The 144,179-nt window shown below is 39.8% G+C and overlaps 1 protein-coding gene across 2 annotated transcripts; it reads left to right on the forward strand.

Annotated features, from left to right (window-relative positions):
• The first annotated feature begins 39,163 nt into the window (after positions 1-39,163).
• On the forward strand, positions 39,164-100,783 carry LOC134538766 (xylosyl- and glucuronyltransferase LARGE1-like). 2 transcript variants are annotated; one of them, XM_063380251.1, is made up of 14 exons: positions 39,164-39,339; positions 40,111-40,270; positions 47,240-47,448; positions 50,308-50,503; positions 51,897-52,111; positions 57,146-57,231; positions 58,990-59,239; positions 69,287-69,454; positions 75,247-75,427; positions 78,868-78,992; positions 86,753-86,908; positions 92,594-92,773; positions 94,998-95,221; positions 100,610-100,783. In XM_063380251.1, exons 3-14 carry the CDS (start codon positions 47,254-47,256, stop codon positions 100,689-100,691), a joined length of 2,058 nt encoding a protein of 685 aa, XP_063236321.1. In that variant the 5' UTR covers positions 39,164-39,339; positions 40,111-40,270; positions 47,240-47,253; the 3' UTR covers positions 100,692-100,783. The 2 variants fall into 2 exon arrangements, with proteins under 2 accessions (XP_063236321.1, XP_063236322.1); XM_063380252.1 differs by having other exon boundaries at positions 47,243-47,448.
• The last annotated feature ends 43,396 nt before the right edge of the window (positions 100,784-144,179 follow it).

The following is a 144,179-nucleotide window of genomic DNA, read 5'->3' on the forward strand; positions in this document are numbered from 1 at the left end:
TGGCCGTGCGACCAGGTTGTGCACAGTTTTACAATGAACGCGGAGCAAGTAGCAGCTGTGTGGTACCTAATGGTAATGAGGAAGCGTAAAAATCGTAGGAAAAAGAAAGTATAGGTACATCCTTTGCTACAAACGCGCGATGTGAAGGGCATGTTCGCAATATATTATAATGAACTCAGACAACATAAAGAAAAAATTTTCAACTACACAAGGATGTCCGTAGAATCTTATGATGAACTTCTGTTACTACTTCCAGGGAAATTGTCCTTCAAGTTTGTACTGTCATATTTGACATTCTACAAAAAGACTGCCTACCACAGCCCAAACAAGAGAAATGGCTGGAAATTTCAAATGGATTCAAAGTCCGTGCAGATTTCCCTAACTGTGTGGGAGCAATTGATGGTAAACATATTAGAGTAATTAAACAACACCGTTCTGGTTCAGTCAACTACAATTACAAGCACTACTTTTCTATAATTTTGTTGGCTGTGTGTGATGCATATTATAGTTTTGTAGCTATAAACATTGTTGCAGATGGTAAGGAAAGCGACTCCACTTTCTTCAAAGACTCTAAGTTTCACAAAGCTATGATGAATAACGATTTGAAACTCCCAGCCAACTGTACCATTTCTGAAACGAGAGACGAGCCCATGCCATATGTGTTCGTAGGTGATGAAGCTTTTCATTTATCAGAGCACCTTATGCGCCCTTATGGTTGCTAGTTCTTGAGTTCTAGAAAAAGAATATTTAATTACAGACTCACCAGAGCCAGACGTTTCATTAAGTGCACTTTCGGCATCATGGCTAACAAGTGGCGTATTTTACATCGGCCGCTGAATGTGAAAAGACAATTTGCTCTACAAATCATCAAGACGTGCTGTGTTCTTCCCAATTACGTACGTGATAGAGATGGTTATAGATTTGAAGATACATTGTAAGGTCCTCAAGAAGGTGTGTATGCTGTGTCAGCTGACGCTGCGGGGCGTGGAAATCGGTCGTCATCTTAGTACAGGGACATTTTTTTCCGAGTACTTTGAAAACGAAGGACGACTTCACTGGCAGGACAAATAGGTATATTTAAAGTTCTATTGTAATGCATTTATTCCTGCATGGCAGGGTCCTATATAACATGTGTCGTATTGACTTGTAGGCTATGTATGTGTAATAGTAATACACATGTGTACACTCAATAATAGTTAATACTGAGCAATATAAATCAGTGTATGCTACAGTATAGCCTTTTCCAAAAGATACTAATCGTTTCCAATTTCCTACAAACAAAACTAACATAAATATAACAATGCAATATCATATGGCCATAATCCAACTACACGCCTTATCCTGGCAACCCTTGCAATAATACAATAAGCTTAACTAGTACTTCTTTTTCAGCATTTGACATTTATACACCGCCGAACAAGTCCACTATGCCTTGCCAACATTTTATTTTTGAGTTTTTGTTGCTGTATTCCTCGCACGATACTTTCCAAATGACTGGGCGTTTTTCAATTTCCATTATAAGCACTTCAGTGTCAATTTTTTCACATTGTTCCATTATGAAATCCACTCAACACTACCTACTACTACACCGCGCAGCACACGCAGTCACAAAAATACTGATACAAGACTACGCTGCCCTGGTCGCGCCGTTTCTGTTGCACGTGCGCAGTCTGCCATTGAATCATGGACAAACATCCGGTCGCGGCGACCACTTGGTCGCCTGCGCGCCGCGCTGGTTCCCGACGGTCGCCGCGACCAGCCGGTCGCCGCGACCAGGTGCGCGTTCTCACATATAACATAAGGTTTCTCGGCGGTCGCGGCGACTTGGCAGCGCGGCCAGGTCGCCTAGTGGGCGGGCGGCCTTAGTTCAGCTCTCACCAGACATCCTGTACGGGATGACGAACCTATTACTTTCGATCCAAGGTACATTAAGGGCCCTGACACACGAGCGACCGAGTCGCGCGACTGAGACGCGCGACTCGGTCGCCGGGAAATCGCTTGCCATAAGATAGCATGGGCGTGGGTGAGAACCTGGCACACGGGCGACTGAGCGCGTCTCCATCGCGCGTCTGTCGCCAGCAGACGCGAATCCCCGCGACAGATCGCGGCGACCAGTCGTGCGGGAGCCTTGCACACGGGCGACTTTTAGCCGCGCGTCCGAGCGACTGTCGGTCAGTATCTGGTTGTATGTGCTGGCGAGGAAGATGGCGTTCGATTGTGACCGTTTTATGAACCTGGCACACGTGCGTCTCGGTCGCGCGGCTGAGTCGCTCTACTCGGTCGCTTGGACGCTCGACTGCAGTCGCGCGTCTCAGTCGCGCGACCGAGACGCTCGTGTGCCAGGGCCCTAAAGGATTTTATGAAGTTAAGAGGAATTGTGATTTAGGCCTTTCGCAAAGTATGAAGCCAGCAAGCGAGTGTTTTTGTGTCACGAGCTACGATTCTTTCCCCCCCCCCCCCCCCCCTGAAAGTGAGACGTGACAGAAATGGTGTTGGCACCGGGTAGGTGCGCCGTGACAATATTGAAAAAAATCTCTCAGGAATTTGCTTTGATGTCAAAATTTAATTTCATCAAAATACCAAATTTTTGGAATATAAACAGCGCGTTTCTGGTCTGGTCAGTCATTTCTATTAGCTTCTTCGTGAATATTTTATTGTTTTATGTCATTTTAAATTAAAAGAATTTAATGAACATATTTGTGGTGTTATTTTTTATTACAACTGCTTCTCTCTTTTCTGTTTTACAACAAAATTTCCTAGCCCTTTGTGAAAAGAAAGAATTTTAATGAGAAATAATTCAACTTATCAAAAATATAAGTAATTAACATAATTGACTTCCTTTATTCTAAATAAAGTGTTTCAAGATACCGGGTGCTTTGCTATGTCATTTCATTCCAAGTTCATTGAAAGTGAGTTCGGTAATTGTTGGCGTAAGGTATGTTTAACGTTTACATTTTACTATTAAATGGAGCGAATAAATTCTAATTCCCTGCGAAACATTTAAATATTATATAATTAATATTTTTTTCTTTAAATATATAAATGTTTTTTTTTTTTTTTTTTTTGAGTTCCGCGTATCACATAACTGACACAGTTTTAAGTTAGCCATCTATACAAAGTATGTTAACTTAAAGAGCTCAAGCAAATAAGGTTATTTGTCACTTTAAAAATGCGACTTAACATCTACAATATTATTTGTAAATATCAAGGAAAATTAGAGCTTATATTTAAAATTTATTACGAAGTACTAACTATGTAAACTTTTTGTAGTAGACCAATATTTATTGCAGATTAAGTCATTTCAAGCCTAAGTAAAATGCGTGAATGTGCTGTTATGGGCCCACGACCACTCACTTATTTGTTACACCAATAGAATAATTATTATGTAGGCTTTTCTTTTCAAATAATAGTGCTTATAATTATTTACATACAAGATAGAGAAATACTTAAATTGTATAAATGGGAAAAAGTGATAAATATCAAATAGATGGCGAATTAATGTCAAATAAGAAATAATATTGTGTGGTCAATCAAGTTATAAACATAAGTTATAGCTATACCTACTATATTTACGTTTGCGTATTCCCAACCAAAATGACCACGGATGCCAGCTTAATTGTGCAAATTCTGAGTCGTAGTTAATATGGACGTCAAACCAAATCCTTCAGCATTCTCATCGACTGTAAGTCCGAATTAGTCTTCAAAGCCATTACAAAGAAAAAATGGATTCCTGAAAACTGTATTTGTTTCTGTAGATTTTTCTATGTTGTGTAATACTCGTTTCTATCTCCTTTTTTCCTTCTCGATCAAATTTCCAAAAAAAATATCGATGCTGTATATACATATAGCTATACAGAACCTTACCTTAAAATTCGTCCTTTTTCGTTTGATTCTTAAAGATTTAACTTTAAAACCAGATAAATAAACTTTCACTACACAATACTGTTTATGTGCATGGCATAAAAAAAAGATACTTCGCAACAGTTCGAATCATGACAAATCATTCAAAATCTATTTTCCTTCTTCAATATTCAAAATTTAATAGTCTTCAATCAACACTTCAATTTCCATTGGAACCCAGCTCTTGACGCTAATGGAGCTTAGTGAACGTAGGTTAGATGTCATTTAAAGGATACGTTTAATGCAATAGACTTTCTTCCTCTTTTCGTGCTAAATAGTTTTTTAACAACACAAATAATTTTAAAAAAATTTAACTTTTTAAAAGTGAAAATTAGCAACAGTGACTAGATGTTTCCACAGCAGTTTCAGGAAGCAAAATATTTTGTAGCTTTTAATATTATTTTCGATGGGTTTTTTTAGTGAAGGGAAAAAAAATAGATGAATGTCCACGTCGCTCAGACATAATTGATGATGAGGCGCCATTACCTGCCTGCTGCTCAGAGCGCTAAACGATATTGATCGGGGCCTGTCGCCGCGTAAAAAGCGATTTCGCGTGTCATTAATCAAGCGCGCCATCGCGCGATGCAATAACGATCGCGGGGACCAAGCAATAGGGATATTTTTTTTTTTCGTGGCTGGAGCAAGAAAATGGCGACAGTGAAAACGTATTAATTTATTGCTTGGCATTCCAGACACAAGCGTCTCTACTCAGACCGCTTAGCTACAGGTTGTTGCAACATTCGCGGTAGACACGGTAGGGAGTGACCGAGCACAACTAAACAAGAACATTGAAGCTGATTAGTTTCACACATCTTCGAAGAAAATTAGGGCCGAAAAGAGATATTGGGAATAAATCAAAAACATACAAAATCGACACAAATATTTAATAATTTCTAAATTTTAAAAAAAAAATAAAGAATAAAAGAGGATAAATATGATTTTAAAATAAAATTCATGTCTCCAAATATATTCAAGAAAATTTTAAAATTTTGGTTATGGATAACGAATGTCATGACTAAATTACTTCCACGTAATTATTGTGCTGTCTGATATTTAAGTTTGAATGTATTTGTCTGTGCTGTCGTTATTGTGTTGTCCATGATACCATTTGAGGTTCATCGTTGGGTTTATCTGCTTGATATCAGGAGTAAGGCTTATATTCTGTGGGTTTACGTTTTCATTTTTATTTCTTAGTTTGCATTTATAATTTTCTCCCATGACAAACATTGCAAAACTGTAATTGATTATGCCGAAGAAATTGTATTAAATCATTCTATTGTGCCGGAAATTTGGTATTTCGACACGTTTTTTTTCTACTAATTTTATATAATTTTAAATGATTTTTGGAAATTTGATTTTTCTTTATAATTTGGTTACTAAAGGGCGATTTACTCTTTGTTAGGCTGGTGTACTCTCCTTAGTTAAACTTTGTGCCACTAGTCTGAAGCACCTTTCCCAGAGACCTATATGATCTTCTGCAGATCTAAGACTTTGTTGGCAGCCCGTTTGAAATTTCCCTCGCTTACAGGCACGTCCCAGGCCTGTAACGTTACTTCACTTCATGACTAAAACTGCATACAGCAGCTCTGGACGAGCTGTTACCATTTCTCAGAGGCGAGCTGACTGTAACCTTTACCATCACGCAAACGTCTTAGGTTCACTCCCCTGGAGTCACGTCATGGACGCTAGTTCCCAGCGTCGTTGCGCTTTTGTCCACCCCCATTCCCTCTCGGTTCTAAGAATTCACCTAAGACCAATGACCGGTCATAAACCCCAGCAGACAGCGACTGTCTCCAAGGACGCCTTGCATAAAATATGTGTGTGCAAAGATGGACCACCCCACGACATCTAGCAGCAGAAACGGTAACTTATTATCTTGGCCGCCAGAGTGTAGCACCTGACTGCCCCTTTATTCCTTTGTTACAGCAGACACCTTGGGCGAGTAGATTCTTTTTTATTTCAGACACCCCTCAACAGGTAGCGCTAAGGTCGGCCAGTGCTACCAACATCGAGACATCAGTCAGAGTTTTTTTTATGATGCCCACTCGCCGAACTTCGGAACCTTTCGGTCCGGACGTCCCAGTCACTCCCCTCCACTTTCGATAGAACAGTTACTTTTAATTACGAGACATGGTTCTTCGCGAGCCACTTCACGTCGCGACTGCAGACGGACCATTTGCGATTATCGGCGAGTCGACGAGACACTGCAAGACTTCCATCCGGCCGCAACCGACTATGTAGTCGCCGGAGCCGGACGCCGAATTGGCATTTGCATCTCCCTTCCTCAACAGCACACAGGCACCCTGGCATTATGTTTCCACGTGATCTCCGGGAAACGAAGCCCCGATCTCCGGTGCTATTGTATTTTTTAAGCCTTTTTTTTTACTTTCCTAAATTATGCCGTCAGACGATATTTATCATATAAACATAATTTCTGGACTTAGGTACATACCTCAACTCGGATAGTTTAAATATATTTGTATTTTTTATTGATTTATGTATTTTTTTTTAAATGAGAATTTTTATAATTGATTTTAGGGTCGACCCATATTTTTTTTGAATATACCTGAGATATGTTTAAGTACTTAATTGATATTGTATGTTTATATTTTTTTAATATCTGTTATAAATTTTCTCTTAATATATTTGACGTAATTATATTCAGACGGAATCACACCTTGTTTCTGTCCATTTCTAATAACATTGTGAAACCTAAAAGATCCCCAGTACAAAAATGGTAGCAGAGCGTGGTTTGCTGCCACAAAAATGGTAGCATACCTGGGGTTTCTAGTTCATTAGTGTGTGATTTCGTCTTTTACCAATCCCAGTAAAAAAAAATGTAAAGTAAATTTAATTTTTAGATCTTTGATTTTTTTATATAAATATTTGAGCGAGAATTTTTTATATTTTTTCAGCGCGAATATAAGTAACTTTAATTTTAATTTCTTACAAGCAATATTAATCTTACTTTCACGCAAGACGTCGCCCAGAAGTTCCAGCTGTCCCGACCGCACCATGACGGTATCAGACGTGACACACACAAGGTCACAGACACCCCTCCCCCCTTTCACCCCGCCCGACGGCCGAGGGCCGCGGCATCTGTTGACAGCTGTAATCTTATCAAACGTGCGTGTCTGCACGAGGCTACCCAAACCCCCCTTCACCCCGCCTCATCACCTGTGTGGAAATTTCTCCTCTAACCTAACCTAACCTAACCTAACCTAACCTAACCTAACCTAACCTAACCTAACCTAACCCAACCAAATAGTTTAAGTGTTAATTTAAGTTTAAGTTAAGAGTGTTTTGTGCATTGCATGTCAACTTAGAGTAAGAGTTATAGGTTCTTAATAGTTTTTAAACTTAATTAATCATGATCACTCCGGAGTATCTCCTTAAGGACGAGATAATTTATGAGCTCACACTCCGGGGACAACCTACCTCAGGAGATGTCCAAGAGCTCAGGAAACGACTCAGAGCCGTTTTCCAGAAAGAAGTACAGCCAATTGCTTGGAATGTACATTTGGACCCACTAGAGGAGTTCAATATTGTCTGTAGTAAATTCCAAGACATAAGCGCTTATGCTAATGACATTCACAACGAAACAAACAAAACAAACATATTATGAATCATCACGCGACTTGGCCACGTCGCCACTAGATTCCATAACCTGTCCATTTTATCAGGAGGTAAATTGAATGGTGTCTACACCAAAGAAATTGACAAATGCCGACTACAGATACCTGACCTCACACATAAGTTTAGTGCAAAACTCATTACCTTACAGGAACCACTCTTCGAGAGTATCACTGACATAATTCCCAGCCCTCAGGAACAGATGCCTGGTACAAGTACACCGCCTGAAATGGTGCCTATATAAATACCGGGACTACAGACCAAGGTCACTCTGGTATCTCCATTACCAGTATCGCCCCCGCCTCCGCCTTCATCGCCGCCACCAGTTTCCTTTACATCAATCCCGTTTCCAGAAATCACTACGAATGGCCACCCATCCACCCACATGTGATTTCCCTCCGCCTCTATCGCGAAGCCGGTACCACAGCCAGTCACCAAGGACACCTACACTCGACCTATTCCCGAAATCATTGCGCACCCCTCTCACCTCAGCCAACCTATGTACCTCCCACCAAGCATGGTGGGAATGTTTAACCCATACCTCCAGTTCCAATCAGCATTTTCATCCTTCCAAACCACCCCAGAACTCAACACTCCCTCTGCGGCCGTTGGAACGCAAATCTCACCCCTACCTCAGGTAAGTGCATCTAGCACCGCGACTTCACTTGCACAGTCCACCGCCATGACAGCCATTCCCCAACCTGACCTACAAATTCCCCAAGTCAGTCCTTCAACCTCGTACCTCCCTCTGGCACCTGCGGCACCCCTCCCTCCACACAACCCTAATCCTGCACCAAATCACCCCCTACCACCACCTGGCCAAGGTCAAACAACCCATTTCTACAGTAAAATCGCCCACCCAGCAGAAAGGCTACTCACCAATCTCTCGGAAACCAATGGATTGGATCCTAAAAAACTGATTGAGTTTTTGCGACAGTTACTGAAACTACACCAAAACTGCAACCTACCAGACAAAGAATTGTTTGAGATAGTTTTTCCCCTTACCCACCCACCTCTCAGCGAACGAACCTCATTGGCAATAGAAAATAACCTAACCTTTGTTCAGTACCATACTGACATATTAGATTTTTTTATTCCAGTGTGCATGCTCACAAACCTGCGACTTGATTGGTACAACAGACTTCAACAGAAAGACGAGCCATTAAGTAAATACATTGCCGACATTAAGGAAGCCGCTCGAGTCCTTCGATTAGGCACCTCAGAGTGCGAAATCGTTTCTAATATCCTAGATGGAATTAGTCCTGCAGAGCGATCGCGAGCAGTTTTTCAGAGCAGACCACATACATTTGCGGAGCTGGACCGTTTGTGTATACATGCCACTAATGTAGAATTCGCCGACTACCAAAGGAATCGTTACCCGAGTTCCCTTGATCGACACCCCATTCTGTCAGTGGCACAACCTCAACCGAGAAAAGAGAACATGAACACAATTCACAAAACAAAACAAAATGATTACAGTCACCATCAGAGTGTATATAATCATAACCAGCAACATATGCCATTTTGTAAATTCTGTAAAAGAACCGGGCATGTGATTGAACAATGCCGCACAAAATACAGACAAAAATTATTACTACTACAACAATCACAACAACAACAACAACCCAAAAAAACGAGTAACGAGGTGGCCAGAAAGCAATCCTTCTGTGCCACCTTAGCAAAAATCATTTTCAGATAATTTCTGCAATACAGTCACTACTCCACATGCACCGAGTAGTTACAATAACAGATTTAATTACCCCCCAAAGAGTAATCACGACATACAACAACAAAAATACACAAAAAATTCAAATAGGTCACAAAAGTCAAACAAGTCTCGTAGAAGTAAAAAACGCAAAGGGTTCACAAATTCAAATAAGGTAAAAAATTCTACCGACCCTAGGACACATTGTGAAAATTGCATAAATCCTAAAAATTCAGGCAAGAGGACATGTCATAATATCTTCGCAGGTATACCAACCGTATTACCTTATGCGAGCACTTTAATTGGCAAACACGAAATTCCAGGCCTGATTGATACAGGCTCAGTCCGAAGTTTTATTTCAGCAAATCTTTTTCATGTTTTACAAAAGGAGAAATTGGTTCAGGAAATTAAACCAGTAAAAATACAATGTTTCACCGCATCAGAGCAACCACTAAAGGTCAACCAAGCAGTCGTCATTAAAGTTAAAATTGATTTATTTACCTGGATGTTTCCATTTTTAGTTGCACAGGACTTAGCTACTGATCTAATTTTTGGAACAGGCTTAGTTATTGATTTGCGAGCAAGAATATTCAAGTTCAAATTTAATAAATCTGTTGTTATCCCATTTGTTTCACCTCAAATCCAGCATCAGAGTAATGTAAATGCAACCCATACCGAAGATGAGGATGAATGTGAGTTATCCCTGACACACCTCGACACATCGCAAAGAAAAGCAGTGGAAAATCTATGTCATAACTTCCCAGATGTCTTGACAAAAAAACTAGGTCGCACTCACTTAGTGCAATATGATATAAAACTTTTGGATAAATCTCCAGTCAGGTGTCACCCGTATCAATTATTGGGTCCCAAAATGGAAATCATGCGCGAACACATACAAGACCTATTGGACAAGGATGTAATTGAACCATCGACTTCCAGTTTTTCCTCTCCAGCATTTTTGGTCCCCAAAGTTCAAGGTCACCGCTTAGTTGTGGATTTTCGAAAAATTAACAAACAGATAGACATGGAAATGGTACCATTATCTGATTTGAATTCAGCTTGCCATTGGTTTAGCAAAGCCAAATATTTTTACGTTTTTGATCTTAATTCGGCCTATCATCAAATACCATTAACACCAAAATCAAAACACATCACCGGCTTTTGCGTGCCCTGGAATTTGTATCAATATAAAGTAGTTCCATTTGGACTAGCCACAGGCGCACAGGTACTGACTAGACTCCTAGACCAAGTTTTTGGCGATTTAAAATTTAAATTTGTATTTAATTACCTAGATGACGTTATTGTGTATTCCGAATCTTTTGAAGACCACCTAACTCATTTGTCTGAAGTTCTCACCCGGCTGCGTAAAGCAGGACTGACAGTAAACACAAAGAAGGTTAAATTCGCACTTTCTGAAATTTCTTTCCTAGGACACATAATTTCCAGTAAAGGAGTAACAATTGACCCAAGCCGCACTCAAGCCATCGCAGATTTCCAACCCCCAAAAGATCCTAAAGGAATTTATAGATTTATTGGAATGGCTAATTTCTATGACCAATTCATCCCAAATTTTGCAGAACATGCAGCCCCTTTAAATGCTCTTCGGAAGAAAAACACATCATTCAATATTAGGGTCCTGAACAAGACAAAGCTTTTAGTTATTTGAAAAAAGCTATAGCCAGCCCACATGTTCTTCGAATGGTGGATTTCACTAAACCATTCATACTACAGACAGATGCATCGAGTGTCGCCATTGGTGCAGTTTTATCACAAGAGTTCGATGGCCACAGGCAACCAAAAGCTTTCGCCTCTCGCACCCTAACTCATCAAGAGAAGAAATCGTCCTAAGTTTATAAACTCGAGTGCCTAGCAGTTGTATTCGGAATCAACAAGTTTCGGCAATACCTTGAACACAGGGAATTTTTATTAGAGACTGACAATCAGGCCCTTGCTTGGCTTTTGGCTCACCCCAAGAGTAGTATGTAAAAGGGGCTCCTGGCGCAGGCGCTCGCAGGAGGAGCCAGAGGAGCTGACCGCCATCTTGGATTGTGATGTCACGGCGGCCATCTTAGATGGATGTGACCTTGACCTTTGACCTTGACCTTAAATTTGACCCTCAAAACATGTCAAAATTAGGCATAAAAGGGCAAAATTTGCCCAAAATTCCTCAAAATCCGCCACAATTTCAATTTTTTTGGAAAAAAAATTCCGCCAAAAATTCACAAAAAATTCCACAATTCAAAAATTTCTCTTTTCGAGGGAAAAATTCCCATTTCGAGGGAAAATTTCACGTTTTTAGACCTTAAAAATCCCAGCGGCTAGAAATGTCCATATAGAGGCTTAAGCATCCATGCCTACAGCCTCCGATAAGCCTCTGACGTCATCATGGAATATGTCATCTTGGGTTATGACGTCACCATTGAAATTTCCGTTATGCCTGCCATCTTTAACTTTTTTATTTATTATCCGATTTTAATGAAAAAAATTTTAAAAATTATAAAAAATCAATTAATAAAATTTAATTAAAAATATTTAAAAAACAATCATTTACGGCAAGGAGCTCGGAGTCCTCGGTTCGAACCCAACGAGGGCAAAAAAAAATGGCGACCGATCCTTCCTTCACAGTGGGTGCTGGCAGACTGGCCCCCACCACTTATGTCAAAGTATATATCGTCACCTAGTATGACGTCATGTCCGCCATCTTGTTTTCGTTTGCTGGAAGCCACCATCATGTTATCGTCTGCTAGTGTGTGCTGATGCCACGTAGTTTAATTTTTACCCGCTAGAGTGCAGTAATCATTTATTACTGTGAAATCCGCCATCTTGAAATTTGGACGCCATCTTGGAAATCCGTAATTTTAATGCTAAAAATGCGGGAAAAATTCCAAAATTCACCAAAGAATTGACAATAAATAAACTGATTGATTCGATCGATTCCTGTCCTTGGTTCGATCCCTATACGAATCTAAATATTTAATTTTATATACAAATTAATAATTTTAATAAATAATTATAAAAGTCCTAAAAGAAGCATAGTTTCCAAATCAACCATCATCCTATAAGCCAGTACGTCCGTCATCTAGGATATTTGTATTTATTATCCGTATTAATGAATAAAAATTAAAATTTAATAAATAATTCACTCATTAATTAACAAATTGGTTCGATCCCTGGCCGATACAAAACAACTTTAATTTTACAAAAGTACCACTAAAGAGGCAGGTTTGAGAAATAAAACACCGCAAGTTCTTTTACAAACATAATATTTATTACATAATTTCTATTTTACTACACGAACACTTGCGAAAGCCAGCAATCTTATAATCATTTAGTTCCGCATCGGTGTGAATTGACTAATTCGTAGCTCCAATCGGTTTATACTAGACAGAGACCAACCAGAACCTTTACTGACATAATCCTCCTCTTCTTGAGAGTTTCTGGATACCAGGTTTAACAGTTTGCATCAAATCGTCAGAATTGTAAATTACTGCAGCCGATGTCTTGAATGCACACTTTTTCACTTCGTCTTCGAATGGATACGGCTTTCCATACATACAGTCCAACCACATGTTATATTTTAATGGACCGTTTGTTGCTACGTCATCAGTAAGCTGATTGATTATGTCCTCTCTGATATCATCAAGAGAATTACAAATGTCTTTCGACTCACCTAACGTATTGAGATAATAGTAGTCTTTCAATGTTCCACGAAATGCAGACTGCGCCAAGTAGAAGCCATTATCATTCACCTGTAGAGCACCGATCACAGTCTTAGGCTTAGTTCCATGTTCAGACGACATACCAATCGGTTGCTGCGCATCTGTTTTCTTGCTTGTACGCTAACGAGTCTCCAATCTAAAGCGAGGAGTCGAAATTTCTGCATGTAGTTCAGCAGTAGGCGCACGGACTTTACCGTTGCATTTGTTCGCATGTCGTCGCAAATTATCAATTCGAGTAAACCATTCATGACACTCATCGCAGCGAAACTTCATGCGAGAAGGATTCTTTGTACATTAACTCTCTCATGTCTCCGTGCAACATGAGCAAATGCAAACGTCATATCGCAGTAGCTACAAGGATACCGCGGTAATGAAGACGAGCCTTTCAGACTTGATCCAGATACTGACATTGCCGCCGTCGTACCATTTCCAGGCATACTCTTATGCACATCAATCATTCGCTGTTGTATAGACACCTTTACTTTCTGCCGCGCAACAGGTCCTTTGCATGTCTCCAAGTGTTGCTGCAAATTAGCATTTCTTGTAAATTTCTTACGACATTTCTCACAGCCAAACATTTTTCGATAAAGGTTCTTAACACGGTATCACGTCTGTTGAAGTCTCCTCCAGTGTTGACGTCGTCGTTGCCAACGGGATCTGCTCCTTCTCCGTCGTAACTGACGTCAAGGTTCCCGTAGACGATGGTACAACCTCCATCGAGTTCGTCGTTAAAGTCCGTAAAGATGCCAGTGAGTTCGCAAAAACAGGTAATTACGTGACTAATGCACCAGAAGAAACAAACTAGGTGATCCGTACACCGTCGACGACAGTAACAACTGACCGACCTACTGTCTAGGACTCGCTTATATACATGCACCGGATGGAATAATACGCTAGTCAAATCAAGAACAATTTATTATAATACTAGTCAAAACTACATTAAAAATAGAAGCACCATCAATAAAAAGGAAGTACATTCTGGAAGCACAATAAAAAGGCAGCACAGTAGTATAGGAATGGGCATCCGGAAACTGGCTTCTGGCTGAGGATTGAAGATTGTTTACATTGTGACGTCACGGCGGCCATCTTGGAGGAGTGTAACGGGACATAGCGTAACGGGACAAGTTTGACCTTGACCTTTGACCCTCAAAATTCGCCAAAATTGGGCAAAAATTGCCCAAAATTCCTCAAAATTTCCATTTTTGTGGAAAAACATTCCACCAAAAAATCTGAAAAAATAAAAAAAATAAAAAAATTCCCTTTTCGAGGGAAAATTTCCCGTTTTTAGTCCTTAAAAATCCCAGTGGCTAGAAATGTCCATATAGCGGCTTAAGCATCCATGTCTACAGCCGCAGATAAGCCTCTGACGTCATATTGGATGATGACGTCACCGTTGCAATTTCCGTTACGCCCGCCATCTTTAACTTTTTTATTTATTATCCGATTTTAACGAAAAATTTTTTAAAAATTATAAAAAAAATCCATTTAATAAAATTTTTAATAAAAAATATTTAAAAAATATACTTTTACGACACGGAGTTCGGAGTCCTCGGTTCGAACCCGACGAGTGCAAAAAAAAATAAAAATTGCGACCGATCCTTCCCCCGTGGTGGCTGCTGGCATACTGACTCCCAACCACTTTTTTTCAAAAGCATATATATCGTTACCTAGTATGACGTCATGTCCGCCATCTTGTCTTCGATGCTGGAAGCCATCATCATTATTGTATCGTCGGCTAGAGTGCGCCGACGTCATGTTAGTTTAGTTCGTATCCGCTAGAGTGCAGTAATCATTTATTGCTGTGACACCCGCCATCTTGTCAATTGGCCGCCATCTTGGAATCGTGTAATTATTTAGCTAGAAATTCGGGAAAAGTTCCAAAATTCATTAAATAAATCACTCATTAACTTACATATAGATTCGATCCGCTCCAGTCCTTGGTTCGATCCTCGATCGATGCAAAACATTTAATTTTATGAAAAAAATAATAATTCCAATAAACCATGTTCAACATTCTTAAAGAGACTCTAAATCCTCTACGACCACCATCCTATCAGACATCAAGACCACCATATCGGAAATGCGTAATTTTAATGCTAGAGATCCGGGAAAAAGTTCAGAAATCATTTAATAAATTTCCGATCAATAAACTGATTAATTAGATCGACTAAGGTCCTTGACACGATCCTGGACGAAGCTAAAATAAATTTAATTAAAATACCAGAAAAGTGTAAGGTTCGAGGAATAAAACACCTAAAAGTCTTTTACAAACATAATATTTATTACACAATTTCTATCCTACTACAGAATCACTTGCGAAAGACAGCAATCTTATAAAAATTTAGCCCTGCATAGACGTACAACGACTACTTCTTAGCTCCAAATGGCTCCAAATGCTCCAAACGGCCTCCAAATGCTTGACAGCTCCAAATGTTTCCAGCAGCTCCAAATGCTCCAAATGCTTGACAGCTCCAAATGCTTCAAAAGGCTCCAAATGCTCCAAATGCTCCAAATGGCCTCCAAATGGCTCCAACAGCTCCAACAGCCTCCAAATGCTTGACAGCTCCAAATGTTTCCAGCAGCTCCAAATGCTCCAAATGGCTCCAACAGCCTCCAAATGCTTAACACAGCTCTAAATGGCTCCAAATGCTCCAAACGGCCTCCAAATGCTTGACAGCTCCAAATGTCTCCAGCAGCTCCAAATGCTCCAACAGCTCCAAAAAAAGGCTCCAAATGCTCCAACAGCCTCCAAATGCTTAACACAGCTCCAAATCGCTCCAAATGCTCCAAACGGCCTCCAAATGCTTGACAGCTCCAAATGTCTCCAGCAGCTCCAAATGCTCCAACAGCTCCAAAAAAAAAAAGGCTCCAAATGCTCCAACAGCCTCCAAATGCTTAACACAGCTCCAAATGGCTCCAAATGCTTGGCAGCTCCAAATGCTTCAAAAGGCTCCAAATGCTCCAAATGGCTCCAACAGCTCCAAAAGACTCCAAATGCTTCAAAAGGCTCCAATTGCTCCAAGAGCTCCATCTTCAATTGGTTCCAACTGATTCCTATTACTTTTATCGAACTTGGCATGATTACTAACATGTCTTTATCAGTATACATTTTGACTGGCAGTGGTAACGTTTTTTACACCTTTAAGTTATAAGTTTTATTTAGAAATCAGATTTCGATAAATGATAGCTTCCATCTGGAAAGAAAATATATTAATTTATCTTCAAGTTTATACACATACATTTAATTTAATCCATTATTGTATGTAGCCAGCTTCCCTCAGTTCTTTGAGTATGAAGGATATTTCTTTAATGTTCGAATAGTTTCCTGCACAAAGCGATCCATGTAGTAGTCGTAGCCTGTTAACCAATATGTTAGGATCTTCCCATGAGGTATAATCAATCTCTTCTGCTGCCTTCATCATCCTTGCATGTTTATAATAAATATTATCTCTGGTGTCTATCGTTTTAACACCAACCACAAGGTCACTTTCGTCATCTTGCCAGTGATTATCACAAGCTTGATCAGGATAATTTATTTTATTACGTCGTTTCCATCGTTTTGGTCTCAGACTGCAATCACAGTCTTCGATCTTGACTGCTTTAGGTGTTTCAGTACAGTACTCAATCATGTCAGCCTCAGATGTGTCACCACAATCTTCAATCATGCCAGCCTCAGATGATTCATCAAAGTCTTCGACCTTGTAAGCTTCAGGTGGTTCTCCATCATTCACATTTTCATGGAGACGACTAGATATTGGAGTAAATATATTTTTATTTCTAATGTGGTTACAACTTCCTTCGTTTGTTTTAAATTTTAAATTATTATCTTGATCTAGATCAGTAATTTTAGCATTAGCTTTTTCGCCTTCGTTCCTCTTCCGCGATGTTGTAGCCCAGTCTTCGTTATCTTTATTCATCTTAATTGTACAGGTCTTGTAATGTCTATCCAAGTAATATCTTCTACCAAAGGATTTCTGACACTGACTGCAATGAAATGATTTTTGACAAGGACCCAAATTACACTCGCTTCTTTCATGTCGTTTAGCATTCTTTCTCAAGGTAAACACCTTGCTACAGTATCTACAGTGATGACGTTTTGATACAGCAACAAATCCCGTTTCAGGATTCATATTAGTTATTGAGACTAATGCCAGATGCAAACTAAGAGTTTTAAATTAGATATATTACTTAAATAGAATTTTTTAATTATTTCATCAGCGAGAATTAATTTATCTCATTCAAAGGTACTTGTTGCAAGTAGTTCTGCTTTTCAACAACAAATGTCGCCACATGTTACTTGCAGGTAAATAATATTTAGTTCTTTTATGCGGGATGCGGGATGCTCACTAACGATCGCAAAAGAAGGATGGCTTCGCTAGACTCCAAGGAGAAGGAAGTTCGTCCATCCTGTTAGTGCTTCTTAGATTTCTCAGAGATTATTTGACTGAGTAATGATATTTTTTTTTTAAATTTCCACCTGATAAAAATATTACAAGTGCTGATTTATTGACAGAATTTCAATAATTAAATGCAACCTTGAATAAAAAATGACATGACTCATTAAGTAAAAAATTCTTCATGCAGAGATCAATTCCTCATCAGTAACCAGAAGCACTCGGAGAAAACCATCAGATGTCTAGTCAGGAATAATCAGAAGCACCCAGAGAAAACCATCAAAATATTGTCAAGAATAATCAGGAGCACACGGAGAAAACTACCATAATATTGTCAAGAATAAACGGGAGCACACGGAGAAATCCACCATAATATTGACAAGAAAAATCAGGAGCACACGGAGAAAACCACCGCAAGTTTTCTTTGATATCATAAAATTTCAGGAAAAAAATAATAAAAAGTAAAAATAAATTAATAAAAAATTAAAAAAAATAAAATAAAAAAATACATAAAATTCTGGCTTGTACTAGAACTCTATCTTTGTTCAACAATGAGAAGTTCACAAGCTAGCAGGACCAAGGACCAAGGACTGGAGCGGATCGAATCTATATGTAAGTTAATGAGTGATTTATTTAATGAATTTTGGAACTTTTCCCGAATTTCTAGCTAAATAATTACACGATTCCAAGATGGCGGCCAATTGACAAGATGGCGGGTGTCACAGCAATAAATGATTACTGCACTCTAGCGGATACGAACTAAACTAACATGACGTCGGCGCACTCTAGCCGACGATACAATGATGATGATGGCTTCCAGCATCGAAGACAAGATGGCGGACATGACGTCATACTAGGTAACGATATATATGCTTTTGAAAAAAAGTGGTTGGGAGTCAGTATGCCAGCAGCCACCACGGGGGAAGGATCGGTCGCCATTTTTATTTTTTTTTGCACTCGTCGGGTTCGAACCGAGGACTCCGAACTCCGTGTCGTAAAAGTATATTTTTTAAATATTTTTTATTAAAAATTTTATTAAATGGATTTTTTATATTTTTTAAAAAAAATTTCGTTAAAATCGGATAATAAATAAAAAAGTTAAAGATGGCGGGCGTAACGGAAATTGCAACGGTGACGTCATCATCCAATATGACGTCAGAGGCTTATCTGCGGCTGTAGACATGGATGCTTAAGCCGCTATATGGACATTTCTAGCCACTGGGATTTTTAAGGACTAAAAACGGGAAATTTTCCCTCGAAATGGGAATTTTTCCCTCGAAAAGGGAATTTTTTTATTTTTTTATTTTTTCAGATTTTTTGGTGGAATGTTTTTCCACAAAAATGGAAATTTTGAGGAATTTTGGGCAATTTTTGCCTAATTTTGGCGAATTTTGAGGGTCAAAGGTCAAGGTCAAACTTGTCCCGCTACGCTATGTCCCGTTACACTCCTCCAAGATGGCCGCCGTGACGTCACAATGTAAACAATCTTCAATCCTCAGCCAGAAGCCAGTTTCCGGATGCCCATTCCTATACTACTCAGCACATTTGGAAGAACCGTCAACGAAAAGGAAGCACATTTTGGAAGCACCGACAACGAAAAGGCAGCACATTTGGAAGCACCGACAACGAAAAGGCAGCACATTTGGAAGCACCATCATCGGAAAGTCATCACATTTGGAAGCACCGACAACGAAAAGGCAGCAAATTTGGAAGCACCGCCAACGAAAAGTTATCACATTTGGAAGAACCGACAACGAAAAGGCAGCACATTTGGAAGCACCGACAACGAAAAGGCAGCACCATCATCGAAAAGGCCGCACATTTGTCATTGGCTCCAATATTCATTGGCTCCTACAGTCATTGGCTCCAACTGTCTTTTGTCTCATCAACTCCAAATATATTTGGCAAGAATTCTAAGAGTCTAAGAGACTATGAGGCCAAAAGGCTACGAGTCTTAAAGGATCTAGCTGGTTACGAGTTATACATGGCTACGAGACTGCATGGCTAAAATACCGCGTGGCTACGAAACTACATGTCTTCGAAGCTACAAGAATACAAGTGTACTCGGCTCCAACTACTCCAGCAGCATTATGTTATTATATTGCATGACTACTTGTTTACGTAGCTACAAGTCTACTTGGCTACTTGACTACATAGCTACAATCCTACGAGGTCCCAAGACATCATGACTACGCGACTACGAGCCATGAGGTTACGAGACTACACGACTACGAATCTTCAAGTTTACGAGACTGCGAGGCTACAGAGCTACGAAGCTTCTAGAACACAAGTTCACGTGACTTCGAGGATACAGGACTTCAAGTCTGCATGTGTTCTTGACTACGAAGCTACTCGTCTACAAGGCTACAATTACCGTATCTTTATTCGACGGAATTTTCTCTTTTGCTCCAACTGCTCCATCAGCTTTATGTTATAAGATTACAAGGCTACTTGCTTACGTAGCTTCAAGTCTACGAGGCTCCAATGCATCATGACTGCGAGACTACGAGACTATGCGATTGCAAATCTTCAAGGTTACGTGATCTCGAGGCTATAGGACTATGAAGCTTACAGAACGCATGGTTACGAGACTGCCTGACTAATAGGCCGCGTGGCTACGAAACTGCATGTCTCTGACTAAAATAGCACCATTCAGTGGTGAGAGTTAATTTATCTCATGCAAAGGTACTTGTTGCAAGTAGTTCCGCTTTTCAACAACAGATATCGTCACGTGTTGCTTGCAGGTAAATAATATTTATTTCTTTTATGAAGGATGCAGGACGCTCACTAACGATCGCAATATAGGGACGGCTTTGCTAGACTCCAAGAAGAAGGAAGTTTGTTCTTCCAGTTAGTGCTTCTCAGATTTCTCAGAGCATACTACTAGACTGAGTAATGATATTTTTTTTATTTCCACCTCATAAAAATATTGCAAGTGCCGATTTAGTAGCCGAAAATCACTAATTAAATGTAACTTTGAATAAAATGACATGTCTCATTAAGAGTTAACTCCTTCATGGAGAGATCGGTTTTTCAGAAATAACCAGAAGCACTTGGAGAAACCACAGGAATGATCGTAAGCACACGGAAAAAACCATCATAATACTGACAAGAATAATCAGGAGCACACGGAGAATACCATCATAATATTGACAAGTATAATCAGGAGCACACGAAGAAAACCGACATAATATTGACTAGAATTATCGGGAGCACACGGAGAAAACCACCACACATTTTCTTTGATAAATTAAAATTTAAAAAAAAAACAATTTTAAATTAAAAAATTACATAAAAATACAAAAACTGATTCTGGCTTGATATAGAACTCTATCTTTGCTCATCAATGAGAAGTTCACAAGCTATCAGAATCAGTTTTTGTATTTTTTTTGTAATTATTTTATTTTTAATTTTTAATTTTTTTTGTGCTGCCTTTTCGTTGTCGGTTCTTCCAAATGTGCTACCTTTTCGTTGGCGGTGCTTCCAAATTTGCTGCCTTTTCGCTGTCGGTGCTTCCAAATGTGATGCATTTTCGATGATGGTGCTGCCTTTTCGTTGACGGTGCTTCCAAATGTGCTGCCTTTTCGTTGAAGGTGCTTCCAAATGTGCTGCCTTTTCGTTGTCAGTGCTTCCTTTTTGTTGACGGTGCTTCCAAATGTGCTGCCTTTTCGTTGTCGGTGCTGCCTTTTCGTTGTCGGTGCTGCCTTTTCGTTGTCGGTGCTGCCTTTTCGTTGTCGGTGCTGCCTTTTCGTTGTCGGTGCTTCCAAAATGTGCATCCTTTTCGTTGACGGATCTTCCAAATGTGCTGCCTTTTAATTGTGCTTCCAGAATGTGCTTCCTTTTTATTATATGGTGCTTCTATTTTTAATGTAGTTTTGACTCTAGTATTATAATAAATTTTTCTTGATTTGACTAGCGTATTATTCCATCCGGTGCATGTATATAAGCGAGTCCTAGACAGCAGGTCGCTCAGTTGTTACTGTCGTCGACGGTGTACGGATCACCTAGTTTGTTTCTTCTGATGCATTAGTCACGTAATTACCTGTTTTTGCGAACTCACTGGCATCTTTACGGACTTTAACGACGAACTCGATTGAGGTTGTACCATCGTCTACGGGAACCTTGACGTCAGCTACGACGGAGAAAGAGCAGATCCCGTTGGCAAAGACGACGTCAACACTGGAGGAGACTTCAACAGACGTGATACCACCAGCAGAAGAGACTTTAATGTCGGTAGTGCTGGCTGTACAGGAAATTCGACGAACGCTGTTTCGCCCTCGATGGTGACTTCAATGGATAGTGATTCGACAACAAACAACGAACATCGGTGCCGTTACTGCGACAAGATTTTCTCAAACAACAGTAATGCTTGACGACACGAGAAGAGAGAATATGTTAAGAACCTTTATCGAAAAATGGTTGGCTGTGAGAAATGTCGTAAGAAATTTACAAGAAATGCTAATTTGCAGTAACACTTGGAGACATGCAAAGGACATGTTGCGCGGCAGAAAGTAAAGGTGTCTATACAACAGCGAATGATTGATGTGCATAAGAGTATGCCTGGAAATGGTAGGACGGCGGCAACGTCAGTATCTGGATCGAGTATGAAAGGCTCGTCTTCATCACCGCGGTATCCTTGTAGCTACTGCGATATGACGTTTGCATTTGCTCATGATGCACGGAGACATGAGAGAGTTAATGTACAAAGAATCCTTCTCGCATGAAGTTTCGCTGCGATGAGTGTCATGAATGGTTTACTCGAATTGATAATTTGCGACGACATGCGAACAAATGCAACGGAAAAGTCCGTGCGCCTACTGCTGAACTACCTGCAGAAATTTCGACTCCTCGCTTTAGATTGGAGACTCGTAAGCGTACAAGCAAGAAAACAGATGCGCAGCAACCGATTGGTATGTCGTCTGAACATGGAACTAAGCCTAAGACTGTGATCGGTGCTCTACAGGTGAATGATAATGGCTTCTACTTGGCGCAGTCTGCATTTCGTGGAACATTGAAAGACTACTATTATCTCAATACGTTAGGTGAGTCGAAAGACATTTGCAATTCTCTTGATGATATCAGAGAGGACATAATCAATCAGCTTACTGATGAGGTAGCAACAAACAGTCCATCAAAATATAACTTGTGGTTGGACTGTATGTATGGAAAGCCGTATCCATTCGAAGACGAAGTGAAGAAGTGTGCATTCAAGACATCGGCTGCAGTAATTTACAATTCTAGCGATTTGAAGCAAACTGTTAAACACGGTATCCAGAAACTCTGTCAAGAAGAGAAGGATTATGTCAGTAAAGGTTCTGGTTGGTCTCTGTCTTGTATAAACCGATTGGAGCTACGAATTAGTCATTTCACACCGATGCGGAACTAAATGATTATAAGATTGCTGGCTTTCGCAAGTGTTCGTGTAGTAAAATAGAAATTATGTAATAAATATTATGTTTGTAAAAGAACTTGCGGTGTTTTATTTCTCAAACCTGCCACTTTAGTGGTACTTTTGTAAAATTAAAGTTGTTTTGTATCGGCCAGGGATCGAACCAATATGTTAATTAATGAGTGAATTATTTAATAAATTTTAATTTTTTTCATTAAATTCGGATAATAAATACAAATATCCTAGATGACGGACATACTGGCTTATAGGATGATGGTTGATTTGGAAACTATGCTTCTTAAAGGGCTTGATCATTATTTATTAAAATTATTAATTTTTACATAAAATTAAATGTTTTGCATCGTATAGGGATCGAACCAAGGACAGGAATCGATCGAATCAATCAGTATATTTATTGTCAATTCTTTGGTGAAGTTTGGAATTTTTGCCGCATTTTTAGCATTAAAATTACGGATTTACAAGATGGCGTCCAAATTTCAAGATGGCGGATGTCACAGTAATAAATGATTACTGCACTCTAGCGGGTAAGAATTAAACTAACGTGGCATCAGCGCACTCTATCAGACGATAACATGATGGTGGCTTCCAGCAAACGAAAACAAGATGGCGGACATGACGTCATACTAGGTGACGATATATACTTTGACATAAGTGGTGGGGGCCAGTCTGCCAGCACCCACTGTGAGGGAAGGATCGGTCGCCATTTGTTTTTCTCTCATTGGGTTCGAACCGAGGACTCCGAGCTTCGTGCCGTAAATGATTGTTTTTTAAATTTTTTTTATTAAAATTTTATTAATTGATTTTTTTATAATTTTTAAAATTTTTTCATTAAAATCGGATAATAAATAAAAAAGTTAAAGATGGCAGGCGTAACGGAAATTTTAACGGTGACGTCATAACCCAAGATGACATATTCCATATGATGTCAGAGGCTTATCTGAGGCTGTAGGCATGGATGCTTAAGCCTCTATATGGACATTTCTAGCCGCTGGGATTTTTAAGTACTAAAAACGGGAAATTTTCCCTCGATAAGAGAAATTTTTGAATTGTGGATTTTTTTTGAGAACTTTTGGCGGAATTTTTTTCCAAAAAAAATTGAAATTTTGGCGGATTTTGAGGAATGTTGTGCAAATTTTGCCCTTTTATGCCTAATTTTGACAAGTTTTTAGGGTCAAATTCAAGGTCAAGGTTAAAGGTCAAGGTCACATCCATCGAAGATGGCCGTCGTGACGTCAAAATCCAAGATGGCGGTCAGCTCCTCTGGCTCCTCCTGCGAGCGCCTGTGCCAGGAGCCCCTTTTACATACTACTCCCAATCAACTAGGAAAACTAGGCAGGGGATAGCAAAAATTTCCTCACTTAAATTCACTATTCAACATATCAGAGGTACGCAGAATATTGTAGCAGATGCTCTTTCTCGAATGTTCGAGAATCCCTCCCAACCTTCAGGAGGAACCCTCATTTTTATGTATTGCTCTACTCACTGATTTTCCTTCAGATTTTTCAGACTTACAGTGTCGCCAAATTTCAGATCTTTACATTTCAGATATTATTCAGCAAATAAAATCAGGTACACCGCCAAAATACTGCAAAATTTCAAAAGGTCTCCTGTATCGAAGAACAGCACAATGCAAAACTTACAGAATATTCCTTCCTCAGAATTTAAGAGACATGGATTTTAAATATTATCACAGCTCACCCTTTGGAGCACACCTGGGCACATACAAAACAATTGACGACATACGCCACCATTTTATTTGGGATGGAATGCACAAAGACATCGCTGAGAAGGTAAAATTATGTAAATTATGCGCCCTGATTTAACCAGCACAGAAAATAAAATTTGGATTTTTAACATCAGATGTGGCCGAAAGGCCTATGCAAAAATTATTTATAGATTTTGTTGGCCCCTTCCCCCGTTCTAAAACTGGACACACCATGCTTCTCGTAGCTATTGATGCATTTTCTAAATTTGTATGGCTCATTCCCCTCCGGCGAGCCACCACAGAAACCACAAAAGTAGCATTGCGAAATAATATTTTTAAAATATCAGGCTTACCTTCAATAATTGTGTCAGATAACGCATCACTATTTACATCCAGACTTTTCAAGAATATGTGCTTTTCCCATGGCATTCAACACGTAACCACTTCTCCCTATTATCCACAGCCTTCACATGCGGAGCGTTTTAATAGGAACCCCCGATCCGCTTTAAAAGCGTATCATGCGAACTCGCAGGATAAATGGGACACTAATTTGGTCTGGTTACAAATGGCTTTCAACTATGCCTGCCATGAGGGACACAAAATCACACCATTTGAAATCATGTTCACGTATAAACCCAATAATCCACTTTCTAATCTCTGGTCACTACAAGAGCTTCTCCCAGATAACCCTCGCAACATAAAAGAGGTCTGGAGAAGAGCTCAGCATAACCTGAACTTAGCCCATGCGGCAAGCAGGCAGAGATATAACAAGAAACATTCGCCTAATCCATATAGGGTAGGTGATATGGTGTTGTGCAGATCCCACCCACTAAGTAAGGCGTACCACAAGCGATCAGCCAAACTTGCTTATCGCTGGAATGGCCCATGGCAAATTCAGCGCTTTTTAACCCCAGTAACGGTCGCCCTAGCCGACCCAATTTCTGGTGCGTACATAACGCGCGCGCACATTTCGCAACTTAAATTAGGTGCATCCCTTTACTCCTATTCGAGGAGTTTTTAAACAAAGCTTCGGCATGCCATCTGCAACACGCAGTGTTGAGATACAAAAATCCTAGGTCCTATTTATAAGTATTAAAAATCCATGGTACTATTTTGTAAGAATGTTTACATTTCAGATGTTTAGTATTAAGAATGTTTTAGGATAAATTATTATTTTTAAGTGGCGCCACTTAGCATGTAAAAGCCACTTAATACATAAGAGCACTTAGTCCGTAAGATCCACTTAGTATGTAAAATACACTTAAACCATAAGATAAATATGTAACTTAGTTCGTAAGAGAATGATGATACCTAGTTCATAAAGTTATGTGTAAACAATGAATAATCATGTGACTTAGTTTTTAAAGTTGTTTTGTATGAACATGTTACCTAGTAAGTTCATCAGGTATTGTAAGTAGTTTAACTAAGTCAATTCTGGCACAGGGTAAGTATGCCAGATTTCAATCATATATGTTGGTTGCTTACCCTGGCTCCGCCTTTCAGTGGGGGAGTATGTGCCGGAAATTTCGTATTTCGACACGTTTTTTTTTTTCTTCTAATTTTATAATATTTTAAATTATTTTTGGAAATTTGATTTTTCTTTATAATATGGTTACTAAAGGGCGATTTACTCTTTGTTAGGCTGGTGTACTCTCCTTAGTTAAACTTTGTGCCAGTAGTCTGAAGCACCTTTCCCAGAGACCTATAGGATCTTTTGCAGATCTAAGACTTTATTGGCAGCCCGTTTGAAATTTCCCTCACTTACAGGCACGTCCCAGGCCTGTAACGTTACTTCACTTCATGACTAAAACTGCATACAGCAGCTCTGGACGAGCTGTTACCAATTCTCAGAGGCGAGCTGACCGTAACCTTTACCATCACGCATACGTCTTAGGTTCACTCCCCTGGAGTCACGTCATGGACGCTAGTTCCCAGCGTCGTTGCGCTTTTGTTCAGCCCCCTTCCCTCTCGGTTCTAAGAATTCACCTAAGACCAATGACCGGTCATAAACCCCAGCAGACAGCGACTGTCTCCAAGGACGCCTTGCATAAAATATGTGTGTGCAAAGATGGACCACCCCACGACATCTAGCGGCAGAAACAGTAACTTATTATCTTGGCCGCCAGAGTGTAGCACCTGACTGCCCCTTTATTCCTTTGTTACAGCAGACACCTTGGGCGAGTAGATTCTTTTTATTTCAGACACCCCTCAACAGGTAGCGCTAAGGTCGGCAAGTGCTACCAACTTCGAGACATCAGTCAGAGTTTTTTTTTATGATGCCCACTCGGGGAACTTCGGAACCTTTCGGTTCGGACGTCCCAGTCACTCCCCTCCACTTTCGATAGAACAGTTACTTTTAATTACGAGACGCGGTTCTTCGCGAGCCACTTCACGTCGCGACTGCAGACGTACCATTTGCGATTATCGGCGAGTCGACGAGACACTGCAAGACTTCCATCCGGCCGCAACTGACTATGTAGTCGCCTAAATAAGGGATGCTATCCCTGTAATTTTTTGAAGTATTTTAGTCCGTCTGCTTAGTACAAAGAGTAATAGTTAGTTTTCTTTTAAATCTTTTTTTGAAATGATGAAAACATCCGCGTCCAGCCGCGCATTCGCGGGATCCAGTTCCTGGCTGGCGAAGCATCGGTAAATGGAAGCCAACTCCCCTGTCTGGTGAGTGACGATCCGCGACTTTCCTCAACCTCCCCTTAACTTTTCCGGGCATTTTCTGCCCCGTATACTGTATGTGTACAAGTTCTGATCAGTTTTGATTCGGACTGTTCCAGACAGGGTCCGAGAGCCGGACGCCGAATTGGCATTTTCATCTCCCTTCCACAACAGGACACAAGCGCCCTGGCATCATGTTCCCGCGTGATCTCCGGGAAACGAAGCCCCGATCTCCGGCGCTACTGTATTTTTCAACTCTTTTTTTGAACTTTCCTAAATTACGCCGTCAGACGATATTCATAATATAAACATAATTTCTGGACTTTAAGTGCATACCTCAACTGGGATAGTTTAAATATATTTGTATTTTTTATTGATTTATGTATTTTTTTAAAATGAGACTTTTTATAATTGAATTTAGGGTCGACTAATATTTGTTTTGAATATACCTGAGATCTGTTTAAGTACTTAATTGATATTGTATGTTTATATTTTTTTAATATCTGTTATAAATTTTCTTTTAATATATTTGACGTAATTATATTCAGACGGAATCACACCATGTTTCTGTTCATTTCTAATAACATTGTGAAACCTAAAAGATCCCCAGCACACTATGTAAAATCCAATCTGACTGGTGCAATTGTTTTTCAATAAAGTGTATGCATCCATGTGAAAATCAGTTATATTATGGCACAGACAGACACAAATTTATCTATTCGCCTATTTCATAAAACAATTTCACAAACATCTTTACGATTATCAATTATAATAATTACAGTTTTTCTTCCAGAAATATTATAAACAAAAAAAATTCAAATAAAAAACATGTTAATATTTTGCTGGATTATTAAACAGATGAAGAGATTTCTTTAATATTTAAGTTCGGTTTTATAATCTGTTGTAGCTTATGTAATATATCTACTTCTTTCTTTCAATCTTAATTTTCACTTTTTAATATTTATATGCATAAAGATTCTGAAACAACGTTATACTTTACCTTATATTTAAAACAGTTATTCTATTATTTTTCAACATTATAATTACTAACATAAGTTTCCCTTAGTTATTTCGTAATTAATTATTCATCAATTTTTTAGATCTTTAAAGTATACATTATTTAAAAAAAACTCACGTAGATTAAAGTGACTAGATGCACTTAAGTACAACCTTGCCTTTGTGAGTACTAAATTTCCCGATTAATTTAGTGAAATATTGTCAAAGTTGTTAAAAAAAAAAAAAAGGGGGTTGTCGTCTGTAAAGTCGGATTACGGACGATAATTTTACGTGATATCGTCATTAGAAAAAACATTGATGAAAAATTGCATACAATTTAATTTTCAAATATTATTTAAGGTTTTTGCAAATTTAACTTAAGTAATTTGTTTAAATATAATTACGAACAATTAGTTTTAAAAAAACCGCCTTAACCTGTTTGATATTATAAAAGATTTTCTCGCACGGTGGTTGGCCGGTTCTTGCACGCTTGGCTCATGCGGAACGTGACAATTTTATCGTGCGTGCGGCCGGCGTTCATCGATTTATAAGACGTTATCACGTCAAAAGAGGGGGGGAAAAAAAGCCTTTCCCAGGTTACCTCTTAGTAAGCACCAAGGAGATCTTCAAATTCCTCAGCCAATAACTATCGCTGCAATAGAGTCAGGTATTTTGAACGCTGCCAACTACTTAGTCTCGCCCATGTGACGCTTACATATATTTTACGTCCCTCGTGGTAGTGTGAATTGTGTGCGCGGTCTATTTGCTGCGAGAAACGACCCATGTGAGTTAAGTGTCCGTGTAGGGTGTTAAAAAAACTTGGATTCATCTCGTGTCATGCTACAATTCAAATAATTTTACTTGTGTTCTGCTCGATCTATTTGGTTGGCTGTTTATCCGGAGGACTGCGGGGAAAATAAGAAACGTTCTATCAAAGAAGTATCGAACCACATGTTACCCAGTTGAGACGCCTCTCGGGTCAGCAGCTAATGAACAGGTGGCTGGCTCAGATCAGTTTCTGATGCGGACAGCACAGTCAGCGACCTGTGCGTTGCGGAACTGACACTGTCATCAATGCCGGTAGCAAGCCGCCCGGTCCGCACGCCTTTCTGTGCCTGTCTGTGCCTGTTCGTGCCTGCCTGTGCCTGTTCGTGCCTGCCTGTGCCTATCTGCGCCTGCGTGTGCCTGTCCGTGCCTGCCTGTGCCTATCTGTGTCTGTCTGTGCCTGTCTGTGGCTGTATGTGCCTGCCTGTGGCTGTATGTGCTTGTGTCTGTTCGTGCCTGTTCGTGCCTGTATGTGGCTGTCTGTGTCTGTCTGTGCCTGTCTGTGCCTGTTTGTGTGTCTGTGACTGCCTGCGCCTGTCTGTGCCTATCTGTGCCTGTCCGTGCCTGCCTGTGCCTATATGTGCCTGTCTGTGCCTGTCTGTGCCTATCTGTGTCTATCTGTGCCTGTATGTGCCTGTCTGTGCCTGTATGTGCCTGTCTGTGGCTGTATGTGCTTGCCTGTGCCTATCTGTGTCTGTCTGTGCCTGTCTGTGGCTGTATGTGCCTGCCTGTGGCTGTATGTGCTTGAGTCTGTTCGTGCCTGTTCGTGCCTGTATGTGGCTGTCTGTGTCTGTCTGTGCCTGTCTGTGTGTCTGAGCCTGTCTGTGCCTGTCTGTGCCTATCTGTGCCTGCCTGTGCCTATCTGTGCCTATCTGTGCCTGTCTGTGCCTGCCTGTGCCTATCTGTGTCTGTCTGTGCCTGTATGTGACTGGCCGTGCCTGTATGTGCCTATCTGTGCCTGTATGTGCCTGTATGTGACTGGCTGTGCCTGCCTGTGCCTCTTTGTGCCTGTCTGTGCCTGTCCGTGCCTGTCCGTGCCTATCTGTGCCTGTCTGTGCCTGTCTGAGCCTGTCTGTGGCTGTATGTGCTTCTGTCTGTTCGTGCCTGTTCGTGTCTGTATGTGGATGTATGTGGCTATCTGTGGTTGTATGTGGCTGTCTGTGCCTGTCTGTGGCTGTATGTGCCTGCCTGTGGCTGTATGTGCTTGTGTCTGTTCGTGCCTGTTCGTGCCTGTATGTGGCTATTTGTGGCTGTCTGTGGCTGTCTGTGCCTGGCTGTGCCTGTTTGTGCCTGTCTGTGCCTGTCCGTGCCTGTCCGTGCCTGTCTGTGGATGTCTGTGCCTGTCTGTGGCTCTCTGTGCCTGTCTCTGCCTGTCTATGGCGTCGATCCAGGGGCTCGCAGAGAGTGCCACCCATTACCTGTTGTTTTACGTCTGTGTGTACGGTTTATATGTGTTAAGGTGTAAATGATTGTGGAGTCTGTGGTAGGGGGTGGCTGTGGTGGTATGCTGGTGGATGAATGTGGTGGAGTCACGAGATCCGCCAGGGCCCTAGCTGAGCGCTAGCGCTCCCGAAAAGGTGGGAGGGGGTGCATTTGATGTCCTGCTCGCTGGCCCTTGCGAGCAGCCAATGAACAGGCGGCGTTTGCCCGGGTGTGCAGGGGATTGTGGAGTCCGTACGGGAGTGCACTGAATCCGTGAAAGTCCTCAATCCCTAGGCGCTTGTATTTGGCAGCCGGCGCAGTATGCGCCTTGCTGTGTACATGCCGAGGGCTCTCAGATAGCGCGGTAGCACCGTCTTGTCCACCAGGACAGCCGCTCTAACCGCCCACGCGAGGAACGAGCAGGTGTCCAGTAGGTCACGTGACGCCAGGGCCATTTTATTTACGTGATAATCTATACTACTATTATAAAGCTGAAGAGTTTGTTTGTTTTTTTGAACGCGCTAATGTCAGGAACCACTGGTCCGATTTGAAAAATTCTTTCAGTGTTGGATAGTACATTTATCGAGGAAGGCTATAGGCTATATTATATTATCAATAACATTAGGGCTCCTTACTAAAAGTCCAATTAAGAATCAAATGCGTTGGAGAGGATTAGATACAACATGCAGTACACGTACGAAGTGTGTGTTGACAATGCCGCAGGCGCTAGAAGTTTATTTCCTATTGCCTATTAACATTGTTGCCACGCACTAGATGCCTTATCATTCTTAATTTTCCCATAAAAGTAAAAAAAACACCCGTGTGATATTAACAACGAAGCAATCAGTACCATCATAAGAGTTCAATTAGTATTTAAATACTTTTTATCACTTTAAAACGCAAACCTAAACTATTGTTTTTTTTTCCTCTCTCTGTGTTTAATTTGTTTTTTATTGCCTTTTTTTAAGTATATATATTTTACAGACTTGAAACTTCACAGTAATGTTCCTTATGTTACGCAGGATGACATTTTCCGAAAATTAGATCCCATGGGTGGTTAAAACCAGGCAACAGTGGGTACTTTGCCTGCATGAGAACAGGATTTTGCATTGTTCATGCCTTCTGCGTCACCATGGCAATGGGCATCGCGCGGCAGTGGCGTACCCACAAGGAGGGGCATGTATAATGAGCGGCGCAAGAGTGATCTGCCTGTAGACTGCCGTAGCGAAGTACGGGTACATCAGTTGTACGTTGCGTGCACGAGTCGGGAAACCATCGGTGCTATTCATTTTTTCTTCGGTACATTATACAGCATTGTAATAAATTATCACAGAATTTTTTTTAATTTACCATTACTGTAAATGGGAGATGTTTCTTTTTTTTTCCACTAGTATAGCCGTGCGAAGCCGGGTCGGGCAACTAGTTATTGTCTTATAAATCGATGAACGCCAGTTGCACGTACGAAAAAATTGTCACGTTCCGCCTGAGCCGAGCGTGTAAGAACCGGCCAACCACCGTGCGAGAAAATCTTCTATAATATCAAAAAGGTTAAGGTGGGCTTTTTAACTAATTGTTCGTGATTATATTTAAACAAATTATTTAAATTAAATTTGCAAAAACTGTAAATAATATTTGAAAATTAAAATATACAATTTTTCATCAATGTTTTCTTATGACGTTATCACGTAAAATTATCGTCCGTAAACTGACTTTACAGACAACCCCCTTTTTTTTATAAAGTTATGTCATATACTGGAAATTAAGCTTGACTTAAAAAAATGCCAAGGCACTTAAAGCTGCGTAGCAGCTGCAGATAACTTACATCTTACTGAAAATCTGTCAAAAATAGTCCACTTGCCAAGGGCTTCATCCAGCTCTATCTTTCGAAATCCGACAAAAATAGAAGGCCATTATATAATAAACAATAAAAATATGGAAAAAACAACATTTATTTAAATAATTTGAACTATAATTTATGAGAATTTTCTTTAACTGTAGGGTATTGCTCCTTGATTCATTTAATTATTAAGTTATAATTCTTTAGTTTGCGTTGAGGGTGAAATTTCGTATGCAACGGAAATGCGAAGCTCTGAGCGTGCGCTAAGGACGGAAGTTTAACATAATGGAGTCCATGATGTGCATGCGCCCACGAGTCGAAGCGGTTCACATAGCCGACCTCGTGTGGGGATATTAACCTGTACATATACGCGTCCGTGAACTTCGGGGGAAGTAACAAGCGTATCAGTCAGCCAAATTAATCTCTAAGATGGAAAACTATCCTATGGTACATTTTTTAAACTTTAATAGTTGCAAAAATAAAAAATCACTACTTAAAAAATTGGTTGTCTGTAAAGTCGGTTTACGGACGATAGTTTAACGTGACAACGTCATAACAAAGCATTGATGAAATGATTGCACACTTTTATTAATAAAATTTAATCATTATCACTATTTTGTTTGGATACAAAGAAGGAGTGAAATGAAATCTACAATTTAATTTATAAATTCACTTTTATTTGCACTCATTAATTCAAATATGTTTATTACTTTAACAAAGAGATTATTTTAACTATAACTTTTATATATGTTTGCTCTTAACTTCTTCCAATCTGTGTTATTCTGTTAAGGATAGGACGATGATAGGAAAAGTAGGAAAGTTTAATTTGCCTCGAAAAAGTCAAATCAATGGTTGTTCCAATCGAGTGGAAGAGATATAGATGCGGCGAAAGCATACAATGAGCGTAACGGGACACAGCGTAATGGGACAATGTGCGTAACGGGACTTTTTTTCGTGCGTGCAGCCGGCGTTCATCGTTTTATTAGACGTTGTCACGTCAAAAATCGGTTGTAATCCTGGGATTACCCATTTATAGTTTAATATTCTTGGATAACTCTTGTAATGACTATGAAGCTCAGTGGCTAAGTGCATTGTTTGAATTCCTGAGTATTCATTTACAAACCCCAAAATGGACCAAACATGTTTTAACCTTTTTTATACAACACATTGTTTTATATTTTTACACTATAATTTAAGCAAATTATATTATTATTTGATGTTTCAATTACTAATTTTATATGAACTTTAAATACTTAGTTAAGTGTTTTTCTTACACTAGTAGACATATAACCATTTATTTTAAATATAATCAATTTAAATATTACAAACACAATCGAAGATATCTGTATATAAGAAGAGTTTCAATTTGTAGGTGTATACGTTTGTTTGTTTTTTATACAAATCTACATTTTTAACACTAAGCTTGATGAAATTTGGTGCAATCGAAACAAGAGGAAGGTCACTGTCTACATGAGATTTCGAAATACTATTCGCACTCAAATTTTCCAGCACATTAAAACAGAAATTTGAAAATAGGTACTTAATGAATTGTTTTCTCAATTCGCGATCAAAATAAGGTTAAAATTACTGTCAACAAATAATATCTAAAAAAAAAGGTGGCAGGGCCCCGGTATATAAAAAGTTTAGAAAAAAACACCGCATACCCTTCCCCTCATTCCTAAAGAAAAATTTCGTTTTTCTTAGGGAAATTGTGCACATTTTACGTTCAAACTAAGGGAAAAATTACAGTTTTTAAATGATTGAGAAAAAGAAGAAAGTCACTGTCCACATAAGATTTCGAAAAACCACCCCAAATCATTTTTCATCTCTTAAAGCAGAATTTTGCTACTTGGAGAGCAAATTTTGCACTTGAAGTTGAAAGTAAAAGGAAATTTACTGGCCGCATGTGATTTTTAAAACTTCCCTATTTCTTCTTTGCCACTCGTTAAGGCAGACTTATGATATTTCCAAATAAAATTTTTGCAATTTTTATTTTACAAATAAGGGGAAATTATAGTTTTAATCTTATTTCGAAAAAATATCCCCATACCTATTTGTTACCCCTTGAATCATAGTTTTTCTAATTCAATTTTTTAAAAACTCTCCATCCCCGTGTCCAAACGATATTTAGAAAAACCACCCCTATCCCCCTTTCCCACATCTTAAACATAATTTCGTACACCTAACATTCAAAATAACAAAATAACTTTTTTCATCTGATTTAGAAAAAACTACCCCTTGCCCCCTGTTTCAAAGAGATTTCCAAAACCACGCCCCAACCCCTTTCCCAACTTTTTAAGCATAATTGTGTACCACTTATTAATATGGTGCATACTTTATGTTCAAGTAAGGGGAGAAACTGTTTTTAGTAGATTTTTTAAATAAAGTAATTTTCCTATTTCTCTATCCTACCACTTGAAATTATAGTTTTACTACTTCTTAATGAAATTTACACACTTGACGTTCAAAATTTTTTTAATATGTTAAATAGAAAAGTTATAGTTACAACGCGCGTACAAGCACTTTTTTTTATTATTAGAAAACATTTCTGGAGTGACTTACTGCACCTGCGAACAAGGGAATTCGAGGACCATACAAAGCAGTCCGGTGATGCGGATAGCCTTGCTCTGTGAGGGGTAGACGTTATTTCCCTTTATAATAAGAATTTCGTTTTGAAGTTGTACTTTATTTTTGGCGTTTTCAGCTTTCGAAACGAACGAAAATGCAATGAGTTGTTCACTCACGCAAGGCAACGGCAACGTTTGCGCAAAAACGTTATACTTCTTATGGCGCAGAGTAAATAAAGAGCCTTATCGTGCGTTTTAAATAAGGAAATTGGATTTATTTTTTGCCAGGTTGTAAAATATTTTTCTGCTTTAACCACATGCCGAGGTCGTCAAGATAACCGACCACGTTTTTTCTGTACGTTTATTACGCTTATGTGAATTTCGTGAGACATACAATGCGTAACGGTGTGCCAAATAAATCCTTGTGATAGTTAAACTATCATGAAATGCTTTTCATAAACTTCAATAATCAAGAAAAAGAAAAATCGTGACTTAAATTTGTTTTCGTTAAAACCAAAATTTAATAAAACAAGTTTTTCCAGGAGTTATTTCATTGTCAGGTAGCTCAGTGGTAAAAGGTGTGTTACTACATGCAAAGGTTTCCTTTATTGAAGCCCATAAATGGAAAAAAAAATTTGTAACTGTTTTTATAACTTATTATTTTAGGTTCATCAATCAAATTAAAACATTATACTGCTACTTACTTCTTAAACTAATTTTCATAGTAACTTTTGTTGTGAGTCCATTGGTATCGTTATTTTATACTTTTGTTATGAACGCAGACAGGACTGCGACACGCACCAGGTTCGGAGCTGGCTGGCGGCCCTGCACGGCCACTGGCGTCATGCGCTGTGTCAAGTGCCGTCCACTGATTCAAGGCATGCCACGCGTGTGTCTGGCCGGATTACAAGGGTCGTCGCTACCACAATCACGCCCCCCCTTCCGCTCCTCAAGCATCGTCTTTCCTCGGCGCTGTTATCTATCGCTGAGCGGCCTTGGGAATTCCGTGGGCCGCCGCGAGCAGTGGCTTGAATGAGCTCCGCCTTTCTCGATTTTTCGGGCGTCGGGTTGGCCCAGGATGACGCGACTCGTCACAGTTGCTCTCGTTGGTTCGAGAAGGGCACCTCAGGTACTTGAGCAGTGACGCCGGCCTCCGCGGGAGTTCCTAGCGAGTTCCGCGAGTGAATGTGCGAAATCGAAGAATTAAATTGTATTTGAAATACTCTCTTTGAAAAAACTTATTGGCACTGCATAAAGCCTGGGCAACCCGTAGTACTTTAGCCTTTAGGGATCGTCCATTAATCACGTGAGGCTCGAAAGGGGGGGGGGGTGGTGTCGGGAAAAATCACGAAATATCACAAGGGGGGAGGGGGGGGGTTGTAGAGAGATATCACGTGTATTTATTTTTTCGCGCGATTTCTACTAAACCGAAAAGGGAAGCGTGACCTTGACTCGCCGTAGCCAGGCAACAATATCCCCGCCCGCCGCAACATGAACCACCCGGCTCGGCTTGCCAGTCTCCAGTAAGACTGTGATTTAGGCGCCGAATACATGCGTATATCACATATAAGCCTTTCCTTTATTATTTTTATGCCAGTGAAAATAAACCTGCAACCTTAATGTGTGTCTGGACATTTTTATCACTGTGCTTAATTTTCCAGAATTAAATTAGATTATACCTATATTTAAAGATAATATTCTGAAATTTTTAAAAATATTTTGTACCAAAAAAATACACGTGATTTATTGGGGGGGGGGGGGGGTAGTCTGAAACCTCACCACAAATCACTAGGGGGGAGGGGGGTTAAAAATTTGCTAAAAAAACATCACGTGATTAATGGACGACCCCTTATTTATACATACATGCAAATAACTGTACGTTGTTACGCCCCTCGTACCTCAAAATTATATCATTTTAATTTAATAATAAAAAACCGTGGAAACTCCTGGGTTCAAAAATATTGAGGAAATTAAAGTTATTTACCAGAGGGGGCACGAGGTGGTGAACAAGACAAATTTAGACTCCCTGCACACAAGCAACTTGGGAGCTAGTGGGTCGTTATATATAATAAGGTATATAATAAATAAATAAACACCACATAAGTAGCTTGGTGTATAGGTTCCCTGTTTTATTTAAAAATGTAAATAATTAATTCAGTTTTCCATTTGTTTTGGCATTTGTAAGTTTCCCATTGAATGGTATTAACAATATATTTAAGTTATTAGAGAATGGGCCGGCCCGATATTATTAAAACAACACATATTCAACTTTAACAAACGATGATTACATAAACAAAACTTTGAAGTATCATACCAAAATTTGATTCGTCCAATGATTACATAGATAATTATTTTCCTTGATTGTACATGTTCTTGAGGATTAAGTTCTTAAGTCACTGCTCGCTGGTAGGCTATTTATTCGTTTAATGTAGTTCGTAGACAGAAATAGGGGAGATGTTTATTTTACATTATCACCCGGGTCTTCTAGTTAAGACGTCGGGCCGGGAAAGATCTCTTCTAATGGGACTCGGAGCTCGAGGTCCAGGACAACAAGCTGGGGGCAATTTGTCTCCCCAGCACTTGGACCCTGTCTGAAACTCAAGTCAAATTCAAAACGAATTAGACCTGCTTCCAGACAGTCATACACAATCGGCGCGAAAGGTCAGCAAACTGCAATTCGGGGAGAAAAAAAATCGAAGTCACTCACCAAACAGGGTATAGCTCCAGGGCTCAGGAGGTGTCTCGCGCCGACATCAGGATGGCGCGGACCGAGGAAATCGCGGACGACGCATAAGAAACCAAATTTTCAGTAAAATAAAAAAAATAATAAAAATTAACTAAAACATGACTTTTTCTAATGACTACTCCTGACTGGCTACTGAACAACTGGTATCACATCTCTCAATACCGCTGACTACATTCTTAATAGAAAGGCGTTTCCGTCGTAGCCACGACAAGAGTCAGAGAGAAGTTTTGCCCGAACTGCTGCGCGGTTAGTAGCCAATGTCAGAGTCCTCTCATGGAGGACCACGCTCCTAATTAAAACGGGCGCTAAGGCCCTAGGTCAAAGGAGGGGGAAGGTTTGGTTCCAGGCCGAACATTTCCGAAGGAGTCGGAGGCGGGCGTGACAACAACACGACATGCGCGCTCTCTACCGGCGGTAACAGGAAGCTACATACAAACGACTATTACAGGCCGCGGGGAGGAAGCATAGGGCCTTAAGGCGTAGCTGGTGGTGCGCTCTGGCGGCCTAAAGGGGAACTAAAGGAGGCGGTGAACTGAACCGCCGCCAGGTGTCACTGGCATAGTCTCTGCTCGCTGGCCACCAGGGCCGAAGTTGCTTTTTCTGCCGCTAGTTGTCGTGGAGGTCTCTGTAGGACAAGGGAGAATATCCTTGGAGTAGGCCATCGTCTTGGTGAGGTTCACGTCAGGTCACTGCTCCTAGCATAATTTCTCAGAACTAAGGGGTGGTGGAGAGAGAGGGGAGGATGGACAGAAAACGCCACTAGGCTGGGAACGGAGGTCCACTGGAGACTCGTTCGTGCCGAGACTCGCTACTCTCAGCAGGCCTCTAAGAAGTAGCAGTTTGCAGGCCAGAAGCTGCTCTCTGCGATTTTCGTCATGCAGCGAATTAATATTACAAACCCGGGACGTAACTGCAGGCGAGAGAAATTTCAACCGGGCTGCCCATGTCCACATTAGACTAGCAAAATATCATATAGGTCCCTGAGAAAGGTGCTTCGGTCCACTGGCACAATGTTTAACTACGTGGCGTACACCAGCCTAACAAAGAGTAAATCACCCCTTTAGTAACCAGATAAATTGAAAAAAATAAAATTTCCAAAAATAATTAAAAATATAATAACAAATTTAAAAGAAACGTGTCGAAATGCCTAATTTCCGGCACAACGTCCATGATGCAGTAAAAAAAAATTAATTTAAAAAAAGTTATTTTCCAGATTTTTATTTAATTATTTTTTAAAAGTTAATTTATAAATATTTTAATTGTATGAAATAAAATTTAAGAATAACTTCTAACGCACGTACATAAGTACAAGCACGTTGTTTTTTTCCGTCTTAGAAACTGCATTTATGCCACATTTTCACCTCCCAGCCTACAAAAAATTAATTAATACATTGAAACCACTTGCATTAGTTAGTTCCTGCAATTATATTCCGGAAATTAAATTTCAATGAATAAAAATTGATTTCCTCTTGTTTGTAGAAAAAATAATCATTTTCTTATAAAACTTATTAATCATAATGAAAATAAAATAATATTTTCTTTTCTATCTTTATGTGTCTTTATAATATTAAAATGTAAATTTGATTTGTATCGTTGGCAAACCTGTAATGTTTATTGGGCTGGGTGTCGTCGTCATTGAATTTGTTTTGTGTATTTATGCAATGTTTGGGTGGAAGTAGTTATGAGATTTTATTTTAATTTTTGACTAGTATAGTTATGATTTGTGACTTTAATAAAACACTTACTCTCAAAACTACTTTTATTTGGTTATCCGCACACAGTTTTTATTATTGTTTTAATAAGTGTTAAGGTGCGTTTTCATACCTAACCTACAAGTATGTGACTGAAATGTTTAAATGTATATGTAAACATGTCGCAGCAAAGAAAATAAAACATATATTTCTAGATGTAGCATTGATATTAAAATTGTTAATACAATTTAAAATACCTTAATACAGTTTGCAAGGAAAAAAATTGATAATAATTGTGCACTAATGGACTGTCAGATGGCATTCTATATCTTCCAGATAGGCTCGTTTGACAGTGACTTGAAAAAGGAAAAACGAAATTTAAACGCAAGATTACTATGTTCCGCTATCGTGTGCTGGTTATACAGTGCACGGACATTACATACGTCAACTAATGAGAGACAGACATAACAAACACTACTTGTTTTGATTTTTATATATATATATATATATATATATATATATATATATATTTATATAAAATATTACACTGGATAATCTAATGACAATGAACGTATACAATAATTTTTTACTTAAACAGTTTTGAACGTATTTAAAATGTAAACAAACATGGTTACTATAGCTACCAAATACTCATTTTCTAATGGACGCAGGGAGTAACATTAGTAAAAAAGATGGGTTTTGCCAAGATAATCTGTATGAGTCCATGTTATATGTATGCCATTGTAGAACGTTGTATATTCTTTGTTCCATGAGATAGATATACATTTACATTATCAACCTTGGCTTCTGTGTTGTTGCAGAACAGGCCATAAATTAAAGCCAAACAAATTATTGTTGTCAAAAATGTGTTTTTTTTTTTTTTTTTTCAGATAGAGGTAACGGTGTCTTGGAAAGTTATCAGGATAGCTCATCGACGAAGCCGTAATGTGTTCCTGTGTTTCCTGGCGAGACATTGGTTGACTGGATTCATCCTGGGAGCGTTGTTGGCTTCTGCGTTATTGTATTATTCCCTACTGGAAAATCGGCATGGTAAATAGTAATTTATTCTGTGCACTTAATTTGCAAAGCATTATCTAGTCTGCTTTGTAGGAATTTTGTTGGTCTAACCACAGATGCTGCCACAGATTGCTCTGTTGCTCTACACTGCTTACCATGCTGCAGTGAAATCAGATGCTTTGCTGATGAGTATAGTATCGTTTGCTTACAATAGAAGCAGAGTAAGGGTCACTTAATTCTGTAACTTGGTGCATTGGTAATTAAAACTTTGGTTTACATACTCATTGGGTCAAATCTCAATATCCTCGAATCCTTATCTTGAATTTGAACCCCAGAGAGTACCACAAATATTCCTCTCGATTCCAAATCTTAAGTGTCAAGGGTCAAAAATAAAATAATGAACAATAAATGAAAAATATTAGCTATGGTGTTGAAACATTCTACTATTTAAATGGTGGTTTTACAAACCAAGTTTCCAGAATCAATACATATTGTAATTTTATTTAGGTAGGTATATTATTACACATTACAAGTACATTATCTTGGTGAATGGTAACAGAATAAAAATGATAAAAAAAAAATTGACCTAATAAACTTGAGAGGTTATTAGAGTTGAATTTTTTTTAATTACTTTATTTCCTTTAATAATTTTTTTGCAATCTTTTTCCTCGAATATTTATTGCTTTGAATATATAATCCTATGATATATTTGATGGTATTTGAGGTTTTGATCGGCCCGTCCGTAATTAAAATTAATTCAGTGTACGAGACTTCCCATTGGTGCAGCGGCTGTACATATTATTCTCACATTTCTTTGGTTCACGTCATTCATAATGGCCAATCACGTGCACAGTACTGATTGGCAGTTAGAGTCAGCAAGCCTTGCAAATTAAATTGAATGATTTACGTCGCCAGGGCCGTGACTAATTTGCAGTAAACTACACAGTTCATTCATTATTTTGACTGTGATGGTCTCTATAGTGCAGTCTAGGTAATCTGAAGACTTTTGAGTTGTTGCATATGGTTTTCTTTTTGTCAAGAAGTCGTTATAGAGTCCTCTATCAGGGTGACCATGTTCTGGAAAGTCAGGGAAGTTAGAATTGGTCAGGGAAAGTCAGGGAATTGGGAAAGTCATGGAAATTCCCCAGTGGTAGTAATTTAAGGGGAAAACTTCATGCTACAGTGTGTCATGACCCAGGCAGTGAAAGATTATTTTTAGATGTTGTTTTAGTGCATAGTCATGGTATGAGAATGTTGGAAGCTGTATTTTAGTTATTTCTTTCAGAAAATTACAAAATAGGTATATTATTTTTTTTTTTAAAGTCAGGTAAATTATATTTTTGGTCATGGCAAAGTCAGGAAAATTTTATTGCAGTTTCGTATGTACACCTGTAAGTGGACTGTAATTTTTAACAGGTCATTCTCACCAAGGGCGCCCATATGATAATTTGTAGGAGGGGGGGGGGGGGGCCAGACTTAGGGGTATGAAGTATTTTTAATATTTTGGAAGACTAACTGTGGCTTGTTACTAGCCATAAAATAGTTACAGTTCTGACCCTGTTAAATATTTTTGTCCTGTTACTAAAATACTAGACCACAGTACTCATTCGCCATAAAAAAAACTTTATTGGCTACTTTATTAATTAAATATTAACTATTTTATTGAAACAAGTGAATTTGTAGCAACACACATGCAGGAATACAGTCCTTATATTTTTGCAGCGTCTCGGGTACACGAATATCAAGAATACAGTCCTTCAACTCATTGCTCTCTTTACCCCTAAATAAATGTTGCGTACAAATTAAATTAAAATAATTATAAAGTTTAAAACATGTTGGTCAAAAGATTTAACTTTGGTAGAGAAACAATTTAAATATGTTATCACAGTAAGAAAATAGTTGTTTTTAAATGTAACACCTGAACTATGCTTATAATTATAGTCAAAAATTGCTTCAAACAATTTTTTTTTCAACTGTTGTTTACCTTTACCATGGCGATATTGTATCACACAAAATATTCCCTCGTTCACAGTTAAATGAATATTAGTATGTTTCGATATGAATCATAATTGCTTATCATTTAGAATTAGCACAGTTGGATTCAGTAGTCGAGGACTATAAGTTTATTTAGTGATAGTAAAGCTTAAAATTTCAAATGTGAAATCTGTTTACAATATTCAAATAAGATATAAGTTACTATCAAAAGGAATTGTTTCAAATCATGTAACTTCAAACTAAATTTAATATTATCAGCTCAAATCATGTTATCAATGAGTGCCTTTAAACAGTGCTTACGGCTATTTTTGCTCAATGGTGTCAGCAAATTGGACCACTGGATATGAACTACACTTAAGGGACAAGGTAAATTCTCAAAAGTAAATTGCAAAGTTAAGTTATTAATCAAACAGCAACTTCTAATTCCATCTGATCAGACACAAAATCAACATTATAGTTAGAACAAATTAAAATTTAGTTCATGCCAAAAATTATTCACAATAAAATAAAATTAAAAATTAAAAATGAACTTCTGGAAAATTAGTGTGATCTCAGATTATATGAAAAGAAAATTATTTAGGTACTTGATAATCGATAGTTCAAGGGACTCTCGAAAATTGTTCAAATGCTATTCAATACGACGACAGCTAACCTCCGTCAGTACACGCGAAAGCATGACGACACAGATGACCTCTGGCTCTGCAACACAGCTGTGCGTGGTCCGGGAACTATGGCTGCTCACTGCCGCTGCATCCTTCCTCGCAGTGGGAAAGGTCTTGTTCGGTACGCACCAATGGTCGACTTCGAAGTTCTGTGTGAAACACGGCGCCCTCAACTGCTTCTATATCACCACTGCCGGTCAATCGTTGGCCTTCCTTCCTTCCGGCTGGAGCGGTTTTGATATGAACTTGCAGAAATTCTTCTCCTCAGCTCGATTCTCTTCAGTTAAAAATGTTGATCGCTGGCATTACAGCACGTTGAACAGCGTCAGTAATCAGTCTTGCAGGCTGTAAACTTTGTTGACTGGTTTCATTCGTTTCCGTCGTGAAAATTTGATAGTTCGTTTCAAAGCAAGCAATAGATCGTGATAAACCCTATCGTGGTTGCAGTTTATCGCCTACGATGATTCAAATTTGATGTCACAATAATCTAATTCATTAATGCTACTTCTGCCACATTACTTTATTAGTAAAAACTTGAATGTCAGTCGAAACTATAATAAAATCTTGCAAAATTGATATCTCATGGATAATCAGAAGTAACAACGATGTCTCTACAAAACCGTGGTAGAACGAATACTCCGTTCTAAAGAATGTACTTTTCCTTTGCTATTTAAATGACTTTAAGATGTCAAAACACAAAACATAAGCTGAATGTCCTAGCTATCGCTATTCCCTGGATATGCTAGCCAATCATTAACTTTCTTACAAGTTCATCTTCTTATAATAATTAAATTTATTGTTTAACACATGAATTTCAATGGGTTATTGATAAAATATGAACATTTTATGAAACAAGCAAAGATAAAAAAAAGAGGAATTTCATATCAGTGTCTAAACACAATCATAAAGGATTAACCTAATTTAAGTTAACAGAATTGTTAAGTAGGAATAAAGTATAATAATTTAGTTTTCAGAATCTTATGCTTCTCTACCTTCATAATTTAATACAGAAAACAAATTAAAAATGCACACATCACACGATTTTTCACTGGTATTGACATAAAAAGCAAATTTTAAGATAAATTATTATGCATAAGTTTGATTACGGATTTTACTCTAATATTTATCTGAAAAAAGCAAAATGTAAATTTAGTTTCTTCTTGCCGAACAAGTCAAGCACTTTTTCCTCGAAACCAGGGTTTTTCACTCTTTTCCTGTGGACACTTAGAAGGCACAAGCTGGACAGACGGTCCTCGCCAGTAGTACTTCTCAGCCACGTCTTCACTTTACGCAGTGTGCTGAAAGAACACTCTACTGTGCAAGTTGTGGGGGGTATGGTTTGGTAGAATATAAGCAGTCTCCTTACTGCTGGGTAAAACATTGTTTCTGAAAGTATATCAGGGAGCTTTGTTTTTTCCAAACATTCCTTATTCGTCCAGACGTCATACCATAATCTGGCTTCTGCTTCCAAGTTGTCGATTTGATAAAACTTTTGCAAACTTTTTATATGTCTCATGAAATCTTCTTTCGTCTCCTTTTTCATCAAATGTGGGTGAAGAATTCCACCTTTAAAAGGTATGCCTTTATCTCTTTCTAATCTTGTAGTAAGTGAGATGATTATAGAATCCATGTACGGATTGTAAATTGCAACTTTGAAATAGTCTTCAGGTGATGAGCACTGGACATTCACATTACATCTGTGGGTCTGCCTTCCAGCCAATATTGGGATTTTTATATCTATGTCAAGCTCATTACAATCTTCTTTTACTGCCTCGAAAATGGTTTTGAATTCGTCATTGCTTTCTCTCTGCTTTTGAAAATTTTCTAGCAGGTCATTATTGATGTATCTGTCACCACACAAAAGTTAACATGATGCAATGCGTGGTGCAACTGTGGTTAGTCGCTGTGAGGTCACTTTATATCACTCGTGCAATGAGGCAAGTTATGGAAGTAAAAAAAAAAAATAAGGGGAACGCAGGGGAGGGCAGTGGGCAGACGGAAGTCATTGTTTTTATTATTTAATATTATATATATTCCGTTCAATAAATTATAACATGTATCTTCAGGGGGTGGGGTGTTTAAAATTTTATGAAGATGACGATTTTACGAATGCAATCCAAGCGACCGTGAGCGTACGTAAAATCGGGATTCCAGTGTAAATTGCTTCAGAGTCTACTGAAGGTAGCGGAATCCTCATCCTTTTAAACACTTTTGAAGGGAAAAAAAGGTTTTCCTCTAAAGTCAAAATTCCAACATAAATTTTACGTTGTAGACTTTTCTGAACAAAAATTCTTATTTGAGTAACTTTAATGCTGTAAGCTTACCTTAAAAATTGTGAATATTCTGAGCGGATGTGACGAATGAGGAAAACTAAGAAATGCTACATAATAAAAATGGTTTTGATCTTTACACTTTTCACTGATTTATTTACACTTAAGTTATTTATACTGACTGACTACACTAAACTAAATCTAGACCAGATGCATAAAACTGTAGACCTAAAGACTATTAAAAAGTCTCTGTTTTGAGATGTTATTTGTGAACATACACATTATTATGACGAAAAAGTAGCAAAACATTTCACCGTCTGCAAGCACATGTCAACTGTCGCATCGTCTAACTCAGACTTGTTTAAATCTGTTGTGTTGTGTTATCGCGTGAGCTTGGGTAGCATTACGAAGGGGAATGACTTGCCACGGGCGTTGCGCTTGCCCCCATTTTCTCCCTGTACACAACACCTTATATCGCAGCAGCAGAAACTAATGCTTGAACTAACATAAAAAATGAAGTAGACATATAAAAAACTATATACAATAATATCTTCGTGTTGAACCACTTCTACATAATACCGAATTTAAATAATTTTCTTTAAACACCTGACTACACTATATTTTTTTCCTTCCCTGCCCCCGGGTATGGGCGCCCTTGATTCTCACCTACCTCATCATGGTTTAGAGCCACTTCAGTAAATGTTTCTAATTTGGCATTCAATGGTTTGGGATGTGTTCTGTAATATTGCACCTATCTAGCTGCTGGACTTTAAATTTTTCGGGTGGATTTTGCAGTTGATCCTATCCACCAGGTGGCATTACTGCCATGATAGCATTATTAATTTGCTTAAAGATAATCTTTAATGCCAGTTGTCTTTTCAGTTCGGTATTTCCTTTTCTTTTTTTCTAGTGGGCTAAATTTCATTGATTAATTTTTTTAGGAACAGAACTAAATTGTGGAAGCAAATTGTATTTTAACGTGCTTTAAATACCATTATACTCTATATTGAGTTTTCTTGGTATTTTAGTTAAAACTATAATGACAAAAAATAATCGTGCAAAATCGCTCTTGGCAGTATCTTCGTCTTGAAGCGTGTGTGCATAACCGTGCGATGGTGAACTCCTACAAAAAAAAAAAAGCCATATTATAAAACCATATACTTGTCAGTTGGAGAAGATGTACATCAAGCTGAGTTTGTGTGGTTGTCCGTGGTGACTACATTCTGGAAAAGTCAGAAAAAATCAGGGAAACCACAGAAATGTGGGAATTGGTCTGGGAAAGTCGAGAATTTACTTTGAATCCTGGAAAAGTCATGGAAATTCCCTGGTGACAGTCATTTGTGGGGAAAAGGTCATGCTCCAGCCTGACATCACCCAGCCTGTAATTTATATATATATATATATATGTGTGTGTGTGTGTGTGTGTGTGTGTGTATGTATGTAGAACACAGAAAATGACCTCTATATATATCAAATTACTTTATAGGTATAAAGTAGTTTTATATATATAAAGTCATTTTCTGTGTTCTTTGTCATACACACTTCGAAATGGTGTATGCAAGGTTGTTATAATTTTTATTTTTGTATTATCTAGAGTCCCAGAAATTTCGTGGATTCCTCTGGACTCAGGATAGAATTCAATGTTATAGGTGTGCTCGACCCATGTTTAATTTCCCATTGGTTGATTTCTTAGCGAGAACATTTTTATCCTTGTTATTTGGCACTACCTGATTCGCTTGCTTCTCTCCTAGCTGGACATCGTTGGCTCACGGTCGTAGAGGGGCGTGTCCAGATAACTGCGGTCCAATCATGAACACAGTGCGACAGTGTGGAGGTTTGCATTCTAGCTTGCGACTAAATGAATGCGCGAAAATTCCGTGGCTCTAAATATAATCCTTGGCCAACTATAGAAATTTTTTGATATTTCTTTGAGGAAGTCATAAAGTAGGTAAATAATTTTAAGAAATATGGTCAGAGGAATTAGAAATTAGTATCGTGGAATCAGGATAAAGGTCAGGGAAATGTCATTGCAGATTGTGTGAATGAGTATTGCCTGGCGGGGTGCGTGTGTGCAGCAGAGGGCGGCAACATGCTGGGCTTCACCGGGCGGGAGGCGCGGCTGGCCGGGCGCGTGCGCGAGATGGAGGAGCAGAACCAGCTCCTGCGGCACCAGCTGAGCGTCTCCCAGGACCACCTGGTGGCCGCCATGCAGGCCGGCGGGGGCAACTCCTCGGGCCCCGCGCCCGCCCGGCGGCGGGGGCCGGCCGCCCGCTGCCCCACCCAGGTGCGTCCTCCAACACCTTCTGAGGATACCCGAGTGTTTGAGTAGTTCTGTTCCCAGATTTAGATATTAGATAGTATTTTTAGAAGTATGAAAATAATAAAATGTATATTTTCAAAATAATTTTTCTACATGAAACAAGTAGTTCTGTTTCCAGATTTAGATTTTAAACAGTTTTTTTAGAAGTATGAAAATAATAAAACTTATATTTTCAAATTAATTTTTCTACATGAAACGAGTAGTTCCGTTTCCAGAATTAGATTTTAAAAAGTATTTTTAGAAGGATGAAAATAATAAAATCTATATTTTCAGAATAATTTCTCTACCATGAAACTTCCGGTAAAGTACTCAAGAACTTGCAGTACTCCTTCATCTTCGTTCCTCTGCTGTATTATGTCATGATTACCGCTCAAATCTCACAGTTGCTGTATGCACGCCGTCCAGAGCCTTGCGCTTAGAGGAGATTCCATGCTATAAGCACAATCAAGTGACATACTTATCAACTCGCCTCATTAACACAACTACACCTCTAACCAAGCGACTCCTTTAAGTGTGTTACAAAAGATTATTGAAAAATAAAGTGGCAATCTTTCGAACATATTTTGTTTTATTTCTATTATTGGGACGAATAGAAATTTTCTATTCATTTTGCCACCATTATTTATGCATTTCTCACGTTTTATCAATAATCCGATACTAGCGGCATAAAATTCTTTGGGTTTCTGTTTCAGTCACATTAAGACACACAGCTATTCTATCTTAAAACCATCTCGCATTTGGAAACTGAATATTGCATGTTTGTGAATGCTTCTTCGTAAATACGAAATTAATGTAATCAAAGATGGATGATGCTTTCTTCTCATAAAACCACCTTAAGCTTAAATCTTATCAGTTTGTCACTTAATGACTTTCTCTTGTAGAATGTAGTGATTGGGATGTTAAAATAATAAGAATGTTATATCCCAGAGTTGGCCTGGCTCGGCAACCCGGAATAATAACAAATAAACAATTTTCACTTTTCAAGTTTTGTTCTGATTAATTGCTTTTGAACGTCAAATTGTTTCAAAAATTACATTTCACATTTATTTAAAAGTTACATTTTGTATTGTGAGTTGCCGCAGTCAGACGTCACACCGGTCCAACGACGACACGATAACTGACAACTGAACGACTGCCGGCCATTGCCGACTGCCGGCCATTGCCGACTGCCGCCGACTACTGACGACGACTGACTGTAGACTACTGAACACGCACCACGCAGTTACCATCCCTTTACAAGACAAAACAAAGGGAGGCAACCCTGTGGGCCGACTGACCGATCACAATATTTTTTTTAAAAAATACTGGCATGGGAAACACATCACGCCACCTCAAGGTTCGCCCTGATTGGCTGGCGAGACAGCGCCCAGCGAAAGTTCCAGTTTCTTGGTGCATAGTAACACGTCCACGTGCTGGGATTTTCCAATGATGTACTATCTTGAGGTGTGACAAATGATCTGCTGGCGACAGTGTGTCACGCCCATGTCCTCCTTTCTTTTCAATCTTTCTAGACTGTTCTCGAAAATTACCGGCCATCTATCCATACTATGCTTTAAAATATTTAAAAAAACATAAATAATACACATGTTAATTTTAAATTATAAAGTAGACAAATAATAAAACACTACCTTAAATGAAAACCCGTATAACTGTATACCTTGAGCAATATAATAGGCCGGCAGCAAAGGCATTGCCCAGGAAAGGGGTGGGGGAGGTGTTTGTGGACCTGGGGCCTGTTGAATTTCGAGATTGTTAATAGTTTTTTTAGAAAACCATATGACATGAGCCCCAGTAGAATTTATGTGTTTTTAGGATTATTTAAAATATGGATATTGAAAAGTTGTACATTAAATAATAGAAATGGGTTTGGCAAAATTATTTGCCCCCGGCGTCTTGGTTTATACTTAGGGCCCTGGGCGCAGTAATGCGATTTGGTGGCCAAACTCACCAAAAAAATATGAATACGAGCTACTAAATAAGTGTCAGGTGACAGAAACTGCAAATATATAGCATGTGGTATTATACCTTCAATTTATTTTCTCTGCAAGATAGTTTTCCAGGATGTAACTAGACTAGTTTCCACCTCGAGTGCCTTTTTTTTTTTTTTTTTTTTTTTTTTTTTTAAACCAACCAAACGCAAAACTCTCCCACCATCACCTTATATCGCCACCACATATTAATTCCTCTATTCCAAATATTTTTGATTCAACTTATATGGTAAGTAAATAGATTTATTTGCAGTCATTTCATTTCTAATACATTACAAGTTTCATAGTATGCGAAAAATACAAAGTTTTTAAATATTTTACTGTGTACATATGTGTATCTTTCAATACAAATAATTCAGTTCATGTGCCCTCCAACATTTTTTGTGTTCTAACACTACGATATAGTAAAACTTACTCTTGCACTATTAATTATTTCATTTGAAGTAAACATTTTTATCCCGTAATCTTGCCTTATATAATTAATATTGTTAAATTGTTTGCTAACTGATAAGTTATCATTTTAAATTATTATTTTGTGAAGAGCATTTTTGTCGTGATTTGTGGGTTGGTTTGATTTTGGATAAACAATAAATGCAGTATGTGTGAAACAAGCATAACCGTTCGATTTTAATTATTCGAGTTTCGATTTCGTAAATTAGTTCCTGCTTTTGTACTGCGAGGAGTTATGCTGTTGGAATAGTTACTGTTGGGTGGAGCTTGAATTGTATACTTTTTATTTTCTATTAGGTACTGGTTGTTAATTATAAATCACAAATGTGGCGTCCGGAGCACAAGCCTCGGTCTCATCCCTGACAGTGGTGCGTGTGTTCCCCAGGAGGTGGAGGTCCCGAAGTGCGAGGTGATCCACGTGGCCATCGTGTGCGCCGGCTACAACTCCAGCCGCTCCGTCGTCACCCTCATCAAGTCGATCCTCTTCTACAGCAAGAACCCGCTCCACTTCCACCTGATGGCCGACTCCGTGGCGCAGGTCATCCTGCAGACGCTCTTCTACACGTGGAGCGTTCCTCAAGGTTCACCATCCAAATATATATTTTTCATTTAGAATGGCTACAACTTTTAATAGGTAGAGACCTGCAAAATTCACGGATTCATTCGGTGATAGGCTAGAATTCAAACACATATACCTCTTAGATAATTTTCATATTGGCTTACTGTTCATCTGGACGAATCTCGACCAGTTATAAACCCTCGACCAAAGAAGGATCGAATCGCAGACAAACCAGCTCAGACGACTTACAAGTCGGCAGCCAATGAACTTGCGTTATTTGTTCAAGTGTACAGGGGTATGTGCAGTCTATCCTGAAGGCCATCGAAACCACAAATTTTGCAGGTCTCTATTAATAGGTAACAATGTCAATAGAGACACTATTTTATGGTCTTAGAAAATCCAAAAAAAATAGCAAAAAAAAATTAACTTGTTATAGTCAAAAATAGTATACAATATCAGATTTTTAAACATTAAGGCTTGATCCCACACACATTTCCCCTCCCCCCCCCCCCCCCTCCCCCCCGTTTATTTTTGTTATTACTTTTATTTAAGGGTTATTTCTAAAATTTTAATTTAATATCTCCCTGGCATTTGTTCTGCCACAAATATTTCCTACAGATATTCACGTAGTGTAATATCATGGATGCAAAAAAGTCTTTGTAATTATCATCACCCATGAATGTTTTTGAAAATTTTAAGTGGCATAAAAAAACGTACAGAAGTTATTGAGTTAAAATTTAAATAATAGCCCTTAAGTAAAAGTAATGAGAACATGTAAAAAAAAAAATTTGGTTGTCTGTAAAGTCGGTTTATGAACGCTACTTTAACGTCACAACGTCATAACAAAACATTGATGAAATGATTGCATACTGTTATGAATAAAAATGAATAATTTTTATTGAATTATCACTATTTTGTATGGATACAAAGAAGGAGTGAAATTAAATTTACAATTTAATTGATGAATTTACTTTTATTTGCACTCATTAATTTAAATATGTTTATTACTTTAACGAACAGATTATTTTAACTATAACTTTTATACATATTTGCTATTTAACTTCTTCCAATCTGTGTTATTCTGTTAAGGTTAGGACGATGATAGGAAAAGTAGGAAACAAATGGGAGTGTTTGAAGTTTAATGTGCCTGGAAAAAGTCAAATCGATGGTTGTTCCAATCGAGTGGAAGAGCGATAGATGCGGCGCAAGCGTACAATGAGCGTAACGGGACAAGGTGCTTAACGGGACAGTGTGCGTAACGGGACAATGTGCATAACGGGACACTTTTTCGTGCGTGCAGCCGGCGTTTATTGATTTATTAGACGTTGTCACGTCAAAAAATCTAGCAGGGCATGTGAGACGGCAGCCCGGCAGTAGCGACCGCGAGCACTGAGCGGAGGCGGGACGGTTCGCAGCGGAAGTGAGCTTCTACCTGGCGGACAACGTGGTGCAGGACGTGGCCTGGATCCCCAACAAGCACTACTCGGGCGTGTACGGCCTCATGAAGCTCACCTTGCCCAAGGTGCTGCCCGGAGCGCTGCGCCAGGCCATCGTGCTCGACACGGACGTCACCTTCGCCACCGACATCGCCGAGCTCTGGAGGATCTTCGGCCAGTTCGGCCCCAAGCAGGTGCGTCGCGCTGCCCCCGTGGCGTTTCACACGTCCGTGACAGTGTGTCTTGTGGGGGCGGGCACAATTTAAAACAAGCATTCTTCCTCGGATATGAAAACAATTTCACTTGTGTCTTCAAAACAAAACCGTTTCTATTTTAAGGTATTTTAAAGTTGTTTTTTAATATTTTGGATGGAGAGGGCATACAGATATCTTATGCAATGTGTGTAACATACCGTGTTTTCTTGCATAATCGTAGCACATTTTATTCTAAAATTAATTTTGAAAATTAGGGGTGTGACGATTATGCTGAAAAATTTTTATTTTGTTAGGTAAAGTTATTCATAATAACAAAACCCGTTCATGGAAAGTACGTTTATTTAAAAAAAATGTGGAGTATACAAGAGCAGGCCAAACAATTTATATTAATAATTCATGCAACAAAAACCTTTCTTAAACTTTAAATAGAAAAACGAAATCTGTGACCCGAACGCAAGCCACTTGAATATGTCACGTGAACTAACGTGTAAGTATCGTCGTAGTACACATTTACCACGAAAGAGTGCGGGATTTCAAATGTAGTTAACTCGGCACTCGACACATTTTTATAAGCGCAGACGAACAGATAAAGGTTATAACATTTCACTGTATTATCTTTTCTTTACTGTGCATGAGTTGTCTTGCCTTGGGAAATGCTGGCAACTTTCAAGTATTTTATCATTTTTTGACAGAAATAATATATATATTTTATTTCCTACTCCTTCCTACAAAGAAACATTATTCGCACCAAAAACACATACCAATTGGCTCTGATTTGTGCTTTCCGTAATTCTTATATTTAATCCAAAAATCTTCATATACGTATGCAAAATTTGATTCGGAAAACAGAATTGTACAACCTCAATCAGGAATTCACAACCATGCTAATATAAAATATAACCATTTCTGTTAATTCTTAAGTCATCAGCTGATTCGCACACAATCCTTTATGACACCCATACCTCAATCATAAACCACTACCGTTGTAAACATAACATTACTTAAACGTTGACCCATCTTTACAATTCACTCAATAATGCTTGGAAATTCTATTCTTGTCCAATGTGTAATTTCTGTTTTAATATTACTCTTGTGTGGCATTTGACACGTTGGTAAATTTTCGATAGTGTGTCTAGTAAGGATGGGCAAAGTTTCAAACAAAGTAAAATAAACTATTTTTAACATTCTACTTCGGATGTGAAAACAATTTTTCATGTGTCTTCAAAACAAAACCGTTTCTATTTTTAGGTTTTTTTTAAAGTTGTTAGTAATATTTTGGGTAGGTAGAGGATAGAAATAACATGTATTGTGCCCTTAACAAAAGAGAACATTAAAAAAAAAGCTTAACCTAAGCACAGCAACATGTGAAAACCTTTTAGTATTTGTGCTCTTTGTGAGTGCACCCCCGTCTGAAAATACAATTTTTTAATTCATATATTTACATTTATTTAATACAGAATTTTTTTCCTATTTAGTATGAAGTAAAATACTGTATTTTCTTATTTGTAAAATGATAATTTTATGCAAGATTGAAAAATTGAAAGCCTTTTACTTGTTTTATACAACAACTGGTCTGTTACATGACAGTACACCAGCCCCTCGAAGTAACGCTGTTCGATTAGCGCTGTTTTGAAGTAACGACGCCAATTAATTAGGGCATGATTTGAAGTAGCGCAGTCATATATTCAAAGAAGCACTCTTTCTCGTCCACATAATTTATTTTATTTTCATACGTGCACAATGTAACAAACAAACTGCAACAAATTAAAAATAAGAAGGCACTTGTGTAACATAAACATTATGACGAATCAAAAAAAAAATTACCTTTTTATGTAATAGTTATTCGCTTCCATCGCATATTTTTAAAGCCTAATTAAAATTGCACAGTAAATAATATTTCATAAATACATTTTCCGACGCCTACGTGTGTGTTTAGCTAATGTTTATACATACTACGTCGTCTTGCAACTCAGTAGCAGCTCTAGTGGGAAATGCCGGAAGCTTTCGAGGCTAGTTCACATCTTGCATGACAGTCTGCGCTGACTCCTAGTCGTGCATACACGAAGTTATTCTTATTTTAGAATCAATTTCAATATAAACTAATTACTAACCTAATAAGTACTACATACTTTATCCTGTGTTACGTAAATTAGTAGTTTTGAAAATATGCCGAGTGAAAGTGCGGGTTCGTTTTTGAGTGTCGAGAAAACTCAGCGGAAACGTTTTAGTTTAGAGTTTAAATTAAATGTGCTGAAAAGAATTGATTCTGGTGAGCGACAGACTGATGTGGCTAATGCCTTGGGACTTCCCGGTTCAACAGTGAGGACAATATTAAAAAACAAGGAAAAAATTCTAGAGGCCACGGCATTAAGTGCACCGTCCCAAGCAACACAAATATCAAAGGCGCGCCCGAGCATAATGGTAGAAATGGAGAAATTGCTAACTATGTATTTTTATTGATGACAATGCACAGCATAGGATACCACTAAGTGCTGATATTATCAAAGAAAAGGCACGTAGTTTATATGAAGACCTAAAGGAATCGTTCCCTTAGGAATACAATGCACAGAAATTCCAGGCCAGTAATGGATGGTTTAATAATTGCGGAAATCGTTCAAATCTTCACAGCATATCCATGAAGGGCGAGGCTGCGAGTGCAGATGCTGTAGGTGCACAAAAATTTAAGACAGAACTACAACAGATAATTAAAAAGGAAAACTAAGGAAATCAGTGAACAAGTTTTTAGCCTAGGAAACAAAGTGGGACTTAACATGGACTTTGACGATGTCGAAGAAATATTAAATGATACTGATGGCCTTTCAAATGAACACTTAATCGCTTTCGCAGAGCAGCAAGAAAATGCGTACAAAGAAGAGGCGAGTGATGAAACTCAGCTTATGCCTACATTAACGCCCAAAATTATTAACGAGGCACTCCAAATTTTTGAGAAGGGATTTTAAATATTGCGGCGAAACGACCCAAACACCGAGAGAAGTTCAAATCTGATTCGAAGCATGGACAGTTCCTTAAATTGCTACAAAGTTTTATACCGGGAAGGCAAAAGGGCTGCAAAACAATGTTCAATTGACTCATTTTTTAAGAAAAAACCGAAAGTATACTTTGATGATGACGATGCAGGACCTACACACAAACAATAATAAAACTTTTGTGTGTTGTTTAGTGTTGAAGTTGGCAGACATGCATGCTATAAAAACAGTTGCGAATTTCGTTTTACACCCTTATTTACGCTATTGTTTTAAGATAGCATTTTGTTAATAGAAAACGTAAAATTTATTCTTCTCTATTCTTAAACATTCAAACAGAGCTTATATGTTAAAAATAATATTATTTTTAACTAAAAAATGTGACGTATACACGTGCTTCGTAAGGAAATATGAGGTTACTAGGCTATGTACAGTTCAATTATGCCGCCTGCAATTTAAATATAGTATTATTTTAGGTTATTTGAACTTTAAATGCAATTTATACATTTATATTTTTCTTAAATTCTATTTAGATGTGTTAACAGTATGTAAATACGTACATTAAACGAAATAAATGTCATATAAGGAATAGTAAACAAACGGATTTCAGTGGCTGGAGAACCAATTATTATGAATAACATGCACTCTTATCGCAAAAACGTATTTGATTAGCGCTGTTTTGATTAGCGCTCTATTTTCCTGGAACGAATTAGAGCGTTACTTCGAGGGGCTGGTGTACTAACAGTTTTGCATGGAGTCCGTATACTTGGCGGTTAGACTTCTAGAGACACTTTTTTTTTTTAAATTTCATTTTAGTTTTGAGTCAAATATCACAATATTCACAAATATAAAATATTTTTCTAATTGAATTTTAATATAGAGTAATTTTTTTCCCCTACGCTTCACAGTAGTCCAAGAAAAATTGTTCCAAAATACAGTAAATAAAAAAGGGAGTAATATACACGGAACCATATCAAAGAGGTGTAAAACCAAAGAAATTTAAAAAAAAAAAACAAAAAAAAAACAGACAATGCATTTTATTAAACCAGTAAATTTTATTTTAAGTTTGAAGCATGTTTTGTTGATCAGGTTGTATAAATAGAGTTGAATATTATAATTTTAAATTGTAAGTATTAATAATTTGTAAATTATAAAAACAATAAGTTAATAGTGTTGCAGAAACTAGTAATTTTCTCAATAGATTATCTTAGCTTCATAGTTCATACATTTTACTTTTTTTTTTTCCCCAATAAAATGTTTTTGTGAAGGAGTCTGACGTGGTGTAGGCCTGTGTATTGTTAACACATAATTTGTAAAAATATTAAATTTGAAATGTTGAATAGAATATCAAATTATTCATGTATTTTGAATATTAAATTTTTCACAAATATTACATATTTTTTTTTATTAGCCAAAGCCCCTTAACAGCGGTACTTAAGGTACGGTTTCATGAAGTCCAAATGTGGCCGAAAATAGAATTGAATAGCTATTCATAGAATGATTTCCCAAGTAGGTCAGTTCTTATTACTGAATAACCTATCTCTTCTTTTAGTGTCTTGTCATTTGCCGGAAACTACTGCTCATTCACGTTTTCAGCTTCCTCTCTTTTAAGTGAAGATGGATGGAGTTCCCTTTTTCTGAAATAAAATAATATTTGAGCAAGAAACTTAGTAAATGTTTATTTGTAAATTTAAAAAAAAATAGCATATTTACAATTTTAGGATACAGTTTCTTTTTATGTAAAATATTTTCCCTGAAAAGCTGAACAGACATTCCCAGAGAATTGTATCTAACTGGTAGCTGACATATACAATTCTTTTTAGTATCTTCTGTAGAGATAAATCATGTAGTCGTTTACAAATATGTAATGTTTTTAATTTCTGACTTTCCCTTCCTACAGTATTTTTCTTTAAATTTCAAATTTGTCAAACTATAAAGATTTGGTGGTGTTTTGAGGATTTGAGAATTTTATTGGTCTGTTTGCACGTAAGATATCCTTGTGCAGTAACTATTTGCCTGTTGCTTGCAGGCCATCGGGCTTGTGGAGAACCAGAGTGACTGGTATCTCGGCAAGCTGTGGAAAAAACACCGCCCGTGGCCGGCGCTGGGCAGAGGGTATGTGAATGGAAAATATTAAACTTATTTTTAGACCGATCAGTAAGGTTCTGCAAATTTTTTTTTCATTCGAATCAAAATTCAAATTATTTGTGAATTTGGAATATTTAAAACATGCAGTGAAAATTTTTTTTTAAAAATGCAAATACAGTGAAGGCACAGATATATGGAACCATAATAGAGTGGTGTAAAGTGGAAGGAAATAATAATAAAAAAAATATGCCAATACTTTTTTGAAACCAATAACTTTTAAGTTTGAAAATCGTTTGTTGATCAAACTGAATATGTACATAAATATAGTGTATTTTTAATCATTTTCAGTCAAAATCACAGATAATGTACTAATTTGCAGAAAGCAAATCCAAATTTCTCAATGTTACACTATTTTAATTTAAATATTTTTGACGAAGTCCCACGTGGTATATCTATTGATAATGAATAATCAAAACATTTATTTACTTTGAAATTTTCCATCAAAGTAATAAACAATTTCAAATTTTTTTTTGAATACTCTCACTCCTCTAAAGATTGGTGCAAGCTATGACTAATATTCCTTATCTGTTTTCTTTAACATTTTCAGGACAATTCTTGTTCGTGAAATGACAAAGTATTTTATTCTGTCAGTTGGCACTCTTATTCTATACAGGACACTAAATTCCTTCATCTTAAAATTGTGATAATGTGTGTATGTTCGTATTGCATACCATTGCCTAGTATTTTGAGATGTACATAATTTGTAAAAAAAATGAGACAAAAACATTTTATTTAATTATTTTGGTTTTTGAATGCAAAGTATTAAGCAAATAATGGCATTTAAATTAGGCATGTTTAATGCATTGTAAAATATAAATGTACGTTGCTGAATTAAACTGGGTTTAATGTAACTAACAGATGTGTATTTGTAAACTAGATGTTGGCTGGATTTGTGATATATAAATTAATTAATTAAGCTGATTCATGCATAAATGTACATAGATTTTAAGCAAGGTTTTTTACTTTGTCATGAATGTAGTAGTATTAAGTGTTGTGTTAAATAAGACGTAACTGTGGTATCATGCTGAATGTTATTCTGCTTCACACAGCAAACCAATGTTAGCAGTCATGTTTTTCTAACATAACTACTTTTTCTAAAACATTATTTTGTGTGGATCTTTTTTCTTGATATGGGCCAACCTAATTCAGTTTTTACTAGTGTGTCATTTCATTTCCAGTTTATGTTTTTATACCGTTAATTTCAAAAATCAAAAGTGTTCATATAAGCCCAGTGGCTTATTCAAAATTTATTCACGGGAAGGGTTTGTAATAATTGTCTGTCTCATTTTCTTTCTCAACATTTATTAACTTATTAAAAAAATTTGCCAGTCAAATTACTTACTGGATCCTAATTGCATTATGATTATTCTGTGCCTTGGTTCAAAATTCATTTTTTAACGTCCCATATTTGAAGAGTTTAAGAGTTCAAACAAATACTTGGTAGTTTTATTACGAGGCTTGTAGAAGTGGAACAATCCCACAATCCACACATGCCGGTTCTATTTATTACGAGGCTTGTAGAAGTGTAACAATCCCACAATCCACACATGCCGGTTCTATTTATTATGAGGCTTGTAGAAGTGGAACGATCCCACAATCCACACATGCCGGTTCTTGTTACTACGAGGCCTTGTATAAGTGGAGCAGTGCAGACGGGCCTGGCGGGAGTGCGGGAGTGCGGACGCGCGAGGGACGCGGCGGTGACGGGCCTGTGGTGCGTGCCAGGTTCAACACGGGTGTGATCCTGCTGCAGCTGCAGCGGCTGCGCGACCTCGGCTGGGGCCAGCTGTGGCGCCTCGTGGCCGAGAAGGACCTGATCACCATGCTGGCGACCAGCCTCGCGGACCAGGACATCTTCAACGCCATCATCAAGCAGCACCCGCACCTCGTGCTCACCCTGCCCTGCCAGTGGAACGTGCAGCTCAGCGACAACACCCGCAGCGAGATCTGCTACAACGAGGTCACCGACCTCAAGGTCGGTGCGCCCGCTGGGTTCTCCTGCCCTGGGGTCAGCCCTCTCTAGGTTACCAACCTCACGGTCAGTCCCCGCTGGGTTCTCCTGCTCTGGGGTCAGCCCTCTCTAGGTTACCAACCTCACGGTCAGTCCCCGCTGGGTTCTCCTGCTCTGGGGTCAGCCCTCTCTAGGTTACCAACCTCACGGTCAGTCCCCGCTGGGTTCTCCTGCCCTGGGGTCAGCCCTCTCTAGGTTACCAACCTCACGGTCAGTCCCCGCTGGGTTCTCCTGCCCTGGGGTCAGCCCTCTCTAGGTTATCAACCTCACGGTCAGTCCCCTCTGGGTTCTCCTGCTCTGGGGTCAGCCCTCTCTAGGTTACCAACCTCACGGTCAGTCCTCGCTGGGTTCTCCTGCTCTGGGGTCAGCCCTCTCTAGGTTACCAACCTCACGGTCAGTCCCCGCTGGGTTCTCCTGCCCTGGGGTCAGCCCTCTCTAGGTTACCAACCTCACGGTCAGTCCTCGCTGGGTTCTCCTGCTCTGGGGTCAGCCCTCTCTAGGTTACCAACCTCACGGTCAGTCCTCGCTGGGTTCTCCTGCTCTGGGGTCAGCCCTCTCTAGGTTACCAACCTACGGTCAGTCCTCGCTGGGTTCTCCTGCTCTGGGGTCAGCCCTCTCTAGGTTACCAACCTCACGGTCAGTCCTCGCTGGGTTCTCCTGCCCTGGGGTCAGCCCTCTCTAGGTTACCAACCTCACGGTCAGTCCCCGCTGGGTTCTCCTGCCCTGGGGTCAGCCCTCTCTAGGTTACCAACCTCACGGTCAGTCCTCGCTGGGTTCTCCTGCTCTGGGGTCAGCCCTCTCTAGGTTAGCAACCTCACGGTCAGTCCCCTCTGGGTTCTCCTGCCCTGGGGTCAGCCCTCTCTAGGTTACCAACCTCACGGTCAGTCCTCGCTGGGTTCTCCTGCCCTGGGGTCAGCCCTCTCTAGGTTACCAACCTCACGGTCAGTCCTCGCTGGGTTCTTCTGCTCTGAGGTCAGCCCTCTCTAGGTTAGCAACCTCACGGTCAGTCCCCTCTGGGTTCTCCTGCCCTGGGGTCAGCCCTCTCTAGGTTACCAACCTCACGGTCAGTCCTCGCTGGGTTCTCCTGCTCTGGGGTCAGCCCTCTCTAGGTTAGCAACCTCAAGGTCAGTCCCCTCTGGGTTCTCCTGCCCTGGGGTCAGCCCTCTCTAGGTTAGCAACCTCACGGTCAGTCCCCTCTGGGTTCTCCTGCCCTGGGGTCAGCCCTCTCTAGGTTACCAACCTCACGGTCAGTCCTCGCTGGGTTCTCCTGCCCTGGGGTCAGCCCTCTCTAGGTTACCAACCTCACGGTCAGTCCTCGCTGGGTTCTCCTGCTCTGGGGTCAGCCCTCTCTAGGTTAGCAACCTCACGGTCAGTCCCCGCTGGGTTCTCCTGCCCTGGGGTCAGCCCTCTCTAGGTTACCAACCTCACGGTCAGTCCCCGCTGGGTTCTCCTGCCCTGGGGTCAGTCCTCTCTAGGTTACCAACCTCACGGTCAGTCCCCGCTGGGTTCTCCTGCCCTGGGGTCAGCCCTCTCTAGGTTACCAACCTCACGGTCAGTCCTCGCTGGGTTCTCCTGCTCTGGGGTCAGCCCTCTCTAGGTTACCAACCTCACGGTCAGTCCCCGCTGGGTTCTCCTGCCCTGGGGTCAGCCCTCTCTAGGTTACCAACCTCACGGTCAGTCCTCGCTGGGTTCTCCTGCTCTGGGGTCAGCCCTCTCTAGGTTACCAACCTCACGGTCAGTCCTCGCTGGGTTCTCCTGCCCTGGGGTCAGCCCTCTCTAGGTTACCAACCTCACGGTCAGTCCTCGCTGGGTTCTCCTGCCCTGGGGTCAGCCCTCTCTAGGTTACCAACCTCACGGTCAGTCCTCGCTGGGTTCTCCTGCTCTGGGGTCAGCCCTCTCTAGGTTACCAACCTCACGGTCAGTCCCCGCTGGGTTCTCCTGCCCTGGGGTCAGCCCTCTCTAGGTTACCAACCTCACGGTCAGTCCCCTCTGGGTTCTCCTGCCCTGGGGTCAGCCCTCTCTAGGTTACCAACCTCACGGTCAGTCCTCGCTGGGTTCTCCTGCCCTGGGGTCAGCCCTCTCTAGGTTACCAACCTCACGGTCAGTCCTCGCTGGGTTCTCCTGCTCTGAGGTCAGCCCTCTCTAGGTTACCAACCTCACGGTCAGTCCCCTCTGGGTTCTCCTGCCCTGGGGTCAGCCCTCTCTAGGTTACCAACCTCACGGTCAGTCCTCGCTGGGTTCTCCTGCCCTGGGGTCAGCCCTCTCTAGGTTACCAACCTCACGGTCAGTCCTCGCTGGGTTCTCCTGCTCTGAGGTCAGCCCTCTCTAGGTTACCAACCTCACGGTCAGTCCCCGCTGGGTTCTCCTGCCCTGGGGTCAGCCCTCTCTAGGTTACCAACCTCACGGTCAGTCCCCGCTGGGTTCTCCTGCCCTGGGGTCAGCCCTCTCTAGGTTACCAACCTCACGGTCAGTCCCCGCTGGGTTCTCCTGCCCTGGGGTCAGCCCTCTCTAGGTTACCAACCTCACGGTCAGTCCCCGCTGGGTTCTCCTGCCCTGGGGTCAGCCCTCTCTAGGTTACCAACCTCACGGTCAGTCCCCGCTGGGTTCTCCTGCCCTGGGGTCAGCCCTCTCTAGGTTACCAACCTCACGGTCAGTCCTCGCTGGGTTCTCCTGCTCTGGGGTCAGCCCTCTCTAGGTTAGCAACCTCACGGTCAGTCCTCGCTGGGTTCTCCTGCTCTGGGGTCAGCCCTCTCTAGGTTAGCAACCTCACGGTCAGTCCTCGCTGGGTTCTCCTGCTCTGGGGTCAGCCCTCTCTAGGTTACCAACCTCACGGTCAGTCCCCGCTGGGTTCTCCTGCCCTGGGGTCAGCCCTCTCTAGGTTACCAACCTCACGGTCAGTCCCCGCTGGGTTCTCCTGCCCTGGGGTCAGCCCTCTCTAGGTTACCAACCTCACGGTCAGTCCTCGCTGGGTTCTCCTGCTCTGGGGTCAGCCCTCTCTAGGTTACCAACCTCACGGTCAGTCCCCGCTGGGTTCTCCTGCCCTGGGGTCAGCCCTCTCTAGGTTACCAACCTCACGGTCAGTCCCCGCTGGGTTCTCCTGCCCTGGGGTCAGCCCTCTCTAGGTTACCAACCTCACGGTCAGTCCTCGCTGGGTTCTCCTGCTCTGGGGTCAGCCCTCTCTAGGTTACCAACCTCACGGTCAGTCCTCGCTGGGTTCTCCTGCTCTGGGGTCAGCCCTCTCTAGGTTACAAACCTCACGGTCAGTCCTCGCTGGGTTCTCCTGCCCTGGGGTCAGCCCTCTCTAGGTTACCAACCTCACGGTCAGTCCCCGCTGGGTTCTCCTGCCCTGGGGTCAGCCCTCTCTAGGTTACCAACCTCACGGTCAGTCCCCTCTGGGTTCTCCTGCCCTGGGGTCAGCCCTCTCTAGGTTACCAACCTCACGGTCAGTCCTCGCTGGGTTCTCCTGCTCTGGGGTCAGCCCTCTCTAGGTTAGCAACCTCACGGTCAGTCCTCGCTGGGTTCTCCTGCTCTGGGGTCAGCCCTCTCTAGGTTAGCAACCCCACGGTCAGTCCCCTCTGGGTTCTCCTGCCGTGGGGTCAGCCCTCTCTAGGTTATCAACCTCACAGTCAGTCTCCTCTGGGTTCTCCTGCCCTGGGGTCAGCCCTCTCTAGGTTATTAACCTCACGGTCAGTCCCCGCTGGGTTCTCCTGCTCTGGGGTCAGCCCTCTCTAGGTTAGCAACCTCACGGTCTGTCCCCGCTGGGTTCTCCTGCCCTGGGGTCAGCCCTCTCTAGGTTACCAACCTCACGGTCAGTCCTCGCTGGGTTCTCCTGCCCTGGGGTCAGCCCTCTCTAGGTTACCAACCTCACGGTCAGTCCCCGCTGGGTTCTCCTGCCCTGGGGTCAGCCCTCTCTAGGTTACCAACCTCACGGTCAGTCCCCTCTGGGTTCTCCTGCTCTGGGGTCAGCCCTCTCTAGGTTACCAACCTCACGGTCAGTCCTCGCTGGGTTCTCCTGCTCTGGGGTCAGCCCTCTCTAGGTTAGCAACCTCACGGTCTGTCCCCTCTGGGTTCTCCTGCCCTGGGGTCAGCCCTCTCTAGGTTATCAACCTCACGGTCATTCGTCTCCGGGTTACCAACGCCTATAATTTCTACTACTTTGAGGTCTGTACCATGCTCCGACTTGTTGCTTAATCAGGCAAATCCACCTCAGGGATAGATGCACCTGTCATGTCATCGTATCCATTGCGAGCCTCGGGATACGCATGCCCAAAATGGGCACACAACTGTGGGCCACATATAGCCACCGACCACCTCTTTTGATTAAATTAGCAGTTATGTTTAAATTGTACCTTATGTTAGTGACTTTGAAGTTTTATTGAGGTAAATGAATAGGCAGGGTGGCAGTCAGTGCTCAAACCTGCCTCTGCTGAGAGCAAATAAAAAAATTGATAAATAATTGGGAGCAAATTAATGTGAGATTCAGGAAGAGGTCAGTTTTTAAAACAATGCTATTTTTGTGTTATTAATTTTTTTTACTCTTAAAGATAATTTTATCCAACAAAAATTAATCAAAACCTTTTCTTCATAATTATTTCATCAAAACAAATCAATTTAGACTGATTAATGATTTACTTTTAGAATAAAATAATTTGTATTAATTATGACTAGGTCAGAACTATTCTGAATTAAAATAATTAGTTTCTGTTGGTTTGAAATAAATATATATATATATATATATATATATATATATATATATATATATATATATATATATATATATATATATATATATATATATATATATATTAGGGATGGGAAAACCGATTCCTAATTTCATCGATACCTACCGATTCTACTTAAGTAATCGATAATCGAGAATCGATGATAAAAGTCGATTCCCGCATGTAGCAAAAAGAATTATTTCACAACATTGCAAATCTGTCAGATACAATTATTTAACGACTCTTTGAGTGGGGTTATGACTGACTAGACGCATATACAGCAAAACCCCTTATTTGCACTTTTCATGGGGACAAAGTAAAAAAGTGTAAAAAGCGGGAAAGTGTAAATAAAGGGAAAAGTATAAAAAGGAGTACAGTTTACCTTATTTAGAATTTTTTTCCTTTTGTTTAATAGCACATACTACAATGCAGGTACAAACACACTAACAACAAATTTTACTTTAGTATTTAATCAATTATTAATTTACCACATTTGACAAAAATAAATAAAGAATGAAAGCCAAAATGTTTTTCTGATTACTTCCTAAAAAATAAATTTGAAATTTTCTTCTGCTTGCTTTTTTAGCTGTTCAAGGAGATTATTTGCCTCTCCAAATTATAAATACAGTTGCAACCGGCAGGGTTTATAACAAATACGGGCTACATACATATTGCTCACAGTAAAAAAATTTTTTAAGAAAAGGTCGCAAATTGATGAATATTTACCGTCAATAGCGCGCCAAACGCGGAGAAAGGTCATTGTACTCGGTCAGCTGCTGTAACGACGCGGCGGCGCATGCGCACTCTATGCTCCGCCCAGACTCATGACGCCATCAGCCGCCAACCAATAGATGCGAGCTTAGCGGAAAAAAATATAAGCTCCACCTCCCGTGTACCAATTTTATCCAGTTCTAATACCAGTTTATTGGTATACGCACCAGTTTTCTCGCTGCCGTGACATGTTCAAGTTTACGTTTATCATGATGTCTTGATACCAATAATTAATTATTTACGATCCCCAGAAATAAATGGTTAGTTTAAAAAATATGGCGTCAACTGTACAATACTTCCCAAATTATAAAAGACGTATAAAACAGTTACCAAGACACCGCTCATTTTATCTTGTGAAGTTTATGTCTCGTACCAGTATTTCGGCTAAGTTGTGACATAAATACAGTAACAGAACTTACAAGCAGCCATGTTTGTACATTCATGAGTTTACGTTTTTCCCTCGTGCATTTTAGATTGTCTCTTGCTATAATTACTCGTACTTTTACACGCCTAGGCTTAAATTATTACATGTTTAGAAATAAAAGCAACTTTTCATGTTATAAAATATGTATATTTTGCTATTTAAAATGTTCATTGCCTACTAGCTCCACGGTATTTTCTGGTTGTTTATGGTTGTTACGTGACGTAAATAGCGGGATTGATTCGATTTTTGAGACGTAATTCGCGGGAAAGTATTGTATTGGACTATATGGGAACCAAACGGGACCTGAAGAATATAGTGCAAATAACGGGAAAACGTAAATAACGGTAACGTAAATAAGGGGTTTCGCTGTATAACAGTCATATTTCCCCAAATAAACAATATCTAAAACTTTGGTCAATGTTATACACAAGTCAAAGTACAAAAATTATTTATAAAAAAATTATCACTGCATATTAGTAGGGGCCTGTTCTTTTCGCGATCGCGATTGAACGACGATAAACGCGAAATCACAGTAAAATACAGTTTTTACGCAAATCGCCACAACACAGCGTTTTTCCACGAAATTTAGTATTAAAACGCGAAATCGCAATGTTTTTACGGGAAATTTAAATACTGTGTAAAAGGTTTGTCTCGTCACTGGTAAACAAACACCGCAACATGGCCGCCATTGAACATTAATCATAAATGCACTAAAGCAAACAAAAGCTTACACACGCTCACGTTATAATGTTAAACCCAAAAATATACTGTAAAAATACGCAAAACTACGGCGTTTATTTTCCTTTCCGGCATAATGTTTGGATAGATAAGACAAACAGGCGAAGTTTTAAAGTCCACACGCACACCGCTCGGGGCACTGACGTCAGCTTGGAACAGCGACACCAAATAAATACAAAAGCAAGCAGATGATTGGCGAAACGGTGTTTGGAACAGCCTTACGTGAGTGGCCATATCACGTCAGCCGGGGGCGCTGGCATATACACTAGAGTCCCGTTATAGCGAGGTGTCACGGTTTCGGGTTTGATCCTCGCTATAACCGTGTCCTCGCTATAACCAAATTGGACAAATTTTGGCCCCCAAAAAATAAAAATTAACCGAAAATAGCATAAAAATTGTGTTTAAACCTGTATAATTAGACAATAACAGGTTATATTAACAAAATCTTAATTTCTGTGAGCAGATGTGTGAATTCTCTTTAAAACGATACCCCATAAGTACGGATGCGATCACCGATTGCGTCAAAATAACCAGAATACCCTATCAAGCCACGTAAGTATAGCATCTCAGCCCGCGGCCGACGCAGCATTGTCCTGCTATCTATTGCCGACGCGGGCTGTCTGCTGGCGGCCATGTTGGTTCGGGATGTTGCTGACAGGTGGTGCTAGTGTAGCGCGACGATTTAATTCCTTACAAAATAGCAGGAGTGCGGCTGCGGCAACGCACGTACGCCTCAAACGTAATAGTCGCTGGAAAACTATACTTTTTTCATTTAAAGAAACCTGTCAACTTTTTTAGAAAATAAATTTGGGAATAAACTCAAACCATCACCACCCCTTTCTCGGACAGATACCCCAACAACTGACCGAAACAAAAGTTAAAAGAAAATTGCCCTAGCGATTCGGAAATAAATACGGTAGTGCCGACTAGAGGTGTAAAAGTAACGAAAAAATGCGTAACCGTATGTATTTGTTGCTATAACAATTAGTACTCATTACTATCGTTACGTTACTCGTTACTTCTGATACCGCATAACATGCTATGTTATGTTGCAGCAACGAATCCAGTCGTATTGCGTACGCGTACAGTATGACGTCGCGTAAATAATAATAAATAGAATATAAACAATTAACAATATTTGATAATTAATAGTTTTTGTTAACCAAGAAACAATTAAATTTCATTAGAGCGGCTTTTTGATATTATCTCTTTTAAGATAACCAAAAAAAAAAAGTGAAAATACGCGATTATAAAAACAAACATACATATTTCTAATTTGTAAAAAATACTTTCTTACGTTGTTTCTGTTCCAATCTCAAACTTTGTCTACACACGGCACAGATAACTAACGGAAGTTTGATAAAAGAAAGAAAGGATGGGATTCTATTTTTAAGCCACGCACTTAGGTGGCGACTGCACGGCTGAAGAATGTGACGCGTCAACGGCAAGATGTCTAGTGGCGAGCGAGAGGGGTGGAGATAAAGCAGACAAATAACAAAAGCGCGCTACAAGCGATCACGCCGTAAATTCCTCAAAAATACCTCGTTATAGCCGTGTTCTCGCTATTACCGTGCTCGCTATAACGAGATTCTACTGTAGTTGGAACAGCATCGTAGTATCAAGCAGATTATCGGGCGAACCATGCTACTTCTTCACCCAGCCGTACAGGGCAGCACAAGCATTTTAAATCGCGCCAAAAAGCGGAAAAATGTAAACAAACATTCATTTTTGAATGGTGTGACGATGACAATAACAACGAATGAATTTGTGTTTCTTAAACGTAACTTAACGCCGAAATACCACAATCAAGTACAATACTTTCATTTGCTAGTTCTCTAGTTGTTGCTTATTTTTGTTACTGTTTCATTTACAAATTTTTTAGATAATTTGTACCCTTCTCTAAGTTAGGCAAGTTGTATGAAGGAAAATAATTTATACTGCTCAAGGAAAGCTTAAATTTTTTTTTATATAGTTTATTCCGTATTACAAAACAAATTTTAGAATAGTTTGATCCCTTTGGCATATGAGTCATTAACTTCTAATGATGCAAACATTTATATAAGTTAATATTAATAACTTAGTTGTGTACTCAAATTTGATAAATATGAATTTATGATGTATGCTACATCATATATGTATTGAAAGCTGAAAAAAAAAAATGTTGCAAATAGAATTTGAATTATTTAATATTAAGTTAACTAGGTGAGTATCGAGTATCGAGTATCGAGAATCGAAGGATTTTTTAAGGAATCGATAATCGGGTATCGGAATCGAAAATTTTGGAATCGTCCCATGCAACCCCAAACAAAGTAAAATTAATTTTTTCCAATCCAGTCAGAGACATTTTAGTACAATCTTCATTCTAACAAAATTACATTAATTGAATTTAATGTATTAAAAGATTACATATTTGTGATATTAGTTAAAATTTTCTATGATATTAATTAATTTAATGATTTTAGTTGCACTTTGGTGTTTTATTATGCTTTTCGGTGTTATTTCAGTTAATCGCTATTGGGCCTTGAGGTCGCCAACCATGGTCACGTGTTTCTAGGTTATTGACCAATAAGGTCAGTCCCTTCCAGGATCAAGTAGGGTTCACGTCGCACAGCAAGCTTCCAACTGTAACTCTTATCTCCTTCAATGCTCGACTGTACCCTACATTTTCCATTTTTTTTTCTTTGAGGTTAAGTTTATTTCTAATTTTAGAAACACAAAAATTTAACAAGTGAGCTAGGGTGGTTAGTTATCGAACTCTTTAAGTTTTACTGCCTGTCTTTTAACAATTAGCAGATACCTAACTTGTAGTTTGTGTCTTTCTGCAGAATTTAAAAAAAAAAAAAAAAAAACATTATTTATGTACTATTCTTGTATAAGGAAACATCTCTAGGTACTACCCTGAAAAAAATATGAATAACACAACATTTTGTGTAAGGTTGAGTGTTATACATTGATTAATCTCTCACCCTCTATTTTTGAGTATTAAACTGTTATCTACAGTTTATACTAGGGATTATTAGTAAAACTTAACCTTTTAAGGATCGGTCATACACACCATGTTAAATAGTTAATTTTCTGGTCATTATCATTAATTTAGGGCTCCTGTAAATTTTTCATCATAGCTCTCCTAAATTTTAATTTTTGATTCAACTTTTCTCATCAAATATTTAATAAACTTTTTGAGATGTAAAAGTATTCATGTTTACAAAAACTTCTTGAATGACTTTATACTGCAATTATATAATATTTGGTAAATATCTATTGATATTATTGGCTCTTAATTAATTACTGTGACAAGAAAATGAAATGAATAAAAGGGCGTGGGATACCAGATATAAGTAAAATTGTTTTCTACAGGTTATCCACTGGAATTCGCCGAAAAAATTGAAAGTGAAAAATAAACATGTGGAGTTCTTTCGCAACCTCTATCTGACCTTCCTGGAGTACGATGGCAACTTGTTGAGACGTGAGCTCTTCGGCTGCAACAACACGAAAATATCGTTGAAGGAACGAGAGCTAAGCAAGGTAGACCCAGTCTTCTTTTACTCTGCACTATTTTTACTCTGAGTAAGTTAAGGTTTATTAAAACACAGCTGTTTGTGAGGGTATCAGTTTGTTCCAAAGCTGCCGGTATTGAAGAAATAACAATTCTTCACATTTGCTGTTTTTATGATTCGTTCGTATAGACAAGATTTTATGGTTATATTTTCATGCCTATTTCATTTTTAAAACAGGAGATTTCAGTGTTATTGTTTTCATTTTTTATTAAATCTGTTTATTACAAAAAAATGATAGTATTTTACTGAACAAATATGACACTTATATTCCATGATACTAATAATCTCCAAAACAGTTTCACTTTGACTGATATATGGTGAGCTTTTACAATATAATGGTTTGTAATAACCATGTCTAACTATTCAAAATAAATAAAATTAATATGTTAAATATTTCTGTGTTTGAAAAATATACATATTTATGTTGTAATGTGAAAATAAGTTACCTACTAATTACATTTGCAAAATTAAAAAAATAAACCTTTCCAGGTGTTTTTTTTTTTTTTTTTTTTTTTTTTTTTTTTTTTTTTTTTTTTACATAAATTATAGGGATGGAGCGACCGAATCCAATATCCGCCGAATCCGCCGAATCCTAGGGATTCGAAGATTCGGCGGGTCTGATATAGGATTCGTCAAAGGATTCGGTTTTTTACTATTTACGGGAAAAAAATACAGTAAAACTCGCTTGCGAGGTTCCGCATGGTAGGTTTTTCCGTATAAAGCGTTTAAATTGGCCGAGGTCTCATCATTTACGCCATTAAATGTGTGATATAAAGTCCGTTCAAATTTTTTCTGAAACTTTCTGTCTCAAATAATTGCGCACGTAATATGAAGAAAAGACAAATGAACAACAACATACAAAGATATATGGATGATGTACCATAACTACAGTACAAACCCAATAGTTATTTTAAGATAATTACCATAATAAGAACTAAAGATTCTTTGTAGAATACCGTAATTACTACAGAAGCATGATAGCTACCATATTTGCACTATAGTTACCGTAACAACCGAAATTTTTTTTACCGCGATAGTAATGTATTATTTATTTATGACATATTAAATTAAAGAACATTGTTGAAAAAAAAAAGGGATGTTAAACTTTGATACGTACGGTTGGCACATGTTGCTAAGAAATAATGCGATGTGAAAGAATGCAGTACTACTACGAAAAGTGAAAATGGTACTCGTGGATTTTTAGGTTATAGCAGTCTCTTTCGTTTTTCAGTAATATCGGCCGAAAATTAACAAGCGTACTGTATCGGAAGTCGGCAGAAATGTTGATTCAAGTAAATATTGGCAAAATCGGCTTCTTCAATACAGCTCTACATTTAATGACATGAGTAAAATGGTCGATGGAACGTAACTATAAATAAAAAAAAAAAAATAAACATATTTCAGACTTCAGGATATTGAAAAAGACTTTAATTTCCATGTAGGTTTATGTGTGTATGTTTTTTTTGCAAGTGTAAATTGAATGAAGTAAAACTCTTTATTTTTATTACTTTCAATTGATTAAACTTTAATGACCAGTTACAGATATTTATGACACTAATTTTGAGGTTAAGCAATTTTACTAAAGCCTTCCAGCCAAGCAGGTTGCCAGCGAGAGACACTTCTCTTCTGCTGGAAACACTATCTCCAATCGTAGAGCTAATTTAACTCCTGAACGTGCAGAACAAATTATTGTGAGGAAAAGTGGAGATGTTGAAACAATGTGAATGCACTTTTCAAACAACGTGATTTTTGGTGCTAAGTTTGTTGAAGCTCAGTAAGGACTCCAGAAAAATTGACAAGGATGAAATTTTCCCAAAGATATGTTACATTTACACAAACATATACTTGGTTATGTTAGTTGGATGATATGTCACTAATGAACCAATGGAAACAGGTAAGATTCAATGGAAAAAAATGTTATTTTTTTCTAGCAGTCCAAAATGTAAACCCACACTGTAAATAGTTACCCAAAATTAATAAGACCACCTTATTTTAATACTTTATTCAAACAATATACTAAGTTTAAGATAAAAATAATTTCCCAAAAGTGTAACTGTACCACAAAAGCTCGAGCTCGGCTCGAAGTAAAATTCTTAGGCTCGCAGACCTCTAGCTTATTTATAGAAAAAATCCTAATCGCTAATCTGTACTAAAACTGAAATTTCTCAAGAAAAATTTTTTGTCTTTATATACACTTAGGCTATACCAGAAATGTACCAAACTACATGTGATAAAGTCAAGGGACTTTTAGTGCAAGTAGAATACATCTCACTTACATTAGATATGTGGACATCATCTGTTAAAAGATTCGGGTTTGGGTTCGAGATTCTGCAATTCCAGTCGAGGATTTGAGTTAGGATTCGGATTCGAGGAAATCAGGATTCGCCCCATCCCTAATAAATTACGGTACAAACTTCCTGCTAAATAAATTACTTTCATTGAATTTCATTATTTCAATCACATTTTGGTGCTTGGTGGTGAATTAACTTAAGTTTTGATGTTATATGGGGGATTGACATGATTTTGGTGTTATTAAAGTGTAGGCAGTTTTTTTTTTTTTTTTTTTTTAACATTTTAAAATCATTGGTAACATTCTATAAAAGTCGTGAACAAATCACCCTATATTTTCTTAAAGATTCCAAAAGAAACGCTATAAAATTTTTACTTTTTCTACATAGCTAAATTGTTTTGAATGCATTTAGCATTTTTTTAGAAAACTTTTGATAAGAATGTTGTGTCCATGAGCCGGTCATTGGCCTGGCGCAGGTAGGCAGGTTCTGCGATGTGCCACTAGTAAAATCTCCCATGAAATAACATACCCATTTTGTCCCATAAGCTGAGCATTTAACATATTTATTTCTCACTTTGCGCTATGGTTTTTGTTTAATTAAACTTGTTTTAAACAAAAGCTTTAGATAATATTTGTATTTAGAAGATTTATGTTAACTCTGAACAGATTTGATACTGTATTTACTTAGGTAGTTATGAAGTTTGTTCTCATTTCAACCCCTATTTTTGTTACCCCTTTCAACAAGGGTTGCGTCATATCAATAGTTTCAGACAATTTTTTTTACTGAATACAGTAGAATCCCGCCGATGCGACCCCCCTCTGATGCGTCCATTCCGTTTATACGACCGTTTTTTGAGAAACCGTGAAAAATATGAGCAGATAAAGTCGAAAATTTAAGTAAAATCGGCTGAAAAACAAGTCTGTTACACTTTGTTGGGCGCTGTGTGTTCACGTTTATCTTGGCGAGCGCTGTACTGTAAGCAGGCAGGCATACAAAAGACGGCTAAAAATAGATACCACCCCTCTAGACTGTCCATGATACCCAATACCGGTAAACTGCGCGCATCACCTGATAGCATCTACTAGCGCGTCTATTGCCGTCCCGGTCCCGGTCCCGTTTGACGATTGTGAATCGTTTTTCAATTTACACGGACTCGTGGATTCGTGAAAATGAGTATAAAGCGAGCCAGTTTGTCGCTAATGAAAAATTATGAGATTATCCAGCAAGTGGATAAGAAAACAATTTCCAAGACGAAGATAGCACAGAAATATGGCATTCCGAAGTCTACTCTCTTCACGATTCTTAAAAAGAGAGAAGAAATTATAAATGCAGTACGGAAGGAAGGCAGCAATTTGCAATTATAAATTTGAGGGGCGCGACGTATTAGGTGCTTCAAGTGTGCGTGAGAGATAAGATAAAGAAGGTGAAGAGGGCGAGACCTGCCAGCCAATATATTTGTGGGAGGGGAGACAGATAAAAGAGAGCGAGCCCTGCAGTCAGCGGAAGTGGTCAAGGTCGACATTTACCGTCACACTCTCGCTAGCTAAGGATGCTGCTGGTCGCCAGCCTCACACACACACACACACGCGCACATGCGCACACACGCACATACGCACGCACGCGCCGCCAGACGGTGGCGACTGGCGAGTAGATGCGTGCGCAGCCAGCAGTTCCGCTCTCCTTCCCCTCACCTTTGAATATATATACTGTATAGAAGTCGCGAGTGGATAGGATTTACTCTACGTTTTTCAGAAGCGTATGATGAGCAGCTTGGGAACTTCACCGCTGCAGTGCGCTGCCGTAACGCCCTGTATCGTCTTAGTTGTTATTTGCACGTTAGAGCGCAGCACTGTCGCCTGCTGTCATTCCCCGCACCCCCCATCAATCATTCACTGCAGCTCAATGTCGTTGTACGGGAGGGGGAAGGGTTGTTTAAAGAATTCGACACTTGTCCGCTAGGGACCACCACAAGTCGATGCCCTAGAGATGGTGGCGATTGCGGCGGTGAATTAACCAACTACCTCAAAACCGTATTAGAAATTTTAACCTGGGCTGGCGACTTCTATACAGTATATATTCAAAGCCCTCACTTACCCGTCCACACGTGTTTTTTTCTTCTTTTTTTTACGCTGTGAAGGGATGTGGAAAAGATAATTGCTTGAGCTGTCAAAATAAACATCGCTGACGGCAAGGACGGGAGCGCATCCTGTCGGTCTGTCGCTGTTATTATCAACTCCAAAAACATGTCACAGCATTTCAGGATAGCATTGTTCTTATATCTTTCGTTTATAGCCAAATGTTTTCTACCTGATCCAACTAAGTTCCTTCGCCACGTTTTGAACGAAAATAACAACCAGCCGGCTAGCATAGCCGAACTCGCGTGACGCAAATTCACATTATAATTGGGGGGAGGGAGGGGGGGTAAAATTGGCCAGAATTCTCTATTGCGACCATTCCGTTTATAAGTCCGTTTTTCCGGAAACCGTGAGGGGTCGCATCAGCGGTAATTGTTTCCACAAGAGAAAGTGATTACAGTAGAACCCTCTTTTAATGTTTTTCAAGAGGGCGTAAGGAAAAAAAAATATTATAAGCAGCAAAACATTATTAGCAGAAGATATCAATTTAGCATTTGTCAGTGTTTGAACTTTTTACCAGTAAACTCATCAAGCTATATAAACCAATTAAAATTTAAAACCACTGAAGGATACACTCGATGCTCAAATTTGCTTAACCAAGCCAACAATTTTTCAATTTCATTGTGCATCCAGCTTCTATTTTTTTTTTTTTTTTTGTCTTTAAAGACACACTGCTATATTTCTGTAAAAGATTCACGTTTCGTGACGATGACGACGAACTTGATTGTACTCTTTATCAGAAATAGAAAATGTTTTATTCTTGTCATTGCGGAATAATTCACTAACAAAATTATTGTGGGATTACGTTCGTTCATCTGAAAACTCCGTAGAATGTCAAGGAATGTAATGTTTGTAAATTTTTTTTTCTTTAAGCCGAGTGAGCCAACAAACATTAACTGTGAACGTTATGTACGTACCTTCGATATATTGAACACACAGTGTTAGCCAGCACTAACATGTAGCACTTGTGTTCTGGTACACTTACAATTTTTTTTCCATATAATCCTAACTGAACAATCTACATCAATCTCCGGTATAGCAGTGATTGTAAACAAAAATGCACGTAAAGTACATATAAAGTAGGTAAACCTTTTAACATGTTTAACTTCACAGATGAGATATGTGTTGGAATAGTTAGGTTTTTAAAAACTTTATTTTTTGTTCACTGAAATTTGTAAAGGAAACATTATAAGAAGGAACTAAACTATTCGTGGAACGTTACATGCAGGAAGTAAATACATTGTCCTTATGGGGGAAATGCTGCAACTTCAAAAATATGGCACTATAACAGGGTTCTGCTGTAGTGGTATTCTGCACGGATGATGTTTGTTCAGCTGAACGAGGAAGACCCGTGCTACGAGTTCCGGAGGGCTCGCGTCAACAGCCTGCGGACGCACCTCTACTTCCTGGACTATGACTACGAGCCGTCTGCGGACGGCAACGACGTCACGCTCGTCGCTCAGCTGTCCATGGACCGCCTGCAGATGGTGGAGCCACTCAGCAAGCACTGGGAAGGTACAGTCCGCAAGCGGGATGGATGTTCGCGTCATCTCGAGAGGCATCTTCCAGAACCTCGACACATTAACACATGCTGTAACCATTTGAGAATTTAATCCCAAATATTTATATTCTGGTTCGAAATGTGGATAGGGTAAGCCTGCGTAAATAATGGAGAATTAAAATTGAATAATTTATTTTTATTATTTGATTCTATTTTAAATCTGAATTAAAAATATTCAGTATCTACCCTAAAATAATACTGGAAATATTTTTTACCAAAAATGCTGATCTTAAAGTGGGGGTCGCATTTTAATCACAATCTTGTATCTTATCATTTGGGAAAAGTTTACTGTTTTTTATCGCATAATCGTTGCATATTTTATACTAAAATCAAGTTTGAAAAGTAGGGGTGTGAATTTTATGCAGAAAAAAGCATTTCTTGTTATTTTAGAGTTATTCATAAAAACAGAACCTAATCATGGAAAGAGCTTTTTTTAAAAAAAAGTAGTAGAGTATACAAAAACACATCAAACAGTTTTTTTTTATTAAGTCATTCAACTAGCTCATTTTATTGTACTTTAAATACAAAAACATACAACCATGACCCAGGCTGGGTCTCTATCTGTTCTAAAGATGAGGTATTTATCATCAAAGTAATGCGAGTTAATGCTATTATTATTAAACCAAGTTTCAGTAAGACAAATTATATCGAAATCATTAGCTGCTAAGTTATTGTAAAACTAAATTGATTTTGATCTTAGACCTCTTTCATATTTTGATAATAAATGTCACACATGCATGCACACGGACTAGCCAGAAGTCTATCTACACTGGTACACCGCGGCGACGCAGACGATCATATAAAGATAATAATGTTTAAAAACGTCTTTAATAGAAAATTTACGCGTCGGGCAACTTCGTATTTCCGTTAATTAAATAAGTAAGTGGTAATTTCCGAATAAATATTATATTTCTACTTTAAAATACATCGTTTTGTACGGAAAAGATACCTGCACAAAGCGCTCGGCATCTAATAACGGAACCAAAAACATCATTCGACGTTTAACCGAGAAGTTTTTTCATCCCAATTTTGACAGGCAAAAATTTAGGTGCGATGATTACGTGCATGCGACGATTATGCGATGAAGGAGGGTAAATCAGAAGGCAAGCACAAAACAGCTAGAGGTAATACAAACAACATAAATTTTAAAGGTACCTGTTTGATTGATGAGATCCTAAGGAATAATGACCATGTAATATATTGACAAAATAAAATAAGTTGGCTACTTAAAATATGTATATAAAAAAAAGTTATGTTGGAGGGAAATATACAATTACCGTCCCGTTCAAAAATTGCAAGAATATATTATGGTCATTAAAATAATAGGGTGCTAAATGTTATTCTAATATAGTTACCTATGATTTGAAACTGTATATGTACCAGCATTCTGTGTTTTAAACCTCCTGCCACCAGGAACCAGTGTTTGTGTGCGTGTGTTTGGACATCTTGCAAGAGACATGCTAGAGCCTATGCAGCATACCCCTATTTTTATATAAAGCAATTAGGGATGTGTGAATCCTTGATTTTCGGTTTGGTACGAATCCGATTTGAATCCGTGGCAATATTTTAAATATGAATCTGATTCCGAATATGAAGCACAGTATAATTAAAAATAACTGATTAATTTAAAAATAATGTGTGTTCTCTTTTTTCTAACTGTAACTACTGGCAATTATTTATTACACTGAGATTGAAATGTTTATAATTATGTAAACTTAATTAATAATAAACACTTTAAAATATGAAAACCAAAACATATTCGATTCTCCAACTCAATCGTAATAAACTGCACGCCACAGGTAAATCTCAGTTTTATAAACGTTTCAGCAAACAAAACCATTTTTTCTCCAATAAATAGCCAAGACTTTTTTCTTGTAGGTATGTACATAATTGTTTTTAGTTTATAGTTTGCTATACGACAAAATTGGTAATTATAATTTAAGCTCTCGAAATCTCGAAATTCTTTTAATGTCAGTGTGTTAATTATTTAATTTACATATCTTTCTTTGATACATAATATTATATATACTTACGTAATAGTACCTTATTTTAGTTTTCACTGCTAGTATTTTTGAGCCGTATTAAATTAATTTATAACTTTTGTGAATATTCGTAATGCTGTTCGAATCCATGTACGTACAACAATTCCGGGTTCAGGTAATTGTGGATTCGAACCGCACCCGAAAATATTGGGTACTCGCACATCCCTAAAAGCAATAAATTGCTTTGTCTTGTATCATTGTCCAGTCCCGCAAATGCAATCATGTTTTCAGGTAGCCTGTAAGGACGGAGCAGCACCATGCACCACCTATGGAAAGCACCCTCGTGGGCTGTTGCATTTCGAACCTAAATAACATTATTAATCAGCCATAAATATTAACACATTATTGTTAAGAGTTAAAAGTATTTGGTTTTGTTCCATATTCTTTTATAATAAGTAACAGTTGTCTAACGGTAATGCTGAGGCTTCCGGCCGCCATGACACCCCGACCACTGGCAGTCATTTCCATTCGTCGCTGGGAGTAGAACGTGCCATCACACCTCGAGGACTTCAACTTTTTGCTGCAACTGATCTGTTAACATTCGTCGTTGTAATACACTTCCTGAACCTTTTTCTTAAATTCTCGAGGCCTGCTCCGGGTGGTTGACTGATTTAATTCATAATTTAAGTTCGTAGCTAGACATTTAAAAATGTAACGACGAGACTAACTCCTAAGCCAAGTTACAGGGTGCCCTGGTCCGCCGTAAACCAATTTCGTTGTCGTTGGCACTTTAACAGTTTTAGTGTTTGAGAGGTCTACATGAGTTCCACATGTAGCGAGCTGTTGGAATAGAAACCATCCTAACTGCAATCGTGAGTGATCTATAGTATAACCACATGTTCCGTGCTGTACGAGTCTCAAGGCGTATGGGACACACTGACGTATGTGAGAGCCCGCCGACGACCATCTATCGGCAAGGTCCTTGTCACTGAGAGTGAACTAGCAGGATAGATTGCAAACGAAAGTAGGGGAATTGGGCATAGCACACACACACGGGCCTAGTCACAACCCAGAGAGAGAGTTGTTAGTCAGGTCCACGTTCCCCAATCTTGTGATGGTGCTGATATTTACGATTAATTTATCATCCCGATGAAATCTGTGAATTCCTCGCAACGACAATATAAATGGTAGAAATCTTTTTCAGCATAATCAATGCTACAAAAAATTTTGTATTTCAATTTAAAGTTTACAATATCAAGTTTATTTTTGCAATTTTTCAGTAATAGTGAATTTAAAAATTTTTGTTTCTGACTTATTTCTTTAGGTTTTTTTTTTTTATTTACTGTATTTGAGTTTATATCAGGTGAAATGATCTATTAGAATCTGTAATAGTTCTTGCACCCATGTTACAGGTCCGATGAGCTTGACTCTGTACATGTCTGATGCAGAAGCACAACAATTCCTCAGCTACGCTCTGAGCTCGGAAGTTCTCAGCACAAGGAAAAATATTGGTTACCACATTGTTTACAAGGAAGGGGTGAGTAAAAAAATATAATGTATAGTATATTATGTTATGTAGTTTCATGTATTACATAGTACATATTTAATACTCTGCCTGTACAAATTCATTCGTGTTGAATTTGCTGTGGCTATATTTAAGCTGAAAATTATTACTTTTCCAGTCGCAATCAGGACAAGGTTTTTTTTCTTTTTACATTCAATTTCAGTTTTGTGTAAACATTTTAAGTGTTAGGGGCTCTCATATTCTGACATTAAATGCAGCTTAACGTAATTTCTGACACCACCAGTGGTTATACTGGTCTAACCTGTGATGAGGAAGAGGTATTCTGGGTAGGGATGGACGGGGAAGAGATGGGGAGAGAAGGGTCCTGGATACGTGATCTTCGCACTTGTCGTCTGCCTGTAAGATTTCTCAGAAGTTAGTCACGGTATCTTTCAATGACTACACCAACAGGTATCTCGGACAACCTTGCTATGTATTGGTCGTCTCTTTATTCTTAGCCCTGAACATGAAGTCTGGTTGCTGTGTTTTGAATTTTTTTCTGTTGCTGTCGTCAAGTTTAAATTTCACCTTTTGGTACTGTCTTACGTTTACTATAGGTACTATTAATATGAAATGTTGAAAGCACAATTACATTAAACATTTCTTTGTAATGTTTATCTGTTGGCATTTAGCGATGCCAGTATCATAGTTATGGACTGCCTTTATTTGCTTAGCTATAATTAATTTTTTAAATTCTAAAATATTTTTTTAACATAATTTTTTATAGTTTAACTAAAAGCTTAAAACTAAAGATTTATGGATTGAATTTTCATTTTAATATATAAAACTAGGAAATTCAGTTAGGTAAGTGTGTTGTATTTTGTGTGTATTGACTTTCATTTCAGTTTTATAGCTGTTCACCATATACGTAATCTTGTTTCTACTTACTACATAGTTATTATTACATACAGTACAGTTGCGATAATCCGAGCCTCGGTAATCCAAGATTCTGTGCAATCCGAGATGTAAAAAAAAAGCTTGATAGTTCCATGTCACCCAAACAAACGGTATACGATAATCTAGAGCTGGCTCTTGATGGGTTGACAACACTATGTTCAAGGTAACATAGGCAACGGCAGTCTGTCTGCTTTTATTGTGACAGTTTGGCGCTCATTTGTGTTGTTGAGTACAGTAGGCCTACTCTAATTTGAAACTTGATTTTCTTGTTCGTTCATGAGTTATCTTTTTGCAAAAATGTAAGGAAAGGCCAAGAGAAAGTTTGTTTCTATTAAAGAGACACTAGAAGCATTAAAAAAGATTGCAGGTTTTCACGGCCATTTATGCATTTTCTTGGCTTTTCTTACCTGACACGGCCTACACCCAGAAGCCAAGAAAATACTAGAAGCATTATTGAAGTTAATTGAGTAAGGTGAACCACTAAAGAAGGTTGTAGCCTACTACGGTGTAGGCGAAATAACAGTAGGAGATTGGTGCTGATACAGTTAAGCAAAATGAAAAAGTTTTCTTCTGTTAAGTGTGTTAACATTTTGTCATCCAACAGAAAATCAATGAAAAAATCTGTTTATCCACCAAACATCACTATCCTGATACAGCCGATGGACCAAGGTGTATTATAAATAGAAACCATGGCAAAAAATTAGGGATGGGAAAACCGATTCCCAATTTCATCGATACCTACCGATTCTACTTAAATAATCGATAATTGAGAATCGATGATAAAAGTCGATTCCCGCATGTAGCAAAAAAAATCATTTCACAACATTGCAAATCTGTCAGATACAATTATTTAACGACTCTTTGAGTGGGGTTATGACTGACTAGACGCATATATAACAGTCATATTTCCCCAAATAAACAATATCTTAAACTTGGGTCGATGTTATACACAAGTCAAAGTACAAAAATGATTTATAAAATAATTATCACTGCGCATTAGTAGGGGCCTTTTCTTTTCGCGATCGTGATTAAACGAGGATAAACGCGAAATCACCGTAAAATACAGCTTTTACCCGAAATCGCCACAACACAGCGTTTTCCCACGAAATTTAGTATTAAAACGCGAAATCGCAAAATTTTTACGGGAAATTTAAATACTGGGTAAAAGACTTGTCTCGTCACTGGTAAACAAACACCGCAACATGGCCGCCACTGAACTTTAATCATAAATGCACTAAAGCAAACAAAAGCTTACACACGCTCACGTTATAATGTTAAACCCAAAAATATACTGTAAAAATATGCAAAACTACAGCGTTTATTTTCCTTTCCGGCATAATGTTTGGATAGATAAGACAAACAGGCGAAGTTTTAAAGCCTACGCACACCGCTCGGGGCACTGACGTCAGCTTGGAACAGCGACACCAAATAAATACAAAAGCAAGCAGATGATTGGGCGAACGGTGTTTGGAACAGCCTTATGTGAGTGGCCATACCACGTCAGCCGGGGGCGCTGGCATATAGTTGGAACAGCGTCGTAGTATCAAGCAGATAATTATCGGGCGAACCATGCTACTTCGTCACCCAGCCGTACGGGGCAGCACAAGCATTTTGAATCGCGCCAAAAAGCGGAAAAATGTAAACAAACATTCATTTTCGAATGGTGTGACGATGATGATTAGTTGGTCAGTGTTTTATAGATTTTGTTGGGTCGTTACCACAACGCCGAAATAACGAGTGAATTTGTGTTTCTTAAATGTAACTTAACGCCGAAATACCACAATCAAGTACAACACTTTCATTTGCAAGTTCTCTAGTTGTTGCTTAATTTTGTTACTGTTTCATTTCACAAATTTTTTAGTTAATTTTTACCCTTCTTTAAGTTAGGCAAGTTGTATGAACGAAAATAATTTATACTGCTCAAGGATCGCTTAAAAAATTTTTTTATAGTTTATTCCGTATTACAAAACAAATTTTAGATTAGTTTGACCCCTTTGACATAGGAGCCATTAACTTCTAATGAAGTAAACATTTATATGACTTAATGTTAATAACTTAGTTGTGTACTCAAATTTGATAAATATGAATTTATGATGTATGCTACATCATATATGTATTGAAAGCTGAAAAAAAAAATGTTGCAATTAGAATTTGAATTATTTAATATTAAGTTAACTAGGTGAGTATTGAGTATCGAGAATCAAAAGATTTTTTAAGGAATCGATAATCGGGTATCGGTATCGAAAATTTTGGAATCGTCCCATCCCTACAAAAAATGTATCAGCATCGTCTGCTACAATCTATGCTGCAAGCAACAGAAGGTGAAGTGACAGTAAGCAATTATCTTAAGAAAACTACGATAAAATATGTTGTTTATTGGATAGCCAAATCTTTGGATGGAGTGAGGAATGAAACCGTGAACCAATCTTGGAACAAAATTTCAAAACCTAGAAGTGAACAAAACGACCCAAATGACAATTTGCCGTATTAGAACTAGTAAAAAATATCCTGGTTGTGAGAACACAGAAGTGGTTAAACAATGATGAGACTCAAACCCCCTTTTAAAACTGCTAGAGTCCCTGGACACAGCCCACTCTCAGCGTCGGGCACGCTATACTAACAAACGCAGTGGGCTCTTAGGGCATCACACACGCTCCCATGCAGTAGGTGTTATAAACATGGGCACAAAGAAGAGAGTAACACCATTTGAAGTACACGCCCTGGTTTATTGGGATCTACACACTCATACACATAAAGATTTAAACTGAGAAAAGCCCTGAAGGCACTAATCGGTTTATGGTGAGGTTGTGGTTCACACAGGTGGCTACACAAATAATTGCATAATCGTGGTTAAAAACTTGTATGGAGTGAAAATGCCATTAATTAAACAGCCCGCCAGCTGAGAGTAGCCTCGAGGATAAACGTAAAAGGTTTTAGATAATCAAATAACTCATGTGGAAACTACTTAATCAGTGAATGCAAGCGGTGAGGTCCCCAGGGTGCTAGCGTGTCTGCTCTCGGTCGGTGCTGATGTCAAAGGACTCGGGCTAGCGAATGCTCTGCACGGGCAACATGGAGTATTTCATGCCGAACCAAACTATTACGTTTTTATGATTGCGTGCGTGGGTTATTAAAAACTTGATACGCAAACGCTTGTACAAATATTGCGCTCTTTCTCACAGCTAGAATGATTAAAACATATAGTATTTTTAAAATTAATATTCAAACAAAGTCTAGCTTCGGCTGGACTCGGGTCTGCCTCGGGAATGTCCTTCACCGATCTGCTGTGACGCAAGCCCTTGGGGATAAAAATAAAAGTTTACAGTTTAATTATTAATAATATGATTAAGGGGACAGAGCACTGCAGCTATGGTGCCCTCTTGTGGGAGTATGTGGCATGCCATTCAAAACACGCCGCACACATACTATAGGGCCAGAGGGAAGACTAATATCGGGAGTAGTTGAGGTGTGAGGATGGGTTTAGGGTGTGACATATCTAACTGCGATGCCGGGTGATGTCAGTGTTGTGGATGTTAAATCTAATAAATCTAATACACCTATCCCTCACTTAGCACGTCTTCAGTTTGTGCGGATTCATTTAGCGTGATGTGAATTTTACTGCCCCAGTGTTGAATAGCACGTCTTTTAAATTTCAGTTAGCACGAAACATCGGCAGGCAAAAAAAAAAGTCGAGCACAACGCCACGAAGTCTGTTTCAACTTCTGTAAACAACAGATGTGCCGTGGCATACAGTTAGCCAAACAAGGGGGGAAGGGATGCGCACATAGGTCTGACTACGCTATCGGCTGTTGTTCAAACATCAGCTATGGCAAGTTAAATTGCGGCTACGGAATGTAAAGGACCAAATGTTTTTACGTCCATGTGTATGCCGCCGTGCCGTACCGTTGTCGCCTGACCACAAACCGGGCCGTGAACTCAGTCTAGCCAGTGGCAGGGAATTCACTGAAACAAAAGCAACGTCTGCCCATACAGCTTGTGCCGGAAATTAGGCATTTCGTCACCTTTTTTAATTTTTTCTATAATTTTAAAATTTTTTGGGGTTTCTTATTTTTTTAAATTTATCTGGTTGTTAATGGGGGTGATTTAATTTTGTTAGGACGGTGTACGCCACGGATTTAAACTTTGTGCCAGTGGACCGAAGCCCCTTCCCATGGGGCCAATCTGATATTTTGCTGTCTAATGTGGACATGGTCAGCCCGGTTGAAATTTCTCTCGCCTGCAGTCACGTCCCGAGTTTGTAATTTTAATTCCCTGCATGACCAAAACTTCATAGAGCAGCTTCTGGGCTGCAAGCTGCTACTTCTCAGAGAGCTGCTGAGAGTAGTAAGTCTTGTCACGAACGCGTATCCCATGGATGGTTGTTCCCAGCTTCGTTGCGCCTTTTGTTTCCCCCACCCTTCCCCCTTAGTTCTGAGAAATCCAGGAGCAGTGACCTGACATGAACTTAGCCAAGAGACCTAAAGAGACCTCCACGAAACCTAGGGGCAGAAAAAAGCAACTTCACCCATGGTGGCCAGCGAGCTGAGACTACGCTCGTGACACCTGGCGGCGAGTCAGTTCACCGCCTCCGTTAGTTCCCCTTTACACCGCCAGAGCGCAGCGCCACTACGCCTTATGGCCCTATGCTTCTTCCTCCCGACCTGTAGAAGTCGATTGTTCGTTGCCTTCGTTTCGGTCCGGTAGAGAGCGCGCATGTCGTGTTCTTGTCATGCCCGCCTCGGACTCCTTCGGAAATTTTCGGCTTAGAACCGAACCTTCCCCCCTCCTCCCTAGGGCTTTAGCGCCTGTTTTAATTAGAAGCCTTGTCCGCCCTCGGGGACTCAGTCCTCTGATCGCGGCTACTGACCACGTCTTCTCGACGTCCTCTGCGCTAGGAGGTTTTTCGTGGGAATTCCGAATTCGGGTGCAGAAGAGATGTAGTCAGTTGCTCTAAGGGATGTGATCCCATTTGTTCAGTAGTCGGTCAGTAGTAGTAATTAGTTCAAGTCATGTCTCTAATTTTGAAGTTTTAGTATTTTTTTATTTTTTTTCTAAATTTTCGGCTTCGTTCGCGCATCCGCGTCTTCTCGGTCCGCGGCATCCTGATGTCGGCGTGAGACACCTAGGGAGCTCCGAACTCTACACCCTGTTTGGTGAGTAATCCGGCCTTTTCCCCCACATTCCCGTTTGTTGGCCTTTTGCGCCGACAGTGTATGACTGTCTGGAAGCAGGTCTAATTCGTTTTGAATTTGGCTTGGTTTTCATACAGGGTCGAAGTGCTGGAGAGACAAATTGCTCCCAGCTCATGGTCCTGCACCTCCACTGCGGGTCACGTTAGAAGATATTTTTCCGCGACCCGACGTTATCTTTTGAAGACCCGGGTGGTAATGTAAAATCAACATCCCCCCCCCCCCCCCCCCCACTTTCTAGCTACGAACTACATTAATCGAATGAATAGCCTACCAGCGAACAGTGCTTTCCTCAAGAATATGTAGAATGAATAAAACTAATCATTGATGTAATAATTGGATGAATAAAATTTTGGTGTGATACTTATAAATTTTTGTTTATGTAATTGTTTGTTGTTAAAGTTGAGTATGTGTTGTTATACTAATATCGGGCCGGCCGGTTCTCGAAAAATTTAAGTATATAATTAATATCATTAATTGGGAAACTTATAAATGCCAAATCAAGTGGAAAACAGAATTCATTATTTACATTTTTAAATAAAACAGGGAACCTATAGAGCAAGCTACTTGTGTAGTGTTAATTTATTTACGATTTACCTTCTTCCCTTAAACAATCCAACAGCTCCCAAGTTGCTTGTGTCAGGGAGTTCCAAATTGTCTTGTTCTCCACCTCGTGCCACCTCTGGTCAATAACTTTATTTTTCTTATTATTCTTACCCAGCAAGTTTCCAAGGCTCTTTTTAATTAAATTAAAATAATTTAATTTTGAGGCACGAGGGGCGTTACAAGCTGCCAGTAACTGTACGTGCTTGATCACTCATAATGCATCGTGTTCAAGTATTTGAGACCAAAATAGAAGTATTACGGCATGCAGATTGTCATGAAGGCCACGCATATGTTGGTCGCACTTTAGTTTTAAGCAAGTCAACTGTGCGCACAATCCTACGAAATAAGGACTCTTACCAAAAGTTTATATATGTCCGATGCTATTGGTTGTAGGTACGAGCGGGAATATATTTGACATTAAATACCGGAACAGAAATGAACAGATGATTCACGTGGAAAAGGTTGTTAAATGAATGTTGCAATGAAAAAAATAATCATTGGCCTGACAGGATTGGTATGAACCAGGTGGTGATATGCGAAAAAGTACTTTAATTTTTGAAAAATTAAAATGCAATTATCCGGACAGTAATATCAATTTCACTGTTAGTAAAGGATGGATTGGAAAGGTACGCGACGGTCATGCCCGGGTGGGCAAGTCAGCCAGTCGACTGACGATAACTATCTCCTGTTACGCGGAGTTGTATGTGTCATACAAAGTGTGGTGGGAGGCATATAAAGGTAAATGGTGTGACATATTTATAGTTGAGTGTTATTCAACGCATTTATATTACTTAAAGTATATTTTCCTACACAATTTTGGAACACATTAAATAAATTAGCCTTGCTATTTATGGAAACTAATGCTTCAGAATACGCGATTTCGAATAACACGAGCGGAATGAATTAGTCGTGCTAAGTGAGGGATAGGTGTACATACATAACCAAGATGTGTAAATCTTTGAGTTTTTAGCTATTTATTGAACTGTAAAATAAATTAATGAATTAAATTTGTTGCTGCAAAGTTTTATTTCTTTATTTCAGAGTTTCTACCCTGTGAATTTTCTTCGTAACGTTGGCCTGCAGCAAGTTAACACTCCATATGTTTTCCTAACCGACATAGACTTCTTGCCAATGTTTGGACTTTACCCGTTTCTAAAAAAATCCATCCAAGTGCTTAATCTGGAGTCTGCTAAGAAGGTTAGTAGTAGCTGTAGTGAATTATGCCTTGTTTTTGTTCATTTCATACAGTATTTTATTGAAATGTATGTTTTACATTTACTTTTGTTTGAAATCATCATTTGTACAAAAATTGTTAATCTTTCTCTAGTTAGATTTCTCCTATTGCATCATTTAGATACCATACATGAAACCCTAATTACACTCCATTTTGAATTAAATTTCAAACATGTCTCTCGACACTTGTAAACACAAAATAAAATTGAATGCAGAAAGTGGGTTTGTATCTTAGGTGGTTTAATTTAAAAAGTTAACTCTCTCAAAAGTTTTCTAAGCTATATTAATATTTTTAATTTGAGGATAGGGCAATCTGCTATTACTAGGTAATTTTTTGGAAAGTAAAAAAAAAAGGAAACCAAAATACTTGCAGGCTGTGTTTTTATATATGTACGTATAAATAAAGGAAGCACATGTTTTGATGGGTTTTTTTTGTTGGATCACCATCTTTGGGCGACCAGAGTTAAGGGTGCCTTCTAGTTTGTCAGTTTCAATCAGTTTAGTGGGATTGTGGAACATTCTAGCCATGGAAACTAGGTAATATGTAAATGTCATGGTAGGTAATGTGTTTAATATAAGGGTGCAAGAAATTAGAATTATCTTAGTTTGAGAACTGAAGGCTGTATCAAGTTTTTACTATTTAGAAAGAACTAAGGGACTCTCTCACTTTTGTAATTCAAAGCAATTGCTTAATGATTGTTAAACCTTTTTTTGTGTAAGATTATGAATGAATTAAGGCTTTAAGGCTCAATCTCATACAACCAAGTAGTTTATTTAATTTTCTTGTCGTTGCTATTGAGTTCCTGTAAGTTTCTTCCGCTTGCATCTCATATTGGGTCACAAATGTTTTTACAAGATATTTATTTAATGTTATTTTTGACCTGTAAAAGTCACACAAGTAATCGTAATTATGAACACTTGTGTGATGTTTTACCATTACTAGATATAGATAATCTGTAGTAGGTAACTAGTGTTGAGATTATTTGAGCTGAAACATATTATGCAAGAGTGCTGTCGTGATAAATTCAGAAGTAAAGCCCTAAAATAATTTCTGTGAGTTCAGTTCCAAGACGAAAAAGGCTTCAACAGCATGCAAAAATATTTTGCTAGTTTCAAAATAATAGTTGTACGAGCAAACGAAAAGTCACGGGTGGATGCCTCGAAGATACACACCAAAATCTGCAGCGAAAAACTTACACATAGCTCGACATAATCTCTTTGCGATGAATCATACAAATTTTTGTCTAAATGTTTTAGAAATGCCTCCAAAATCATACATAATACTGGGGTGGAACTGTCTAGGGATAGAAGCCGTTAAGATCAGAAAGACTGCCAATTAAAAATTCCCAAATGCTGTCTCGCTGCTGCTGTAAGTTCATAGTTAATGTGTTCGTGCTATAGGGTGTTGTGCTGCAACCGCTAGGGCCACTCGTAGCTTGGTGACGCGCATGTAGCCGCGAAAAAGTAATGCCATGTACTTAGTGTCTTGGCAAGTATAGCACTGCCCATGAACATTCTGCACAGCAGTCGACAACAAAAGTATGTGTGAAGCAGCAAAATTTTCTAAAATGTTTTGCAGAAGTTTTGAATTCTTAAACCTAAATGTAGTGATGGGTCGAGACTCGAAAAATCAAGCGAGTCGAGTCGAGCCGGCGAAACTAAACTCGACTCGAAAACCGAGTTGATTAAGATTGTGTCCTCGAGTCTCGTCAAAGTTTAGTTTTCGGCTCGACCATAATGTTGCACAATTTCCAATCGTGAAGGTACTTATCCGAAACCATGCACTTTAAAATGAAATAAAACGTATTATTTAGGCCTACCTAGTGTAAAACCTCTGATCCAACACTGAAAACCTTGAAAACAAAGTCGGAAGATTATTTATTTTCGATCGTGTATAACCGCAAACAGTGCATCCCATCCTTCAATATGCACTTAATATTTCTAATTGCAACAAAATACCTTTATTTAACTATAATGGAATTAAAAAATGTTCCCTAGATTTAATCATGAACAAGATCACGTCAGTATTTGGGTAGCTTTGTAAGTAAATAATATTTACTACTAAAAACTAGTTAGCCGCCATTTTAACTCCGGGCCAATGGCCTACGTCACCATACAGCCAGGGAATGTTGCAACTTTGACAAATCGATATAGACAATAATTGATATCTCCAACCAGTTTTCCATGGCCGAACGGAAAATTGAGGCTGTTGAAGTTTATGTTTACACTTCAATGTAATGTTTACGTCGCCGGCGTCGTATTAATCATAAACGGTTTATTATTAGTGGAATGGATATGTTTGTACGGCCTGGGACGTCACACAGTGATGAACAGAAATCAAGAGCAGATATTTGGGAATTCTTTGAAAAAATTGATCATCAGACAGCTAGATGCAAGTGCTGCAAAAAAATTTACAAGACTCCGTCATCATCAACTTCAAGTCTGATTCGTCACTTGGATGTGCATTTTCACTTAAAGCGTCAGTATGAAGACAAAAAATCAAAATGTGTAGGGCAACCTTCAATAATTCAAAGTTTTGAGGCGAAAACAATGTTGTTGCACGACAGTTCACGCTCAAAAACAATTACATCAAAAATCGCACACATGCTTGCCTTTGACTATCAGCCCTTTTCAATTGTGAATGACCGTGGGTTTAGGGAATTAATAAATTTTCTTGAGCCTCGATACAGTATTCCAAGCAGGAAGCATTTCTCAAAGACGGTTGTGCCCAAACTCTACGCAGATACTCGGGGCAAAGTTGCAGAATCGTTGCAGTGTGAGATACAAACTGCTCAGTCTTTCTCATGGACATTGGACATGTGGACTTCTAGAGCACAAGTACCTTTCATTTCACTGACAGCTCACTACCTCAATGCAGAATTCTGTCTCCAAAACAGGACATTAGATTGTTCACACTTCCCAGGAGAGCACACTGGTGCTGCAATCTAAGAGAAGATCTGCCATTTAACAGCTGACTGGAAAATTAGTGCTCTTCTCATATCCGTACCAGTTTATGTTGTTAGTGACAATGCCAGAAACATTAAAGCTGCTCTTACTGGCAAACCTGTTGAGCATTTATTCTGTGTTGCTCATACCTTGCAGCTTGCAATTGATAATGCTGTTACACAAGTTGGCATGGGCAAGATTTTGAAGAAATGTCGCTCCATCGTTGGGCATTACAAGCAAAGTAGCAAGGCAAGTGAAAGACTCCATTCACTGCAATCTAAGTTGGGCTTACCTGAACACTCCCTCTGCCAAATGGTGGAGACGCGCTGGGACAGTGTTTACATAATGTTGGAGCGACTTCAGGAGCAGAAGGAGTCAATATCTGCAGATTTGCCAAACACTGTCAAAGATAGTCTTACAACACAGGAATGGCGACTAATTGAAGGCTACGTTACCATCTTGAAACCTCTTTTTCTGGCAACGAAAGAGCTCTGCCGAGAAGATTCCCCCACTATTTCCATTGTCCGACCTCTTCTGTTTAGCATAGAAGGATATTTAAAAAACTATTTGAGTTTACATTCTGGAGAATATGGAAGTGGAATTACACTGGCAAGGGAACTCTCCAAGTCACTGGCCACTCGTTTTCAGTGTATCAAAGAAGTACAAACCTATTTGCTAGCCTCTGTGCTTGACCCACGGTTCAAATGTGTTGTGTCTGAAAGTCATGAACAGCTGCTAGCAAAGAAACTGATAGTTGTGGAGGCCAAAAAAAAGGCAAAGCTGATGGACCCTCAAGGAAACTACAGAGTTCACAAACCATCTGCAAACATTTCTCCACAAGCATCTACATCTGCACATGACCTGTGGGGGTGTTTTGAAATAAAGTCAGTGGAAACAAAGCCTCGAATTGATCAGGTGGATGTGGTAGAAAATGAGGTAAGAATAAAAATTAATTCTTAGGAAAGACATCATAAGTTATTGCGAGTAAAGCACGGCACTTACTGTCAGGTCTTGTGTCTTATTTTTTAGGTTGAGACATTCCTACAAGAGTCCGTAATAAATAGGACAGACGATGCCCTGGCGTGGTGGAAAAACAATAAGACAAGGTTTCCACATGTAGCCCCTGTAGCCCAACATTATTTGGGAATACCTGCTACATCAGTAGCCAGCGAGCGGCTATTCTCAAAAGCAGGTCAAGTGGTGACCGTGAAGAGGCAAAACCTGTCTCCTAAGACAATTGAGAAATTGGTCTTCCTCCATGATAATTTGTAAAAACTTGTAGATAGCATGAACTAATGTGATTTTTGTACATTCATCTTGAACATTTTACTTTTATATTTGTAATGTTAAATTTATGTATCTTAAATTTAGTGGTCTTTTGAGAAATTAGAACAAATTCAAAGAAACTTTAATTTTACAGGTAAGCATTTTTTCATATTTAATTACATGTATTATATTGAGAAATATTTAACTTATATTTATTTCACTCATCATTCTGCCACTTGAACCTCGCTTAGTTTTACTCATCTCGACAAATTTCCATGAGTTCGGCTCGAGTTCGACTCGAAGACAAATTTCTATGAGTTTGACTCGAGCTCGACTCGAAGATAAATTTCTTTGTTTAACTCGAACTCGACTCGATGCTGAAATAGGGTGACTCGACCCATCACTACCTAAATGTTTAGTTCAATCAGACACTCGCCCATTAACCCGGGTCCTGGTCAGTATTAACTTCCCTCAACACTCTTACTTGAAAGTTCGCTGATGGCGGCCAGTGTAACACCCGTGGCCACAGGTTCCGCACAGTTGGTCAGCTCAAGGTGATTGTGAGGTAAAGTGTCGTAAATGTGTGTGCAGCACCAAGCCTGCTCAGCTGGAACTCTGTGTGTGTCGCACACGCTCGCAGTGGAGTAGCCATGAGCAGATGTACAGTTGGGTAGCATTTCCACGCATTTCAGTTCTTTCCTTTGAATTATTTCCTTACAATTCAAGCATTCAATCATTGAAATTCGATTCAATTAAAATACTCTTATTTCATTACAAATGGGTTATTATGATGTTTTTTCATGTGATTTTACTTCATTTTATTTATTCAATTACATTTGAATACAAATCATTTTATTTGTATTGCATCAAGTGATTTTTTTTGACACCGTGGCCAGGGAGAGCATGATAATCTCGGTAAATAAGTCCAACGAGCATGCCAAACACGATGTTATGATGGTTTGGAGAGATAATAGCCCGGAATGTAAACAACAATTTTAAATGCAAAAACAGCGAGCTACTAACTCAGATTTTAAATAAATAAAGGATATAAAAATTTAGGAAAATGTTCAGGCATAGGTCACGCCTCAGACAAACATTTAAAGAGTTGTATGCTTCAGCGCCGTAGCTAATATTTTGATTTATTGTATATTTTATTCTGTTTATTCTTGGATTTTTATATTTTAATTATAGGTTTTTGGTGATCGGTTTTCCCAGAGTGTTTAAAAATTTATTAGCATGAACATGTAAGAGATTTTCTCAATGTGTTCCATTTTATTTGTTATTTGTTATTCAAGGTACTTTTTGGTATTCGAACTCGAGATTATAATTTGAGAAATTTGGGATTCGACCCATCACTAATTTGAATCAACTTGATGTATTTTTGAGCACTCTCAGATCTGTAGTTCTCCAGTTAATCTCCCGTGTGGTGCCGCGCAGGCACTCATAATCCCGGCGTTCGAGACGCAGCGCTACCGGATCACGTTCCCCAAGACGAAGGCGGAGTTGCTCAACATGCTGGACATGGGGACGCTCTTCACGTTCCGCTACCACGTGTGGACCAAGGGCCACGCCGCCACCAACTTCCAGAAGTGGCGGACCGCCACCACGCCCTACAGGGTGAGTGAACTGGTCATCTGCGCTCCGTGTTGTAAAACACTCGTGTGTGTGCTAAAGAGTACTAGCATGCATCATATTCGCATGGAATTAAACCTAAATTTTCAACAGGAGTGCGAATAATATTATTTAACAGATTAATAAAATTGGGTTCAAACTAGAATTAATAACAAGAATAACAATCTGCTATAAACAAAACAGAAAACACCCTTTAAAATAATATTGAAATGTATATTGATTGTATACCACTTATTGACAATTATATATATATATATATAATTAATATATATATATATATATATATATTAATTTTTGTCCTTTAAGCTTTTATATCTTAATGAAAGGGAAATAATACTAATGAGAACAAGAATATCACACAGTCAAACAATAACTCAAATATAAATAGTAACATAACTAAGATAAGAATAACATGTTGTGTGCTCACTCATTACAGGTGAAGGGGTTATTTTTTTGGAAGTGAAACTTCTTTACTTCCGGTAAAGTTGGTCAAGACAATGTCGTCATAAGTGCAGCAAAAAAAAAAAAAAGTAACACTCAGGGCGAATAATGTAGAGACATGTGTTTCAAATATTTGTGTCCCCCTACAAATTTCCTATCCTCGTTTCACTTCTAAAGCATGTATGCAGCCATGCACTTTATCTTTGCTTAGTGAGAAATGGAAGTTTCCGCTATTGTAAAGACTGAGGCAAGCAGGGTCAGCATAAATGAACAGAGTTTAAAGATGGCTGCTTGGCTGGGCCTCCAAACACCATCCAGAGATTTGGGATGTTAATGTGCCATTTACTAATTGCTCAAGATTCCTGTATTTTGGTTTTTTAGCCCCTCTCTTTAGTTTATAGTTTACATTAAAAATAATTATTTGGAGACTGTCTACTCAAAACATATGGAACTTATCTGTGAAATTTTTTTAGCTTTCTAGCATATTAATTAGTATTTTCCTTGGGATAGTAAATATATTTAAATGATAAGAACTGAGTTGTTCTTGCAATGGGAAAGATTTGATTCAAAATGTTTTTTGACTTATGCTATTATTGGTTACATATATCATAAGAAATCTCAATAACAGAAGAAAATAGATGAACATCCAAACACACAGAAAACAAACCAAAAACTGCTCATGTGAAAATCTTAAAAAAATATAGACAGCACAAAAAATTTGGTGGAAGGAATTTGCAGAAAAATATTCAGCACAGACTGACACAGTGTCGGCTGATTTTGGCTTGATTGTCATTGATGTGTAACGTCAGACCTCATGTGTTCTCATTTTTTCAAACAAACTTATAATACGAAACTCGGACATAAAAGTTAATGTAGAATTCTTTTAAAAATTGTGCTGAGCGTGATAAAAATACTAAAATTGTGTTTTCAGTTATATTTTGTGACGCAAATCACATGTAGTTTCCACACTCACCGCTAGAATTCACTCCCAGAGCAGCTACATCGACTATTGAATCATTAGATTTGCAGATTGAAATGTTAAACTACGTATTCAAACGGCTCCGATAAAAGTGAAAAAGACTGGAAAAATATTGAACCTCGGCTTTGGACCTGATTTACAACAAGGAAATTTATTAAAAACACTGCCCATCTAGTTAAAATTCACTAAATAGGTAATACTATACAGTTTCCCTTTGGCTGTGTTAGCTTTGGTCTGTGCCGTCTGCCACAGATGACAGCACTATGGTCACACATTTCCGTTCCATGCAACTACAGTTCCATTAATTAAATTTGCTCGTACCAAATGCCATATACCGAGAGCTAAGGTGTTACACATCGAAAGTTGCGAGAAAGGTTCATTAAAAAAGTTTGGAAAAAGTCATGGAGTTTGAAGTATGTAGCTTGGCTTCTGGGTTGTAGCCGGGTCCTTGGCAAATAATTCACCGACGTTTCGGTCGACATTGCAGTCGCCATCATCAGGGAGCAGTAACCTAGTAGGTTACTGTAACCAGTAGGTAACCAGTAGGTTACTGCTCCCTGATGATGGCGACTGCAATGTCGACCGAAACGTTGGTGAATTATCCGCCAAGGACACGGCCACAACCCAGAAGCCAAGCTACTTCAGACAATGGCCGTGAAAGCCTGCGAACACTATTAGTCGTGGAGTTTACGTAACCTTGTTTGTAGTAGACGCCCTGATCGCCGGTGAGTTGCGATGTGTGTCGCATGTGTCGTCGAGAGAGGCTGGTGCTAGCTCGGCCCCCTACAGGTGCAGTGGGAGCCGGACTTCGAGCCCTACATCGTGGTGCGGAAGGACATCCCCGAGTACGACACGCGCTTCGTGGGGTTCGGCTGGAACAAGGTGTCGCACGTCATGGAGCTGCAGGCGCAGGGCTTCGAGTTCGTGGTCGTGCCCAACGGCTTCATCGTGCACATGCCGCACGCCCCCAGCTTCGACATCGCCAAGTTCAGGAGCTCCGCGCAGTACAGGAAGTACGTGCTCCCTCTCTGCTCTCGGGACCGGGCGGGGCATTGCACTACCGACCAATATTGATCCAATTGCTGATACATTTCTCTAACAGATCCGAGTAACAGGCGATTTGCCTAAAGTCATTTCGCCTAAAGGCGTTTTGCCTAAAGTCATTTCGCCTAAAGGCGTTTTGCCTAAAGTCATTTCGCCTAAAGGCGTTTTGCCTAACGTCGCATTGCCTAACGGCTATTTGCCTAAGGGTGATTTGCCTAACTGCGTTTTGCCTAACTCCGATTTGCCAAACAGAGTTTTGTCTAACAGCAATTTGCCTAACAGCGTTTTGCCTAAAATGTTACTATGATGACAAAAACTCGTTTTACCTAACGACATTTTGCCCTACTACGATTTGCCCAACGGCGTTTTGCCTAATGGTGATTTGCCTAACGGCATTTTGCCTAACCTAACGGCGTTTTGCCTGACGGCATTTTGCCTAACGGCATTTTGCCTAACTCCTATTTGGCCAAATGCAATTTTCCTAACAGCCTTTTGCCTAACGGCATTTTGCCTAAAGGCATTTTGCCTAAAATTAGGTAAAACGCCTTTAGGCAAAATGAGACATGCCCACAGATCCGATAACTGATAGGTAGGGATGGTGATTTTTTGTTTTCGCGAAATTGATGCGAAAATATGCTGGATTATATTTTTTCCGCTATAAAATGCGAAATCTAGACTATTCCGAGATAAATGCGAAATCAAGGTAAAAAACGTAGATTCGTCTTCACTCTACACAATTTATTTACAGATTGTATTTCGTTTCAGTTCAGTATCCAAAGAAACCATCATTTTATGGCTTATTCAGCACAAGTATCTTATTGTCACGTCATTCACAACACTATTGTTCATAAATATTGAATGATAAATGGCCATCCGAGCCTCGCGATTGTAAACAAAGCAAAGAACAACTAGCTGGAAGAGTGTCCGTTATCTTGCAGAGTACAAGTTTTTAGGCTGCCATATTGCGACATCTCTGCTTCGCGGCGCTACAATTCCCATTTTCTGGCTGTATTTCACGTGGAAGCCGCGTTCTTGTGTAGTCTGTGGAAGGTGGTGTGTTTACAAATACGTGCATACTCGTGAATGTGTTGTATACTGTTATTTCTCGTGGTAAAAATGGGACGAAACGTAATTTCCATTCGCGATCGCATAAATGAATACAAAAGTGAACCGTTCTACGAAAGTGATATGAATATTTTAATGCGCAATTTATGTAATCGCCGTCTGGAGTGAAAAAAAAAGATGTACTTGAAAAGCACATTAAATCTGAGGGACATCAGGCTGCAAAAAAAAAAAGATTCACTGAGAAATCGGATGAAGAAAAAAAGTCTGTAAAACGGCAAGCAACGGTTTCTGGCATGATCGAAAACCAAAAGAAGGCGAATATTGAAAAAACGAAAGAAAAAAATTGAAAAAATGAGTTTCAATAACATTATTTGTGCACTCTACATCAACTATGGCCATGAACACGGCTAAAAAATATTTATTGTAATTTTAAGTATTCAATTTATTGCACTCATAAGTACTAAAAAGTTGTTTGGAAACCTGCCAAGATAGGCTATCTTTGTAGCTTTGCTAGATCTTTATTTCTGTAGTTGTTAATAATTAATATGTGTATTATTTAATGCTTTTTAAAAATATACTTTTCTTCGGTAATGTAAAATGAGAGAATTGGCTAAATCTTGTTTTTAAAAATGCTACAAAATGCTAAATTTCAAATTCAAAATGCTAAATGTTATTATTTTAAATGCTATAAATCACCATCTCTACTGATAGGAAATACTCAGTGGCGTCTCGTCAGGGCAAGCAAGGCAAGCAGTGCTTGCCCAGGCAGTTTCCAGACATTGTATTTTTTAAATAAATATTTTATTCAGAATATTATTTTACTTTGGCTCGTGCAGTTAGGTGTATGTATTTTTTACACTATCTTCTTGGGACCCAATACTGTGCGCTGTGCGCTATAAAAAAAGAACTCGTTGACACAAAAACATGCTGTTATAGAAGCGTTGCTAGGTTTAGAAGCGCTGGTAGGATCGCTTTCAGCAGGAAGGCTGCCGCAGTAGTTTCCTTTCGGAAGGGGGGTGGCATGGTACAAAGGTTCAGGGAGGGGATTGGCTGGAAAAATACGTGGTAGAAGCTACGAAGGTAACGCTTTCTTGCCGAACTGGAGCGAACATGGCCGAAGCAGACGGTGGAATTCTTCCGCCGACTGCTTCGGCTATGTCCGGTACAGTTCGGCACGGCAGGTGGCGATGTCGCGTTTCAGTCGGCGGTCGTCTCTCGGGGCGCGCGCATCTATCCCGCGGGCTGTTGGCTGGCAGTGCGTGGGGGATTTGTGGGCGTACGATGATACTACACTCCCACTTAGTATATAAGTAATGTAGAGTAGGTATTTTACTATCAGAGTCAATCATTATTTTTCAAAAATAATGTATTTTAAAAAAAATGTCAATTTTTCTACCTGTGGAATAGTCAAGGTTCAGTTAAGAAAACTACTTAAATAGCACCATTTTGTACCTTGAAATCCATATTTTCCCGGCGGAGGGCCCCCAGACCCCCCCCCCCCCCCCCCAACCTCATCATGTTTTGGTGTGAACGGAGTTATTGCTTCCCCTCATGTAAACCTCACGCCTCGCCACTGGAAATACTATTCAATACTTATTGTATATAGTAATCACATTGCAAGTCTCCAGAAATTCAGTATGTATTTGTAAAAGTTATAAGTCAGTACCTTAAAGAATTCTTTATTTAAAATGTTTTTTGTAGACTACAAAAAAAATTAATTTACTGTATAAAAATTGTGCATAGTACAATACACATTATTGCTTAGACTTATTAACAAACACAACATTAAAATATAGCCTTATATTTTAGAAAATTTGGATTTAAAGTTGCCTACAGATTAACAGGTAAATAGAAAAAAAAATGGATGACACCTGAATGGATGAAATTGCATTTTTTTAATATGTATCTGTTTTTTTAACATCAGTTGGAAAATTAATTGGCCGATAACGGTGCTCAAATTATTACAGTAGAACCCCGATTTTGCGAACACGGATTTAACGAAAACAGCGATTTAACGTAAAGGTTTTCAGGAACCATCAAAAAAACACAAATTTATTAAAATAATAATATAGATTTCCAAAAAATGAAAGTAAATAGTAATGTAATCTTATTAAAAATTACACTTTGTGGTGTCAGTAATAGAATGGAGGTACTATATATTAATATGTGCCTTTGCATCATCTGTCCAAATACGAAAAAATTAAAACAAATTGTTCAAATTGCTTAAAAACTCCAGGCGCTGTAACTGAATTGCGTAGGTGCGTGCCATTGCGCGCGCCTGAATAGATAGACTGTCCGCGACACATGACGTCATGAAGGGTTTCTTTGTCCCCTGCATCCCCCTCCCCCTCTTCAATGCCTGGCTTGACTCACCACGTTATCTTCCAAACACGCCCGCATAGTAACAGTGCTAGCCAATAATCACACGTTTCCAAATATTCCCTTTCCCATCCTCCAGGTTTTTTCAACTTGTGACCACGTCACACCAATACGCCATTATCATTATTCTCTAGAGGTGTAAAAGTAACGAAAAAAAGCGTCCCCGTATGTATTCGTTACTATAACAATTAGTACTCGTTACTATCTTATCACTTTACATTACTCGTTACTTCTGATACCGCATAACATGCTATGTTATGTTGCAGCAACGAATCGAGACGTATTGCGTACGCGTACAGTATGACGTCGCGTAAGTAATAATAAATAGAATATAAACAATTAACAATATTTGATAATTAACAGTTTTTGTTAACCAAGAAACAATTAAATCTCATTAGAGCGGCTTTTTTTATACCATCTCTTTTAAGATAAGAACAAAAAAAACGTGAAAATACGCGATAATAAAAACATATTTCTAATTTGTAAACAATACTTTCTTACGTTGTTTCTGTTCCAATCTCAAACTTTGTCTACACACACAATACCTTTAATAAACAGTAAAAAAACTTTGACGACGAATTTCCAAATTATACTTTACTTAATAAACAAACATCGTTCTTTGTAACGCAAATTCATCGAATATGCGCGCGCATGCGTAAAACATACGAAAAATGCGAGTAACCAGATGCAGCCGTGTGTAACGTTTCGTTACTCGTTACTAGATGGCGCACCTTTTACTCGGTACCGAATACATACGGTTTGCTACAGCTTTATTATTCTCAGTAAGAGCTTTGTGCGCGGTGTTTAGTTTTTGGAATATGTTTTTTATAAGTGCTGCGCAGCTCAGCGAACAAAGAGTCAGCCGGCGGCTACGCCGCGCCGTAATAGCAGCTGACCGAGTACAATGACCTTTCTCCGCGTACGGCGCGCTATCGACGGAAATTTTCCATCAATTTGCGGCCAATTTTTTTATTTTTTATTTTTTACTGTGACGCAATGTGTATGTAGCTCGTATTTGTTATAAACGCTGCAGGTTGCGACTGTATTTTAATACACTTTAACGTATTTCTTACACTTTACATATTTTTAAACTTTTATTTTATGCCTCATTTTTTACGATTTCTGAAAATCTGTATGTACGACCGAAGTGTACGTACGAACCGGGGGCCGTACGAGCGAGATTAAAAGACGTTGAAGATGTAAAGTTGACGAAGTCTGAGATAGCGCGGCAGCACAAGATATCAGCGTCGACCCTGTCTACGATATGGAAACGGTAGGGACGCGATTATGAGTGCGGGGGTCATTGAAAATCGGAAAATCGGATTTAACGAAACATTGATTTAGAGTAAACATTTTCGATAACCATAGCACTTCGTTAAATCGGGGTTCTACTGTACATGGGAACATCACTACGTTGGTCCCTCATCCGGAAGGACCAGAATCCCCATTCGTCTTGATTTTGAATTACCAATGGTTTTCTTGAATTCAGTGTAGGCAAATGCTCATCATTGGCCATGGCTGATTCCAACCTTGATTTCCTTGATTTATATTATACTAGCTAAACTCCCATGGCTTTGCTCGTACATTTTTCAGTGTGCTAATACAGAGTGAGTGTCTACAGGTCACAAAAAATGTGAAAAAGTTAGGAAACTGGAGGACTGACTAGTCATGAAGAAGTCCCTAAATAAACAGTTATGGAGCCGGAAGTAGCCTTTTGACAACTTGCATTTTTTTACTTCTTTCAAGAAATGTTTGCATGTACGCATTTAGTATTTTGATATATCTAAATTTTAATAAATATTATTAGTCACATGGTGAAAATTTATAATAATTTTGTTACAAACTTTTCATAAATGTTATTCTCGTTATGCAGTAATTCAATGCCATTTTTTAATATTTTTATTGTCTTACAGGTGCCTGAAAATTCTCAAGAATGAGTTTGTTAAAGACCTAAGTAAACGATACAACAAGAAGTTTGACTTCGAGATGAGCTAACAGGTGTGTAATTAGGTCCAATGCTACATGCTACAGAAGCCTGCCATCACATATCGGTTTTGATATTCGAGAAAACATAAAAAAAAAAGAAATATTTGCACAGCATCTATGTTTTTGATTTTCGCATGGAGTATTTGTTGAATTCTAAACGTTGTCTCTGTAAGCAAAATTTTATTTCAACTGACACAGTGGAATCAGTACTAGAATTGTGTGTGTTTTAGTTTTTGTATACCAAATGTTTAAGAATATGTTTAAAAGTATTGATGTGCACAACTACAGTATTTGTGCTACGCATAACGAAGGTCTGAACAGACAATAGGTTGAGGGTTTTTGTCAACACGCACTTACACATACTGTGTGTTATCGTGATATTTCTGTAGAAGAAGCACTATGCTCAGTTGTGACCAAATACAGTTGGTCTGTTGTTTTAAAATTGTTGTTGCAAGTTTACAATAAGAAAAAGTTAAACGAAATGTCTCTCTTCAGACGTCAAAATAAATTTGTCTGTTATCTCGAAATATCCAATTGCAGCTGTTTATAGCATATTTCAAGAGTAAATAGCTGCATGTTATTAATTACTGAAGAGAAATTAAAAACAAGTTTATATAATTGTAACTGATTGGCTATGATTTAATCTAACAGTAAAAGGTCAGTTTGAAGTATTTTACCTTTGTATATTTTATAAGCCATATATATGTTTAATAGACACCTGCGAGTACTAGAAATTCGCGTTTCGAGTCGAGTTTTTTAGTAATACTCGAACTCGAGCTCGTGGCTTTTCAACAACTCGAAATTCGAGCGAGCTTTTCTTGCACTCTACCTATAGAAAAAAAAACTCTCATTATATCGGAATAAAAGTCTTACAACACTATTATCCTTTACTTTATAATGTAACATGATCGACCGTATACATGAACACATCATTTTTACGTACCCGGGATTTACGAATTTCCGTGATTAATTTTTTTTACTTCTATAATTTTCCGCATAGCATTAATGTATCACTTTCCTGCTTTATGCGGAAGTATTTCCCGCTTTATGCGGAAACATTTCCCGCATTTTACTGTAAAAAGTGTTTAAATTGTCCGGGGTCTCATCATTTACGCCATTAAATGTGTGATATAAAGTCCCGTTTAAAATTTTTATGAAAGTTCCTGCCAGTAATGGCGCACGTAAATATAAATATGAAGAAAAGACAAATGAACAACAACTTACGAAGAAATGTGGATGATGTACCATAACTACAGTACAATTCCAATAGTTATCTTAAGATAATTACCATAAAAAGAACTAAAGATTCTTTGTAGATACCATAACTACTGCAGAAGCATGATAGTTACCACATTTGCACTATAGTTGCCGTAATAACCGAGATGTGTATTTACCGTGATGGTAATGTATTTATTTAGGACATATTAAAATTAAAGAACATTATTGAAAAAAAAAGGATGTTAAATCTTGATATGTACGGTTGGCACATGTTGCTAAGAAATAATGTGATCTGAAAGAATGCAGTACTACTACGAAAAGTGAAAAGGGTACTCGTGGATTTTTAGGTTATGGCAGTCTCTCTTTCGTTTTTCAGTAATATCGGCCGAAAATTAACAAGAGTATTGGAAGTTGGCAGAAATGCCGATTCAACTAAATATTGGCAAAATCGGCTTCTTCAGTACAGCTCTACATTTGATGACATGAGTAAACATATTTCAGACTACAGGACATTGAAAAAGACTTTAATTTCCATGTAGGTTTATTGTGCGTAAGTTTTTTTTGCAAGTGTAAATTGAATTAAGTAAAATGCTTCTATTTTTATTACTTTAAATTGATTAAACTTAATGACAAGTTACAGATATTTGACACTAATTTTGAGGTTAAACAATTTGGTAAATATGTAGAGTAACGGTATATGCGAAAAAAAATGCTAAAAATCTATGCTCTTTCACTTCCTCTTTTCAAATCAACCGGCGGAGATAAGAAATTCCAAATACTTTAGGAGATATAGAATTTTTTAATTTTGCAATACAACACCTGTACAACCATTAGACCGACGCCATTTTTGTTATTTTGCCGTATGTTCGTGAATGCTTAATAAATAAAATGGTCGATTAGGTCAGGTCAGTTACATTATTAATACTTTCAAACTAAGCGGACATAAAAAATAATGTGAATTAATTTCAATGGTTCTTTAGTTTTAAAGTATTTATAATGTAACTGACCTGACCTAACAAACCCGGACAAATGATGAACATTAACAACTCACGTAAAATATTTTTGTTACTTATTACTTGCGCAACAATATCCAAATAAAAAATAAGACTTTAAAATTAGAAACGTTAAAAACCCACCTAAGTTGGAGGCGGGTACATTTCCTTTGCCATTAGAAGGAAATGATGTAGTCGTTCACCTACGTCGCGATACCTCCGACGGAACATTAATAAATAAATAAATAATCACGTATTGGTTCATTTGAATACTGGCCAATCACGGAACTGTCACGTGACAAAATTGTCCAATAAGAAACATAATAGATACTCGTAAACCAGAAACAATGGTGATAGCCACATGAATACCCAGGTATTGTGATGAAAATTAAAAAATTCGATATTCCTAAAGTATTTGGAATTTCTTATCTCCGCCGGTTGATTTGAAAAGAGGAAGTGAAAGAGCATAGAATAAAAGTATTTTCGGAATTTTAGCATTTTTTTTTCCGCATATACCGCGACTCTACATATTTACCAACAATTTTACTAAAGCATTCCAGCCACACAGGTTGCCAGCGAGAAATGCTTCTCATCTGCTGTAAACACCATCTCCAATCGTAGAGCTAATTTAACTCCTGAACGTGCAGAACAAATTATTTTTCTGCATGATAGATTGAAGAACAGAATTTAATACTCTGTGACAATCTCTCTCAGAATTTTTGTGCCGAAAAGTGGAAATGTTGAAACAATGTGAATGTACTTTTCAAACAACATGATTTTTGGTGCCCAGTTAGTTGAAGCTCAGTAAGGACTCCAGAAAAATTGACAAAGATGAAATTATTCCAAAGATATGTTACATTTACACAAACATATACGTACTTGTAAACTGTGGTTATGTTAGTTGGATGATATCAGTTGCTAATGAACCAATGGAAACAGGTTAGATTCAATGGAAAACATGTTTTTTTTCCTAGCAGTGCAAATTATAAAAGCACTCTGTAAATAGTTACCCAAAATTAATAAGCCCACTTCATTTTAATACTTTATTCAAACATTATACCTACTAAGTTTAAGGTAAAAATAATTTCCCAAAAGTGTAACTGTATCACAAAAGCTCAAGCTTCGAGAACTTTCAAGTAAGCTCGCTCGAGCTTGGCTCAAAGTAAAATTCTTAGGCTTGCAGACCTCTAATGTAGGTCTATCTATTTAGTAGGCTAACAATGATAATGGTTTCTTTTTTTATTTCCATATTTTTCTCAAAAGTTCTCACATTTTATTACTCCATCACAGTAAATTTATGTGCAATAAACTTTAAAAAAAAACTCGAACTCGACTCGATACTCGCGAGTATTTTAGCAAACTCGCTCGAGCTCGACTCAAAGTGAAAATCTTCTGCTCGCAGAAGCCTAATGTTTAAGATATTAGTTTTCTTAAGAAAACCCTTATTTTGGTAGTAAATACTCATTGTATGTTTTATAACTTATTTTTTATTTCACATTTTTTCAAAAAAAAATTAAGGTATAAAATATGTATTTTAAATATTGATCCATATCACTGGTGATAATTTTTTATTACTAAACATATCCTATCAATCCATGACCATAGATCTAATTAAGATACCTTTAGTGTGGTAAGAATGTTAGAGTTTAAGTTTAAAATGTGATATATATATATATATATATATATATATATATATATATATATAAGTACGTAAATGGCATTTTAAGGGGAGGAGACTGAGTTTCAAGACTTCCAGCTTGGCTCAAACCATTTTTTTTGCTTATAACTTTTTTGTTGTTGATTTTTATTGATAATTTTACCTCAGTAAGGTATAGTACATATTAATAAGGAATAACTTAGGAGAAAAATCTTTCTCAAAAAATCATTATGTGTTTACAATTAATTATATAACTACAATTTTAAAACAATTCCTGTAGTCAGTAGCGATTCTTGAAAATTCTTGGAAAATATAGTTATGTGGGCTGTTAGCATTAAAAAAGGCAAATTTCCAATAATGAATGATAAAATATCCTCAATTACCTAAAAACCGTTGAATCCAAGACTGAATTTTTCAGTTTTTACCTCCTCCTCTTAAACTGTAAATCGTTGTATGTTTGCCATAAGTTTGTGTTTAACATCGTGTTTGCATCACATTCAATCCTACAAGTACAGTGTTGTGAACATTTATGTACCGATGATATTTGTTAACATCATGATCTAGCACATTCTACTTTTTATTTACTTCTTCACGTTTTGCTATTTTTTGAATCCAGCTCATACTGTATTGTAACTGTGATTCATTGAACATAGGTTCTTTCAAGGATAAAACAGAAATCTCTTAAACCACTACTCATATCAGTCATATCATATCATATCATTGCATCTTTGCTCACCCCTTCTCATACCTCTGCTGTTATATAAAAATTCACATATCATTAGGAAGCAAATCATTTAATATCAATTATGTTTGACCTAAAAATAAAGTTAATTTATTTTTTCGAAGTGGCATAGCTTATGCCCGAGATTTGAGTTAACCTCTGCTGCCACATACACTTTGAACAGGCGCGCTGTATTAAACTAGCATGGTTATAATGTTGAAAGGGTTATTTTAAACCTCTTCCCCTTATTTATTTTATTTCAATCAAACTGTAATGAAAATCATCTTTTTACATTTTTAAACTAATTTCTGTTGGTACGAACAGCAATTTTATCAGAACGAAAACAAAACTATTGAATTATTTTGAAAGTTATACGGCAGATAAAGTATTTTGAAAAAATTTGATTTTGAGATGAAATGTAGATACACAGGGTGGCCACCCAACCCATGGAAACCTTGAAATAGCCGGATTTTTTATTGTCTGGAAAACCGTGACAAACTTGTTAATTATTTTAAGCCCTTCGGAATTATTTGTTTGTCTAACAAGTTGAAAAGAGCTTAATTGAAAAACTGCTCTTCATGCCTAAGAACTGCATCACTTATGCCATTTTTGAGCGCTGTTTACAGCTTAGTTGAAAAACTATATGGTTTTGCCTACAAACTGGGTCACTTAATACCATTTTTGTGTGAAACTCCACAGCGGTGTGAGATATGTAACAGGTGTTAAGATAACATTATGGGTTGCCGTGATTAGCTTTAGGGGGAATAAGTCTCTACTCAATTTCTTTTCTTTTTCTTTCCTTTCTTCTCTGAACTCTAAAAGGGGTGGGGTGTGGTGTTTGTGCGTTACTTTTACACCTGAAGATGTTCACCACCCGTAAAAGTAAAAAGAAGACCCCACCGAAAACTGTTTCTTTGATTTGTCACGTGAAGGACTGGAGAGTCTTCGGGGAAAACTAGACTAGCATATGGTGTCGTAAGTCAAGGGTATGACGCAGTGATAAATGCAGGAGTTCAAACAATTAAAATCAGAAATCCCTTGCTGCAAGCAGTGCGAATTGCCCATGCTCATGTGGATAGCATGGAGGAAAAAATAAATGATTGACCAATTGCAATAAAATCCAGCAAGAGAGAAGAAATGTCATGCTCGATAGATGAAGAGTTAGAGACTAAAAAAGTTAAATTACTCATTGATGAAGCTAAGAAAGAGGCAGAATTAATATACGTATATGAGAACACAAAATATTTCTAAATAACTGAAGATTCTATTCCTTTGAAGTGAGAGAGTGAATTATGTATTTTAAAATTTTGTGATGTAAATTGTCTTATTACGAAATCTGTGAGAAATATTTGGTTGCTTTAAAATTGACTTTGAAAATCATTTTGCAGGAAATTTTGTTTTTCAGATGTAAAAGTAGCTATGTCCCAAAACATACGTAAGTATTTTAACTATTCAGTTTATTAATTGTTTACAAACAACTTAATTTGCTTGTTTTACTCCTATGTCATCTTGGAATATCTTATATGTGTATGCATAGCGACAATAAGTGTTCTAAAGAGATTAAAAACAAGAGAGAAATTCTTATGGTGGTTTTGAATGTAATACATGCATAACATCAATCAATAACTTTGTGTGTTAAATTTATTAAATTTCCCAAGATTTTTTCAGTGGGACTTGTTTTTAAATAATGGAAGGCAAAACATGGAATTTTTAGATTCAGAGCCTTTAAAACCTTGTAATAATCAGGAATTTATAATTCCATGTAGAGTGGCCACCCTGTACAGCAAACTCTGTATACAGTAAAGTAGGTTATGTCAATGTTCCCTAAATATCATAGTGATACAAAATGTGGTTATATGGGGATTTCATTTGTCATCTTAATTTTTTTGGTAGGCAAGAAAATCTCTCTTCATAATATTATTAATAATGTGTAATTATGTTCAATTTTTTTTTATTTTTTAGTTTTTTCATATAGTTTTTTAAAAAAAAATTTAATGCAGCTTGATTTTAACTACTTTCACTAAATAGTGCTTAGGTGTAGTTCCCTATCCACAGTCATCACTATTACTGGCATGTATCGTCCTTTATTTTTGATTTATTTTTATTTTTTAAATTGTTCTTCCTTTCTTGGGTAGAATCATTTATGAGTTAAATGAAAGAATCTCATTTGAATTTATACATTTACCCTGTTTTTTTTTTATGCTATACTTTTTAGATACAAGTTATTTAATTTTATATTTGAAATATTGTGGTATTGTTTATAAATTTTTGTAAATGTTTAAAGTTGGTTTACCATTCTGAAATAGTACTTTCTAATAATTAATGTTGTTAGCACTATTGATAAAAATTGTTACCGTCAAAATTTATGCTTGTTTGTAAACTACAAACAATTATTTTCTTAATGTTGGTCAGAAAGTACTTTTATTTTGTGCTTATAAAGTCTTTTGAGCCTTGGAAAGTATTAAAGTAAAGAATTGTGTATATATTTAATCAATTAACTTAGTGTATTGAAGAAAATAATTTTCTGCAGCTTTACATAATTTTGCTAGCTTTTTAATGATCATTAATTAATCTGTTGTATTTTATTAAAGTAGACACCTGGTAAAATGTATGTTTTTAATGTTGGAACATCCCGAGTTTTAATCACTTTCAAATTGATTTAATCGTTTGAGAACTCACTGCCTGTAATAAAATGTATATGTTAACACGTAGTGAATTTAGCAGCTTAAGCCCATATGCTGTGACAAAAGTTTTAATTTAGGCTCCGGTCAAAGCTTACAGTAAAATTGTTGCCTGAGTGAGTCTGTGAGTCTGTTTGCAAGCAGCTTTGGATGTTTCCATGGAATAACCTGTCTCACAACTGTGCAGTATTAATAATTTATGCATGTTGTAGAGTTAATGTATTGTGGTTATTTGAGTTTTTGATTGTTTATTTGTATATTTAGTGTCTATGAAAATTCTTTTATGAACAGATCATTTTAAACATATCTCATATTTACAGTTTTAAAAATAACTGATCACTCAGACATTTTTTATTACTAGAAACATCACCAAACTGTCATCTGATTGGCTAAAATTCCTGCCTTGTAGGAAACCTGCCACAGAAAAGCAAAAACAAAATCTTCCATCAAAATGGACTGCTAGCCACCTAAAAATTCTGTAGAAAAAAAATTCATATCAGTGGCTGTTAAAGATAATGTAGAATTTTTTATTATGGAATATTAGTTTTAAATAAAAGAAGAATCTCAAGCTATTTCTTAACATTTTATTTAAGTCTGTGTGAAATCTTGTATGTGTTAATGAATGTAGTTTTTAGTTTATAAGTAATACTTTTTTTTGTAAAAATTTCTTAAATTTTTATATTATTCCCAATAAATCATGTTGAAAGTATTATTTATCCAAGGGCAGTGATAATTTTAATGTTTAGCAGGATACACATGACATAAGCAAAGAAATGTTTGTTTTAAGCAAGGCTTTAATAAGTGTAATAAAAAAGTGAAAAATATTAAGTATTGCATTCATCACATACTTATTTTGTAATAATGTTTTTTTTATTAAATTTTTTTTTTAACTCTGGTTATTAATGTGTAATTTTGTTTCTGATTGGAAAATTTCTAAAAGATTGAGCCATATTTTGGTAGAATTTTGTCAACATATCAAATTAAATCGTGGGGATATCAGTTTTTGATCTCACATCAATTTCGAATATCAAAATATTTTAATATATGGCACTTTTATGACACTTTGTAACCAGTATTTGTAAAAATTTACTTATAAAGTTTTGTGCTGTGGCATTATATCTATATATTTCATGCAAACAGTTTCAATATAGTAGTTTGCCTAATATTAACTAGCTGTAACTTTTTTTTAAAGTGTTTACACTAAATAACACAATATCTTAAGTTCAAACAGTCTGCTATCTAAAAAAAAATTCTGGAAGTGGAAGAAAGAGATCATAAAAAATTAATTTTCCAAAGCACGCATATTTCAAAGTTTGGTTTTAGTATTTATAACCATCAGCATGAAATAAGCTATTGCAATTGCTCAAAGCATGTACATGTTATAGTTTAAATGTAACTTTTAAAATTAAAAAAAGTAAATAAATTTATTATATTTCCCACTTAGTACCATGTAAAATATGTTATTAGCATTTAATTTTTTTTATATTGGTTATTTTTACTTGGCTGCTAAAATATAGTGTGATAATTTTTATTTATTAAAGAAGGCTGATATTTTACTGTAGGTATATAACTTACCACTTAGCAGTAAGCTGGCTTTTCTATATACTTTTAAGCAGTAGATGTTTGTATTAAAGATCACATTTTCAAAGGCAGCTAACTAGCATTATTTATGGCTGAAGATGTCTTCATAATGCTCCACTGTACTATGTCACAACTCCATAATGGGGCACTTTACCATTACTCATGGGCCCCTTTCACAGGCTCATCAACTTGCTGTTTAGTTGCCCGTCCCCTTGTGTTTACTTCAGCAAGTTTAAGTAAGTGTGTTAACATCACAATTTTTCAAGCAGAATCACATTTTCGCACGTGTCTCTCGCCTCAAGTATTTTTAAACAATAGAAGTGTATGTTAATTGTAACTATCAAATTTATTTATTTAATGCATCGTTACCCCACATGTTTGTCTTTACACATACATTAATGTTTTTGTGATAAGCCTTTTATTGTTATAATATAATAATCCAATAAAGTCAACCAAATTGCAGCAAATTTAATAAAGTAATACTTTTATTATTTTGTATGTACTAACTAGCATGTGATTGTTTCAGTCATTTTGCCATGACTCAAAAGTCGTAGATAAGTGTTTTGGTACCAAAAGCATTGTTAAAGATTGTAAAATGTTTTCAACATTCACTGATTATTTTCATAACCAGTTGTTTGTGAGAAAATTATTCAATTATTGTGGGAGTAACTTACTTCCAAATTATGGCTTCTTAAGTTAGATGTATTTTTTGTAGTTGCTGCTATTATGTCTGAAATCTGGTCTTTTGTTAAATTTTGTATTTTATGGATGTATTTTTTCCTTAAGTCTTGTATGATTGCTCAAACTTGTGAAATTCAGTATTTTTGACAGGTGTATTTTTAATTTGGCTTTATGAAATAGGTTTATGTTTCAACATTTGTATCTGACCCATTTTATTTTCTCTGATCTTGTATCAATTTTTATGTTTTTTATATCTTAAGTTCACATCACATATTTATTTATAAAAAATTTGTCTGTTTATCTTTATGTCTTTATTATAGTTTGTTTTGGATACATTTTTTAACTGTTATTATTTTGTACTCTTGTTACAGTTTTTTGAGAATATGAAGGTTACCAAAGTAATGACAGTATTTTTATAAATACATTTAATTTACAAATTTTGAGTTAATGAAGTTATAATGCCAGTGTTAACAAAGCATGATCACTTGAACATATTTAATTTTTATGCTGATAATGTTAAGGTACTTTCTACTGTGGCATTATAATTTTTTGCATTTTTTTGGTAAGGTTTTGTATTTGTATCATGAAAACTTTGCAACCTTGAGCTAATGTTGCTAATCCTCTACATAAATACACTAGAGTCCCGTTATAGCGAGGTGTCACGGTTCCGGGTTTGATCCTCGCTATAACCGTGTCCTCGCTATAACCGAATTGGACAGATTTTGGCCCCCAAAAAATAAAAATTTTCCGAAAATAGCAAAAAATTGTGTTTAAACCTGTATAATTGGAAAATAACAGGTTATATTAACGAAATATTAATTTCTGTGAGCAGATGTGTGAATTCTCTTTAAAACGATACCCCATAAGTACGGATGCGATCACCGATTGCGTCAAAATAACCAGAATACCCTACCACCGTACCACGGCACGTAAGTATAGCATCTCAGCTCGCGGCCGACGCAGCATTGTCCTGCTATCTATCGTCGACGCGGGCTGTCTGCTGGCGGCCATGTTGGTTCGGGATGTTGCTAACAGGTGGTGCTAGTGTAGCGCAACAATTTAATTCCTTACAAAAAAGCAGGAGTGCGGCTGCAGCAACGCACGTACGCCTCAAACGTAATAGTCGCTGGAAAACTATACTTTTTTCATTTAAAGAAACCTGTCAACTTTTTTAGAAAATAAATTTGGGATTAAACTCAAACCATCACCACCCCTTTCCCGGACAGATACCCCAACAACTGACCGAAACAAAAGTTACAAGAAAACTGTCCTAGCGATTCGGAAATAAATGCGGTAGTGCCTACTAGAGGTGTAAAAGTAACGAAAAAATGTGTACCCGTATGTATTTGTTACTATAACAATTAGTACTCATTACTATCGTTACGTTACTCGTTACTTCTGATACTGCATAACATGCTATATTATGTTGCAACAACGAATCCAGTCGTATTGCATACGCATACAGTATGACGTCGCGTAAATAATAATAAATAGAATATAAACAATTAACAATATTTTAAATTAAAAGTTTTTGTTAACCAAGAAAAAATTAAATCTCATTAGAGCGGCTTTTTAATATTATCTCTTAAGATAACAACCAAAAAAACGTGAGTATACGCGATTATAAAAACAAAAAACATACATATTTCTAATTTGTAAAAAATACTTTCTTACGTTGTTTCTGTTCCAATCTCAAACTTTGTCTACACACGGCACAGATAACTAACGGAAGTTTGATAAAAGAAAGAAAGGATGGGATTCTATTTTTAAAGCCACGCACTTAGGTGGCGACTGCAAGGCTGAAAAATGTGACAGGCGTCAACGGCAAGATGTCTAGTGGCGAGCTAGAGGGGTGGAGATAAAGCAGACAAAAAAAAGCGCGCTTCAAGCGATCACGCCGTAAATTCCTCAAAAATACCTCGTTATAGCCGTGTTCTCGCTATTACCGTGCTCGCTATAACGAGATTCTACTGTACTTTCAACTTCTTGCAAAGGTCTTAGCAAACGGAAGTATCCGACGAAGAATCTGTACCATAATTTTCTTCTCCAATGGTTTCACTACGAATTTGTAAACATCCCGCTCTTGCACTTTTTCACACTTAGTCAAAGACTCGTTTTTCAGAATTGTAAAATCTTTACGTTCTCATATCTTGTCCAAAGACGAATTGAACTATGTAGACTTGAGGATGCAGAGTTTTTGATATGGCGTACAGTCGGCAATGCAGTACTTTGTTACATCACGCTGCTCTATTTACTTGGAAATGACTGTGAAAGTACGTGAGCCAACGTTTTTGTAAATTAAAACTCTACAAATTACTAAATCCATTATAGTAAACGTCCTTTAACTAATTGTTTGTTAATCGAGGAATCACTACATGTATGTATTATGTATTTATTAATGAAATAAAAAAATTATTTCTTAATAATTCATTATAAGATAATTTTAATGACTTTCAATATATGTTTCAAGAAGATTCATATAAATATATTATATCAACCTAAGAATTGACCAGAATTTTTTGATATTTGTTTGTTTTAAATTCAAAATTAAAAGAACATTTTTTTATAACATCTTCCATCTACATTTGAGTCCTGTAGCTATTCCTTATAAGCATATGTGCATTATTCAATAATTGTACAACATAGATCTGATAGAAAATGACAATAAAATATGTATGAAGATTGTATTTGAGTCATAGATGTGTAAATTTTTTGTATGGTGCAGTGAAATATCAAAGTTTTTGTGGGAATTGTCATAAGCTGTTGATGCTTTATAATGTTATATTTTTTGAGAAATGCGTTAAATTTACCATATTATTATATGAGGGCATCTGATGTTATTTACTTTTCAAAAGATTTGTTTTCTGTTAATAAATAAACTCAGTACGTACGTGGAATGATTACTTGTAGCTAATGTACTGTACGTATTTGCCTTATTCTATATCATCTCGTGTGTGTTATTATAAAACAGATAAGTGTACCATGTTATTAGAAATTTTGTAAAATACAATTGTGTCTGTTTTACATGTTAATAGTTCATATCACATAAAAATATAGACTAATAGTAATATCTTGTTAATGAAATTTGTAGTTTATAAAAAAATTACATGCATCATTATTAGTGCCATCAGTTGTATCTCAAAATTAGTTATGATGTATGAGAGTCCACATTTGACTTTTAATTTGGGTTGTTATTTTCAATATTGTATGGAGCCATGAAACTATCATACAGTAAAACCCTTCAAAGTAGTTTTACGTTAAGCTTTAAGAACATTTTCCTCTCTGGCCAATTTACTAGAGATGGGTCGAGTCTTGGTTTATTGAGTCGAGCCGAGCCGAGTTGGGTCAGATTGACTCGACTCGAAAACCAAGATATTTTATCAAGTTCGAGACTCGAAACACGTTTCGAGTTAAGTACCCGCACCGTGACATTATAGCACTTTATTATAGGTTGTCTTAACGTTTTCGCCAAGTCATTAATACAGCAAGAAATGATAATGACCTTTAAACAAAACAAATCCCGTGCAAACCTAACCTTGCCCGCTACCGTTGACACCGTTCCGGCTGCCTCCCCGTCAAAGCTATCAAGTCTTGCGGGATGGGTCTCGGAGTTTGGGTTCGGCCAAGTGGCGGGAGGCAGGGGCATGTCCATAGAGGTGATCCTTGGGCTGTTTAGGCCACCCAAGACGCCTTATACTACAAATGATGCACTCTGCTACGTGAAGTGTGGTTTTTATTACACATCAACCTCTACATGGTGCTATCCATCCCCTGGCCGCGACTGTTCGGGGTTAGAGAGCTCTGCGCGTGTACGGCTGTTCGGCGATGACCCCGCTTACTATGGAGAGGGGGGAGTTTTGAGCGAACAGTACGTGGCGGACGTTGCTGCTAAGACCTGCGCGGTGATGCACGGCCAGTGGTGTTGTACTCACGATCTAGATGCGGTTGCGGAATTGGCGCGAAGGTGGCCTCTCAACGTTGCGCGAAGACGACCAGCCTCTTCGAGCTCTCGGTGGGTACTGACTCACTCGTGTAGCACAGCGCTACAGCAGGCCTGCCAATTGCGCGCCAGAAGCGCAGCGCGCGGGAAACAGACGCGGCCAAGTTTAGGACCTATTCGCACGTTGAACAATGGAATTAACAAATAAAAACATTTGATGAAATATACATTACATAGTTTATGTCTGTGAGAGAAAACATGTGCCCTTGATGCTATTATAGTCCGGCGGAAGCACATTGCCACACCCGGCGGAGTGCTTCCGCCGAGGTGGCCGGTAGTGGTGCTAGCTGCGGGTCGTTCGGTGCACTCACACTCGTTGCACCATGTTGCACGCGCGGGCGTGTTCGTGGCACACGGCTTTGAGAGGCGTCGGAGAGGCATCGCGGCCTGTGCGACTAAGAGGCGCACTATCGGCTGGCGTCAAATGCCCCCCTCTATCTGAGGCCGCTATGTGCACCGACGCCTCACAATGATCGCACGGGAGTGACGCACTCGAAGCGCGGCACTGGGGTGGTGTACTATGCCTGGGGTGAGATTCTAGGCCCTGAGCATCTCTCTTCAAACAAGAAAATGACTGTGTGCCTCCCTCACTATGCTCGTTCCCCCTCAGTAGGGGCAGTGATGTTTTGATGTGGATAAGCTCCATTGAGTTGCACTGTGGTGGCACTGTAGGGTCCCTGGCCTGGCCCTGATGATTGGTCCATTCGTACTCAGCAAGGTGAACCGGAGCCCTGCGGGTCCTCTGTGGCCGCCGTGGTGGGGAGGGGGCTGCCGCTTGCTCGGGTGTGATGTTCGGCGGGAGGCACCCCTTCAGGGGCAAGAACTTGTCCGAGGTATTGTCCTCAGTCTCGTCCAGGGGAGTGATATCCTCAATAATGTATCTCCCGGGCTCGGCCAGGGTGTAGGCCTGGCTAGCTTGGTCTCTCTCAGGCTCGTCCGGGGGGGTGACATCCTCAATTATGTATGTCCCATGTTCCCCCAATGTCAGTTCCCTCCTCCCCCCCTTCTGACTCATCACCTGACTCATCGACAGACATCTGGGGGTTGGCATCTACCAAGCTCATGTTCAGCATCCATGATGGCTCATCCCATTCCTCTGTCTCCTCCTCGTCATTCTGTTGCCATATCGGGGAGTCCTGATGGGTGCCACCCGCGGTGTCGATCGGAGGGCTCAGTGTACGGGCAGTTGGAGTTTCCAGTTCGGGGGGGGGCAATATGTATCGGCTCAAGTCCCATGTTATCATCAGATGGTGGGGCGGTGCCCTTTGGCAGAACCTGCTGGTTCGTTAGCTGCTGGCCCTCTGATTGAGGCATCCTCGAGTTGGGCCCTGGTGACACGCCTTCCATTACCCCGGGTGCTACCAACCGCAGGTCATCCCTGTGGACCTTGGCAGGCCGTCCCTGGGGGGTACGGACCGCGTATGACGTGGGTCCGGATTTCCAGAGCACTTTCCTTGGCTCCACCACTTGGGGGCCAGCCCCGCACAGAAATTGCGAGCGACCGATGACAGATGGTGCTGCCTCACGTACACCCACTGTCCAGGTTGTAGGGGCGTTGGGGGGTGACTGGTCTGTGGTGTGTGCTCTGATAGGAATTGGTTTTGCTGTTGCCTGGCCTGTTCCCTCCCTTCCTCAATCTCCGGACGGATTAGTGTGTCCGTGATGGCCGCTGCCACCCGGCACTCCCCTGGTAGGGCGAGGTTCTGTCCATACAGCAGCTCGGCCGGGCTGTGGCCTGTGACGGCATTCGTACGGCGCCTAAGACAATACAGTAACTTGGGTATATGTACATCCCACTTAGAATGGTCGTCCCCCAGGCGCAATCTTAACTGTGCTTTTACTTCTTGGTTCCGACGCTCGGTCGGATTGGCCTGGGGGTGATAGACAGGGGTGGTGTGGTGGTCTAGGCCCCACCGACGACAGTCAGCTCGCCAGCGCTTCCCAGTGAATTGACACCCATTGTCTGTCAGTAGAACCCTCGCGAAGCCGTAGCGCGGGAAAATTTCCTGGTCCAGTAGAGCTGCTATGGTCCCAGCTCGCACATTGGACACTGGGAAGGCCTCAACCCACCTTGTGAAGATGTCCGTGATGACCACTAAAAATCTTTTGCCCCGAGTGGTCCGGGGATATGGCCCCATGATGTCGAGTGCCAGTGTGTGGAACGGGTCACGGGGTCGACGGGGGCGCTGTTGCTCCACTCCGTCCATCCGCCGCGCCTTCCGCTGTTGGCAGCGCTGACACTGTCGCACATAACCCCTAACGTCGCGGGTGATGCCTGGCCAATGAAATGTTTTGCGGATGTCCGTCTGCGTCTGGTCTGCCCCGGGGTGGCCAGCCAAGTCATGGTCGTGGTGAAAATGTAGTACGCCAGCTCGTGCGCACCCGGGTACGTAGAGACGCCATGCCTCCATGTCGCCAGGCACCCGTGTCTGTAGCACTCCGTCTACTACCCGTTGGAAGGGGTGGACTGTTCCCTCACCCGCCTGCACTTCGGTCTGAGTGGCCTCGTCCGTCTGCTGGGCATGCTGCACGGCCGCCACTAGGGCAGTGAGGGTCTCGAACACCTGGATTGGGGCAATGTCCGGGGGCGTGGTCACGGCGCACAACACCGCTGGTGCCTCCTCCCCGGTGGCGACAGGTAGGGTACCTGGTGGGGGTAGTAGCCCCTCCCAGCTGTGGTCGTCCTGGAAAGTGGACCTAGGGTCGGGGTGACGTGACAGCTCATCAGCGAGCTGGTTGTCCTGCCCCTTCACATGCTCGACCGCGAAGTCGAAGCTCTGGAGCATGAGTGCCCACCGCGTGAACTTCGACTTGCGGCCTTGGGCGGAATCCAGCCAGCTTAGACACTGACTGTCTGTCCTCAACGTGAAACGCCGGCCCTCCAGGTGGTGTCGGTACCGCCGCATCGCCCAAACGACGGCCATGCACTCCTGTTCGTTCACATGGTACCGCCGCTCGGGCTGGCCGAACTTGGCGCTCGCGTACTCCACTATCCGGCGTTCCTCGTTTTCCCCTACCTGGTATAGGACGGCCCCCATCCCCTCTTGGCTTGCATCTGTCTGCAAGTATAGCGGGGAGTCGGGCCTCAAGCGGGCGAGTCGGTGGCACTCCCGGAACTCGTTCTTGACGGTGGCCAGTGCATGATCTGCCTCCTCTGTCCACCGAAACCGGGTCTTCGGTGACAATAGGTCGGTCATAGGGGCAACTATGCTGGCAAAGTGGGGTACAAAGGATCTTAGCCAGTTCAAGAGACCTAGGAGTTTTTGTAGCTGCTTACGGGTGCTGGGTGCAGGTTTGGATTCAATGAGGTTCAGGTGTTTGGGCAGCGGCCGACAGCCTTCGGCATCCACGAGGTGCCCCAGGTACTCAATCTCTCGCGCACCCACGTGGCATTTGTGGGGGGCGCATGTGAGTCCATGTCTGGCCAGCCGCTCAAGGACCAGGCCTAGGTGGCGTGCGTGGTCCTCCCACGACCGCGACCAGATGATCACGTCGTCTAGGTACGCTGCAGCAAACTCGCCGGCGTAGCCATCCAAGACGCGGACCATCATGGCCTGGAAGGTCGCAGGGGCGTCCATCAGCCCGAACGGCATGGCGCAGAACTGGAAACGCCTCCCATCAGGCGCGGTGAAAGCTGTTTTGTGCCGGTCCTCCGGGCGTACCGGCACCTGCCAATATCCTGATTTTAGGTCTAGCGAGGTAAAGATGCATGCATCGCCCAGCCCCGCCAAGGCATCCGTGATGTTGATGAGGGGAGGGGGGGCAGGTATGGTGACTGCGTTAATTGGCTTGAAGTTGACACAAAAGCGCATCGAGCCATCCTTCTTACTGGCCATCACAATCAAACAATTGTAACGGGACTCACTTGGCTCAATGACGCCATCGCGCAACATCTCAGCGATCTGCGTCTGGATGACCTCGTTCTCCTTGGGCCCGAACCCGAACGGTTTGACGAACCGGGGTTCATGTGGCCTGGTCGGAATGGCGTGCTCAGCGACCGTGGTGCGTCGTAGCATATCAGTAGCAGCAAACACTTGCGGTTGTTGTGCCAATACCCGGTTAATTAGGTCTATCTGCTCGGGTGGTACACCATTTTGCAATTCATCTAGGGTGATGGGGTTCTCTCGCCGAGGTGGTAGCCGCCGACCCAGGCCGTATACGGTACGCCTCTCCTGCTTGCCGACGTGCACCCTCCCCGCCCGCACTTTTACTGTAGCATCCTCCTGGGCTAACCATGGCAACCCTAAAATCAACTGGTCCCTGAGCCCATCCATCACGAGGGCGGTGGTTTGACTGGTGTGATCTCTAATTGCAAGGGTGATTTGGGTGCGGCCGACCGTAAGTGCCTTCGCCCCCTCGGTGGCTAATTGTACATTCTCACGCTCCGGGATCAGGTCCCCCTCAGGTATGAGTTGAGCTGACACGTAGGAATGACTGGCAGCCGTATCCACTAATGCATGCACAGGTTGCCCATTCATGGCCACCGGTATCCTAAGTAGGTACCCAGCCTCAGGTCCCAACTGTCCCAGGTGGGGCGACTCACCCGACTGCTCCAAGGGCGCTGCCGACGTCGTCAGAGGCACGTGGTGGCTGGTGTAGCTCGCCGACGACCTGGTGCGGGCCGCTGACGGGTGGCGCTGGTCATCCCCGTCCGTCGTGACAGGGTACGCCGGTGCATTATGAGGCACCGCAGGTGCTGCCGTGGTCGCCGGGGGCACCCGGTAGCTGGTGTAGCTCGCCGGCGACCTGGTGCGGGCCGCTGACGGATGGCGCTGGTCATCCCCGTCCGTCCTGACGTGGTACGCCGGTGCATAAGGAGGCACCGCAGGTGCTGTCGGGGTCGCCGGGGGCACCCGGTGGCTGTTGTAGCTCGCCGGCGACCTGGTGCGGGCCGCTGACAAGTAGCGCTGGTCATCCCCGTCCGTCCTGACGTGGTACGCCGGTGCATAAGGAGGCACCGCAGGTGCTGTCGGGGTCGCCGGGGGCACCCGGTGGCTGTTGTAGCTCGCCGGCGACCTGGTGCGGGCCACTGACGGGTAGCGCTGGTCATCCCCGTCCGTCCTGACGGGGTACGCCGGTGCATAAGAAGGCACCGCAGGTGCTGTCGGGGTCGCCGGGGGCACCCGGTGGCTGGTGTAGCTCGCCGGCGACCTGGTGCGGGCCGCTGACATCGCGACCAGGTGAGGCGGGCCGCCCCCACCCGCGCTAGGTGGATGGGACGGCAGCTGAGTGGCCCCCGCAGCAGCGTGCGGGGGCGGCGCCGACGCCAGGTGGACGGAGTCGCTCGCCGGCGACCTGGGGCAGGCCGCGAAAGGGTGAGGCGGGCCGACCCCACCCGCGCCAGGTGGATGGGACGGCAGCTGGGTGGCCCCCGCAGCAGCGTGCGGGGGCGGCGCCGACGTCAGGTGGACGGCGTCGCTCGCAGGCGACCTGGGGCGGGACGCGAACATCGCGACCAGGTGAGGCGAGCCGCCCCCACCCGCGCCAGGTGGATGGGACGGCAGCTGGGTGGCCCCCGCAGCAGCGTGTGGGGGCGGCGCCGACGCCAGGTGGACGGCGTCGCTTGCCGGCGACCTTGGGCTGGCCGCGAACGGGTGAGGCGGGCCGCCCCCACCCGCGCTAGGTGGATGGGACGGCAGCTGGGTGGCCCCCGCAGCAGCGTGCGGGGGCGGCGCCGACGCCAGGTGGACGGCGTCGCTCGCCGGCGACCTGGGGCAGGCCGCGAACGGGTGAGGCGGGCCGCCCCCACCCGCGCTAGGTGGATGGGACGGCAGCTGGGTGGCCCCCGCAGCAGCGTGCGGGGGCGGCGCCGACGCCAGGTGGACGGCGTCGCTCGCCGGCGACATTGGGCTGGCCGCGAACGGGTGAGGCGGGCCGCCCCCACCCTCGCTAGGTGGATGGGACGGCAGCTGGGTGGCCCCCGCAGCAGCGTGTGTGGGCGGCGCCGACGTCAGGTGGACGGCGTCGCTCGCAGGCGACCTGGGGCGGGACGCGAACATCGCGACCAGGTGAGGCGGGCCGCCCCCACCCGCGCCAGGTGGATGGGACGGCAGCTGGGTGGCCCCCGCAGCAGCGTGCGGGGGCGGCGCCGACGCCAGGTGGACGGCGTCGCTCGCCGGCGACCTGGGGCAGGCCGCGAACATGTGAGGCGGGCCGCCCCCACCCGCGCTAGGTGGATGGGACGGCAGCTGGGTGGCCCCCGCAGCAGCGTGCGGGGGCGGCGCCGACGCCAGGTGGACGGCGTCGCTCGCCGGCGACCTGGGGCAGGCCGCGAACGGGTGAGGCGGGCCGCCCCCACCCGCGCTAGGTGGATGGGACGGCAGCTGGGTGGCCCCCGCAGCAGCGTGCGGGGGCGGCGCCGACGCCAGGTGGACGGCGTCGCTCGCCGGCGACCTTGGGCTGGCCGCGAACGGGTGAGGCGGGCCGCCCCCACCCTCGCTAGGTGGATGGGACGGCAGCTGGGTGGCCCCCGCAGCAGCGTGTGTGGGCGGCGCCGACGTCAGGTGGACGGCGTCGCTCGCAGGCGACCTGGGGCGGGACGCGAACATCGCGACCAGGTCAGGCGGGCCTCCCCCACCCGCGCTAGGTGGATGGGACGGCAGCTGGGTGGCCCCCGCAGCAGCGTGTGTGGGCGGCGCCGACGTCAGGTGGACGGCGTCGCTCGCAGGCGACCTGGGGCGGGACCCGAACATCGCGACCAGGTGAGGCGGGCCGCCCCCACCCGCGCCAAGTGGATGGGACGGCAGCTGGGTGGCCCCCGCAGCAGCGTGCGGGGGCGGCGCCGACGCCAGGTGGACGGCGTCGCTCGCCGGCGACCTGGGGCAGGCCGCGAACGGGTTAGGCGGGCCGCCCCCACCCGCGCTAGGTGGACGGGACGGCAGCTGGGTGGCCCCCGCAGCAGCGTGCGGGGGCGGCGCCGACGCCAGGTGGACGGCGTCGCTCGCCGGCGACCTGGGGCAGGCCGCGAACGGGTGAGGCGGGCCGCCCCCACCCGCGCTAGGTGGACGGGACGGCAGCTGGGTGGCCCCCGCAGCAGCGTGCGGGGGCGGCGCCGACGCCAGGTGGACGGCGTCGCTCGCCGGCGACCTGGGGCAGGCCGCGAACATGTGAGGCGGGCCGCCCCCACCCGCGCTAGGTGGATGGGACGGCAGCTGGGTGGCCCCCGCAGCAGCGTGCGGGGGCGGCGCCGACGCCAGGTGGACGGCGTCGCTCGCCGGCGACCTGGGGCAGGCCGCGAACATGTGAGGCGGGCCGCCCCCACCCGCGCCAGGTGGATGGGACGGCAGCTGGGTGGCCCCCGCAGCAGCGTGTGTGGGCGGCGTCGCTCGCAGGCGACCTGGGGCGGGACGCGAACATCGCGACCAGGTGAGTCGGGCCGCCCCCACCCGCGCCAGGTGGATGGGATGGCAGCTGGGTGGCCCCCGCAGCAGCGTGTGTGGGCGGCGCCGACGTCAGGTGGACGGCGTCGCTCGCAGGCGACCTGGGGCGGGACGCGAACATCGCGACCAGGTGAGGCGGGCCGCCCCCACCCGCGCCAGGTGGATGGGACGGCAGCTGAGTGGCCCCCGCAGCAGCGTGCGGGGGCGGCGCCGACGCCAGGTGGACGGCGTCGCTCGCCGGTGACCTGGAGCGGGACGCGGACACCGCGACCAGGTGAGGCTGACCCTCTCCAGCTGTGATAGGTGGGCGGGGGTGGCGGCTGGGTGGTTCCGCGGCGCCGGGGTGAGTTTTTCCGCGGAGCTGGGCTGTTAATTGGGGGGTGGTGGCCAGCTGCGTCACCGCCCCCTAGACGGAGTTTCCCGGGAGCTTCACCTCGCCCCCTCGCGTTCGCCAGACTGCCTCGCGGGTCGGGCACACCATGTGTCAGTGGTACTGCTCTGTCGCGCAGTAGCGGCAGCGGGGTGGCCGGCTGTCCTGGGCGCCCTGTGTTCCCCCGCGGTGGTTGTCGCGACGCGTCTGTACAGCGCCACGGTGAGGAGCGCTCGGTAGGGGCATCCCCTCCCCCATCGGGGACGGGTCGGTGGGCCGGTAGTTGCCCCTCGGCGGCGGCGGGCCCGTGTACGGCACTACGGCACGTTCGACCTCTGCGCGCGCCGCCCCCTTGGTGGACGGGGCTGACCGGGGCGTCGCGACGCTCTTGGCGCTGCGAGCTGATTGGAGGTCATGCTCTACGGCTCGTGCTCGTGCGAGAAAAACATCCAGCCCGCGAGTCACTGCTTCGCGCAAGAATGGGCGAAGTTCGGGGGACACTAGCTCCACTATGAAGGGCAGTATGTCGCTAGTTTGACCCCCGGGTGTTAGGCGGCGGTATAGTCTGAACTTGTTATAAACAAACGTCTCCACCGCCTCCCCGTCCCCTTGGCAACGGCTGAACATCTCACTCCGACATGTGTTCAGGGCTCGGGTGTCATTGAAGCGCGCCTCCAGCTGGCGGGCGAAGTCTTCCCAGTCTGCGTCGTAGCTGCCCGCCTGGGCCCACCACTCGCGCGCCTCGCCGCTCAGCTGCGCACTCACGCGTTCCGCCCACTCTTCCCGCGGTATCTGGTGCCGCACGAGCCTCGCCTCGCAGGCTCGCAAAAACACGCGCGGATCCTCGTGGTTGAGGCCCGCGAACTCCGGGAGGGTAATAGGCCCGGTGAGGGGGCGGGACGTGGTAGCTAGCTGACCCCCTGGGTGCCCTCGTGCGCGTCGCTCGCACCCCCCACACAGAAAAAGTCCGTCCCGGAAATTTACGAATTCCAGCGCGTCTGCGCATGCGCGGTGTTTAATTGTTCCGCACTGCTGGCATCTCGCTATCTCGCCTCGGTAACCGGGACAGTGGACAGCGGCGCACTGGGGACCCGCTTGGGTTCTGGGCTGCCCCTCCGTCTTGACGCGTACCGTTTCGCATGTGCAGTACAGGTGGGGGTACTCACCGGTGCTGTGGCTGGTGGTGTGCGGCTTGCCGCACCCGGCGCAATAGCTCTCCATGGTGATGGCTACGTCCGGCCTCTTGTCCATGCGCGATCCGCGGCTGTCCGACCCGAGCGTCGGGATGAAGCGTCGGTGGCGGGCGCGGGCAGATCCGGGGGTGCGCCCCCTTGCGCTTACGACCGAGCGGTCTTGCCCGCACGCACGCGCCTCGCGGTTGTTTACGCGGCCGCGGCTGGTGACGGCTCGGTGATCTTCGGGCGCGCTCGTTTGTCCTCGGCGCGCGAGGGGTTAGGCGGGAGGGGGTGACTGGCGGCGGAGTGAGTGGTCAGTGCAACCACTCACCACCAGGGGCGCTTGCGTCCCTGGTCACTAAATCCAGTCCTGGATAAAAAGCAAAGCGGACTACTAGTCCAAGTGCCCAACCCCCGCATGGTAGACTCTTTTCTACTCTGTCCAACACTTCATCCAGACCATCCTCTGTCTCCTGTAAACTCCTACACGTAATGCATGCCAATTTGCATCCCGCATGAATGTGCCCAGGGTTTTCCCTGTGTCTATGCAGGTTTTACCTGGGCCCAACCTATCTCTAGTTATAGTCTAGATTTAAGAGTGAGGGGAGTTAGTCATGGCGCCAATCGCTGCCATGGCTGGCCAATCCCCTCCTAGCACATGATGCATGTGACCCTCTCCTTGCATGGCTAATCCCAGCATGACTAGGCGTATAGGCTTCGGCCTGAGACGCACCTAGGTCCCTCCCTAACCCGGACCCCTCCAAAATACACTTAGTTTTAGTTAGGTTAGGAAAAAAAAAAAAAAAAAAAAAAAAAAATCGGGAGGGGGTGAGCGAACGATCTGTACGCGTGTACGGGGGGGGGGGTGGAACCGTGGAATGCGGGAGGGAGTGAGCGAACGATCTTAGTGATGGAGGGGGGTGGTGTGGCCTGATTACCCCGGCGCGTCCCGTTCCGCGGCGCCTGCACGTCTGCGCGCGCTTTCTCTCCCCTTTGTGCTGTCCCTACGCGTAACTCTGCCGGATTTTCAGCGATTCGGATGGCGTTTGCGGCGTTGTTATGTTGCCACACTAGGTGGGCGCCATTTTGACACCGTTCCGGCTGCCTCCCCGTCAAAGCTATCAAGTCTTGCGGGATGGGTCTCGGGGTTTGGGTTCGGCCAAGTGGCGGGAGGCAGGGGCGTGTCCGTAGAGGTGATCCTTGGGCTGTTTAGGCCACCCAAGACGCCTTATACTACAAATGATGCACTCTGCTACGTGAAGTGTGGTTTTTATTACACATCAACCTCTACATGGTGCTATCCATCCCCTGGCCGCGACTGTTCGGGGTTAGAGAGCTCTGCGCGTGTACGGCTGTTCGGCGATGACCCCGCTTACTATGGAGAGGGGGGAGTTTTGAGCGAACAGTACGTGGCGGACGTTGCTGCTAAGACCTGCGCGGTGATGCACGGCCAGTGGTGTTGTACTCACGATCTAGATGCGGTTGCGGAATTGGCGCGAAGGTGGCCTCTCAACGTTGCGCGAAGACGACCAGCCTCTTCGAGCTCCCGGTGGGTACTGACTCACTCGTGTAGCACAGCGCTACAGCAGGCCTGCCAATTGCGCGCCAGAAGCGCAGCGCGCGGGAAACAGACGCGGCCAAGTTTAGGACCTATTCGCACGTTGAACAATGGAATTAACAAATAAAAACATTTGATGAAATATACATTACATAGTTTATGTCTGTGAGAGAAAACATGTGCCCTTGATGCTATTATAGTCCGGCGGAAGCACATTGCCACACCCGGCGGAGTGCTTCCGCCGAGGTGGCCGGTAGTGGTGCTAGCTGCGGGTCGTTCGGTGCACTCACACTCGTTGCACCATGTTGCACGCGCGGGCGTGTTCGTGGCACACGGCCTTGAGAGGCGTCGGAGAGGCATCGCGGCCTGTGCGACTAAGAGTCGCACTATCGGCTGGCGTCACCGTGCTACGGCGCTATAATAGGTACAAGTGCAACCAAACCTAGGCCTACCTTCATTTATGAACGTGACGTCGTAACGTGATTTTGTCGATAGTGGCGACAGTTTATAGGACAAAATTATGTCACATGACCATTTAATATAAAAAAAAATGCTTGGAAAACAGCGTGCACTGTTTTCATTTTGTTTTTCATCATGTGTTTACTTCAAATACGGTACCGCATTTGTTTACAAAATACGTCAATGGATTTTCACTGAAGAAAAATTTGTTGCAAAACGCACATATATTAATAATCATCACGTTTATCGTGCCCCGTTTATAATAACTCGTATAAACAAGAGATTTCCGTAACCTAAAAATAAAAACATACAATAATTATATTGTAATATTTAGTAAATAACACCAAGCCGTGATGCGTGAAAATGGCTGCGTGTTAGGCCAGCCAGCCTTGCATTTTGGAACTAAATTTAGCTGTGCTTCGCTACGCAGCGCTGCGTGTCAATAACGTTTAGGATAAAATTACTTTCTTATTGTTTGAATAAAAAATAATAATAACAACGCTCATGCATTTTATTTGGCAATCAGTTACTGATCGCCAAATCAAATGCATGAAATATTTATTTAAAAACATATTGATATTCTTGTAGTTGTAACAAGTTCCGGGCGAATAATCTTGCCGCGGAAAGTGTATTTACAATATTTACATTGAGAATGTGACAATGTGACAATGTGACAAGGCCTATATCCCTTGAGCTGTTTGTTCATGTGGGGATCTGCCGGTGGATCGGAAAAAAAAAGTTACGTAACTCGGGAAGCCTTCTTTTCACAGACGAAAGAGCCAAACTCCCGATCGTACATCTTCGTTTTTTTTTGTTCATTGTAAATAAATATGGCGGTGTTGATAAAAGGAAATACCATAAACAAGGCAACGGTATTTATTTGTACGCCGCCATATTTTTCGTTTGCAGTGTGTCCGTGAATGTTTATTTTGGACAACTCATGATAACTATGGTCAATTAGGTTAGGTTAGCTACATTAAAAATTCTTTAAAACATTGTGGACGGTTGATATGGTTAGGATAGCTACTGTACATTAAAGATACTGTGAAATTATGTTGAAATAAAGCTTAGTTTTTTATATTTAAATAACATAATGATTTGAATTAATCATTTAAAATATTTAAATAACATAATTATTTGCTAATTAATCATTTAAAATATTTAAATAATGCAGATGTATCTTGGATACACAATTTTTATATCAATGGGTGTAGTAATATTTTATTTATCATATTCGACGCAAAAAATTATAAAATTATGAAACTCGAACTGACTCGACCTCTTCAAAAATTTTGTGACTCGAACTCGACTCGACTCGAAATATGAATTGCTAAACTCGGCTCGACTCGACTCGAAGCCAAAAAACCTCAACTCGTCCATCTCTACAATTTACAATTGGTAGGGACAAAATTATACGTATGGTGATGGAAATAACACTGTAATGCATACTAATGCATTATATCACACCAAAATGCAAGTTAAAACACTATTTAGTACAGAAATGTAATTAAAAACATGAAATAATGAATAATTTGGCAAAAATTGACTCAAATTACAAAAAATATTATCTTTTACTGTGGTAAGTTCATTGAATGTAATTTATTTAGAATGAATTTTGTATCAAAGTGTTATTAGTAACACGTTTTTACAATAATGATGGCACGTTTTTCAAACACATAAAAATGTGTTGTTATAGACATGCTTATTTCTAATGATTTTATTGGATAAGTGCATCAGGTGTCAATCAAAGTAAGAATATTTTAGTGAAATAAGTGCTAAGAAATATTTTAGTTTCATATTTGTTGATTAATACACTGTTTTTATGAATAAATACAAAGTATTAAAAATTTATTAATTAATCTCATGGTTTGAAAAAGAAACATAAAATCCTGTCCATACCAGTTCGTCAGTTATGTAGTAGATTTTTAATTTGTAATTTCTTTTTGATAGTTCAAATTCATTTGTATGTAAGTGTGGTTCACTTATAATACTTTAATATACAGTAAATATTAAAAATCAAGATTAATAAGTTGGGTTAAAGGTTTGTAATCTTTTAATAAATAATCTTGCAAATGACTTAAATGCAATTTTGCTAAAAATAAATAGATAAATAGTTTTATTATGAATTGTTGTGATGAAAATCATAAATTTAATTAAGCTTAGTATTATCATTTACTACTTTTAAAAATATTTAATTGCCACTCCTAATATGTGTTTTAAATAAATGCACTAAAAACATACAGATTTTTGTTAGCTTAAATGTTTAATTTAAATCAAAATGCTGAATTCATAATTTTGGAGTTTTGTGAGTTTCCTTAGACATAAAATACAAACAATGAATTTACAAAGTACATGATAATTATTGTATACGAAATTGGGTCACATGACTATTTCATCTTTAAAATCTGCCAATTAGAACATGGCCCTAGTATTCAGAGATTTAAACCTTTTTGTGCAGTTTTACATTTCTTTTTTTGAAGAAGTTTACGTGCTTTTTATTATTATTATTATTATTATTATTATTGTGCTGTAGTTTAAATTTAGAAGTGGCCAATTTTTTGAGCATTTTAAGTACCATAGACTTGTGTAGCTCTTAATACTGTTAGCTTCCCAATGCATGTTTTTTTCATCAGTGCTTTTGTTGGCTCATTACTACTGTGTAAAATTGTGAAATATGGAAACTTTTTTATCATGCAAAATAAATTTTTCAAAACTCTTCCATTACTTTTTTTCATACAGTGAATCCTCATTTATAAAAAAACCCTGTTAATACAAAACTCTCAAGTGTTTTCATAGTCCCTAAAAATTAAATAGGAATTACAGTGTTAAGTAATTTGCTTAATACAAAAGTATGGTTATTGTGTTTGTTACAAGGTTAATAATATCATGTAGTAGAGGATGGTTTATACAAATATTCCAGAATAATGCAAAGAAACAATTTGAAGTTTCAACTTAAGGGGCCTCCCTAGTAGCTTCAGAAGTTAGCGGAACACTATGTTTTTTAAATAATGATGGGACTTTATTGATCGACACTACGAATCTGAAAATTTTTCACCCACGAGAAGATACTACACGAAATGTCTGTATACTTTTACATTTATGTTTTTTTCTATCAAAATATGAAATAAAAAATCACCAACTTGTCCAACTTTGGGGCCATTTTATACTGCTTAGGAGAATGACAGAAAAAAAGTACAAGTCTAGAAAAAAATGTAATTTTTTTCTGAAGAAATTCATGTATTTAAAACATATAGTCATCGCTTTGAATTCCGAGATATCTTTTCCGCAATTTCTGCAAATCTTGAAAGTTTTCCACCGTCTCGTGCTGCCGCTCGGCGAAGCCAGCTCGCAGCCACAGCACAGGTAGCGTGGTGGTGGACCCTGGCCCGGGGGGGAGGCAGGCTACCTGTGTGTGCGTGCGTGCGTGAGAGGGAGACAACCCACAACCGGCACCGGTAAAAGATAATCCCATGACCGAAAGAAATTCTCAGAATTGCTTTTAGTGTGCCTCGCCACAGTACCATGTGCTCGACTTACTCTGTGACTATATTCGTGTATCTCTAAAACATTGCTTTTGTTTAAACTACAAATATCCTAAAGCTTACCATACTAGATCATGTATTACGAAATAAAGTATTGAAACTAATCAATCAACACATTGAAAGTTGTCCTACAAACTATTTATTGGTGGCTTTACAGTCTCGCTAGCTAATTCGACAAAAATTTTATTTAACTTTTAACATGAACATACACTTCAGTGTTTTCCTTCTATTTTTAATAAATATTCAAAAAACAATTATTATACTACCCAATATTTTTTTTAATTATTTTAGTTTTCCAAAATGATCTTACACATCTTACAACGCTGAAGAAAAATTTATACTGGTATTAACCAAATGGTTAACTATTTACAAAAGTTTTCATACTTAAAAATGTAGGTTTATATAAAATGTATCTTAAACTAAAAGAAAAATCATATTTTGAAAACTAAATGTTATTTTTCTATGCTTTTTGGTTAGATAGATATCTGATGGTCTTCTCTGTTTTAAAAATGTTCATGGAATGATAAATAAAAAATAAAAACAAGGGAAGATCTATATTAAATAAGCTAGTCAGGAGTATATATATGTTCCTCCTGGCGCAGGAGTCACGAGGAGTATTGAAGATGAGGTCAGTGACCGATCGCTCACATATGTAATAATGGATGGTACGTTATTAATTACAAAATTCAAAAACCATTTGGAAGTTAAAAAGTATAAATAGTGGCAATGTTTAATGAAGATGACGTAAATTTTCAGATAAACTTATTTCTACAGCTCGATTAATTAATAAGGACAGGAAATAAATTTTTTACAGCAATTATTCAAAATTATTAAAATTTTACAAACCACAATTAATTTATCCAAAAACAAAAATTAAGTAAATATTGCCCATACATTACAACATCCATGAAAGAACCTTGCAAATTATTTTTTTTAGATGCATTATTTTGCATTCAAGTTCTTTTTGTTTAATACTTCACCTACTTATAATTGTTACATATTTGGCACATTGTCCGTCACGCCCAATTAAAGGGCCTGAATTAAATGAACGCGTTTCTAATCAAATTTCACGCCTGTTACTTTACCTGCAACCCGGAGCAGTGTGACATAAATTATTGTACACTCGTGACGTTGGCAATCAACTTAAATATTTATGAGTTAAAACAAAACATAACTATAACGGATAGTAAAAAAAAAATGTAAAATTTTGAAATCTTGTTATGTTTTTATATAGTACACAAAGCAGTTAAACCATAAATTATTTGTTGTTGGAAAAAAAATCCGTAATCTTTCATGCTTTTTTCCTTGATTTTTATTTCCAGATATTTTCGTTCTAGAAAAAAATTAAGGTAGCCTTATTCCAAATTTGTTATGATAGACGTTTGTTAACTAAGAATATAAATTCGCTTTACAACCACAGCTTGTACACAAGTCGTAAAAAAACATGGGTTCTACTTACAGGCCGTATTGAACTTATTAGGTTTATGACAAACACAACAGCAATAAACATATGGCTGAGTCTGCTTCCATGTACACTTTTTTTTAAGCTATCACTTTTAAAGCGGGTAAAGTGTACCTATCAAGTAGCTTAGCATTACCCAAAGTGAATGTCGTGCTCCAGAAAATGTTCGAACTATGTAATATTTGCATCACTGTTGCGTTACAGACCTGCAACTTTTTTCAGTGCGCGATGTCACTCTTATGTAAAAATATGTCGTGTTTAGCGCAAACGTGTTCGAATGAATCCACATCGAGCTGCCAAAGAATACCTATCGATGTCGGCAACCTACATAAGTATACAAACCATCGTTTACAAGTGTATTCATACGTAAGTATATAACTGGCGGCGGGCCATGATGCAGTTGGTTCTTCGCGTACAGTCCACTGACGGGATAAGAAGCGTCAAAGATCTTATATGGCTATTCTGTAAACTTGTATGTAATTTCACTGCCTGCTTTAGACAAACAACATCCATTACTTTCAGCTTTGGCTTGAAAAGAATTACTCCGGCCGGCTTTCTTATAAGACTTATTTCAGCTCCTCGTGCGACCAGTGTGTATAATTTGTCCGCGGCCTTATCTTTGTGTGAAAGTTATTTGGAAGGGAAGTTGTGTTGGTAATGTTATTGTTCATCATGTATTACATAACAATTCGACTTAGATACGCACATGTGTTTTTAAAATATAGGTATGTTTAATAACTTGCAATACAAAGTACCCATGTGTTGAATTTCATGTATTGAATTTTTTATTACATTATGTACGAACATAATAATTACAATATTTCATAAGAAATTTTTAACACTTTTTACAAAGCACTCTCTAATTTCTTCCACACCTCATGGTTAACCTTACTATTTTATTTCATGTTTCAGTTGATTTGAACTGTTTGGAATCATAATATGACGGACAATGAAGAATATTAGTTTCAGTAAATTTTATGAGAGGATTTACTTATTACATTAAATATACCTCAATTTTTACCTCAAAGGAAAAAGTTGCATATCATTAAATGATAAATATTTGTTTCGCTTTAATATAGTTTATGAACATAACTTATTGTGATAATAGGCCTACCTATTAGTTAAATTGTGTTTTTGCAATGCTCTCCTATTGCAGTAAAATTCTTGGGCAAATTGAATAGCATATAGTCAATCTTTAACATAAGCTTTAGAATACATAAACGTAATAAATTATGTTCTCGTGATTTTAACAATTAAATATTTCTTCGCATGAAAAAATTAATTAACTAAAAAAATATTTCAGTAAATTTATACTCAAGGACTAAAAACGTTTATTTTAGTTTTAAAAAATATTGTATGTATGTATACTTTTCTGAAAAAAATATATTCAAGAAAACAAATTTTCTTCTTTTTTATTTTGATCTTGAACTTACTTGACAAGCAATATTGAACTTCAACTTTATACTTTCGGTATAGCACTTTTCGATTTATTCTTCTTCAAACGGGAATTAAATGTAATGAATAAATAGCATTTTCCTCTATAATTATTGCAGCCGTATACTGAAAAGTTTAACTTTCCTTTATTTGCATGACGCGGAACTCCTAACTAGACAAAACGTTTGTTATTTATTTTGAACGTAATATTTATGTTTCCTTTCGAACTTAAATGAAACTCTTAACATTTAATTTCATCAAAAGTTATACAATATAAGTATCAAGTTAAAATATTTTTAAGTGAAGTTGTGGCTATTTTGTTGTTGAAAATGACACTCTGAAGTTTGAATGAAAGTGAGAAATGATAAAATTATATTTGTAGTTAAAAATAGATAATTCATTTCAAATTCAATCTTTTGTACATGCATATTGCCAAATAAATTCAAAAATATATTAAATTCTATGCATTTGAATCTATTAGTATATTCTGCAGCATTAATTCCTATAAGCAAATACTTATTACGTACAATGTACTTTTAGTCCTGTCGTATAATTATACAAAATGTTTTATCAAAATTATTGTTTCGTCTATGCGGTTATGGTTGAAAAAAAAAAAAAGTAATTTATATTATTTTTAAATTCGGTTGTTAGTAAGAACACGTATTTAGTGTAATATGACATACATTACTATCGATAACTCTATTTTAGATTTATCTGTCTATGTTATAGGTATTTCAACTTGATTCTTTTTCTTCGGCTTATGACAGCAGCAAATTTTGTTTTATCGCATATGTAATGTTTTTATGTTTTGCATATTATAATTAATGAGTTAGTATTTGTTAGCGGGTGAGGCTTTTTCACAAATGGACGCGTTCTTGGCGGCTAGCAGGTAGGACGCGTGTATTACGCAGGCTGGATAGGGAAGTACGACTGCGGGCGAGCTCCATGATAGAAGCAACGGGAGTAGTAGCACTCGGCTATTTGTATAGGTTGGGATAGCTGTGCGAATGGTAGAACAGACCACGGGTCTATGGTGAGGAAAAAGGTCCCAAGATCGACATCCCGACGATGAGACCGTTTACGAACTGTCGATGGATCATCAGGAAAGTCAACAACTTGTTCAGAAACTTGATGTTCTACCAAGCGAAGCAAACTCTTAATTCATTACTAGTTGATGTTTAATATTGTGACGCAAAATAAAATTGTGAATTAGCTTACTTTGCTCATGCCAGGTTTTACAAGATTGGTCAAAGTTAATTAAATGAATAAAAATTGTGTCCCTTTGCTGCTGGCTACCCGCAAGAAATTATCATGGTGAATAATAGATAATAATTTTAAGTCGACATGGAATATTATATGATTTTTATGGGATTGTGTGTTGGTAATGGTGTGTGTATTTATAAGAAACTGTCTTGTGTATTTTATTACATTCACTTCACGAAACGAATTGTCTGAACGTAATGTTATTGTTTGTTTGTTTCAATATTTCGTTTTATTGAACAATAATACATAGTTTGCCGCTTCGAGCGACTACAGAAATGACAATACAATTAGTTTACAGTGTTCCAAACATTTTAGTTTCCTCTACTGTACATGGGGCGAATATGTCTTATGTTATGTTTACTGAAACAATATCATTATACATGCTAAGTGAGATGTTGCGATTGAGTAGAAGCGAAAATATGTCTTAAAACCCTGGTAATGCTATGAATTCTATTCATTAGTTTACTCGGTGATCCGCAGGGTCTGTTGTTATGACTGAATACATGTGCACTTCCTCTATGTAGCGTGGCTTCATTGAGATGAAAGCATAGCTCACGTTGATGAAATACTTATTAATTAAAAAATAAAAATGTTATTTTATGCTTCAATTTCTGTTAGTGTCGTACACAGATTTAAAATGTAATGCAGAGTTCCTTAGTTTTATGTATATCGAAATTTGCTCATGTGTAGAGTAGTTATTAAAAGCATAAAACACATTTATGACGAATTGTTGTGTATTATTTCCATTAGGCGTAACCATGAAAATAGATAAGATTTTATCATTATGTGAAACCTACATTTGAAATGTTGGCGTTTAAATATTTATAAAAGCGTGTGAACTCTTAAAGCGCTATTTAACTATTTAGGAAGTAGGTAGTTTCTTTGATTTTAGAAGGGTTTTTTTAACAAACAACAAAATTAATTCAAAAATTTGAACTACTGCAAGCAAAAAATACTTTATTAAATTTTTATTTTAAAATTAGCCTTATATTCTACCTTGCTTACACTTTATTATCGAAAAGGATTTTTTTTGACAGAGATGAATACCGTAAATTAATACACAAAACAAACATGTTTTCGTATGATACAATAACAGCTAGTGACAGTGACGAAACCAAAATTATTTTGATAGTTTGTATAGAAAATCCCCAACAGTAGTGGTGGTATATGTAGGGATTTCGTTGTAGATGGGTACTATTTCACAATAAAAAGGAGTTATCGTCAATTATCAAAGCAGCCATGTTTCGTATCTTCTTTGACAGCCTAAATTCAGCACCAAATGACGTACTTGGCTAAAAATTAATTCCAGCTGCATGTGTACATTCCGAGAGGAGGGGAGAATCTCAGGGTGGCCCGAACCTCCCTGAAATAAAAAAAAAGCCCATCGGAGGGGGCCCGCTTGGATTTGCAAAATCTTCACGTTATCGCGCTGGCCTCAAGGGAATCCTACAGATTTTCGCCCGTGATTCCAGCTATACATTTCACTGACACCTTGAGCACAACAGTCAGTGCACACTGAGTTCTTACATACCACCCGCACTTGTCTTCGATAAAATCTGAACTCAGGTGGATTCAGCATGACTGACTAAGCCTGCAGTCTGAATCCACCTGTAGGCCGCTGTTGCAACAGCTAAGAAATTTACACTGCTCGTAAACAGTCTGTATGTAACTCGGAACGGGATTCCAGTTCATTCGTGTATATTTATTCATCATATTATGCAACGTTAAAGTCATTAAAAAATATTAAAAAAATAAAATGCTAAACATGTAATAAGTGCCAGAAAATAATAATATGCTGTAATATTTAGTGTAACTAAATACGACGTGAACCCTAGAATACAAAGTTGACGATGTGTCGTTGGTGGGATCACTTGTTTGTTCCTGACATTTTTTTCTCTACAGAATTTTAAAGTGAGTTTGACATGCACTTTTTCTTCAGGAAGTAAGTTAAAAATTTGTTTGTCGTTATTGCGATTTCAAAAGTTGATTTGTGTCTAAGAGTAAAAATATTTAATATTATTTTCATCATTTTATTCCCAGTTTTATTACTCAATCTATTAGTAGGACGTGATTTCTCGTCGCGGTGCGGAAGACTTTTATGAATGAAAGCATAATGTTCGTGCAAAACCATTCATCACACAAATGTCAGTTCTAAAGTATAACGTTGTAAATTTTTTTTTAATTATAACAATTTTTACAATTTTTTTTCTGAAAACACAAGCTAACGCATCAATTTTTGGTGACAATTTTTTGTAATGTATGTAAATCTATTAATTATGTAGAACATAATTAAAAAATAAAAATAAATGTTTTAAACAGAATTGACGATTGTTTGCATTTAATGGATATGGACTGGATCGCAACACTAATTTAATGTTTCAAGTTAATAAACACTGTCAGGAAGCAAGCAAGGCAATATGAGAACATTATCTTTTGGTTGAATGTAGCGAAAGGGAAAAACAGTCACCTTTCTTACCACGATCTTGTTCGCAGATAACGCAGGTATAAGTCCACACAATGACAACCCTCCCATTATTCCGCCCCCCTCGCTGAAACGCCCTCTCCCCCCTCCACCGCGGCGCAGGCGACAGGCTCAGGTATATCGCCACGCCCAACCACTGGCATTAGCACGTGGCCAGTGGCCCACCGCGCTAAACATTTTTACTAGGGAGGCCCCTTAAATAATACTGATGCTATTGCTTTGTTTATTGTAGGTAAGGGAAAAATACGTGAAAATTTTTTTCTTTGGAAATTATGGTGGTATGTCTTTTTTGTAGGTAATTTCTAGACCTTTACTTTATTCTTCTGTCTTAAATCTTTTTAATTGTTATATAGTAAAAGATTTTTTTTTTGAGCTACATGTGCAGTCATTCTAAAATAATTGTATTTTACAATCTCAAAAAAAAAATTACATTATTATGGTATTAAATTGAGACTAAGTTTTAACTTTAGTTGAATTTTATTTAGAAATTATATAAAAATTGTGATTAAATTTTGTAATAGTTTGTTTGATACAAACCTCGTTATTGCAGAGTGACAAAATTATGGTCCCTGTATTTATGTATTATTGATATGGCCATGATTATATGGTGTAACTAGGCCTGTGTGATTGTTCAAATTTTCAGATACAAATACGAATAATAAGCTATTCGTATCTGATTCAACTTCGGATACTAACACTTCAAGCACCAAAGTGGGGAAAAAATTTTTAAAAAATCACCAACCTTGGATTAAAACACCACAAAAGTCAGACACTCCATTGAGATAAGCATTATAAGACTTAATCGTTATAGTTTCAGTGGCATATAAAACGAAAGTCACAATTGATCTAACACCATGTGCTACAGTATCAGGTTACTTGCTGTATATATCTATGACGAAACATACGTTGTGACTTAAAAAAAAAAAAAAAAATTAATGGTAAGATTTCAGATGAAATTAGCAAAAATTGTGTTTATAATATTGTTGAACTAAAATAAAATTTAACTGGCTGCCATTAACCATGAAAACTCATGAATAACTAGGGTTTAAATATGTAAATATGAGCTAATAAAATCACTAATTTGGAAGTACAAAATTTAAAAAAAAATCCTGTTTTTATTAAATACATTACAATGGATTTTATTGTATTTTGCTGTTCATGAACATTTTTTGGATCCAAATTTAGGTGGAGTAGCAGGCTGTGGAAAATGAAAGGTTGGGTGTTAAGGTCAAAATAGTTAGGTTAGTTGCACAATTAAAAACCAATTATTTAATAATTTAAATATTTTTGACAAATATTTTTTATATTATTATTGTATTCGACTTAACTTGGCCAATCATTCATTTGAATATTTGTCTAATATTCCAAAGTTGTTTCACGATGAGAAAAAATGTAGTTAGTGGGATTTTAATTCTCGTTCTTACCATTCTAATTGAATATTTGTATTCGCAAATAATTTAATATTCATGTTAGTATTTGATTCAAACAAAAAAAAATGATATTCGCACAGGCCTAGGTGTAACACTTTATTCTGAGCTCCTCTTTGGATTGGTATTTACCATATTACAGAAATACCCGGAAGTGATGCAGGACTGACAAGGTAACATAAATGTATTATTTAAATGTCCAGAAGGCAGGGACGTCGGAACGTTTTCATGAGTGGGGGGGTGAAAAGATGTATCACACTTACCTCAGTCCTAGAGCGGGGGGTCGGGGGCCCTCCCCCGGAAAAATTGTGAATTTTAGATGCATAATTGTGTTATTTAATGAGTTTCGGAACCAAAATTTTAAATATACCATTCCAAGAATTTGATGACATAGTATGTATTAAATATTACTCTGACAGTAGATGTAGTAGGTACAATTTAAATAAAATACCATCTAGGAATTTGCAATCATTTTACAGTATATTGACAATCATAAATTTGATTTTCTAATCAATGTGATCACCAATGCAACTTTTGTAACTACGGGTTGAGAAAAATACTACTAGGACCAAACATTTATTCTGGGAAAAGGAGGGGTGCGAAATGCTACTCTCGCCCCCCCATGCATAACAGCACGGGGCGACTCGCATCTGATGCCCCCCCCCCCCCTCCCTGTCCCGACGTCCCTGCCAGATTATTGTGGACTGTAGGTACCATGCTTGGTGACTAAATGAAACAAAAATTAAAATGAAAAACAATATTCGTTACAGCCAAGTAGTTTAAATGATTGCCTTGCTGACCAGGCATTTGGAAAGGTCTTCACAGCAAAATACAGTAAAATCCATTGCAATGTATTTGACCTAACGAGTCACAGCGGTCAATTCAAAACTGTTTATTCTACAATTTTCATTCTTTTCTGTTTACAGATATTTTCATTTGTTTAATTTATGAATTTCGAAATAGCACTGCTCTGTGAACTACTTTACTCTTTGGTATACTACACCAGCCATGCAACATCAATAGCCTGCATTCTCTAGGCAGAACTTATTTTATTGATATTTTAACATAAACATTTGAGTTTTCATTGTTGTATTATTTCTAGCTATTGTTATTTTAAAATAAGGAGTTATCATTTGTACTTTTGTGTTAATACACATCCAAATATAATATATTATATAATATAATATATAAATATAATATAAAAATATATAAGTCCTGTATTTTGCGTCTGTTGGCTTAGTTCTACAGACGACCAATCAGGATGTAGTATTTGATTCTGGCACATTTTTTAATGATTCGGAATTGGAACGTAAGTTAAAAGAGACGCCATTGTACAAACACACGAAAAGTTACTAAGTGTGAAATTGTGTGTAATTCAGCTTATTTATTAGCTAAAAGTACTTAAATTTGCTAATTTTGACATTATGTATATTTTATACAGTGAATATTACTAGGATACCCTAAAAAGCTATATGAAATTGGAGAGATCTACACACAAGAAAAGCAGTGAGTTTGATTAACTTTCCGGCAACATAGTTTGCATGATACGGTGTTTCAAAAGGCTATTTCACTATCCTGAAGTGAAATTTTAAACATTTTTTACGTTATTACGTTTTATTCAACACTAAAGTGCCTATTACTATCCATTCTGCACCAGCCAGACTTTGTTTTTGAGTAATTATTTTATGCAGCCTATAAGGCGTAACTACAAGAGTTAATTTTGTTTCTACTCCCCAGTAGTCCAGGAATACCGAAGTTTTGAGCCTACCCAGAGTCTTCTAGCCCGGCAAATACTGTGCCACTAATTAATTAGTTTTGTGGCACTACATACAGAGTGTATCAAAATTCATGTTACAACGCTTAAGGGTATAACGCTCTTATTATTTGCAACCATTTTTAACAGTAAACATGTTGCCGGAAACGCGTAGTTAAGCCCCTGTAGCCCCAGAAAGAGTCAGCGTAGGCAACCTGTTGGGCTTTGTGCGAGACAGACGATGCTGTGGTGAATTACGTGTTTACGACGCCGGGCAGCGCTCGAGAGGACTGTACGATGTCGAATGCTGACCCCCGCCCCTTTTTACTTCCGTTGGTGGCGCCCTCACCTCTTTTCTTCCGTTCGTGCCGTGCCATAGCACTGCGCAGCGTGACATCGCAGTGTCGCAGTGTGTTTTGATATCACTGGTGGTCTGTCGTTGACTGTTCTGTCGTACAAGCAAACTCGTGGTGTCATTTCTTTCGCTGTAGTTCTGAAAAGGGCGACGTTTTAGTGGAGCTCAATGGAGTACACGGACATGCTGCTTGTTTACGGGGAAGCTAGACAAAATGGACGAGCCGCCCGTCGTCTGTACGAAGAACGATATCCGTGTCGTAGGATTCCAGCTCACACCATGTTTGCAAGACTTACTCAGCGAATGCGTGATACTGGTACATGTGCCGTCACAAGACCAAATGCTGGTGCTCCACGCAGGGTTCGTACTCCCAGTTTTGAAGAAGATGTACTTCAGAGATTTGAGGAGAGTCCGGATACAAGCACAAGGGCAGAAGGTTCCAATATGGACGCTGACAAAATGGCTGTTTGGCGAGTTCTTCATGAGCAACTCTTGTACCCGTACCACCTTCAAAAAGTGCAACACATGGGTCCGGCGGACTATCCTCTTCTAATGACCTTTTCTCGTTGGTACATTCGAAGAGTATTGAACCCCGAGTTAGCGGTTTTATTCAGCGACGAAGCCAAGTTCACTCAAGATGCTATTCTCAATTCGCACAACAGTCATGTTTGGAATGATGTCATTGTTCACGGCGTACTCATCGGGACTTTTTTTCTTCCGCCACGACTTACCGGTGCCAGATACCTCCACTTCCTTCAGAACGAACTACCAGGTCTTCTTGAAGAGGTTCCATTGCATGTCCGACGTGTGATGTGGTACCAACATGACGGGGCACCACCTCATTTTTCCCTGCAAGTGTGAGAGTATTTAAACCAAACATTTCCAAACCGATGTATTGGACGAGCGGGCCCTGTCGCATGGCCGCAAAGGTCACCAGACCTAACCCCGTTAGATATCTTTCTGTGGGGTTACATAAAAGGGATTGTTTACGCTACGCCAGTAGAAACGGTAGAAGAGCTTACACAGCGAATCATTGAAGCGTTCGAAATCATAAGGTCGACTCCACACATGTTCCAGCGTATCCGTGAAAACATGATTCGCCGTTGCCACCTCTGTATCGCTCAAGGTGGGCGTGTTTTTGAGCCGTTGCTTTAGGCTGTCACGTTGTTAAAACGTATGTAACAATTTCAATGTTGTGAAACAAAGCTGAAGCTGTGATTGTTTTCAGAGTGAAATTAAAATCTGTGCCACGATTAAAAAGGTTATTTCTCTACTCGAACGCCCACACATCCACAACATAACACTCTACAACGGGTTGCCTACGCTGACTCTTTCTGGGGCTACTGGGGCTTAACTACGCGTTTCCGGCAACATGTTTATTGGCAAAAATGGTTGCAAATAATGAGCTTTCTGCCCTCAAGCGTTGTAACATGAGTTTTGATACATCCTGTATATCTTTCAATTGATAACGGCTTAGTGTTGTTCTAGTAATATGATCGCACATTCATGATTTAATATTTTTATTTGGTTTTAGTATTCTTTGGTGTTTCTACCTACTCTAGTGGTCTGTGGGCCCCACCAGGATTAAGGGTTCCGCCTACCCGGGCGCACATACGGTGTGCAGAGCTTCAGAAAAAACAACGCGATTTCAAAACTATTCAAGACATCCGAGTGGGGTCTGCTTACGAAAAGCATTTAAGAGTTCGCTGAGGGCCTAAAAGTACTGTTGATTTCGGATTAAGTTTTTAAACCTTATTTTTAATAGAGTTAAAATGGCTAAAACGCATGTTTTCAGAGTAATTTTTAGGCGTAAAACAACCAGTACAGATTCTTGAAAGCACTTAAGGGACTTGCATAACACCTTTATCTTCATTTCTCTGCCATATAATGTTACTGTCACCGCTCAAATTTCACAGTTGTCCTGTGACGACGAGAAGACTGCGCGCCAGTCCAGAGGAGACTGCGCGCCAGTCCAGAGGAGACACCGCGCTAGAAGCACCAGCGAGCGTCGCGCTTATCATCCCGCCTCACTAACACACATACACCCTGACGAGGCGGGCCCCTTAAGCCCACTTCATTTCCTCTCACATACATATTCAGCCTTCCTTTCAGCTAGCCCACCCCAATTATTGTCTGCTGCACACAGCCGTAGAGCGCGGTTGCAGCGCCTTGCACCTGGCATGCCTGGCGTGTGCACGGTGCAGCACTAACTACCCCCCTCAACTTACCACGGCAGGATGGCCCACTCGTATCCCTCCGCGATCTACTTCCTACGAAATCCCTGCGGGACCCATATGCATACCACTAGAATGTACGATCCGCCCTCCGGTACTACTTTCGCCTTCCGGTGGACAGATAAAACTAAGATCCCCACATCCTTGGCTTTCGACGAGACGTCATGGTGCGAGAAATATACGGACCATCATAGGGTCTAAACGCGAGCTCCTTATGTCTGTATGGTTCGTTTTTTTTGGTCAGAGTTTTTTTTTAGTACCGACCTCTTCACCAGCATGTAGTCGCCTACATTTGGGAGAGTTTCCCAAAGATTTTTTTTCTACATTATTTAGTATTTGCTGTGATCGTTCACCTCTATCTTTTCCGTCTCATGTTAGTGCCACGCCACTGGATTATGGATTCTCCGGCGCTACAGCTCCTCCTCGTGATGTTCTAAGGACATCATTTGTACCCACATAATTGTGGGTCCCAGTTTCCCCATTGTTCTACCCCCTCTCCGGTCTATTTACTTCCGATGATTTACTGCACCTTCTTTGCATCGGAGCTGGGGATGTGTCTCTGCCACGCGGTTTCCAGAACATCTACCCAACTTCTGGTTCGAAGGGACGCATCTAAATTACTTAGAAAATATTAACTGCACTGAAAAATTCTGATCTGATGTCTCTTTCAAAGTCGACTATCTAGCCACTATTTTATTACAATAAACAAATGATGTACAAGGTATATTTTTTTATGTTTTACTACAGTTTTGGATAATGTTGTCTGACCTATGTTTTTCGATATATATGTAAGCAGAACAAAAAAAAAAGTTAAATTTCTATGTGAAAGAATATTAAAGTATAGTTCATAAAACTGAACTCGGTTTTTTTTTCCTAGCTTTTATTCCTTCTCATTATAAAGACTCCGATCCACTTAACTAAATTACATTTGTAACTGGTACCTCAACCTCTGTCTTAGAACTCAGCACTTATCCAAGATACTATTAACCCATTATCAATATTAGAGGGACGTTACAATACAAAGTAAAGTTGAATATTTGTAACAATTCGGACATTGATAAAACAGCGAGATAGCTCAGAAGACACATTTATTTTATGAAAACGATTTAAAATCCTAAGTCAGTGAGAATTGTGCTATCTACATGCTGAGCTTTTGATCGTTTATATGTAGACGACGTAACTTTCCAGTTGATTATCAAGTTTATATCCGTACAGTCTTACTGAGCTATATTTACTTTATTTAGTAACATAGGTATTGTTACGATTTTAATAATCGTTGAGTGGGAAGAACTGGGTTCGTATAGGGATAGCCCAATTATTTATTTTTTTGCACAGTTTTATTGACTGCTAATATTTGCAACATTAATACATAATCTTACTTAAAATGCCTACCAATGAATGACTCGCACTCAGTATCTCAAGTCCTTACACACACCACACCTCGCTGGGCCGCACCTCTCGCCGCAGCACTCCTCGTGGACCTCCGTCACCGCCGTTGCACTCCCTTCGCTGAGCCACTCTCGCAGAGCCCGGCGTCCAGGCTTATATAGACCCTGGCGCCCTTCTAGAAGTTACGAGCGCGGCTGGGGCCGGACGCGTCATCCCGTGCCGATCCGACGCCCAAAGCGTCGAGAAGGGCGTCGGCAGCTGGCGCGATGGTCCGCGGAATTCCCGCAGGCTGTCCGTTGCCTGGCAGGGTGCCGCACGTGAGCGGCGGGTTGATGGAGGGGAGGGGGGTAGCGACGACTGTTGTAATCCGGGCAGGCCGGCAGATTAATATATTTTTGATATCAGAGATACGTTGGAGCACCTAAACTATCAATATCTGACACGCTCAAGTATTTCTATGTGATGGTTTATTTTTACACTTTTTAAAACCTGTAGACGCTTCCCCTACAGCTGAAAGAGAAAACATTGCATAACCTTTCATTCTTCCTATCATCTAATATTCAATCCCCATTCAGTCTCATGGGCTCGCCTTCTATAGAGGGTGGGGGGGGGGGGGGGGGGTCGCCCCACCTAATTAAAGAGTCCGAGAAAAAAAAGACCAATGAGGGGGAGAAGGAAAGGAGCAACAGGGGAGAGGGAGGGAGAGTTACTGCGCTACGCCGGCTGCCTTCGGGCGCTACGCCGGCCGTCAGTTCCGCGACACACTGGTCGCTGACTGTGCTGTCCGCATTAGCAACTGATCTAAGCCGGTCGATTATTTTTTTTATTTTTTTTCCTAACCTAAATTAAAAATAAGTGTGTTGGGGAGGGTTCCGGGTTAGGGAGGGAGACTAAGTGCGTCTCAGGCCGAAGCCCATAAGCTCTAATCATTCAGGGTTTAAGCCATGCAGGAGGGGTAGCATGCATCGTGTGCTAGGAAGGGGATTGGCCAGCCATGGCAGCGATTGGTGCCATGTTTAACTCCCTTCACTGACTATTCTAGACTAAAACTAGATAATTTGAGCCCAGGTGAACCCTGCATAGACACAGAGAAAACCCTGGGCTGTGACATGCGGGGTGCAAAATTTCATGCAATAATATCAAGCAGGAGGCTTACGGGAGAACAAACGGATGGATCTGGAAGAAGAGTTGGACAGAGTAGAAAAGAGTCTACCATGCGGGGGGGTTGGGGTCTTGGACATTGCTGACTGCATTGGGTTTGGTGGCACTGGTTGTTTCGGGGGCGACTTTAGTCAAATATTGTAATAGGATACTATTACAATATTTGCTTTAGTCGTTTCCCGCCAGCATCGTATTATAAAAAACAATATATTTGTTAATGATTCAGCTGCTAGAGAAGATTTGAACCATTCTGGTGTAAAATTTATTTTTTTATTTTAATAAAGTTATTGCTGATTTTCGGGATTTTTTTAAATTCAAGCTTTATTAAAAAACTATAAAGAATTCAGTGGTAAAACTTTCGCAGATAAATTTTCAGACACGGGAGATATGACTGTGGCCATTATTTTATCTGTAATCATTATTAATTTAACGTATTTACAATTTGAATTATAATAAATGAACTGCTACGAAATTGCGTGATATTCATTTGCAAATTTAATAACATTCGCGTTTTCATTTGTAA

The sequence above is a fragment of the Bacillus rossius genome, chromosome 14, assembly GCF_032445375.1.
Source record: "Bacillus rossius redtenbacheri isolate Brsri chromosome 14, Brsri_v3, whole genome shotgun sequence".
Taxonomy (NCBI): domain Eukaryota; kingdom Metazoa; phylum Arthropoda; class Insecta; order Phasmatodea; family Bacillidae; genus Bacillus; species Bacillus rossius.

Coding starts and splice junctions, on each gene's coding strand:
- LOC134538766 (XM_063380251.1), top strand. CDS start 47,254: ATGCTGGGCTTCACCGGGCGGGAGGCGCGGCTGGCCGGGCGCGTGCGC. Junction 59,240..69,286: donor ACGAGGTCACCGACCTCAAG/GTCGGTGCGCCC, acceptor TGTTTTCTACAG/GTTATCCACTGGAATTCGCC. Junction 86,909..92,593: donor ATCTGGAGTCTGCTAAGAAG/GTTAGTAGTAGC, acceptor GGTGCCGCGCAG/GCACTCATAATCCCGGCGTT.